At 39.8% G+C, this 117,888-nt stretch overlaps 11 protein-coding genes and 1 long non-coding RNA gene across 15 annotated transcripts in view; 8 read left to right on the forward strand and 4 right to left on the reverse strand.

Moving 5' to 3' along the window:
• The window catches only part of LOC105227865 (beta-1-syntrophin), a 134,510-nt gene extending 121,516 nt beyond the window's left edge, over positions 1-12,994 (forward strand). Inside the window, exons 8-10 of the mRNA XM_049457395.1 lie at positions 6,027-6,135; positions 8,135-8,518; positions 11,499-12,994. Of these exons, the coding sequence (XP_049313352.1) occupies positions 6,027-6,135; positions 8,135-8,518; positions 11,499-11,582 (577 nt within the window). The 3' untranslated portion in view covers positions 11,583-12,994. The remainder of the gene's footprint in view (positions 1-6,026; positions 6,136-8,134; positions 8,519-11,498) is intronic.
• Positions 12,995-15,958: 2,964 nt separating this feature from the next.
• LOC125778611 (uncharacterized) lies at positions 15,959-113,660 on the reverse strand. 4 transcript variants are annotated; one of them, XR_007422814.1, is made up of 5 exons: positions 113,607-113,660; positions 22,913-23,208; positions 17,036-17,187; positions 16,596-16,970; positions 15,959-16,482 (listed from the first exon to the last, which is right to left on the reverse strand). It is a non-coding gene; the product is annotated as an uncharacterized LOC125778611 (long non-coding RNA). The 4 variants fall into 4 exon arrangements; XR_007422815.1 differs by lacking the exons at positions 22,913-23,208; positions 113,607-113,660 and adding an exon at positions 17,547-18,268; XR_007422816.1 differs by lacking the exons at positions 22,913-23,208; positions 113,607-113,660 and adding an exon at positions 17,541-18,268.
• LOC105227863 (uncharacterized) lies at positions 26,566-27,980 on the forward strand. Its single transcript, XM_011207399.4, has one exon. The coding sequence runs from the start codon at positions 26,625-26,627 to the stop codon at positions 27,693-27,695; it is 1,071 nt and encodes a 356-aa protein (XP_011205701.2). The 5' UTR covers positions 26,566-26,624; the 3' UTR covers positions 27,696-27,980.
• On the forward strand, positions 44,674-45,714 carry LOC105227862 (uncharacterized). Its single transcript, XM_011207398.4, has one exon. It carries the CDS (start codon positions 44,748-44,750, stop codon positions 45,516-45,518), a length of 771 nt encoding a protein of 256 aa, XP_011205700.4. The 5' UTR covers positions 44,674-44,747; the 3' UTR covers positions 45,519-45,714.
• LOC125778609 (translation initiation factor IF-2-like) lies at positions 47,826-48,801 on the forward strand. The gene has a single exon (XM_049457138.1). It carries the CDS (start codon positions 47,890-47,892, stop codon positions 48,652-48,654), a length of 765 nt encoding a protein of 254 aa, XP_049313095.1. The 5' UTR covers positions 47,826-47,889; the 3' UTR covers positions 48,655-48,801.
• Positions 51,075-52,017, forward strand: LOC125778608 (cyclic nucleotide-gated cation channel beta-1-like). The gene has a single exon (XM_049457137.1). It carries the CDS (start codon positions 51,125-51,127, stop codon positions 51,893-51,895), a length of 771 nt encoding a protein of 256 aa, XP_049313094.1. The 5' UTR covers positions 51,075-51,124; the 3' UTR covers positions 51,896-52,017.
• On the reverse strand, positions 59,973-61,468 carry LOC105227860 (microtubule-actin cross-linking factor 1, isoforms 6/7). Its single transcript, XM_011207397.4, has one exon. The coding sequence runs from the start codon at positions 61,208-61,210 to the stop codon at positions 60,125-60,127; it is 1,086 nt and encodes a 361-aa protein (XP_011205699.2). The 5' UTR covers positions 61,211-61,468; the 3' UTR covers positions 59,973-60,124.
• LOC105227859 (uncharacterized) lies at positions 72,640-73,544 on the reverse strand. The gene has a single exon (XM_011207396.3). It carries the CDS (start codon positions 73,347-73,349, stop codon positions 72,774-72,776), a length of 576 nt encoding a protein of 191 aa, XP_011205698.2. The 5' UTR covers positions 73,350-73,544; the 3' UTR covers positions 72,640-72,773.
• LOC105227858 (uncharacterized) lies at positions 89,139-90,400 on the forward strand. The gene has a single exon (XM_011207395.4). It carries the CDS (start codon positions 89,317-89,319, stop codon positions 89,947-89,949), a length of 633 nt encoding a protein of 210 aa, XP_011205697.2. The 5' UTR covers positions 89,139-89,316; the 3' UTR covers positions 89,950-90,400.
• Positions 99,667-100,604, reverse strand: LOC105227857 (translation initiation factor IF-2). The gene has a single exon (XM_011207394.3). It carries the CDS (start codon positions 100,528-100,530, stop codon positions 99,775-99,777), a length of 756 nt encoding a protein of 251 aa, XP_011205696.2. The 5' UTR covers positions 100,531-100,604; the 3' UTR covers positions 99,667-99,774.
• Positions 102,960-103,760, forward strand: LOC105225968 (translation initiation factor IF-2). The gene has a single exon (XM_011204657.2). The coding sequence runs from the start codon at positions 103,079-103,081 to the stop codon at positions 103,604-103,606; it is 528 nt and encodes a 175-aa protein (XP_011202959.2). The 5' UTR covers positions 102,960-103,078; the 3' UTR covers positions 103,607-103,760.
• On the forward strand, positions 108,454-109,343 carry LOC125778610 (uncharacterized). The gene has a single exon (XM_049457140.1). It carries the CDS (start codon positions 108,581-108,583, stop codon positions 109,043-109,045), a length of 465 nt encoding a protein of 154 aa, XP_049313097.1. The 5' UTR covers positions 108,454-108,580; the 3' UTR covers positions 109,046-109,343.
• Positions 113,661-117,888: the final 4,228 nt, after the last annotated feature.

The raw sequence follows: 117,888 nt of genomic DNA on the forward strand, positions 1-117,888 counted from the left end.
TTTTCAGCCAAATCGGTTCAGCCGTTCTTGAGTTATAAATGGTGTAACTAACATCAACTTTCTTTTATATATATAGATTATTATCAAATAATATTTCAATCTTTAACTGTTTCGATACTCAACTTCGATCTTCAGACGCCTTTGGCCATTTCTGTATTCGACAATCACAAATATAAAGATATTTATGGGAAAGGTTTAGTTAGCTTAAATGGACATCTTAAAAGGGATCTCAATTGGACAGGTTAGGTTGGCGGTCCGTTGTGTTACCTAAAAATCGACAAAGCGCTTTCAGTCGCTGAAAAATTTGTTGAAACGGCTAATGTTAGTTTCGGCTATGTTTCCTGGCTCACCGGACTGCCGATAAGTTCAATCTTAGACTTGCAAGGATTGCACAGTGAAGCATAAAAATTTGCCTGAATGTTTCCAATTTCACTTTTCCCAAAGAACTTTGATAATTTGCGTTCGGCTACATTTTTAGCCTTATTGGATAATGAAGTAGGAACTCCTACGATTTTGGCAAGATGAATTTTGCTAAGGGTAAATAGTTCAATAGACTCCTGCTACTACTTTACTTTCTTCTTTAGCTCGAAAGGATCTCGCAGTCCCAGAAAGAACTGGTCGTCGACCAATGCCAAGTCAATAGATCCAGTGCTAGAACGCAAGATGGAAATGTAATACGTTCTTGTTCCGATATGAGCGGGCCAAGGGTGCAAGTTTTGTCAGGCTCATGGACTTTGCAGTTACCAGCGATTCCTTTATAATTGGGCACCAAACGAGTCTGATAACGAAGTAGCTTGAAGTTTTTTCTAGTGTCGATAGACACTACTAGACAATTTTTGAAGGTAAAGTTTGCGCTCTGCTGTCGTAGTGAATGCTCATCTCCCTGATAGAAGCTACACTGCGGAGCAGTAAGCCAACTGCAACTTTAGAAGCAGCCACTTCTGGGCTACTGTATGGCATTAGGATGTATATAATTGCACAGAAGAGTTTATATTCAGAATTTTTTCGCCTTACATAAGCACATTCTCGTAGCATTTCATTTATTTTGCTTTGCGGGTGAAGGTGCATAATGTGCAAAGCTAGTTAGCTAGCGTCAGATGAGCTCAAAGTAAGTCGAAAGAATTAAAAAAAATAAAATGAACTGTAAACTGATATTGAATGACATAGTGCATTGAAATATTGGAATTCTTCTGATCTGTCAACATAGTTGACACCAAAGGGCGTCCTGCTATACATTTGCATACGCACACATGCCAATAATGGCCAAATGAGACTTTATATGTATGTTCGCTTGTTTGTGCTTCAAGTTGCAACTAAAAAGTAATACACACACACTTTTATAAAAGCAGATGGAATCCGGCTATGAGCGAGCTGTCATTTGTTCAACTCACAAAGCCAAAGAAAGCTATCTCCTAGCGCTGTGAGTCTTTGCTCGGGCCGTTGCATGCATACACATGTATGCATGTGTGTGTGGATTGAATGCTGCATCCAGTCTGTCCGTGTCAGCAAGCTGTTGCTTGTCAGCCGCCAGTGGATATTCGAAGCCATTCGAGCATTTGGCATTTGCAGGAAATTAGTAAACCAAAATGAAATGAATGAAGTCGCCAAGAAAGAGAGAGAGAGGGAGCGAGCGGACACAGTTAGATGCGCATTTGCATACCTGTATTTCGGTATGTTTATCTTACGGAAATTTAGAATATTTTGGCAAATTGCAAAATTGCAAACGGAAATTGTCGGTTGCTATTTTTCGGTATGAGTTTTTTCCTTTCGTTTGTATGTATGTGAGTTTGTGTGTAACGCGCTGACAGCTCATACTTTTGTGGAACTATTTTTAGTGTGATTTGGAATGAGTGCGTTGCGGATGGGAAAATTAAAGTGTTGACAGTGATGAGCATAGTGACGTGGTCGCTTCTATAAATTTGAAATTTGTACAGACAGGAAAAGAGCGCAGACCAGCTGTGTATCTATTCGTAGGCACTTCAAACACCCCTCCCATTACACTGACTTTAGTTTACTCTTAGCGAAGTCTACAACCCATGACCGTTAGTGAGCTCAGTGAAAATTTTGTATGCAATTAGAGGAGTCAACAACCCTACCTGAAACTCAATGACCCTTTATATATACATATGTACAGTAGAGCCAACAATCCTACCAGGATCAATGATCCTTTTGTTTACATATAGCGATGTAAAAAACCCGAGGCGTATAGAAAAAAATATCAGGGATCAGCTGTACATCAATTCGGAAGCTGTTTTTCGAATATTTCTTTCCTTAATACCTTCTTACACTTCTCTAAGTTGACATTGCAATTTAGTTGGAAAATTTCCGCCGTCGATATATCGTTAGAAAAATAATTGTAGCGAAAGGCACTGCAATATTTTGTCCATACGTCTTTCATAACACTTTAAACGTACTTTTATTTAACTTTAGCGGAGTCAACAGTCCGAGGTCAATGACTGAGGTCTAGGATAATTTTGTTCATATTAAGCGGGTTCAAAAAGCCAATCTGTGGTCAATGATCCTTTTGTTTATATTTAGCGAAGTTAGCAACCCAACCTGAGGTCAATGCTTACTTTTAGCGGAGTGTACAACCCGAGGCGCATACAAGAAAAAATCGTGGCCTAAGTGCAAATCAAAACTAAAGAGATTTTTTCAAATATTACTTTCTGCAATACTTTCTCACAGTCCTATAAGTTGAGGCCACAATTTAGTTGGTGGCGGAAAGTTAAATAGATTTTTGTAGAGCAATTCGCTGATATCTTTTGTCCATACGACTGCCAATACAATTTAAATATACTTTTATTTACCTTTAACGAAGTCAACAACCTAAGATCAATGACCGTTAGGGAGGTCAATGGCCCTGAGGTCAGTGAGTCTTTTATTTTGAATATAGTGGTGTCAACCACCCTACCTGAAAGTCAATAAACCTTCTGTTTACATTTAGCGAAGGTAGCAACCCAATCTGAGATCAATGTTTGCTTTTAGCGAAGTAAACAACCAGAGCAGCATACAAGAAAAGACCGCCAATCAGGTTTTTATCAATACGATGGTGTAGTTTTTCGATGATTTTTTTCTTGCAATGACTTCTTTTGATCTATGTATATCTTGAGAACGCATTTAGTTGACAACTTTTCGCTATTGATATCTTGTTAGATAGCTCATGTTAGAGAAAAGCACGGTGATCGGTGGTTTATCCAGCTGTCTTTGCAGATTCAGTTTTAGGGGTGTTTTACAGCCAGCTTTCCATATGATCCATCAGACCTAAATTTTTCCTTATAACTTTGTAAGATATCGCCTCATCAGCTTGGTAAAGTCCTGAAAAATTCGCCACCTTTGGAAATATTTGACTTTTTTCTCTGCAATTGGCATTTTATTCAGACATTTGTAGCGCATATGTATGCCGGAATATTCAGGAATATGCAAGAATACGCGCACACAGAGCCAGTGTTGCCAGAGTGGCAAAAAATAAGCGTATAAATACTGATTGGAACAAATTCGCAATGCAATTACATAAATAAATCAAAGTGCAAAACAAACTAAACAAACCAATTGAGTTAAAAAAAGGAAAACAAACAAACAACAAAGCTGCAAATAAATAAATAAAGTGAATAGCGAAAAGCCACAAAATTTTCAAGCGAACGGCCAAAGCCCAAAAATAGAAACAATTTGTAAAAACAAAGCAGCGTATAAAACAGTGGCGTTGCGCCTAAAAGTGGGCAAGTGAGAGGGGCACATTTTCTTAAGCTTTCAAAATCGCGCGTAAATTATACTTAGATTGGGTTAGGTTAGGTTAGTCTGGTCGGTCAAAGAACTATGCAAAGAGCAGTTTTGGTTCCCGGCTATTCCAGATGGAGTTCAGTTACTAAGTCCATGAGAAGTAATCATCTTTTAGGATGCTTGTCGCGAATTTTAGTAGACCCTGTGGCCTCACTACCGATACCTCTGCAGTGTATCCTACCATCTATAGCATATAAGTCTTTTTTTAAGGGTATAAGGAGGGTTTACTACCATATTTGCTAATTGCTTCCTCCAATGCCTCCACTGCTTGCAATTTCAAATATTCTGCAGCAAACAAAGTTGAAATATCGGCACTCGCACTTTACGCCCGAGCAATAATTCACACATCGTTCGCAACTCCACACCAGCCACCCGCGGCATGCAAAAAATATGCTTCAATTAGTTTTTTTTTCGTTTTTTGTTTTTATTTTCTTTTGGGTTTGCATTGAGGCGCAACAATATTTGCTGTGTTTAGTTATTGTTGTAGTGGCATTTTTATTTGTTTTTCAATGCACAGCTTTAGTTTGAGCGGCCTGCCTTTGGCGCTGTAATGGCCGGCTGCGATGGCGGCCGAATTTGTGCGCCAATAAAGCGCATACCAACGAGCAGTTATACTTAGACAAACCTACAACTATTCACACACACACTTATATATAATATATACATATAAAGCTTATAGGTTATAGATGCAGGAATATGCGGAAACTCTGGAGACCCTACAAGGCATGTGGTTGTTGAGAAATCGCTTTAAAACTTGATGCTCGTTATTTTCTCCCCAAAAAGCTGCTTATTTGCCAGCAGCGCCGATATCGGACATTTATAGCATATAGCTGCCATAGAAACTGAATTATCTGCATAAAGTTTTTGTATGGAAAACTTTTTCATTTGACAAGATATATTCACAAACTTCGACATGGATAATTTTTTAAGGCAAGGCTACAATGTCCGCAGAAATTTTTAAGATCGGATCACTATAGCATATAGCTGTCATACAAACTGACCTACCAAAATGAAGTTTTTGTATGGAAAACTTTCTTACTTGACAATATATATACATAAAATTCGACATTGATCATTTTTTCAAGCAACGGTATAATGTTCGAACAAACTTTTCAGATCGGACCACTATATCATATAGCTGTCATACAAACTGAACGACCAAAACGAAGTTCTTGTATGAAAAACTTCTTTATTTGACAATAAATCTTCACGAAATTTGGCAAGAATTATTGGCCAAGACAACACTATAATATCTGCAGAAATTTTCTAGATCGAACCGCTATAACATATAGCTGCCATACAAACTGAACGATCAAAATCAAGTTCTTGTATGAAAAACTTCAATTGTGAAGGGTATTATAGCTGCATTGCAACCGAAGTTCACGTTCTTTGTTGTAATTTTTTAACTAGTACGAATACGGCAAGCTATAAGCTAGTCAACGGGCTACAAATACGCCGAAGTCACTTCGATATGCAACGATTAGTTTGCAGCATTGTTCGTGTGCTTCGGTTGCTTTTTCAGCTCAAACGGAGGCTATGCAAGTTGTTCTTGTTGTAATAGACCAAAAATCGGCGGAAAATAACGTATTTATTTTATTTATACTTTGTTTGTTAGCAGTTTTACAAGCGCCGTTGTGTAGCCGATAATCACTCACACATACACATACACAAACGCAAGCACAAACACAAGCAAAAACTCAATGTGGGCGTATTTGCACTGCTTGGCTTTGTGCATCCGGTACAATCGTGTGTTTGCATTGCTGTGTTTATAACTGTGTTAATGTATGTGTGTGTTTATGTATGTTTGCCGGAACACGTTGTGGTCTGGCACTTCCTTGCAAGTGTTATGGGTTTTTGTGCGGCGGCCAATGCTTTGTGCCAGCTTTCACATTTATCTTCTATTAAAACTATTTTTCGTACAAATTTTCCGCAGATTTTTGAAATTGTTACAAAACTTCCACACCAGCAGCCATTAGCGTGCGCACTTCTTCACACACACTTACTTCAATGTCCACACAAATACTCCCACACTTGCTACCAACGTCCACACACACGTACACCGGCCAAACTCCGGCTTCATTGTTTATTTCACTCATTATACTGCTTCTTTCAACGAATTTTTTCAGCGCATTTTGTGGTGGCTGCCACAATTTACCTCACCCCCTTGAAATCACACTATATTTCACATTAGTTTGTCTTCCTTCATTGTTTTAATTGCTTCTTCACTCGATTTTTGTTTATTTTTACAGGATTTACGAGTCCGCTCCTTGGTCAGTGGAGGCATGGGGACGTCCGTTGGAGAGCTTTGCATTGGCAACAACAAGACTGGCTGGCGCTGGCAATAATTCATCTTTGAACGTAAGTGTTGCAATTTATGCCCTTGTACTGGTTGAGAGCTTTACCCGGTTTGTTTTTCTTCTTTGCCTTTGATTTTTTTGTATTTTCTGAGCGGTGGCTAGTGCGCAAATAGATCTTTCCAAAGCGATAAATTCTGGTAAACAGCATATGCTGTGAGCAAACAGAGTATAAAGGATTTAAACGGAGACCACAAAAATACAAAAATGGTAGCGAAGAATAGAAAAGATATCGCTACTGCCGTAATTTAAAGGGGTTTCACTGGAAACTGTAAGAATTGTAGGTATTTCATGCGATAATCTAGAAAGTGGATTTCTGTGGAAAATTAGATTTCTCAAGAAACGTTTTTTCAGTGACGAACTATTTTAAGCAAACTAAAAACAAGAAAAAGCGGTTGATGAGACCTAGGCTGGGATACCCTTCACAAATATAATACTTTTTCATGCAACAACTTGATTTTAATCGTTCAGTTCGTAGGGCAGGCATATGATATAGTGGTCCGATCTGTAAAGTTTCTTCAGATATTAAACCGTTGCTTCAGATAACAATCCTTGCCAAAATTCATAAAGATACGTTGACAAACAAAAGAGTTCTTCATACAAGGACTTGATTTTTATAGGTCAATTCGTATGGCAGCTATACGCTATAGAAGTCTGATCTGAATAATTTCTTCGGAGATTGTACCATTGCTTAAGGTAATGATTCACCCCGAAATTGGTGACGATACCTTGACAAATAAACGATTTTTTCATACAAGAACTTGAGTTTGATAGATCAATTTGTATGGTAGCTATATGCTATAGTAGTCCGATCTGCAAAATTTCTTTACAGATTAAACCGTTGCTTCAGATAATAATCCATGCCAAGTTTCGTGAAGATAGCTTGACAAATAAAAGAGTTCTCCATACAAGCACTTGATTCCTATCGCTCAGTTTGTATGACAGGTGTATGCTATAGTGGTCCGATATCGCCGATACCGACAAGTGACTAGTTTCTTGGGGAAAAAAGAATGTGTGCAAAATTTCAGAGTGATATCTCAAAAACTACGAAACTACTTAGAGTATATGCTTACAGAAGGACATAGCCCAATTGGCTTAACTCGCCACATTGATTATTTACCTACATATATATCGTCACCTAAAATGCAAAATAACGTAAAATCACTTTTTATAAGTATACAGGCGAATGAAAACCGATATAATACTCCCATTGACACATTGAAACAAAATTTGAGTTTTGGTTATATATTGGTTATCACACATGTTATAAAATAGTTATATATTGGTTATCATACACTCATATTGAAAAAAAATTTCAGTTTTGGTTATAAAGTGGTTATATATTGGTTATCATATACTAATATTGAAACAAAACTTGAGTTTTGGTTATAAAATCGTTATATATTGGTTATCACACATGTTATAAAATGGTTATATATTGGTTACCATAAAATCATATTGAAACAAAACTTGAGTTTTGGTTAAAAAATCGTTATATATAGGTTACCATACACTTGTATTGAAACAAAATTTGAGTTTTGGTTATAAAGTGGTTATATATAGGTTATCATATACCCATATTGAAACAAAATTTGATTTTTGGTTATAAAATTGCTATATATTGGTTATCATATGGACAAAATTTTGGTTATATAACCGTTATATATTGATTATTTTATCTAACAGCGATTTTCGATTTTTTTTTTTTTTTTTGAAGATACGTTGTTTTGCATTTTAGGTGACGATATACTTTATACATCTTCCGACATTGCCTTTTAGATTCTATGATTTTCAAGCCAAACTTAATGTACCCAGTTCTGGGTTTAATTATTCTTCGGCAGCTTTAAGTACATTTCAAATATTTTTTATTTTTATTTTTTTTTAACATATAATTATTTCCACGATTTTCAGCCTTTGACGTTGTCAAGGGACTTAAGCGCTCATTGCATTTACGCCAATATGTAACAACACTTATTTGCGAAAAATTTTCAATTACTTTTCAGGGTCAACAGACGACGGTATTCTGCGTGCGCTGCGGCACCACCCGCGGCGTGCTGGTCTATTGGCTGCGCTCGGAGACGCATCGCGACATGGCCGCGTGGGCGCGCGCACTGGTGCAGGGCTCACACAACGCCGTCAACTATCAGCGTGAGTTCTCGTTCCGCTGCCTCTACCAGGGCAGACAGTGTCAATTGGTTGTGCATTTGAATCGTGGCTTTTGCCTGTACGACTGCAGCGGGTTTTCAGCGGCGGCGGCGGCGGGTGTCGTAGTGCCGCCCAATCAGGCCAAAACACAGTTGTGGCAATTTCCGTTCGACAAATTGAAGGGCTCAGCGGACGACGGCATACGCATGTTGTACTTGGATTTCGGCGATGACGGCGAAATTGTAAGTATTATTATATTTCAGCACTTTAAAACTAATAAGACACTACTTTTGCTTGGCGCGTCCGCTGTGTAATTAAGCAATTATGTATGTATATTCACAGTGAAATTAGCGTTTACTTTGCATTTTGCCGCGCATTGCCGCCGCTGCTCGGTTGGTCGGTGATTCGAGTTAATTTAATTAAATAACTTTCATTTCATTTATATCTGATTTCCTGCGACTCAATTTCGCATGCGGCGCCACCAGCCGTGTCGGCCGCTTCACCTTAATAATATTTCCTTTTTTCATTTCGCGCCTTCCGTCTTTTATTGCGCAACAAAGTGAAACGCATTAAGTTTTCAATTAAAATTTCACACGGCGCGCCCAATGGTCCCAGACGCCAGCCAACCGTAAGCAGCGCTGTCAACTGTCACCGCCAGCAACACGAGCGGCAGCCAGCCGCAGTCACATTGCTCCCAGTCTGCTGGGTCTGCACATCGGCGCGTGCTACATATCGTTTGGCCGTCGCGTTTGGCATGCTGACCCGACTGTGTGTGCTCTCTGACTCCATTGCCAGCTGGTTGTTGGCCTACCTTTGTGCTCGTCAATGTCATAATCAATGAATGGCTTCTTGCTTCGACACCGCTTCGCCTCTGTAGCGCTGCGCAGACGACAGCCTTCCGTCACTTAAGTTACTTCGCAAGTAGCAGCCAGAGGGCTCTTCACTTGATCGCCTTTGCTAACGTTGCAATTAATTTTAAATCGGCCTTCACTTCGTTTCGTGTCGGCGTTTCACCCCAACGGCCGTTGTGGCGCCGCACATCAGCTCCAATTGCTGCTTCTTCAGTCAGCGTTGTTCGTGGTGTGTAGTAGGTGGCAAGTGTTGCTACTGCCACATTTTGTGGCACGTTGTCAACTGTAATTAAACTAATTTTTTCACCAACACCTTACACTGCTTAACCTTCGTTTGCCGTGTGCACCTTCGTGCGGCTTGTTTCTGGCAATGTATATTCATGCCTTGTGTTTCTTGCCTCATGTCTTGGTAGAATGTGTGTTTATTGCTTGGATTTCAATTTGTTTTCTTGTATTTACTTAATCTTCCCTCCGAATTCGGCTTAATTAAATCAAATGTTTTGTGACAAGTGACCGCACTTGCTTGGTTCAGTAGATTGCGGGTTATTTCTGAATTTTTGACCTCGTTACTGTTTCGTTATCTATTATGGATTTTCCTAAATCTTGCAAATAACTGTATTTTCTCCCATAGTTGTATCATTAAACATGAAGCCTGCCATAGTTTTTAAATAAGCTCATACAGACCTCAGAGTAGGAGTTTGAGCCTCAAGTAGGAAGAAACCAGTTCGAGCCAAAGTAAGAGTTAGATTCGGCAGTATGATTACTGGTAGGCTAATGAGCCACGCTTATAATACCAGATGGAGTTCCGTTACGAAGTCGTTGAGAAGTAGTAGCTTTCTTAGTCATCTGCGCTTGACGTGAATTCCAATAGAACCTGTGGCCTCACTGACGGTACTTCTTCAAGTAACTTATACCTTACGGCTCCCAATGCAGGACAAAAGATGCTTCATTGTTTCCCTGGTACCTTGCTCCTGACATACCCTGCAGTCTTTTCGGTCTGGGAGCCTCATATGGAAGGCATGTGCCGCCACCAGATGGTAACCAGTGAGTATTCTACTCACGTTTCTACAGTCCCTTCTATCTAATGCCAGTATAGGCTTTTTGCACATGACATTTGCAGTTTTGCACCCTAGTAAATCGTTCCATTGCGTTTTGATTTGCCAGCCGTCCGTCACTCTTGACAATCCTGTACACTATCCCATTGCTTTCGAAACCTTTGCGTCCTGGCATTCTGTAGAGGTAAATCCTTTTTCCACACTTCACTGCTGTTCTGCTTTTCAAGACACTTCTAACCGATATGCGGAACGAGATCAAAACCTTGTGAGCTGCTTACTGTCCATGACTCTGGAGTTGTCTGCTGATGCATTACAGACTAGTTTCGAGGCTTTCCTAACAGGAGAGGACTTTGCTTGAAACATACTGCAGTTAACAGTATACCACCACCAACTTCGGCGTACATTTTCGACCTATCCGCAAACAAAGGGTAATCCGTGTCGAGGTTCCCAACAAATTTTTTTAAGAAAAAACACAGAAACTTCAAATTTAATGGGAAATGTTTATTATCATTCGAAAGAATATTTTTTGGCATTTATTTTTTGATGATTATCTTTTTTAAATGTTGGCCGCGGACACGTCTCAGATGGTCCATCCGTTGAGTCCAATTTTCGATGACTCGTTCGATCATTTCAACTGTTAGCTCGCGAATGACACGACAATGCTTCAAGGCAAGGACGATGTGTTATCACAAGATTTTGGTAGTCAATAGACCGGCTCAAAACGTGAAATTCTTTGCTCACCGAAGTGTTCTCTCAATAGATTCATTGATTGGTGAGACATGTGGAAAGTGGCGTCGTCTTGTTGAAACCAAATGTCACCGAGATCACGAGATTTAATTTCAGGTATCAAATAGGCGGTTATCACGGCTCAATAATGGTCGCCATTGACGGTTATGATCTCACCGGAAGAAGAAATGGACCAATGATTCCACAAGCCCAGAAACCACACCAAAACGTTCTTTTTCCTGAATGAAAAGGCAGCTCTTGAATATCTTATTTCAATTTCTTTGAAATCTAGCGAACGGTTTTCGAGCTGCAGTGGTTTCCATTTACGGTTCACTTGCGGCTGAAGCTAGCAATTTGCTCTCAAACGTTCCAAAATGCTCGAGAAGTCTTTGCTGTCTATCAAATAACTCGAAAAGTATTTGTCGGATTTAGATAAAATTTTCAGCGTATATTTTTAAGAAATAATACTTCAAGAATATTAATAAAAAAAAATAAACGATTTTTTGAAAATTCTGACTATCCTTAACCCCATACTGTTAATTTTTTTGTACAACTAAAATTTGTGGAATTTCTGCAACTACTTCTTACAGGAACTGGATATGGAATGCTGTCCCAAGCCGGTGGTCTTCGTGGTGCACAACTGCCTGTCGGCGAAGGTACATTCCATCACCTAAGAGGAGCCAGCGCCAGCTGACGCGCAGCGAGCTGAATGAGCAGTGTCTGACGCAGCAAAAATAAAATTACTTTGAGAAGCGAAGGAAGAGGGCCCACAAATGGGCGAGCAGCAGTAACGTAGTAAAAATTTTTGTAATTTCATACCAAACGCCGTTGAGTGAATGCAGTTGAAAGAGAAAAACAAGTAAACATTTACATATAATAATGCAATATATCAAATTTACTTAGCACTTAATCATAAAGTAATTATAACGTAATTATACTTAATACCATTGTGGTAAGCATGAGTAGATTTGTATTGCATATGTTAAACGATCGAAGGTCAGCTGAATAGCTTTTGAGCGCGTGTGTGCTTCCTTATTTTGTATAAGGTGCAAAACTAGTCTTCAGTCGCGTAATTCAGAATACACATTATGTATAAATTTAACAATAAGTACAGTTATACATGCGCATATGTATATGTGTAACATTTAAATGTAAACAGACAAACACTTACTCTAAAATATTCCCGAATATTTGCAGCTTTTCACACCGAAATTCGTATTACTCAGCCCAAACAGGGTTGCATTTGTTTTGGTGTCCAGCGAAATTGTGGAATTTGAAATTAAAGCGCACAAACTCGTGTGTAAGTGTTTAAAGTTTAGTTTTAGAATAGTAAAAAGTAAGCTCGAAAAAACTGTCTGTATGTTTGTAAAAAAAGAATTTCAAATGGCATGTATAAAAATAATCCTTTTTCAAATTTGCATAATTAAATTGCACATTCGACTAATATTTAATTAACAAATACAAACAGGCCAAAGCCAAACGAGTGCACATGTTATAAACACATACACACAAACAAAGATATACATATGTACTATATATTAGGGTGTGTCAAAAAATTATAATATTTTTTTCAGCTTAGTACTTTGAAAGATAGGTTTTTGGACACCTCTTACGCATATAAAAATTTATGTATGTATATTAGGGTGGGTCGAAAAAGTCCAGAATATTTTTTTTGTTTGAAACTTTAAAGAATAAGTCTTTAGACACCTCTAAAACAAATATAAAAAAATTTATGTATATTAGGGTGGGTCGAAAAATCTGAATATTTTTTTGTTTGATACTTTGACGAATAAGCCCTTAGATACCTCTAACACATGCATAGACAAATTTATGTATATTAGGGTGGGTCGAAAAATCCGAATATTTTTTTTATACTTTGCAGAATTGGTTAGATACCTCCAACACATTTGTATGTACATTGCAAAATAAATGTACAATAGGGTGGGTCTAAAAAAATCAAATATTTGTTATGCTTGCAACTTTGAAGTATAGGTTCTTAATTATTTCGGTCCAAAAACCCGAATATTTTTTTCTTAGTACTTTGAAGGACAACTTACTTTTTTAAAGATTTTTTTACTCAATGAAATGAGGTGTCTGAGGACCACTTTTTCCAAGTTTTAAAGGAAAATAAAAAAATCCAATTTTTTTTACCCACGCTAATACATATGTATATAAAAATATAAATATACATATATACAGCTACACAACACACACAGTTTGAAGCAGAGGGTATGAGATTTGCAAATGCAAATTAACAATGCAATATTTATTTATTTGTATGTTTGTACATATTTGCAATAAAATGCCGAACAAAAGAACCGAGGATAATAATTAAATTTAACAGATAAATAAAAAATGTATCACATTTACATTTACTACTGCATACAATTTACGAAAACTATAAATAAAATTACAAAATAGGCAACAATAATTACAATTACCGTTAGATAAAATCCAGCAACATATCTCGGTCAGCTGCAATCAGCAACTGCATACATAGAGACTTAATAATATTAATTAACAAAATTAAATTAATTAATAAAATTGTTAACAACAAAAGCGGAAATCAAATGAAAACAACGCTAAACAGCAGTTAAGCGGACGGACGGCGGCGTAGCAGATTTGGAACACATTTTTCTCTAATTGTAAGTTTCTCTATACACACTTGACTCGTATTAATTAATATGTATGTGCATATGTATGAAAGATGAACCTAAAAAAAACTAACGTTTGCCACTTAAATAGCAACTAATTAAATTGAAAAAAAAAATATTAAATTTATACAAATTACCAAAAAATTACAAAAAAAATATTTAAGAAATTAAAGCAAAATTAAAAAAAAAACCCAAAAAATAAAAAGATATAAAAAAAATAGAAATTAAAAAAAAAATAAAAAAAATTCAAATAAAAGAAAAATTAATAATAAAAATTAAAAAATAATTTAAAAAAATTAATAAAATAATTATAATCAATAAAATCAAAATATAAATAAAAATAACAACAAATATAAAAATAAAAAAAAACTAATAACTATAAAAAAATTAAAGCAAAATAAAAAAAATTAATAACAGTTAAAAACATTAAAGAAAAATTAATAAAGTTAAAAATTATATAAAAATAATTTAAAAAGTTAAAAATTAATAAACACCATTTTATATAAATATTTTAAATTAAAGAAAAATTAATAATCAAAATTAAAAAATAATTAAAAAAAATTAATAAAATAAAAAAAATAAATAAGAAGAAAATAAAAATAAACTAATAATTTAAAAATTTAAAAATAAATAAAATAAAAAAAATAAATAAAAACCAAAATAATAATAAAAAAATAAATAAAAATAACAACAAATATAAAAATAAAACTAATAATTTAAAAACTTAAAAAATAATTTAAAAAATTAATAAATTCAAAAAATTAAAGCAAAATTAAAAGGAAAATTAATAAAATTAAAAAATTAAAACATAATAAAATGTAAAAAAAAAATAAATAATAAATTAAATAATTTAAAAAATTAATAGAAAAGATAATATATAATAAAAATTAAATTGTATTTAAAAATAATAAAAGGTAAAAATAAATACAATAATTAAAAAAGAATTTTAAAAAATTACAACATAGTTTAAGAAAAATCGAAAAAAATAATAAATATTAAAAAAAATTAATTAATAATTAAAAAAATAACTAATAATTAAAAAATAAATAACTAAAAGTAATTTTAAATATTAATAAATAATTTAAAAATGTTACCACGCCTGCAAAAACCGAAAACCAGCACAATAATGCAATAGGCATGTGCAAAGGCATTATTAAACAACTTGCCGCAAGAACAGCAGCAACAGCAAGCATCAGTATATAAAGAATTATGTAATAAAATGTAATGTAAGTAGGAGTTGGTAATTATGGAAATTTGAAAAATTCAAAAAATTCAACAAACAATGTGTGTGCGCTGCAAGCAATTTTGTCTAATGAGCAAAAACACACACAAGTCATCACTAATGGAAAAAATGAAGTAAATACTATTAATAATACGGACAATTATTATACCAAACAGCAAAAGCAAAAGGCATGAGCGAAACAAAAAACGACATTTTGTGCAATATTATATATCTCTCCCTATGAAATGATAGCATTATACACAATAAACAATTATGATGCGCATAAAAAATTGGAAAAGTAAATAAATTGTTTTATTTTTTGGGACTTTTGGGTTTTTTATTTGGTTTGTATTAAATCCCTTTGGTTTCAGCATTAATTTAGACAACAGCGCGGTAGCGAAAATGTTGCCTGCAATTTCCACGCGCTGTTCGGCTTTCTAATTCTAATCTCCAGTATGCTAACGCTAAAAGTGCTGCTAACATTAATAGTGGTAGCAACATTAACATTAGCAGTTGGAAAAACAGTGGTCAAAAAATTTTGCGATTCCATGCGCTGTTCGGCTTTTGTGCTGAAAAATCATATGCGCGCCATACTCGGAGCACCAGGCGCCCAGCATGCACCAGTAGGTGGCTGCCATGTTACTTAACATAACATTAACATGACATGTTATTAACATAACATTTCTCTGTTAATAACATAACATTAACATGACCTGCTATGTTATTAACAGAGAAATGTTATGTTAATTAACATGTCATGTTAATGTTATGTTAAGTAACATGCCATGTTAATGTTATGTTATGTTAATGTTATTTTACTAACATGTCATGTAAATGTTATGTTATTAACATAACATGCTAATGTTATATTAACATAATATGTTATTTAACATAACATCAACCTACTGGTGCATGCTGGGCGCCTAGTACATTTCCTGGGACGCGCATGCAATTTTCAGCACAAAACTCGGGCAGCGCTGTGCAAATCCGCAACATTTTTCGACCACTGTTTTTTCTACTGATAATGTTAATGTTGCTGGCACTATTAATGTTAGCAGCACTTTTAGCGTTAGCATACTAGAGATTAGAATTTATTGCTTTAACAATGCAATTTATGAAAAATATGTTTACACTTCATGGGCTGATAAATAAAACGCACATTTTAGATGATATAATTAATATATTTTTATTTTTATTGAGAATTTATTGTAATTATATGTTAATAATGTTTGAAAAGTAAGAAATAGCAGTCTAAAAATATCACTTTTTGTAAGTTTTTCGGTTTGCAGTACACCAGTGCAGCGCTTTGAAGTAAAAGCTTGTACCTGTAGCAGTAATCGAAACATCGTTGAAGTGATTTGGAGGCATGCTGCTGAGATGACAATCATTGGTTGGACAAAAATGATAAAAATCCGGGTCCCTGCCGATTACGTAGCGCCGACTGTCATGGAAGCGGTGCTATATACTTATATACTTATGTACTTATTTGTATTCTTTGAATAAGCAGAAATAGTTGCTGCTGTGTAACATCAGAAAACTTGCTGATGTAATTCGAGGCATGCTGAAGTCGTTCGAAGCACCCTGAAGTAGTTCGAAGCAAGCTGCCGAGTTGTTACTCCTTGGTTGTTTGTTCCGCTTACTTAGACCCGACTGTCGTAGAAGAAATACTGCAGCATCATTGCCTTCACTTTCAACTATCTGAAATTTAAGCGAAATGATATTTGTATTATTATATGGAAACATAAATTAGTTTTATTAAAAAAATATCCCATCATTGGCAATTATAAAAAGATAAGTTTGCATCAAATTACCTGAAAGTATGAAATTCGCGCCATAAAAACACCCAAAAGCTGGATTATTTGCATTTTGCACATATGTATGTAAATTGTGATGTTATCCTTAAAAGATGTTCATACCAAAGTTGTAGATCTTCTCATTAACAATAATGTTGACACATAACTTTTTTCTATAAGGCGCGTAGTTTTGCTGGAAGTCGAGCTATAAGCCCGCAACCTTTAAAAATTAAACCACGCCGTTCTTCCTCCTCTTCCTCTCCGCTTTCTGATTTTAGATCGCTCATAAATAGTTCTTCCTTTCATTTTTGTTATTCAATCCTTTGCTTCCAATGAGTTTCATTTCAAGATGATTTTTCTTGGCTTTCAGAAATTATCTACTCGAGTGTGTTACTGGAAAAAATCATAAAAATATTTGTAATTTTGTTTCATTTTAATTCTATTAAATATGCTACAACCTATTGTCTATTCCACTCCGCTTCCCAACTTCAGCTCGTCGTAAATAATTTTTCCTTCCATTGTTGGTATTTTAACTATTGCTTCCAATGAGTTGCATGCCAGTTTAATTTCTTTTTGTTACTTTCAGAAATTATCCAGCCTCGTCTGTTACCTGAAAAAAGCATAAAAATATTTGTAATTTTGTTTCATTTTAGTTCTATTAAATATTCTACAACTCAAATAGCAAAAAATAAATTTATAAAATTTAATTAATATAAAAAAATGTTCGAAACTAAATCAAAAATAAGTTGAATATTTGTTCGAATTTTTAGGCATCAATCGAGAATCTTCTAAGAAGCAAGGGCCACGTGTGTTCCCTTCTCAAGCACACATTACTCGCTGCTCAGCCGCACAAGCGTTGCAATAACAATGCATACGGCCATGCCATGGCTGTCAGTCGCAATTCCGCTTTAAACTCGAAACATTTTATAATTAAAATAACATTTTCTTCACTTATACACATACACTCACACAATTCCTAGCAGCTACTCGTGCACAGCCTATGCCATTTTGTGTTGGCTTTTCATAAAATTTACTTGACGAATTTTCGGCTTTGCAGACAGAGAGACGGCAAGGCAAGCAAGAAGACAAATGCAAATACTACTGCCAGACTGAAACTCTAACTCCGTCTGTGCTGCCTTGGCTTGGCGACTTGAAAATGAGTGTAAACACCGCTGACAGTGTCAGACAAAAATTTTAAAATTAATGCAGCACTTGGCATCAGCTCCTCATCACCTCATACGGCAACCAACAACAACCTACTGCCACCAACATGCAGCGTCCACACGATGTCTGCGTCTGTCTGCTGTTTTTGCAGGCGGATGGAATCTTCACCGTCGAATGTTTACTTTTGAAATAATTTTTTAAATAAATTAAATTATAAATTTTATTTAACAGGCAAACAGCAAATGGCTGCCAGCGACCAACCGACACTGCGAATGGAAAGCACTCGTGTGCTGTGAACCGCAAGTATAAGTAAAAGCGCTCAGCAAATAACTTTCGAAAGAGCAGTGACGCGACGTCACAATGGCGACAGCGCGTAGCGGTTCAAAAGCCAAGGCGAGCGATAATGGAAATATTTGTGTGTATGTTTTTGGTGTTGTTGCTGTTGGCATTGGTCAGACAATGCACGCGTCGCCAGTCAATGTGCATACACAAACAAACACACAAGTAGGTGAGTGCAGGTAAAGCGAAATGGAAGAACGCAAGTGAAATTATGTGAGTGAGATGTGAGGGCAGAGCGAAAACAAAGCAACAAATATGTTTGTGCGCGTTTGTATGTGATATGTTTGTGAAATGCAAACGAGCGACAAGGTCGTACGGCTGGTCACTTGAGTGACGCCGCATAAGCAAGGGAAATCGAGCCGAAATTTTGGCAGCAACGTAGCGAAAACTTCACTCAGCGGGTGTGAGAGTGCAGAAGCGCCGTGGTAGCAGGTAATTTGATGCGACTTTGTATATTAATACAACTCACCAAATAATGCCGTGTGTTTTTGTAGCTAATATTTATTCAGATTGAGTATGGTAAATTCGTCTTTGGCTTTTATACTCTGGCAAAATCTTACTACAGGGTATTATAGTTTTGAGCATCTAATGGTTGTTTGAATGACCTAAAAGTAAACGAGATAGATATGAAGTTACGTATATATATATATAAATGATCAGGATGTCTAGACGAAACTTGAAAACGTCGAATTTTGAGACTTTTCAAGAGCTCATATTATGGGAGATGCAATTGCGTTTCTTGTACCACAAGAGGACTTGATTTACCCCAATAGTGATTATTTTGTTTGTTCTCGAAGCCATTAAGCCCGAAATGGGCCTCATTTGAGAAGATGTTTTTTGATGAACGTCAATTTGTGAATTTTTCGGACAACGTAAGTTTGCGTAGTAATCGAAGATACAGCTTGGAGGAGTTGTGCGCTCGAGGCTAACAAGGCTCCGTGACGTCTTTAAATCCATTTTTCAGGAAACTATGTTTTTGAAGTCAATTGGCAAAATTTTTCGAGAACTACTCGAACATCTCCATAAAATTTTACACAGCTGCTTGACACAATTCTTAAAGACTTGGACGAATCAATTTCTTTGTTAATAGTGTATGTTTGTAACAATTACAAATTCTAATAAAATATTTAATTTTTTACACGAGAAAAATGGAGGAAACCCATGTAACCCCTTCATACTCGTTCTTCCTTACATGTTTATTTAATTTAAACTTTTTCAACACCTGAAAGTATTTTCTCGCCTTTGTTTAATGCTAATTCCTAGGGTATAAATAGTTTGGTTGCAACCGAACTTAACCCCATCTTACTTGTTTACACTAATTTTTGACTGCTCCATATTTCCAACTTTACTTTCTTATTTGCTCATTTTCTCATTTACATATGTGTATGTATGTATATGAGTAAGTCTGTATATTTTCGAGTGTACGTGCCGCCACTTGTGTCCATATTTCCCATACTGATCGCAGTTTATCAAACACTTGTTTTTGTTTGCTCTTCACCATTTACTGGCTCTTTGCCGCTCTGCCGTCTCAATCACTCTCATGACGATTGTTGATAAGGTTTTCGTTTTCGTTTTCGTGTGTGATTTCGAAATTTTTAGTACAACACACGGAACTGAACGTCATAAAACATGTGCACAACAACAAGGTTGGTTGTTGCTTTCGGCGTTTTGCGTTAAAGCTTCCAAGTTTCTACATATGCTGTGTGGCTTGTGTTGAGACCAACGCTGGCATTTGTTTGTGCTTTTTCATTTAGTCACTCTCACTACTTGGCATTGCTGTGAGCCTGCTACTTAAAACAGTTTTAGAGTAACTTGTGAAAAAAGTGAGAGTGATGACGGCAACAACACTACTGACTAACAAACTTAGCAGACCGAGTAACGACGTTATCAATGCTAACGCGTAGTAATGACAGCCGCTAATGGCACTAATGGGAATAAATGTTTATGAAATTATTATCTTTGATAACATCACGAAATCAAATAACTTAGTTAATGTATATGTATGTAGTTGTATTCCATTGGGCAATGATCGGTTTATGGTTACAAATATTGTCTAGGATGGCAAAAACTACGATATGATCCAGGTCTTTAGTAATTTCTCATACTTTAAGCTTTCCATTTAGTGATATTAGGTTAGTAAGATAGGCTTAGTGGCTCATGGCTCTGTCAATAAAAAGCAAACTTCAATTTAATACCAAAGAAATTCAAACGTTATTAAATAAATTCAATCTGGAACCTTCATAGCATGTGCTGGTAAAGTGATTTCTCGTAAGTGAAATTAGTTGGAAAGCTACAGGAGTGCGCAAGTAAAGTCTTTAGAGTACGTGGCCTACACAACTGACCTGATATTTTGGGTATGAAGAGTCTGCTGGCACGACTCGCCCCGAAAGCTGATTTTTTTTTTTCAAAAAGAGTACCGTAAATAGGTTTTGACAAACTTGATCGTGCGAGTTCCAATCCAACATAACATGGATAGCCCTACAACTGCCGATGAGATGAGATGACATGGGTTTATGAGTTTGACATGCGAACAAGTCAACAATCATTGGAACAAAACCACGCCAAAGTCGCTCAAAAATCAAAGTGAATGTCTTTTTTCGACATTCGTGGTTTGGTACATCATAAATTTGTTCCGGAAGGACAGGTGGTCAATAAGAAGTTCTTTTTTTTTTTTTGAGATTTGTGTGAGAACATTCGTCGAAAATGGCCGAAATTATGGCAAAACAATTCATGGATTTTAAACCTTGATAATGCATCATCGCACCGAGTCACGATCGTGGCCGAATTTAAAGTCGAAAACGCAGTGAATACAATCGATCAACCACCGTATTCACCAGATTTTGCTCTGTGTGATTTTTTCTTGTTCCCCGAACTGAAATTGCCGCTGCGTAGAACCCGTTTTCTGTCGATCGAAGAGATAAAACGAAATTCGCTGAAGACGCTGAAGTTCATTCCAAGAAGTGCTTATGAAAAGTGTTTCGAGGACTGCAAAAATCGTTGGCATAAGTGTATTACATCTGTTGAGTATTACTTTGGAGGCGACATAATAAATTTTGAAGAGTAATTAAATATTTTCCGTTTTATATACAATTTCTGGGTAGTTTTTTGTGGTTTAAATTCCTTCCACATTGGCCGATACACAAACATCATATATGTATATGATATAGAGTTAATTAGAAGTTCGAAAATTTTTATATTAGGTACATGGCGATTAAGGAAATTATTGATCCGATTCTACCCATTTTTGACATGCAGACACACTACATATTATCAGAAATAGACGTTAGACGAATTGAAATAATGGTACAAAAAAAGGGTTTCAAACAATCCTATTTTAATTAAAAAAAATATATATATATATTAATATATATTTTATATTATTATATATTTTAAATTTATATACATATATTTTTAATTAAAAAAAACTATTTTAATTTTTTAATTGCAAACTTTGTAAAAAAATGTTATCACAAATTCGGTATTAAAAAATAAAAAAAATTGTCATAAAAATCGGTTAAAAAAAAATACTAAAAAAAAATATTTTTAATTTTTATTTTTAAAATTAAATTTTATTAAAAAAAAATATTTATTTTTAATTTTTTTTTTTTTAATTCCAAGCAATATAGAAAAAAATTTTAACTGAAATACGGCATTAAAATATAAAAAAGTCAGTCGAAAAAAAATCGGTTAAGAAAAATATATATTTTTAAATTTTAATTTAATCACAAATACCGTAATAAAAATAAAAAAAATTGTCATTAAAATCGGTTAAAAAAAATATTGAAATTTATTAAAAAAAAACAATATTAAAAAAATACTAATTTTTAATAATTTAATTTTTAATTTCTAGCAATATAGAAAAAAATTTAGACTGAAATACGGCATTAAGAAATAAAAAAGTCAGTCGAAAAAAAATCGGTTAAGAAAAATAAATATTTTTAATTTTTAATTTAATCACAAATACCGTAATAAAAATAAAAAAAATTTAATTTTTATTTTTAAAATTGAAATTTATTAAAAAAAAAAAACAATTTAAAAAAAAATATTAATTTTTAATTTTTATTTTTAATTCCAAGCAATATAGAAAAAAAATAAACACAATACGGTATTAGAAAAAAATTTGGTATTAGGAAAAAAAATTGTCCCAAAAATCGGTTTAAAATTAAAAAAAAACTTTTGATCACAAAAACCGGATTAAAAACTATTTTTTAAGTCCAAATAGTGAATAGAAAACTAAGAAAGTTGAAATTTTTATCCCAACTATCACAACATCTGAATTAAAAATTTGATTTTAATATTTTAATTCCAACAACGGAATCAAAGAATGAAAAGTTTAATTTTTCAATCCAAAAATTTTGAGTTAGTAAATTAAGTGCTCAATTTTTACTACTAATTTAAATAAAAAAAAAAATTTTAATATTATGCCATAATACTTGCATGAAAAATGTATAAAAAATTTAATACCATAATTCTTGCATGAAACATATAGTTTTCATTTTTCGCAAAGTCTAAATTCAAAAATTAATATTTAAAATTTTTTTTTTAATTTTTAACCTTAAAATCATGGAAATATTTTAATCACAAGCAACTCAAGATCGTGTATTTAAAATGAGATTTTCAATATTTAATTCCAAAATTCAAATTTTTTTTACTAAATAATTTCGCAAAAATGAAGCCTTTAGCAACCTGAGCCTTTTCTAGCTTCCGCAATTATGTTTAAGGCCTCAGATTTTCACAAAAATATTATTGAGTATAAAATCGTCTCATAAAATCAAAGATCTTGCTATTTCTTCATATAAAAACGGTTGTTTAAACTCAAATTTAATACTCACACTATCTACCGCAGCCGCTGCGCTCTGCCCCATCCGCTCTGCGCACGTAGATAATTTCGCAGTCAGCCGCAACCGTTGTACTTCATCACTCGTCCATGAATAAATCTTTGCTGCTCCAACTTGAAATCCGACATTTTTTATGCTACTCGTTATCCCCGAACATTAAGCGTAAGTATTGCAGATTCTTTTGTTTTCAGGCGAAAACTTGACGAGCGGCGCCGAGGCGGGCTGACGGTGGCAAGGAAAAATTGCGAATTTCCACTTTATCGATGCATTAAACTTTTATTACATTAGAACTGTGAAAAACACAGAGAAAAAATGTAGAATCGTTAGCAGATAAAACTACGCAAAAACAAAAGTAAAAAAGAAAAAACAACAAAAACAGAAAACAAAGAAATAGTGAAAATCCATTAAATCGTCAATGGGGAAAATGCAAAACTATCGAAAAGCAAAAATACAAGAATTCGCTCGCCAATAAGAAGAAATCAGCGCCAAAATGAATGAACAAATCAAAGTATTCTAATTTATAAAAGTGGAAAAGGCTAAAATGGACAAGAAGAACAAGAAGAAAGTTGCCGAAGAAATATTGCTGAAGAAATGGGAAAAACTGCACATAAAGGAATGCAATGCCAAAAAGCAAAGTGACGAATGCACACACAGCAATAACCAACTTCGTTAGAGTTGGAGAGTGGAATGAGCGCGCTCCAGCCCAGCCAGGGAACGAGCTGGCGACAAAATGGAGTAGAGTTTGGCGAACAGGTCGTAAGTTTAACGCACGATTGCATATGGCAGTCCACAGGAGCGCATCAAGTTTAGGTCCACCACAGACAGCAAAGCGGTGGACACTTACCGCTGAGTGCTTATGTATATACTAAGCATCGTTGTGTGTCTGTGTGTGTAAGTAAGAGTTAATGCATGAATGAAAACTGTGGTGTATGTAAGGCTGTAAAGATATATGTAAGTAGCATGAAGCGTCCACTTTAAACGAGTTTCGAACGCCTAGCTTGTGGACGTTTTAACGTGCGGCACACCTACCAGGGTGTTGAAGTGGTCCACTTCCGCAGGCCCTATTCACTTGATTGCACAGCTGAAAAGTGAGGAGTCACAGTGCTGCATATACTGCCAGCGACAAGCTGTTGTTGGCGGGCGAACGTATGAGCAGGCGGTCTTGTGGAGTGCTGTGGGCCGGCACAAGTGCATGGAGTTGCAAATAACGAGAGCTTAGTGAGCTGATATTACGATGAAGCGATGACAACAAATCGGTCAACTGGCATTAATGCGATGGGCAATCCGAAAAATACAAAAAGCAAGCTAACGAAAAAGGCTCCATCCAGTCGTTTGTGAGCGCTGTGGTGGTGGTGCTGGTGTAGATGGGTTGCAGGAAAGGTGGTTGGCTAGCAAATACTGCACAAAAAAAGAGAAATCAAAATAAAGCGTGCAAATAAAATCACACATACACGTAAGTTAGTGTCAAATAGGGCCGTCGGTGCCAGGCACAATGCTGCAGCTGCTGCTGGCGAGTAAGAGACCCAAGTGAGCTTTCATCGTTGGATGGGGGGACGTAGTAACGGCGTTTGGGAGTTGATCTCCCACAGTGACACACATAAAACCCAAATGAAATGGAAAGAAGTGACGCGGAAACGCATTTGAATTGCATTTGGGTCGGATGGGTCGGCAGGCCGCCATGCCAGAGTTGCAACGAGCACTTGGATAATTTAGGATTTTTTATTGCGTTATCGAGCAGCTGGACGGCAAATGGGAAATGCATTTTAAACGTGCTTACTTATTTATGGCATGCTAATATTTAAAAAAAAAAATGTCCAAAAAAGAAGAAGAAGAATATTGTATCATTTTTACGCCTTAAAAACATAGGTTTTTTGGAAACTCAAACTATTTTTGTAACGATTTTGTTGTAGTAATTAATATGCCTGAATTTTCGTTTCACTTGGCAAGCTGCGATACGCATACTTGCGGTCACAGCTTTATTGGAAACGTGATGAAAATTAATAAGCGCTAACGAACTACTCATCATCGCCGCACATACGCTGGGTGTAAACGACCGGCGCGTTAAGGTGACCATCAGCAGCCAAACACTTTAACCGATGTCGACTGGAAGCAAGTAAGTCTCAGAAATTCTATTAAATTCTTGGTATGTAAAAATTGCGTTCAATATACCCTATACGATATTGGAGCACTATAGCATATAGGTGGCATATAAACTGAACGAACGAAATTATAACTTTGTAAAGAAAACTTTTTTGGTTAATGAGATATCTTTATGGAATTTGGCATAAATTATTGCTAAAAGCAATAGTATAATCCGAGCAGAAATTCTTCAGATCGGACCACTACAGCATATAGCTGCCATACAAACTCAACGAGCAAAATCTACTTCTTGTATGGAAAAATTTTTAAGTTTACGAGCTATCTTCACGAAATTTCGCATAAATTATTGCTAAAAGCACGCCACAATCTCTGACAAAAATTTTTTAAATCGGACCACTGTAGCATATGGCTGCCATACAAATCGAACTTTCAAAAACAAGTTCTTGTATGCAAAACTTTTTTAGTTGGCGAGATATCTTCACGAAATTTGGCAATAATTATTATCTAAAGCATTAGCATATAGCTGACGAGATATTTTCGCGAAATTTGGCGCAAACTATTATCTAAAGCAGCGGTATAATCTGAGCAGAAATTGTTCAGATCGGTGCACTATAGCGTATAGCTACCATACAAATCGAACTTTCAAAAACAACTTCTTGTATGGAAAAATTTTTTAGTTGACGAGATATCTGCACGAAATTTGGCAGGAATTATTTTATAAAGCAGCCATACAATCTCTCAAAAAATTTTTTAAATACGAGCACTATAGCGTATAGCTGCCATACAAACCGAACTTTCGAAATCAAGTTCTTATACAGAAAACTTTTTTAGTTGACGAGATATCTGCACGAAATTCGGCTCGAATTATTATCTAAAGCAGTCATACAATTTCTCAAAAAATTATTCAAATCAGATCACTATAGCATATAGCTGTCATACAAACTGAACATTCAAAATCAAGTTTTTGTGTGTAAGTTTTTGTATGTGTGAAGGGTATATAGTTTCGGTGCAACCGTAGTTAACGCTTTTTGTTGTTTTTAATATTTAAATGTTCATCTCTCAATAAACCAACACATATTCCCTCATATAGATATCCAGTTATTGTAAGCGAGCCAGTGGAAGCCTTCCTGCCTGTACTTGTAAATAAGTGAATAATATAGGTGAGTTTACTAGCGAAAAAGCATATACTAATAAGCGCCAATTGCGCTACACTTACACACTCAAAAGTGCGTTACAATTTCCGGCAAGCGGGTGACAAAGCGCGTTCAGCTGCCAATTTACGCAAACAAACACACACACAAGTACAGAAATGTTCCAGTAATGTTGAGAATATTGATGACGGGCTGGCGTACAATCGTCAGGTTCTACGGAACTCCATAACAAATCAAAACAAAAATCCCCATTGGTCACTGTCAGGGTTAGCCTCGCGTCGGATGATGTACATTGTGTGACACTACGCGACGTTCGCCAGCTCAGCTCAGTCGGTGGGGAACAACAGAATCGTTGCGTAAATTTTCGATATAAATACTAGTTTATTTGGTATTAAAAATTAGTTCATAACTAGAAATTGAAGCGTCTACACAAATAACCAATAAACTAGCACAAAATGTCGCACAAAGTGTGTGTTGTTTACGCAGTCCTGAGTATCCTTTTGTATACGACGGCAACCGTACAAGCGGGTGTGCTACGCGCTGAAAAGCTAGCTGAGTCGCCAGTAACAGAAGCACAAGCCAGCGGGAGCGAACAACCTGAGAGCACAACCATCGATATTATTATTGGCGATGAAGTGGCGCTCAGCAGAGATGAAGATGCCACTGTGAAGATTGCTATTGCCTCCTTAGATCCGGCACCGGACACGATCGAAGGCATAGAAATCACGTTGGACACAGTCGACGCTAAAACTGAGGAACCAAAGCAAGATGAGACGGCTGACACGCAAACAGAGGAGCAAGCGCAAACTGAAGCCGCACTCAGCAGAGATGAAGCTGCCACGATCAAAGTCAATGCGCACGAAACTGCTGATCTTGCACAGAGCATACCAGCCAGCAGCGTGGAAATCACAGGCACACCACAAAAGTCGTCCAAACTGCTGTTGCTGAGCACACCAAGACTGGCACGCGAGCAAGAGGAAAATATTGCCGAACCCGAGGATGTTGATATCAACACCGCGCTATCCACGGATGACACCACCGAGTTGAGCGTTGAGAACCAAAGTGACAACGACAAGTCGAGCGCGGAAAGTGAAGAGCAGGACACAAAAGGCGCCACTGAAGAACCCAGCTTCCTCACACGTGTACGCGATGCAATTTTTGGCAAAAAACCAGCGGACGAAACGACAGCAAAATTAGATGAGCAGGAAGTTGCACCCACACCGAGCGATGAGGTGTTAAAGGCGGATAAGGAGGAGATTAAGAAAGACGAAGAGGCCGCCAAACCAGCCGCTGCTGAACAGACGCCAGCGCCACATAATGATAATGCCGCGACCGCTGTACTAATCGAAACCGAGGCTGACTATGTGCTCGTCGACAGCGATGTCGAGCACCTGGAGCATCTGGGCAGTTTCACACATGCTGAGAGCGAGGAGTACTTGCAGCCCATTGTGCACTCCGTGGAAGTAGTGCCGTCGCATTTTGAGGAACCGCTGCTTTTCACCACCAGCTACGTGCACGCTTGGTAGTCGGAAGGCGTGGATCGTGGCAAGCAGTTATTGTTAAACTAATTTTAATGTCATGTTTTAGTTTCTTGCTTTCTTCTTCCTCTTTTTCACTTTCGTCGCAACGCCGCTTTTCATGCTTTGCGCAAATAGTCTTAGTATTCCAATCCAAAGTGTAAAGTAACGATTTTATAATATAGACGAATATTATTTTTTTAATATAACTACAAAATGTGTTTTCAGTTGGTTTGCTTTCAGCACCGCCTGGGAACCGCCTGAATCCAATTTCGCGCATCTTATTGGCTTACACAAATATTTAGTTTGCGCTAGTTTAGCTCTTCACTTTGAAATAGAAATTTCATTTTCTATGTATGTCGCCACGACAAAGTGGATTTGCTGTAAACTCGTTCGGGTGTCGACAGCGTCCTGCATATGCGCAGACCCTCAGTGTCGACATGCATGGCTGCAACCGCAAACTCAATCACCAGATAAAAAGTTTATCCACATAACAGACAATTTACTGATAGAGTTGCCACATTGTGTTGCATTTTAGGGATTATCCTTCAAATCCTCGATTTCTAAGTACCAAAAGCACTCCTTTTTTCATTAGTCGCCTATGTTCGCGTTTAAAAATAATAATTCTGGTCGATTCAACACAGGAGTTTCATCGGTTCCTACGCTTAGAACTTTTTTTTGATCCATTGTCGGCTTTACATCAGTTCTTTCTCTGTTTACTCGTTTTTGCAATGACGGTCTTCGGTCGTGTTTTAAAGACATAACCCTGGCTGATCCAGCACTGAGATATCCTCAATTTCTTACTTGGATCTCTTTAAAAACATAACTCTGGCCGATCCAACATCAGAGTATCATCAATCCTTTCGCTTAGAACTGATTTTTACTGTGGCGGCCTTGGGGGGAGCTTTAAAACTTAACCCAGGCGATCCAACACCGGGATGACATCAATCCTTTTCGCTTAGCACTTCTTTTCTCATTCGATCCAATGTCGGGATATCAACAATTCTTTCGCGCATAACTCGTTTTTGCAATGGCGGCCTTCGGTCGCGTTTTAAAAACATAACTCTAGCCGATCCAGCACCGAGATATCATCAGTTCGTTCCCTTTGAAGTCTATTTTGAGTTCGAGAACTGCATTTTGGCGGCTTTAGAGTCTCTTCCAATTTTGGGACCGTAGATAATTTTGATAGCAATACCAAAAGCTCCATCAGGCTCGAGAAGGACCTCTACGATCCGTTCGCTACCAAACGAGGTTTCAGACAATGCGACTCTCTGTCGTGCGACTTCTTAAATCTACTCATGGCGAAAATTATTCGAGCTTCAGAACTAAATAGGAAGGGTACAATCTTCTATAAGAGTGTACAACTGCTAGCGTACGCCGATGACATCGATATCATAGGCCATAGCAGCCGCGCAGTTAGTTCTGCTGTCTCCAGATTGGACAGCGAAGCGAAGCAAATGGCTCTGGTAGTGAAGACGAAATACCTCCTGTCATCAAATAAACAATCGTCGCACTCGCGACTTGGCAACTACGCCACTGTTGGCAATCATAATAACGAAGTCTTAGATAATTTCGTCGATCTTGGAACCAGTATTAACACCAACAATAACTTCAGCCTCGAAATCCAAAGTGGAATAACTCTTGCCAACAAGTGCTACTATGAACACAGGCTCCACAAGTCCCTCATCATTTCCGTCCTGCTATATGTTGCAGAAGCATTGACGATGGAAACATCTGATGAGTCGACATTACGAGTTTTCGAAAGAAAGATTCTGCAGAAGATGTATGGGTCTTTGCGAATTGTCAACGACGAATATCGCAGTCGAGGGACCAATGAGCTTTATGAGACATACACGACGCCATTGACATATTTCAGCGAATTAAGAGATATCGGGTACGCTTGCTGGGTCAAGTCGTCCGAATGGATAAAAACACTCCAGCTCTGAGAAAACTCGATGCTGTTGCAGCCAGGAGATGCAGAGGAAGGGGAAGACCTCCACTCCGGTTTTTACTAGCAACCGTTTGTCCATCGGAGGTCGAGGTGGAGAAGGTCGTGGTTAACTGAAATCTCCAATTAGTGTCAAACAGCGGAAAAGAAGAACGACTGGCGCGCTGTTGTAAACTCGGCTATAACTGGGTAAGTGATGTCTACGGCAATGAAGAAGAAAAAGAAGAAGAAAAGGAAGAAGGAGAAGATAATTTTAATTTCAACTGAACTACCCAGAGATGGCAAGATCCACTCCAAACACGATTGCCTATTCTACTTCCACTGGACTGATGGTTACCAGTAAAACAATCCAAACAAATATTATATGACTTTAAATTTCGAGCAATGTGGCAACACTCGCACAAGTAGCACCGGCTGTCCCTTGATGATGACCTTGCAGCATAACATTTATTTTACTTTTCAACACATACTTAGGTGACAAATATTTTGCCACTTTTTTGTGACCATGTCACGGGTACAAGCAATTTTCCGTTCAAACACTTTGACGACCACCAACACATGGACACATGCAGACGCTTGCATTCGTGCGCACATGTAATATGGAAAGTACATTACTGCGGCTGCATAAGTTTTCCCTAATGTGACCAGCAAACCACTAGCGCCAGCGCCCACGCCACCACAACAACCTGCGCACCACCATGCAGCACAGAGTTGAAGAGTGGAGGCAAGCGGCAACGGCAGCGCTTATAAAAATAGGATGTCATCAAGCAGCGCTGCACAAACTCACCTGACACAGGAGGATCCGTTACAGTCAAACGGCAGTGAAGGTGTGGGTAACTGGCGGCTGTGGGTGTATGAGGTAGCTGCGCGCTGGTGAGTAGTCACATTGGCGCGCGCTGTTGGCCTATGGTTGTGGGTTGGCTGGAGATTTACTTCAAATGGACTTGAAAATAGTTTTCACAGCCACTGATGAGCTGACGCCGGTGCAAGGCTTTGGTTGCAGAACACCAACACACATTCAATAAACTTGAGCACCTACTTATGTGCTTTTGAATGGGCATGTGTGTGTGTGAGTTCATAACGCACGTATTTCAACACACTAACTTATGTATGCGAAGGGCGCGTAGCGGCGGTGCGGAGTTATAATAAATTCTGGGCGCGGGACGCGTTTGAGCCCAGCGCGCTGGCAACTGACGGCGGCTTCAACACTTTGCACTTCGGCGCCCGTTCGTAATATGACAACGGCGTGGCAGCGCGCGCTCTTAACTTCTGAGTCGCCAACCTTCATTGAATGTGCAAATCCGCGAAAGTGGTGAAAATGTGGCGATGTTTTGGCAAAGCGCTGAAATGTTTAAGAGCAACAGCGGCAACGACAAAGTAAGCACCACATCAGCAGCGTAGTCCCGAGGCGTGGCGACGTAAGAGCTGTGCACGCGGCGACCAAAAGTTCCATATGTTTTGGCAGCAGAAGTTCAAGCAACGCTTCGTGTAGCGGCGCCAGTGTGCCGACTTGGCAAAGTAAAAGCCAGTTGATTAGAACAGCGGCGTGGGTGGGGCGCGGTGCGAAAATTTGTTGCCAGCGTGCGGCTAGCGCGGCTAATGTGCAACATGGAGTGCCACATTATGTGCGCTGTTTAAGTGCATATAAATTTGCGTGTGTGTTGGTGTATATACGCCCCACTGTGGAAAAACTCTTGCAAAGCGACGTACGACAATGGCATGTGGACGCGCAGCGGTGAGGGGAGGTGCGAGCACACAGTAGATGGAGCGTATAGTAGAAAGGAAGTGTAATTGAATTTTCATGAGGTAATAATTTCTGCGCATACAAGTGTGAGTGCAATTGTGTGTGTATGTATGTATTCACATGTGTTAATGTATGAGACCGGGGCACCTTTCATTGCTTTAAAATTTCTGAGTGCTAAATTTTGTTAATACAGCTGTGTGTGTTTGTATGTGTGTGTGTTGGAATTCAGCTAAACCGTAACCAACGTACATATGTTGCAGAATTATTTATGTACAAAAACAAGTACAACTGAAGACATCAGCGCTTATGTGTATATAAACATGTATAGTATATATGCGCTAAGCTGTAGAACCTGCGTTTCTTTATAGCTACAGTGGAAATTTTTCTTGTTGCCTTTGAATTTAACGCAAGCATAACGAAGTGCTAGCAACACAGCGCCGACACAGCCTGAAAAGTGTGAAAATATATATGTGCGAGCGTACTAAAATCAAAGCATTTCAAAATCGTATAATCTGTGCATAATGCGCAATTTCAATTTCGCGCCTCAGAAAGCTCTTTAAAGTTTGTAAAAGTTAAAGAGCTCATTTCAAATGAAGTCGTGGTGGAAAAAGAAAGTAAAATAAGAAAAAATGTTAACTAAGGTTGCAGCGCAGCTAGCATACTCTTCACAATAAATGAAGTTTTCATACAAGAGCATGATTTTGAGAGGTCAGTTTGTATGGCAGCTATATGTTATAGTGAGACGATTTGGATAATTTTTTCAGATATTATAGCTTTGTTCAAAAAAATTACACATGCCAAATTTCGTGAAGATAGCTTGTCAATTAAGGAAGTTCTCCATACAAGAACTTGATTGTAGTTGTTCAGTTTGTATGGCAGCTATATGTTATAGTAGGTCAATCCAAATAATTTTTACGGAGATTATAGCTTTGTTTAACGCAATACTACATACCAAATTTTGTGGAGATATCTTGTCAACTAAAGAAGTTTTTCATACAAGAACTGTATTTTAATCGTTCATTTTGTATGGCAGCTGTATGATATAGTGCTCCGATTTAGATAATTTCTTCAGATATTATAGCTTTTTGCTAGATAATAATCCATGTCAAATTTCATGAAGATATCTTTCCAAAAAAAAACTTTTTCATATAAGAATATAATTTCTAACGTTCAGTTTGTATGGCAGCTATATGCTATAGTGATCCGATCTAGTAAATTTCTTCATATATTATGGCACTGTTTTGGAAAATAATCCTCGCCAAATTTTATGTAGATATCTTGTCAAATAAAAAAGTTTTCCATATAAGGAAATGATTTTGATCGTTCAGTTTGTATGGCAGCTATATAAAATAGTAGGTCGATCTGAATAATTTTTCGTTATATTATATCTTTGCTTCACACAATAAAGTGTACCAAATTTCATAAAGATATATTGACAACTCAACAAGTTTTTCATACAAGAACTTTATTTTGATCGTTCAGTTTGTATGGCAGCTATATGATATAGTGGTGCGATATCGGCGATTCCTCTCGGCGACTCTTGGATAGAAAAGCACGTGTGTACAGTTTTAGACCGGTATATCAAAAAATTTAGGTACTAGTTCACATACATATATACTGACAGACTCTTATGGCTAAATCAAGTCCGTACGTTACGATAATCTGCGACCCATATTGGGTCTCTAACGTTTCCTTCTGGGCGTTACGAACTTCGTGATGAACATAATATACCTTTCTCGGTGTGTAATAAAACCGAAAATCGAAAATAAACGCTTCCAAAGTTCATATAACCGGTAGACTGGTTACCATTCGCAAGTAGATGCTTTGTCACTTGACATGCAAAACTCGGCAATTTTAATTCAAATCAAATTTTGTATGCCATTTTAAATTATTATAAACGTCAGCCATAGTAATACACATTTCTAGCTTTTTTTAGCACATTTTTCTTTTGCTGAATTAAGAGTCTGGTAAGAATGTTTCTGTATAGCCCCTAATAAAATTAAACGCCTTACCCCCAAGCTGCGGCAAAGCGCAACAGTTGTAATAGAAAATATTTCATACTAACAAGTCTTGACAAAAATTTAATTTGCGACTCACAAAAGAATTTATTTGCTGCTTCAAAGCCGCCTCCAAGCTCTCCACAGACCTTCTTCTTTAAGAAATTCTTGTTGCGCTTATAGAAAAAAAAAGTTTCGCAAAGTTCCATGATTACTGCGAACTTGTCCTTGCCATTTGCTTGTTATGCCAGCACAGCACAGTATTGTTGTTGTTGCAGCGTATGGCTTTTGTCAGTGGTGTTGTTTGCGAAATGTGCTTGCGGCAAACATTTATTGCTAAGTAGCACCAAAGTGCATTTAATCATTTACAAAGTCTCCATTTTCTGCTCAGCCACACACCTTTTCGATGTGAGCGCGCAGCTAGGTCGCCACTCCCGCAAGCCAGCGGCTGCTCCTAAACAAACTTTTCTGCCATAACGTCCGTAATGGAAAACTGAGAATGCAAAATAATGATAAATAATGATTTCTCGTTGTCGCAGAGTTGCTGGTCATGGCCGCATACTAAGCTGTTTCCACTGCGACTGCGACAATAAAATCGTGATACGCCACCGACTCACTTCGAATTCGAACAATTCACGCAATTTACGCTGTCACATAATGACCACCAACACTTCTGCACAGCCACAAGACAAACTTATGGCTCGGGCATGCCTTGCTGCTGGTCGCAAAGTGGCGAATTGTGGCTAGTGGCGGGTGATTGCTGCCTGTTTGGTGTTTTGGGTGGTGGCCACCCATTGCCATTTCGTCACTTCGAATTTTTAAGCTTCTTAAGCAGCAAACAACTGGCACCGCAGCAGAAGTGCTGGTCTTTAGTAGACGTGGGAAGAAAGTGGGGTAAATGGAGCGGCAGGTGAATAACCAGCGGCTACAACTCTAACTATTATTTACCCATTGCCGTGACTAGGGACCACACAGGATTTGTGTCATTACAAACGTATTTGTTTTTGTTTTTGTAAGTCGCACTGCGTGTCGTCTTCTTTGCCACAGCGGTCTTATTAGGAGTCTCTTTGCGAATTCAACCCCAAAAGGACGTAGCAAGCTGGCTCGCATGGCGTTTCCGGCGCATCTAACCCCAAGACACTAAGCATAGACACGACGGCAATACAAGGGCGGCAATTTCATAGCAAAACGAGTGCAGTGCACAGTGCAGCTGTGGATTAAGAGTGCGTCTTTGGCTAGTTAGGCGACGCCGCCAAAGAACACTAATGGTGCTGGGAACTATCATAATTGGATGCTCGCCAAACGGGCGGTTACAGAAAGACAAGCACAAATGTAAGGTACAGCACAGCCGGAAGAACTAGCTGAACCGCTGTGCATTCGGCAGTACTGTAAGTACATAAAAGCAATCAGAAAGCAAAAGAGATTAGAAGTGCAAGGTGGTTGGAGAGCAGTTAGCAAATTATCGTTTTTTGCTGTTTTAAAGTTGGGCGAAAAATTTAAGGTTACAGCATTTATGAAAATCAATTAGTAAATGTATATAAATGACGGCATGAGAATCGGATTCATTGATGGATTTGTTTGGAAGTTCATACTACCTCAAGAAAAAGAAATATACTCGTATGGACTACAGTGGTTAGCTCTAAGCTTATAAAGTCCTAGAGATTTTGCCTTGAACTTTCTTAAAAGCACACATATAGTCTAGGATAAGAAATGGTGAGTATAAGATATAAATTATGTTACTCTTAGAGTCATTACACGAGTGGTTGCTCGTATATCAAGTGGTTGCTCAGCAAAACACATATTCGACTTTTTTTGCGATTCCGATATTTTCTCTTCAGATAAAAATCGTGATTAAACGCTTTCTGTACTTTATGCTTTAGTGATTCAATTTACTCGCTTCAGTTTTCCTCAACTTGTGGTCATTAATTGTGTGTTTCCTGTGATTGTGCCCGCACAGTGGGCTGGAGTAAGAGAAATAATGCTCAACATCTTAAGTGGATAAAGTTAGGTTAGATGGCAGATCTCTTGGCAAGGTGAGAGGTTCACACTTGGAGTGTTATGTACAGTCCTTAGTAATAGCATATAAAAAAGGTTTCTGTAGTTGGATATCAGCTATCGGCAAAATGCCCGGAACCTAAGACAAATTTGCTATTTGCTTTCCGCTTTTACAACTGGATGTCTAAAAATATGATTTCCGGGGTATTTTCATCTTTATCGACGAAAAAGGGGCATTCGAAGATCAAGTGTTCGATTCTATCTCATCTTTTTCCAAGCAACTGATGCAGCTGGAATGTAGTAAAATGTGCAATCTGACCGCATGGACCACCATCAGACGGTGTTCAATTTGAACTCCTACAACCAATGAAAGATGGGCTTCGCGAAGATTATATATCACTACATTTCTTAATTGACCCTGCGCCAGAATCGAAGTGAATAGTCATCGCTCTGAAAATGGTTGCGCTCCCAAACAAGAGATCTACGCTTACTTTTATGGCAACCACCTCCGCTTGGAAGACGCTGCAGTAGTGAGAAAGCCCAACTGGTGGTGATGGAAAGTTCCCGATAGTTTTACCTCCACCAATCTTCTACGAAAACTTTGATCCATGCATAAAAAGCATCCCTGCTCTTTTCCAGCAGCGAGTCCTTCGTTTCCATGCAACTCTCGAAGTTTTGTAAGCAGAGACACTACAGCCAGATCCAACTATTTGGGAATGAAATGAATATGTGCAAGAATTCCAGTGTGCCTCGGCTCGCAGTCAGCCAAATACCCAGATTCTTTGAGTCTAAGAGCAGCTTTCGCGACCATACAATCTTCCGGCTATGTTCCCGAAATCATATACAGCAATGCATTGAGAGTCAAAGTTGGTGAGGTTCGTAGTCACCACACATTCTGATGGGAGTCGCCGGTTAAGACGCGCCAACTTTTTGTTGCCTTTTCCAGCGTCTTTATCCTTCTTCTTGAGTGGAGGTCTTCCTTTTCCTCCGCTTCTCCGGAGAATACTACGTCGCATACTACCTTTGCATACAGATGACATGACCCAGCCAGCGTAGCCGCTGTCTCTTAATTCACTGAACTAAGTCAATGTCGTCTTATATCTCGAACAACTCATCATTCCATCGAATGCAATATTCGACGTTGCTAATGCACAAAGGACCATAAATCTTCCGCGGAACCTTTCTCTCGAGATCTTGTAACGTCGACTCATCAGATGTTGTCAGCGTCCATGCCTATACAGCCTGATGAGCAAATGTTGCAGAATACTGCATTGGATTTTGAGGCAAATTCCGCAGACTATTAGAGGCTTAACTATGATTTAATAGAGCCAAAGCACTAACTTTGTTGCCAGTTCCTATTTTTATCAATGGATCCTGTGTAGCTGTACAGGACAGGCTTCTTGCTGCTTACCTCTCAAATGAGTTAAGCAAATTGGAGATCTAGTCCACACAGTGAGCACTTAATGAAGGTAGGAATCTATTACAAAAAATGTTGTACATCATATTAAGAGAAAGCGGATTTCCATTGGATTCAGCTGACATTCCAAACGCAAACAGACCAGCTACAGACATCAGCAGGTTCAGACGAAGCTATGTTCTTCATTTCGTTTATTTTATTAATTGAAGTTTAAAAGCTTGTAGCCTATATAAGTGCGCTCCACTGTGCGGCTTAGAATTGTAAAATACGCTTAACGTAACCGCATTTTATACACTGGAAGCTCTACAAAAAACGTGCAATTTTTTTTTATTCCTCACACTTTTTCACCTGACACGCAGTATAAAGGCGCATGGAGACGCAAACTAGACGCTAGTACAAAAAACGTTTCTAATGCGCGCGGCGAAGAACTTGCTTTTGTAGCATAAAGCGGATTTTTTAATCTTTTAAATAAAATTAATGCGCATATTTGCACAGCAAGCGTAACTCACGCCTTTCAACTACCCAGCGCCACGGCGCACACCCGGCTGTCAGTCAGCTGCGGCACAGTGACTAATGTCAGGACGCAAACAAAAAACCCAAACAGCGCGAAAAAGCAGAGATTTATTTGAATATGTCTACCCGCTTGCCGATCTGGCTTCCCTCACAGGTTATTTCTTTTGGCCTTTAACTCATTAATTTCACGTACACTTTTTCATGTTGCAGTTTGTTACAGTTTTTCGCGCCGATTTTTACGATATCGTATACAAATGTATGCTCATAGTATATATATGTCGGCTGGGCCGCTGTGTTGGCGCTGCGCCTAATTATAAATGTTACCACGTGTTGATTATGTGCCAAATGCCAAATGCGGAAAGGTTAAAATGCCATTTCGGCCATCAGTCGTCGCGACGCTGACGACGACGGCCGAGATTTATGTGGCTTGCCGGATTGCTGGCTTTCTTTGCCCGCTGCGCGCCGCTCTCCTGCCAGTTAGTTGCATTTGCTTTGAGTGCTCTTCGCTGCCTTTGAGGGTTTGAAGGCGCCCGCCTGGCTTTGCACAAAGCTAAGTGGGTTAAATAAAGACACTATTAACCGCAAATTGTGGCACAACTTTTGACATAAATTCTTTCGGGCGTACGCTTAATTGATTTATATGGAAATTTGTAGGTACATTAACGTTTTATTTGAGGTTCATAAATGACTGCTGACAATGGGGATGAGCAGTTTGCTGGGCGAAGGGTAAAATATTTATTTCTTACAAACTTTGGTTAAGCGCTAAGGCGTTAAGAACTCGTTTGTATCGTCAGACGAGTAGGGCTTTAGCGAAAGCAGTGCAAACAATAGAAATAAATGTTAAACGGTACAAATGAAGCTAGAAAATCCTTCACAAATACAAGAAAATCATTACCGGAATTGGCTTTTGATTGTTCTGCTTGTATGGCAGCTATATGCTATAGTAGTCCGATCTAGAAAATTTTTTCGGAGATTATATCTTTGCTTTCGGGCATAATCCATACTAAATTTCGCGAAGATGTAGTGGCTACTAAAGAAGTTTTTCATAGAAGAACTTTATTTTCATGGTTCAGTTTGTATGGCAGCTATATGTTATAGTGGCTCGATCTGTAAAATTTTTTCAGGTTTTGTAGCTTTCTTTTCTATAGTAATCTGTGCCAAATTTCGTGAAAATATCTTTTTAAATAAAGAAGTTCTCCATACAATAACTTTATTTTGATGGTACACTTTGTATGACAGCTATATGATATAGTAATCCGATCTAAAACATTTCTTCGAATATTGTAGCGTTGCAGTTGGCAATAATCTGTGCCAAATTTCATGACGATATCTCTTTAAATGAAAAAGTTTTTCATACAAAGACTTGATTTTCATTATTCAGTTTGTATGACAGCTATATGCTACAGTGATCCGATCTAGAAAATTTTTACGTGAGTTACAGCATTAATTAAAAAAATTGTTTGAACAAAATTTCTTGTAGATATCTCGTAAACTGAAAAAGTTTTTCATACAAAGACTTGATTTTGATCGTTCAGTTTGTATGGCAGCTATATGCTATATAAGCCCGATAGCGGCAGTTCCGACAAATAAGCAGTTGATTTAGGAGAAAAGAACGTGCGCAAAATTTCAGAACGATATCTTCAAAACTAAAGCACTAATTCGGGTATATGTAGGCAGATGGAGCCTGTACAAGGTATACAAATAATAAAGTGCGAACTCCCCTTCTTTCTCAACAAAGCACAACAGCTTAGTAAAATATCTATGAAACAATTTAATAACATTTATACGTTAGCACTTAGCTTAAGAAATATTTTCAAAAATCTAAGCAAAATCAAAATTCAGTTTGAGTGTTTATTCATAACTCAGCAAAAACCGAAAATTATTCTCTCGCCCACAAGTGGTCAGCAAATGTATGGTGGGTAATAAACCAGCAAATCACCGACTTCCTTTGCAACACATAAATTGTAAACATAGCCTCAGTTGCCGTCCGTTGTAGCAACCGAAAACCAACAGGTAACCACAACCAAATCCTTGCCGAAACAATCACTCATACGCCCTGTTGGCCCGCATGCAAAGCAATGGGTGCGCTTTAGCTTCATTACTCGTCAGCACTGTGGGCGGCAAGAGAGGTGAACTGAAATTTTTAACACAGAAGCCTCTTGCGGCTTTCGAAAAGATTTTTAGTTCACATTACAACAACAAAACTATACATATGCATAGCTTATATAAAAACAGAAACAAAAAATGAAATGAAAAAGCAACTAAATATTAGCTTCTTCAGCAAATAAATAGCAAAATTGCAACATAATATTTACTGTTAAGTGTTGGCGCATGCCAGTGGCACTCAGTTAGACTCTTCATAAATACACTCGCATTACTTTGCATTCATTCCGACACTGAAATCCTCATGTAATTGGCTCATTTGTTCGAGTTGTTCGGCTTGTAAGTGCATTGCATATAAGCCGCTTACGGCGTAGGTGCCGACGCTTGCTTACGAAGTGGGTAAAGTGAGTAAGTGTCCGTTATTTGTATGTGATAACTGTTGTTCTATGCGAAATTACAAATGCAACAGCTGCTGGTGGTGCCGAGGCATTTCACGCAGCTCATACGCATCGGTAAGCGGATATGTGCATTTCGCTATGCTCCGTTGACCGCCGCAGTGAAATTCAGGCTCTACACCAATTCGGTATTTGGGATTTGTAAACTTTTAAATTCCTTCAGCGCTGGGCTGCCTACTCACAACGCCGCTAGCAGGACAATGACGGGGACTTGTGCCACGGTCAATTTACACTGACAACAAGCTTTGGCAATAAATCCCCACTAAGCTGCGCTGAAATGTTTGGCGGTGTCGGGAAATACATACATATATACACATGCTCATGCATGCAATGATATGCTGCTACTGGTGACCGGTCTCGCAAAAGGCTAGGGCTCGTTAAAGCGTAGACGAGTAGTTGTTGCATATGGCGAATGCCGGAACAAGCGCTATTTGTGGCTACTACGTTGAATACCGTTAGTTGTCAATAGATTCAAGAGCAACTCTTTGTCTACTTTTCTCGCTGCCAGGTTGATTTGTAATTGTGTGCAGGAGGAAGTAAGTAAGCGCTGAGTTCGGACACAGTCTGACCAAACCAGAAGTCTTTATAACGACTGCTTTTTTTAGAGATGTGGTTTTCATTGAGTAAATACTTTTTTCGGAGTCGGTCTTTATGATTATATTATGTTTAGTTTGTCATGCACTGTGTCAAATATTCGCTGGACATAATCACCCAGCAGACCCTGTAGTTCGAGACTCTGGTCAAGTAACATAATGAGCTCTTCTGTAAGCTGTTTCTGCTACGACGTTTTCATAGAAATCATCACTGCATCGTCTGCTTGAGGTAGAGCCGCCTTTTAGGAACATCAAGAGGTCTTTACTTGATTACGTCGGCGTCATCGAACAGTACGTTGACCAGACTTCAGACGCAACTAAATTTAGACAGTCAATGACCGCCATTTACAGTGGAGCCATCAACAACTCACTGACTTCCTCTTATTAAATGGCATACTTTGAGTCTAAAAATCATCCACTACAGACAAAGAGCTTGAGTTGCCCTAAGAATCTATAGTGACCCTTGTGAAATTTCGTGCTGGATACTAGAATACGTTAAACTGTTACTTCTTCAGAATCGACCCGGATATACCATATTTGTATCCGCACAAGGAGTCCCCGTAAGACTCCAACCACCACTTTGCGTGTCTAACGAATCTCACTCATCTAACACCCTTCTCAATATAGTACGACCCTTTCGAAACAGCACGTTTCCTGAGCCTACGGTTGAAAGACTTCGGTGAGAACCAACCCGAACCTTAACATTCAAGTGTGGACTAAATAACCGCTACCACAACAACATCAAGCACTTGAATAACTATAGATCGACTTCGCACCGACTTAACCCTATGTTAGTGCTGTAAAACAGAGTTTAAAAGAAGACCCGATTAAGCCAACACGTGATCTGCCTCAATAATTGGAGCCCATCAACTTTATGGAAGATTTTACGGAAGAATATTGGTTTTCGGGCTAAAAAAATCAATATCGTGCAATACTTGAAGACGAACGGTTATCAAGTGCGTCGCAATAGACAAAAAAAGGAGACCAAATGCCATTATTGAGACCGTGTACAACCCCAAAAACTCACAGTTTGGTGTGCTCTATGGACAGAGGGAATCATTGGCCAATATTTCTTTAAAAATAAAGCCGGCCACAAAGTCTGACATAACCTCCAAGATCGTGCAACTTTATACCGCTTGTCTAAGTAGATAAGACCGAGACGACTGACAAAAAGTGATCGAAAATTGGTGCTCTCGGCTGCAAACCCTTATCTTTAGCAAACAAGTTGACGGACATTGAATCAATAAAGACCAACGCTTATTCACTTTCATATATTCTTGTAGCGGAGAGCCCGATTTTGATTAGCCAAACCTTTACGCCCAGTGTTCACACCAAATGCCGTTTAGTCGGCCGCTAGAATCAGCTAGACAGCAGCACGATTGTGGCAGGCGATAACGCAGCTGAGTTGAAAAGGTTGCATATCATTCTCACTACATCTTGGCACTAACTACACCACCCACACGATGCTGCCTTACGACCGAACTTCGTAAAATTGCCACCACAACAGCTATAATGAAAATGACGGATTTTCAGCTGTGTGCGGGCGGTTGTTGTAACAAATGCCGGCTGCAACTGAACTATGCCCCCGATGGTGCAGCGCCCTGTGACATTATGGCAGCAGCAATGGCAGTGGCAGTGAAAAAGGTGCCAGATTACTCACCTAAGATTATGTTGACGTATTGCAAAGAGACATACTGTCACAGTGTCACACGCACACCTGCCTGCCAGCGCAGAGGGCTCCAGCAGCCGGCTGGCTTCAGCCTAAAGCAACGACGTGGTGGCTGTGACACTTGATGGGCGAGGCTGCTTTATGTGTGTGCGGCTTCGTTTCTTTCGCCGCAATCGATGGTTTAAAGTGTGGTGCTGTGTGTGCCAGCTTAAACAGTGCATACTAGAACGGGGAACTTTGAGGACAGTTCAGCTCAGCAGCAGTTTTTGCGCAAAAATATTCATTGAATAGCAGGTGTGTTCGCAAATACCTCAGTTTGAGTGAACTCCATAGGTGCTTTTGTTGTTGCCACTTTGATGTATGTGAAGTGTTTGAGGCAGAGGTCACGTTTAATCTGCCATCCTGATTGATTTTAGCTTAAAGCAAAAGAATTGCCCAAGAGCACGTTGTTCGTGCGAAAGGAAAAGCATGGCGAGTACAGGAGCTCTATACATTGTGGAGGTCTTTCTCTTCCTATGCTTCCACTTTCGGGTACTGAATCGTATACAGACAGGCAATCCATTGACCCGCTCCGCTTTGTCTTTCTTCAGGTGGATAATACCTTTTCAGATTTCTTAGTCGGTCAATGGAACATCTATTCCATCTTCATCGATATGGCAACCGAGTTCGTCATCTCCTGTTGTTACTGGTCACTGCCGTTCAGCAGGTTGAAGAAGTGTTTCCTCCATTAAATCACGATGCTTTGGGCATCAAGCGCCAAATCACATCTTTGGTTCTTACTTAAGTAAGTTTGGAACTTAATTTACTCGCTGAATTTCAACAATTTGGTTAGATTCAATGGCTGATCCAGGCATCGCACCTTGACAACTAGACAAAGTCATAACAATAGAACTCCTATATGCGGTCTTATACTTTTACGCCCTCAAACTGTCTTGTTACCAGTAGGTACTATATCTGCTTAGCAATGAGAACTGTTGAGACGGTACCAGCTCCTCTTCTCCCATACAGCTACTGTAGCTGGCATGAGGTTAGATTCTCAACCAAACAGCGCGGCTGCCGCTAGTGCAATGACTGGTTGAAACCCCCAAAACTAGAGAAATTCTAGTCTTACTAAGAGAATAGAGCTTACTGACTCTTTTACGATTGATCTTGCGTCAAAAGGATATTGCGACAGCGCATAAATCGATAATAGCCCAGACCTGACCCACCTTTCTCGAAGTTATCCAGTATACAAAATACAAGAAGGGTAGAGCAACGACTCGTTCTCGAACTACTAATAGTGAGGCTTGGGAGTCTTTTCTTGCCAGCTTTTGAGCCTAATAGATACCTGCGACTCCGCTGTGACCCGGCAACTAAGAGTACAATCGTCTTATCACAAAATGGCTCGGAGGCAATGATAACAAGATTATGCGTTCCTCAACCAGCATTGAACGGACAGTCAGTGAGTTCAAACCTTGAATCGGCGCTCTGCTATAAGAGTGCTTAGTCACTTCTGTGAAATAGGCTCTACACCGGTTTGCTTTTCTCTGTAAACCCTCCCGTGGATTATAAAGCAGTTCAGATCTTCATGCAATCACACTTTTCCGCCAACCAATCGAACTCTCAGCCGCAATAATCGCATGTAACTCACATGAGACGTAGTTCCTAAATGCGACCACCAAAAGCGACTGTGGTACGTAGCTGAAAGCTCAGCCATGGACACGCTGAATGCATTCACAGAAATTTTTAGCACGTCGACAAAAATTTATAATAAACACGCATACACGCGTCCGATGAGTAGCGTCGTTTCAGGAGCAATAAAGGTGAGCAACATTAAATATGAAATTAATGACTTAACTAACAACAAAATGAGCAATCTCGCGACGCTTTATGAAGTTCGGTGTTATTGGTGTTGGCGGAATCGCTTTTTGTGTACGCTAACGCGAATAAATATGAAATGTGTTTGGAATTAATGCATGACAAGAGCAGCGATTGGCTGAATCAAAGCGAATTTGGGTAGACAAAGGAGAAGGAAAAGAAAAAGAAAAATAAGAAGAAGCAATGTTGATTGTCGCTGGTATTTGAGTATGTGTGTGTGCGCCTAAGTTGCGGTTTGCTGCTGGAATTGTGATTAGAGCATTTCCGACGTCGACACGTCACGTACGCACCGAACGGCGAGCAGAACTGCAGCACTATTAGGAAGCAGAGAAGCAACAAATACAAAAAATGAAGAAAATTAATCGATTAAATCGGAACGAAGGCAATTTTGCGCGTTTGTGGCGCCTAACAATTGAACTTAGACGACTCAGTTGGTTCAATTATGCATTGCATGTAGCGCTGGTGCCCCTCAGCAGAAGTCAAGAACACTGTCGAAAACTTAAAGGCAAAACGCATTAACAAATTAAAACAAGCCTTAGCAAAAAAAAAAAACATATTAAATTAGTTAAATGAAAGACGAATTAAATTAAACATCATGCAGCCACAAACAAACGCCAACAAAATATATAATTAATTTTAATAAGACCTTTGAGAGGACCCTGTAAACTAAAAACTTCGCTTGCACCTATAAAAATACAACCATTTCCTACAATCAACATCAGTTCACAGTTACCCAACTACGGTACAGCAACTAAAAACAATTCACAAAAATGTCGCGTTTCTTCCAAGTCCTGCTCGTCGCCTCCTTGGCTTTCGCACTCTGCGCCGCCGAAGCGCCACGTTTCCGTGGACGCAATGGACGTTTACAACTCTCCAAGCAACGTAGCCGCTTCTTGGCACGTCAAGAAGTCGCTGAAGAAGCAGGTGTAACCCCATACCCCTCCGCCAAGGAACTGATACCAGAAATTCTATTCGATGAAGCCGCTGCCGCCGCTGCACCTGAGATACCCGTTGAAGCCGAAGCACCAGCTGCACCAGAAGGTGATATTAATGTCTCTGTGAATGTTGATCTCCCAGCCGAGCAGGCACCAGCTGAAGAAGAAGCTGATGAACCCGCGCTCGCCGATGATGCTGAAGGTGAACACGAACCAGATCTCATCTATGGCCCACCAGAAGCTGAGGATGTACCAGTTGTTAATGAAATTACTCCCGTTGACGAAATCGAAGCCACCATCGCTGAGGAAGAAGAGGAACAAGCTGCTGAAGAGGAGGCTATCGAATCTGCTCGTTTGACTTCAGGTCGTCGCATCAACGCACGTAAATCCGCTCGTCCAGCTAAGTTGCGTGCTGCCGTTCGTGCTCGTGCCAACTCCGCTAAATCGGCCAGACTTGTTAAAGCCAAGGTTTCGACCAAAGCTCGCTCAGCTCGTCTGCAACAGTTGCCACAACAGCCACAATTCTTCAATCCTCAACAGTTTGCTGCTCAACAACAGCAACAACCTGTCTTCTACTACACCGCTGGTCAATTGCAACAATGGTAAAGACACATACATTCTAAATATATTTTCCTGGGAGAAGGTGGTGGGAATACAATTGGTATTATGACCTTATTACAAGTATACAGTGGGGTATAGAAAATTGTTAACAATTAATATTAAGAATAAAAATAGAAACAGATGTAAGAATTGTTAAAGATTTTTTTAGACTGATAATAAAACAAAACCCAATAAAACCGAATTAAGTTTGTTGTGTAAATAATAGGACGACGTCGTCAAAGTTGGTTTGTAAGAAGTACAAACGAGTAGTATGAAAGTTTCGGTAAGGTCAAATGGTTTCTCCAGTTATGGTAACTGATGATTGGTAAATAAGGAAATTATATTATTGACGAGATATCGAAATATTGGACATTCCAGGAGGCAATCTAGTGTGTTGGCCCTATCAGCACTAGAAACATTAGGTAATTATATAGGTTAGGGGAACTGACTTCATGCATTCGGATCCCAGAAGCTATAATATTTTAGAAACTGTGCCACACCATAGAACAGGGTCCCACCGTCTAAATTATACTAAGATTGTATATTAAGAATGAGGTTAGGTTTGATATAAATTTCAAATATCGCGCTTGGACTAATATATGGAGTCTTTTCTGAAGCCAAAAAAACTATTGTATTCGGTCTTCAGCAAAGCGACTTATGAACAAAAACTTTTTCTCAGGCATTTAATTTCTGTCCCGACCAGCTCGGTGGGATATCTGAAAGTGTGAACTCCCAAGTGTTAACCCTTGATTTCGTAAACGTGGGATAATCAAGAAGGAAAACGCCTTATTTCACCTCATCATTTGGTACGTCTCTGCGTCTAGTAAAACTCCCTACCTTACAGCATTGACGTCGATAGGGCATTGCTCCGCAAAACTACGGAAAAGCCAGTCTTAATGAACTCGTATGTTCGATCTTCGACCAAAAGCATCTTGCGACAGCGAAGAACCGATTGTAACCAAGCGCTGATCAAGTTCCCAAGAAGGCCAGTTATCCAGTAGTAGACCACATGAGGAGAAAGCAGCACCGATCAGTTCGTATTCTACTGATAGCGGGATAGAGGGGATAGAGTACCCTTCCTTGCCAGCTCGTCAGCTTTACAGTCAACTGTGATTCTGCTGTGACCTAACCACCATACTAGTCTTGTCACGAAAGGACTCGATGCTATAGATAACGAGGTTAGATATTCCTTAACCAGCCTCTAATGCACGGTTAGTGATGCTAGTGTCACCGTACAGCTATCTGACTGGATAGTCGCTTCTCTGAAGGAGGCAACACTAGCGAGCAGTAAATGTACTGCTACCATAGTAGTAGCAATCTCGGCTCGAAATACAGAGTTCCTGACAACATACCCGTTCATCAACCTTCCCCGTAAGCTCTGAGCGTCCATAAAGAAGCTCAATAGTCCTTTCTTCCAATGGCTTCAGCACCCTCGCAAGTATGTGGGCAGAGAAAAAATCACCAGAGTTTGATCTCCACTATTCAATCAGATTCTCTGAGTCTGATAGCAACATTCCCGGTCATACACCTTCTGGCGATATCTCTGAGCACTATACGCAAAATGGCATTATGTACCTTGGTTGAACTTGCACTATAGATGTTGATGAGCGCCGCTCAATGAAGGCACTCGAGATTCCGTACAAATGTGGTCTTTCATACAAATATGCTATAGCACATATTGGGCTTGACAATGGTATCGCAGGTGAAAAGGACTACTTTCGGTGAGAGACCCCACCTTTCGCCAATACAAATTCTACAGCAATACATGGCAACCGATATCTTCAATGCTCTTTCCTCCTTATGATGGGCCCTAAATACTTTACAGTATCCGTAGGTTACAGATAGATGCCTCCCATCCGGAGAACTGATTTTATTAAATAATCTCTACTGCTTTGCTTAATATGATGTTTTTAGCCAAGCAGTGATCTGGTCTCGCCTATTTACAATATAACATTTGCACCTAACCTTTGAAGGAAGAAATCGAAAGTTCATGACAATAACGCAAGTAAATTTATTGCAACTGGTCTCATTATTCGGCTAATAATCATTATGGCTCATAACCACAACAATTAACATGAAACATACACTGGTTACTACGATAAAAAGCAGAACAAAAGCGACATGAAAAATATGCAAATGCACACCATTTGAACGAATACACATTTGAAAGCAGAACTTCAAATTACGGTACCGCGTAGCGTGAATAATGATTAAATATTAATAAGGCGTTTTCTGAACTTTTAAGGTCATTACCGCTAGGCGCAAATTAAACGCACAAATTAATTTCACTAGTATAAAAGCCTGAACTGCTGAGAAACCAGTATCAGTACTTGGCATTACCCATCCAGTAAAGTACATACTACTAAAACTCTCAGAAATGGCTCGTTTCTTACAAATCCTGCTCGTCGCCTCACTGGCTTTCGCACTCTGTGCCGCCGAAGCGCCACGTTTCCGTGGACGCAATGGACGTCTACAACTCTCCAAGCAACGTAGCCGTTTCTTGGCACGTCAAGAAGCCGCTGAGGAAGCAGGTGTAACCCCATACCCCTCCGCTAAGGAACTGATTCCTGAGATTCCATTCGATGAAGCCGCCGCCGCTGCTGCTCCTGAGGTCCCCGTTGAAGCACCAGCTGTACCAGAGGGTGACGTAAATGTCTCCGTGAATGTTGATCTTCCAGCCGAGCAGCCACCAGCTGAGGAAGAAGCTGATGAACCCGCACTAGCCGACGATGCTGAAGGTGAACACGAACCAGACCTCATCTATGGCCCACCAGAAGCTGAGGATGTGCCAGCTGTCAATGAAATTACTCCCGTTGAAGAAATCGAAGCCACAATCGCTGAGGAAGAAGAGGAACAGGCTGGTGAGGAAGAGGCTATCGAATCTGCACGTTTGACTTTCGGTCGTCGCATTAACGCACGCAAATCGGCACGTCCAGCTAAGTTGCGCGCTCCTGCTCGTGCTCGTGCCACCTCCGCTAAATCAGCCAAAATTGTTAAAGCCAAGGTTGTGACCAAAGCTCGCTCAGCTCGTCTGCAACAATTGCCACAACAGCAGCAGTTCTTTATTCCTCAACAATTTGCTGCTCAACAACGCCAACAACCTGTCTTCTACTACACCGCTGGTCAATTGCAGCAGTGGTAAAAATTTGTGGATCCAAGTGAATTCCAAAGGCGGTTATATGTTAGGCACGATAGTATAGAAAATTGTTAACAATAAAAATTAGGATATAAAAGTGTGTGTTGTTAAAGAATTTTTTAGACTGATAATAAAGAGAAATATACAAAACGATCGAAATAAATCTATGTATGTAATTTAAGTATGTGTAGAGGAAAATAAGGAAATTTCAGGAATATTCTAGGTGCGAAATCATATGAGTACATGATCCTCGGTAATATTATTTTTGTGTCGAAAAAATGATTTACTCTACTTTCCTAAAGGGACTTCGGATGAATAACACTCAATTTTCTTACTAATTCACCAACTTTATGGAAGTCAGAGAGATCTGTTTCAAACCACATTCAGTATCAAAAGCCTTCAAGACAAACCCTTTGGCTTTGATTGAGACAATGGTATTTGGCTCAGCATGCCTGCAGTCATATCAGTCTACACTGCCTTGCACTCTATTGTGTTATGGCTAGAAAAACCCTTATGGATAAAAAATTATGCTGTTGGTTACTTCCTTGATATCGATGGGGCCTTCAATAACTTACGAACGACGGCGATTATTGGAGCTTCTGCACTTGATAAGTTTGAGGGCGATGCTAATCTGAAGAAAGTAATTTTTAGCCGCCTTTGTGACAGTGGCGTACTTTGCTTTTTGCTCAGAATCCTGGAGTTTAACGATCTTACAGGAAACTTGAGCGAGGAGGCTGATAGATGGTTGTCTACCGTTTACAATTTGAGACAAGGGTATCCAAATGATGTCACAAAGTCGGTAGTCAGAAATGGATTAGCTGTCAGTCCCAATAAAACAAAATGTCTGATATTACTATGCCTTTATCAGGAAGCTCTATTCTTCAACCAGTGGTCAGGGTGAAATATTTAGGGCTTAACTTTGAAAGGAAGCTGTTATGGTAGCCAAACATTGTTAGAGAGTGAGCAATTGGGAAGATGTGGAACTCTAACCAATAGTGATTTTTGGCTCTATGAAGCCGTAGTTGAACTAATATTGTTTTTTGGGGTGTTTGTCAGATGGAGGCGCTCATACCAAACACACAAACTAAGCTGCTGGAGCGGGGAGGTGTTTTGGTGTAAGCTAATATTAGACTTGGAAAGCTGTCTTAAACACTGCATCGCAGAAGCTTCACGGTTGCTTTTTTGCTCACACACCTTTGAGTGATTTGTGGCGAAGCGAAGCCGTTGGAACAAATGTGCAGTGTGCACTCTTTATCAGCTCCAGTTTCAGGCTACCAAACAACTGTACTTCTCTGAGTTGGAATCATCTTGTCAGTTTCTGCTCTATTCACTGGTTGGTTTTTCCATCCATTGACCCTACCACTTAGTCTAACTTTAACATAAAGAGAAAACATTTGACCAAATGAGATCCTACAATTAAAATTAACCCCATGACCTAACCTAACCCTAACACATAGAACGAACATCTGGCCAAGTGAGACCCATCGATTAAAATCAACCTCACCTAACTCTGAAACCTATGGTTTCGAATTCTCTCAGAAACTAGCCGTGATCATAGTATCTTCTTTGAGCTATTGTATATTATAATAGACTTTTCGAACATTCTTTCATATGGCATGCTGGTCGGGTGCAATTATTTTTTAAGGAATGGGAGGTGTATTTACACATAGCGGATATGATTTTGAGATACGCTATTTGTTAGGGTTGTACCTTGTTTCATTATTTTATCCCAGGCCAAGTGCTGGAGGGCATTGACAGTTAGACATGTTAGCGCCTTAGTCCGTTTCCAGCAGTCTTCAACAACATGTCCTTCATCACATCGTGGTTTAGATTTTGATATTATAATAAGGTCAAGGCTAATAAGTACATTATATTGAAGCTCAACAACTATAAAAATAATTGTTCACTAATTAATTCTCTCAGCACTCATCACTACTATTCCCTTTACAGAAATTCTTCATTCAAACTAAAGTTCCTATTCATTATAAAGTCCAAGCAATGACCTAGTGCGCGTCTACAGACAGTTACTACAAAATAACTGTAAGAGTATTTCAACCAAAGCAAAATGAATTAACTACTTTATACTACAACAAAAAATCTAAATATCTATTAACTATTCTATGTGCTGCGTTTGGTTATGGAAATAAGCACGATAACAATAATTTGAATATAAAATAAAAAACTCAATGATAACTCTGCAATCACAGTTGTTGGTGGATAATAACGAATATTCAAGCAAAGCGTACAGAAAAACAAAAATGAAGCAAGAATTGAGAACTCTGTTAGCGTAGACAAGTAAATGCAACATTAAATATTAATAAGGCGTTAGTGTACTCGTCAGTTTTTTACCTAAAACCAAAGCTTCTGCGTTAAATTGCAATAATTAGTATAAAAGCCTGAACTGCTGAGCAAATAGTATCAGTACTTGGTATTATCCACCCAGTAAAGTACATACATACTACTTAATCCCTCAGAAATGGCACGCTTCCTACAAATCCTGCTCGTCGCCTCACTGGCTTTCGCACTCTGCGCCGCCGAAGCGCCACGTTTCCGTGCACGCAATGGACGCCTACAACTCTCCAAGCAACGTAGCCGTTTCTTGGCACGTCAAGAAGCCGCTGAGGAAGCAGGTGTAACCCCATACCCCTCCGCCAAGGAATTGATACCAGAGATCCCATTCGATGAAGCTGCCGCCGCTGCTGCACCTGAAGTACCCGTTGAACCCGAAGCACCAGCTGCACCAGAGGGTAACATAAATGTCTCTGTGAATGTTGATCTCCCAGCCGAGCAGCCACCAGCTGAGGAAGAAGCTGATGAACCCGCGCTCGCCGATGATGCTGAAGGTGAACACGAACCAGATCTCATCTATGGCCCACCAGAGGCTGAGGATGTGCCAGTTGTCAATGAAGTTACTCCCGTTGAAGAAATCGAAGCCACCATTGCTGAGGAAGAAGAGGAACAAGCAGCCGCTGAAGAGGCCATCGAATCTGCACGTTTGACTTTCGGTCGTCGCATCAACGCACGCAAATCCGCTCGTCCAGCTAAGTTGCGCGCTCCCGCTCGTGCGCGTGCCAACTCCGTGAAATCGGCCCGAATTGTTAAAGCCAAAGTTACGACCAAGGCACGCTCAGCTCGTCTGCAACAATTGCCACAACAACAACAGTTCTTTGTGCCTCAACAGTTTGCGGCTCAACAACGCCAACAACCTGTCTTCTACTACACCGCTGGTCAACTGCAACAGTGGTAAGGTGACTGGACGTTTCATGAGAGTAAATAGTATAGAGAATTGTTAACAATCGGATTGGATAGTTGTTAAAGATTTTTTTAGACTGATAAATATAAAACCGTTATTCGAACAAAACATATAAATGCGATATTTTAAATGTAATGAAGATTGAATTTTTTGTATGTTATGGTGAGTTCTCATATTTCAAAATCTACTGAGATACCCCTAACAAAATCAAGTAAAATTTTCTGTCCATCATCATTCTTTGATGATATATATATAGGATTTTCCAGTACAAACAAAATTCTTTATAAATTACTCTTATAGTAAACACACAAAATGAATATCTACTTATATTTCTTTTTGCTGTTGATCTCGTAATCACATTTGCCTCTTTCACTCACACCAAGTGTATTCATTATATATCTCAAATAGCCTCATAGCGCACTGGACTCCGTAGTAACTCTAACGGTATTTCAAAATTCTCTAATTTATCATCTTTGGACTCCTTTCGTTGTGTCTCTGGCTGCGCCGTATCAACATATTGTTCGGACTTTTGTACGTTTGGTTTCTGTTGTTCCCCGCCGGCTTGTTGTTGAGCTGCCTTATTGCCCTCTTCCTCTGGATATTGGTCGTATTCATAGTCGGCACGAAAGCCACCATCACCTATATCCTCATCAGCAGTGCTAGGCAACTCCGCAGGTGGACCATAAATGTCATGCGGGCTGGGTTGCCTGGGTCTGCCTAGTGGTGGCGGACGTATTGGCCAATTAACTGGCGGCGATCCATACACGTCGATAGGTCGTCGGTGCTGTTGCTGTTGTGGCGCTTTGCCGCGCAGACGTGTGCTGCTTTGTGAAGTCCATGGCTGACGCGTCTCATTGGGCAGTTCGAAGGTTTGTGACGGCCGATAACCGTTTGGGCGGTATCCACCTCTGCGCTGTGTGTCATCGTCCTCGGCGCTGGGTTTGTGCCGGAATGCTTGTGGATATCTGTGATGCAGAATACGGTGGCGGTGCCGCGCTAGACGTGTCGCATCCTCGGCATCCTCGGCAATACTCAGAACTAGCGCCAGCAGTAATGTGGTGTTAAATAATATGAGCTTCGACATATTCGCTAAGCGCTCTCCTGCAAGTTGCTCTGTAAATTTATGACTTTTCGATTTGTTGTAATGCTTTTATAGCGAAAATTTCATGCGAAAACTTGGCAAATGTTCAACTTTCTTATAAATATGATAGAATATTGTTTTCTTTTTTGTTTTTTTGAAAATCTTTGTAAACATTACATTCAAAAAAATATTGAATAAATGCCAGTTTTCCACCTGCCAACTCGGTTGGGGCGTATTGGCCGCCACTGTAACCTCCAGTGTATTCGTTTGGTGCACACGTGAACCGATTACCCGTGTGACCTCGGTTAACATATTGAGCTTGCGATTCAATTTTATCGCTTGCAAATTAGTAATAGCTTATATGGAAATCATCACTTGGTAACTTTACAGGCACAGTGTCTCGTTTTCAAAGAATATGGAACAAAAAATATCCGCAGAAAGATCTCTAGAGCTTTTACAATTACGTAATATATGTCGGCTTTAACCACGTAAGCGCTGTCTAAACCAACAAATAAGAATATATGTAGGTCCAAACTCAAAACATTTCTGACAGCTGGTAAACTCACGGACCCTACAGTTAACCTTTCCTATCCTTACTTTGTTTGCACAGCGGAGTTCGTTAGAAACTTTTTCTGGGAGAATAATAAGTGCAACATAGGTTTCGTCTTTCAGGCGACGCATATATTTGATAGCCTTGCAAACATCTTCGGCTGATATTCCCTCACCCAAACTCTGATTTCCAGCGTGACCACTTACTTTAAAACTCTTCTTATTGCCATATCTTTTAGAAGTTATGCAATGAGGAAAGATCTCTGAGTGCCTTTCACTTGGGAGTGGCCAGAAACGATCCTTTTACATATGGCCCACGTCTTTCTGCCTTAGATCTAGAAGATGGACAATTTCTCCCCAGGGTGGTTCGCTGGGTTTGGGACCCGTTACGAAAAAACGACCCCAATGAAAAGGGAATAACAGCCTCGGACGAGAGACCCCGTTTTGTTGATGAACCTGGCAAAGGCATTAAGGATTACGATTTAAGGACATGCATCTGGAATGTCCGGTCCCTTAATTGGGAAGGTTTCGCTGCCCAACCGGTAAATGTCCTCGTTGGAGTTAAGGCTGACATAACCACCGTCCGAGAACTGCGATGGACGAGACAAAGACTGAGACGAGAATAAAGTGTGGGTCCATGACGAAGAACACCAAAATGAGTTGAAGCTGATCGACTTCGCCGGTGTCCAAAATATAGTTATCTGTAGTACTAGATTCCGGCTTAGGAAAAATCATCAAGCTACCTGGCTGTCTCCGGATCGAAAAGCCACCAACCAGATCGATCATGGTGTGACAAAATGAAGGCACGTCTCCAGTGTTTTAGACGTGCGTACGTTCCGAGGTCCTAACATCGACCCGGACCACTATCTTGTCGCAGCCAAGATACGCGCCCGCCTCTGTGCAGAAAAAACCCACATAAACAAACATGAGGAAGGTTCGACGTCGAGAAGCTGCAATGACAGCAGACAGCCGAATGATTTCCAACTTGACTTGCACTCGGTATAAGGGAACTGTGGGACGGCATTTCAAGCTCTTCACGTACAACTGCAAACGAAACCATTGGTCCGTCTGAAAAACAATAAAGTGGCGGGTGCCGATAGATTGTCGGTCGAGCTATTCAATACTAAGAAATTTTCGAAATCGGACTACTATATGTTATAGCCGCCATACAAAATCATCGATCAAAAACAAGTTCTTATATACTTATTTTTACTATTATGATTCGCCAAGCAGCGCAGATAACACACAAATTAAAATGCTGCAAAAAGTTCTATTTCTGAACACTGTGCAACTATATGTTTGGGTGTGTTGCCAATTTAATCGCATTCAACAAGTGTCAAAATTGAACTTCAAACAACAAAATCTGCAAGCTTGCATACAAAATAGACACAGCAACAAAGTAAACAACAGACAACAAATTTATTTTGTTAGCAACAGTTGACATACACACACACACATAAATAGTAGTGTGGCGGCGTAGGACATGTATAGCTGGCAGTGCGAGCGAAATGTAAGCTAGAAAGGCAAAGCGGCAAGCAAAACAATGGAGCATAAGACAACTGCCGACTGCAGAGCCGAACCCCCGTGGACCAGCAAATACTGAATTTGATGTGGCAAAATCGTGCGAAATGCAACGCTGCCACAGTTCAACGTTCTTACAATTCAATTTAAAGCGTTTAAGGCGCTTCGTTAAACATCCGAAGTTTCGCAGCGCACGTAAAGCCAAATCAAAAACAGATACAGTACAGTTACAAACTCTTCTCGCCACAAACATACACACATAGTTACACAGATCTAACGTACAAACGAATAAATTGCTTTTGCCATACTTTTTCTTTGCTGTTGTTGTTGTTGTTTATGTTGTTTCGTGTTTGCTGGGGACGCTCCGTTGCGGTCGCCGGCCACACACTGCCACTGTCAATGGCGCTGGCAACAGTGACGGCGGCGGTGTCTGAGCCACAGCGCTTGGCAGCCAATCACGCATGCCGAGCACGTAGCGGCTGACTACGACGACGCTGTTGCTGCTGGTGGTCATTTCAAATCGAATTTAAGCGTCGCTCGCATACGTGTGTATGTGTGAGGTTCACTGATACTTGGCATGCATACGTGTGCCGCTGTGTGTGTGTCTCGGCTATAATTATTGAATTTATATGCTGGCACCTTTGTACGCACACTTGCAGGAGCCACTGTACGCTTTGCTCCTACAAACACAAAGTGAGGGAGGAGGAAGCGGTAGACACAGAATTTTTGTTTTTGCTTATTTATTTTTATCTGCTGTTACAAATATTTATAGTATTATGATATGTGTTTATTGTTGTTGGTGTCTATTTCGTTTAGGTATTTGATAGCAATTTTTTCCATATTCGCCGTCTTTCAATTTCATTCCAAAAGGCTAATGCTTTTGCTTTTATTGTCAAAATATTTGTATTCAGGTGGCGCGGTGTCGCACATTTAATTTCCGGTTTCCGATAGTTGCTTGCATGTTGTTATTGTTTTTGTAACACTGGTATTTTATACCCCTAACAGGGTCTTTTCAGTTTGCCACGAAGTTTATAGCACGCAGAGGTCTTGTATGAAAAACTTTTTTACATGAAGAGATATCTTCACGAAATTTGGTCTACAGTATTTTCTAAGGCAATGCTACAATCTCTCAAAATTTTTTTCAGATCGGACTGCTATCACATATAGCCACCATACAAACTGAGCGATCTAAATCAAATCTTCGTATAGAAAACTTTTTTATTTGACGAGCTATCTTTACGAAATTTGGTGTAGCTTATTTTCAAAGACAATGCTATAATATATTAAGAAATTTTTCAGATAGCGTAGCCATAGCATATAGCTGCCATACAAACTGAACGATCGAACACCACTTCTTGTACTGAAAACATTTTTATTAGACGATATATCTTCTTGAAATTTGGCATGGATTATTTCTCAAGATAGTTCTACAATTTTCGAAGAAATCGAAAAGATCGGTACGATATAACATATAGCTGTCCTATAAACTGATCGATCAAAATCAGGGTCTTGTATGAAAACCTTTTTTATTTAAGAAGCTATCATCACAAAATTTGGCACAGATTTTTCTCTAGAACAACGCCACAATTTTCGAAGAAATTGTTGAAATCGGATGACTATAGCATATAGCTGCCATACAAAAAGGCCGTTTAGAATCAAGTTATTGTATGAACAACTTTTTTATGTAATGAGATATCTTCACAAAATTTGGCACAGAATATTCTTTAGCACAACGCCACAACTTCCGAAGAAATTGTTCAAATCGGATGACTATAGCATATAGCTGCCATACAAAATCGCCGTTTAGAATCAAGTTATTGTATGAACAACTTTTTTATGTAATGAGATATCTTCACAAAATTTGGCATATATTTTACTCTAAGAGAACTCTAAAACATCTGTAGAAATTTTTCAGATCGAACCACTATAAGATATAGCTGCCATTCAAATTGCCCGATCGGAATGAAGTTCTTGTATGAACAACTTTTTTATTTAAAGAGCTATCTTCACGAAATTTGACATAGCTTATATCCTAAGACAACTCTAAAACTTCTGAAGAAATTTTCTAAGTCGGACCACCATAAGATGTAGCTGCCATACAAACTGGCCGATCAAAATCAAGTTCTTGTATGAACAACATTTTTATTTAACGGCATATCTCCCCGAAATTCGGCATAGTTTCCATTCTAAGACAACGCTTAAGAAATCTGAAGAAATTTTCCAGATCAGACTACTATAACATATAGCTGCCATACAAACTGAACGTTCAAAATCAAGTTCTTGTTTGGAAAATAAAAAAAATCTCTGAGTTAAGAATATTTGTGAAGGGTATTTTAGTTTTTGTCGTATTTGCCACTTAAATTTTAAATAATATTACAAACTCAAAATGCCTAAAACAATGGTATATTCTTTGTTTACTTTATCCATTGCTGTTGCCCGAACTTTTTTGTATGCTCTTTGTGTTACATCATTTATTGATACAATATTTTATTTGCCACATTTTTGTGTTTATTAATATGTGTGCATATACTTATAAATTCTCTCATATATTGAGTCTTGCAAAACAAATAACTATTTTTAGTTTCGTTTATTTTTCTATGGTGACATCACCATTTGTTGACCCAGAATTGGTTGTAAAATTTTTAATCGCCTTCCGCACCCACCCCGACTCCGCTCCTGTTGTAAACTTTTAAAGCATATTTATGTATGAGTTATGTGGATATGTCTCATTTCTTGTTTTATTTTCAATTTTCGTTTTTGTTGTTAATTTAATATTCTTAACGCATCCCTTCGAGTATATATGTAGGCGGTGTTTAATTTATTCAGAATATTTAGTAATGAATATTAGAATTTTATTGAGCGGAGGAATGTCCTTGCTATATATAGGCATGCATGTATATATGTATATGTACTTATATATGAATTTTGATAAATAAATAATAAATAAACTAAATTACGTAATTCTTAGCTAAATATGCAATTATATAAAATATTTGTTTTGGGCAATGCTATATGAGTGATAAACTATATTAGTGATAAACGTTGACTTCGGCTGCACCACAGCTATAATACCCTGCACAGTTGCCTTTTTTGTGGCATGAAGACACAGTTTTATCGATATCTTTTTAAATAAAGAAGTTCTCCATACAAAGACTTTAGTTCAAACTTGCTATAGAGGCCCGATCTGAACATTTTTTCCGGAGATTATTGTGACTTTTTGAGTGATAATTTGCACCAAATTTCGTGAGGATATATCTACAAGGACTTTAGTTGAAACGGTCAGTTTGAATGGCAGCTATACCCTGTAGCAGTCCAAAATCGGCGGCTCTCAGAAATGAGCAGCTTTTTGGTAAAAAATGAACATACGAAAAATGTCAGATCTATATCTTAAAAATTGAGGGAACATTTTTCTTACAAAATAGAAACGAGGCGAAGTGACGGGTGATCTCCAAGCAGAGGTACTTTTTTTAGTAGCCTTTTTTATAGATCACGTGTGAAGAAAATATAGTCGAAGCTGGAAGTGTACACGAAGACTGTGAAGAGTCGATTCGACGCCGTTCACAACAACTCGGACTGACGTTTGGAGCGACTTGGCACAAGAACTGAAGCTACTAGACCTTCCCAAATAACATCGGTTCGGTGTGAGCTATTGAAAAGTTCCAAGAAGATCTGACGTTTTCGAGCCATATCTTGTCCAGCGATGAGGACCATTTCTGGCTCAATGGGTATATAAACAAGCAAAATTGCCGCATTCGGGACGAAGAGCAAGCTAAAGAGATTCAAGAGCTGTGATTTTATCCAAAAACAACAACGGTTTGTTGTGGTTTATGGGTCGATGGAATCATCGGTCCCTATTTCTTCAGAAATGATGCTGCTGAGAACGTAACCGTCAATTCCGACCGACATCGCGCCATGATAACCGACTATTTGATGGCTGAAATAGAAGCTCTTGATCTCGGCGACATTTGGCTTCAACAAGACGGTGTCACTTCTCACACATCGCATCAACTAATGGTTTTATTAAGAGAACAGTTCGGTGAGCAGATAATTTCACGTTTTGGTCGATTGCCCACCAAAATCGTGTGATATCACAGCGTTAGATTTTTTTCTGTGGAGATATGTAAAGTCTATGCGGACAATGCTGCTTCGATTCAGACCTTGGAGCAAAAAATCACGTGCGTCATTTGCCAGTTAAGAGTCGAAATGCTCGAACGAGTTATCGAAAATTGAACTCAACAGATGGACCATCTGAGACGTAGCCGTGACCAGTATTTGAAAGATATCATCCTCAGGCACTAAATGCCAAAGAATGCCCTTTCGATTGATAACAAAAATTCTCAATTAAATTTGAAGTTTCTGTGTTTTTACTTTAGAAAAATAGGGAACCTCGAAATAGATCATCTTTTATTGAAACAAAACTCACTGTCAGACCATATTTGGCACTTTGAGGTCATCACACGTGAGACAGCTCTTTGTGTTCTCTAATTAGAAGCTACCAAATTTTCAAAACGGACCCTTTTCCAACAACAGTACATATGCCATTTTATATATTAATTTATTTTTTAATATTTACTTTTAACAGCTAGTAGACGCAATAGTTTCTGAGTGTCAATCTGCAACATGCAACATTTGCCACTTTCTCGTGGCACGTTGCCTTCGCACTCATACTGCTCTCCACCGCTGTGAAGCCGAAGTTTGAAGTGTGCACCAACGACTTGTAAACAAATTTCGAAATGTAAAATAATGAAGACTCTCACAGAATTATGAGGCAACAACTTGCGGACAGACTTTGTAATTTTTGCGCAAAGTGTGAAATGAATGTAATTAAAACTTCAAGAACCGAGCAAGCGACGGCGAAAACAAAATTTAAGCTTGCATGTGCAACGCCAGTAAATCAGAAAAAGTATTGCTTTGGAAATTATTTATAATACGAGTATGTTGTTGGTATTTTTATTAAAAAAATTTTTTTTTATTCTTAATTTTCTATAAAATTATATAAAAACAAATAAAGGTTATAAAAAACGATCAGCCTTAAAAATAAGAATTATACGAATACTATTGCTGTGAGCACCTTAGCGCCAGCTCTGCACGCTGGCAGAGTAGGCGTAGGAGCGACCAGCGGGCACATAAATGGGCGGTGTGATCAAGCGTTGTGAACGCAGCAATATCGGCAACGTTAGCGGCGAGTTCACCACGGCCGGCGCCAAGTTCGCTGTAACATAGACGCGCTCCGCATCCGGATTCTCTTTGGCGCCTTCCTCCGGCTTTGGCGCTACCGGATTGTCGCTTACACCGCAAGCCGGATGACCAGCCTTGTCGGCGGGCGACACTGGATCCTCAGGTTCATTGACAGTAATGCTGGAGTCCTGATTGGCGGATTCGATCTCGGTGGGCAGTAGGAAAGCACGACTTGGACGCCAGCCGGATGGTGGATATGGTGTTGGTTGGGCAGCGGTTGGTGCAGCCGGCTCCGCTACAGCCTCCACAGCGTCCACTTCAGTTACGGATTCAACGTCAGTGGGCAGCTGCGTTGTGAATGGCGCAAGCGGTGTGGCAGTGCTGGTTTCGAACGCATCCACAATATCCTTATCGTTTGGAAGAGATGCGGTCGCATCCACAATATCCTTATCGTTTGGCACAGCATCTTCCTCAGCGGCAACTGCAGCAGCCTCTGCTTCTTCTATGGCTTTAACTTCAGTGGGCAACAAAAAAGCGCGACTTGGACGCCAACCAGCAGCTGGATAGGGTGCCTTAGCTGCGCGCCCTTGCTTAGCAGCGTCATCACTCAACAGCTCAGCGGGTACCCAATTGTAGGGTGTGGTGGTGGTGACATCTACAACGCTCTCTGTTGTTGTGGTGTACTCGTCCGCCGGCAATTCGGTAGTGGTGTCAACGGCACCGGAGCCTTCCGTTGGTTCGTCATCAGCCTCGCCGGGTAGATTGAATGCACGGCCAGGTCTATAGCCGGCAGCAGGATATGGCGTTGGATAGACTTCCTCTACCACAGCCACCTCACCATCGGCACCATTAACACCATCAGCCTGCTCGATACGCGCCGAGTAGCGGTTACCGCGCAGCTGACGCGCCTGTGTGACGCCACTCAGCACTGCGGTTGCAAGTAGCAAATGGAGGAATGTCGTATAGCCGAAGCTTAGCATTTTTTACAAATATTTTTATGAAGTCAACTAAAATGCGAGTTTTTAGTGTTGTCCTTTAAAGGCTTTGTAACTTCGTTAAATTAAATTTCAGCTTAAATTTCGTCAATTAGCGTATTCAATTACTTAATGCCGACTGTTTTTCACAAAGTTGCCAACAATCACTTTTATATCAAACGCCAAATTTGCGTACGTGCTGCCGTCTATAAACGCGCTTGAGTCCTCTCCGGCGCAGGTGTGCTCCGATACTGTGCTCTGCGACGGCAATCCAATTCGCATTTGCTTCAATGTTGCGCATACGCCCCAACGTCCCCCTAAAGCAGCGCGCTGATCGATCACGTCCTCACAGATCACACACGATTTCGGCTCGATTGACAAATTATTGAACTTACACACACACGCGCGCATACATATATATGGAAATATTGACACATACAAACATACATTCTCTTTTATTGACTCGTACGCCGTGATTGAGCCCAGCTAATTTGTGAGATTCAGACGTAAACGACGCTGCCACGTTTACAGGGAATCGCCTGTTAAGTTCAGGCGTGTATGTATGTATGTATGTATAAATGTCTGTATTTTTGTATGCTTGTATGTATTTATGTATACATGTCTTTATATATATTCTTTCATAAAAATCGCTTATTGCTTCATAATTCTCATTCTACACATACGTTAGGCTCGTAATTCGCCTTAAATATGGCACGAGAAAAATTCAACATAAAATTATAAATTTACAAAAATAAAATAAAATTTAAAATCCATAATCACCGGCGATGTCAGCGAAATTAAAAATGTTTACGTGCTTGGCATTATAATCTGCTTTTTGCTTCATTTGTTCTGATGTTTTCGCTTTTTTCAGAATACAGCGCTCTGCTTCTCAGCGACATGTACAATATAGATTGTGTCAAAAAAGCACCCAGAAATTGTAATTACGTTCCTCAAACCGTTCTGAAGGGCCTTCGACCTCCAACTGATGAAAATATTTAAAAAGTGAATATTAAAAAGTGAGATTTCAACGGACTCGACATCTCTTGCGACTCCGTTCGAATGATTCTGGTGGATATTTCGTCCCGATAAATCTGTATTTTTTTCAAAAAGAATACCCTTATCTCTTTCAACAAGCTTGATCGTGCGAATTCCGATCCCATATTCATGGAGACCATAATAACTACAGATGAGACATGAGTTTATGTAGACAAGTCAACAATCACCGGAATGGAGAAAAAACCACGCAAAACCCGCTAAAATATCAAGGTTATGCTCCTTATTTTTTCAATATTCGTGGTTTGGTGGATCATCAATTTGTTCCAGAACATCCGTCGAAAACGGCCAAAATATAAAGCCAAGAACGCAATGGATACCATCGATCAGCCATAATAATCGCCAGATTTGGCTCAGTATGATTTTTTCTTGTTTCCCAAACCATCGATCGAAGAGGAAGGAGGCCATCCAAAAAAGTGTTTGTGAAAGGTGTTACGAGGACTGGCAAAATCGTTGGGATTACTTTGAAGGTGACCATTGATGAAAAAAGAAATATTTTGCATCTTATTATTAATATTACAATTTTCAAGTACTTTTTTATCACAATATAAATATATCTTTGTAGTATCATAAATTTGTATGTGTATATGTTTCACATTGCCTATCTTTTGTACTTCCATTCATAATGCCGCCAGCGCACATATTTGTCTATAAATATATCTCGCAATGTGTTTGTAAAGCGTTCCACAAATACCAGTGGGCGATAGGGCATTCATGAGCGGCATATTAAAATTTTATCGATTCTTACTAATATACAAAATATTCTCAATTAAGTTTTCTGCAACAGCAAACGTAACTTCCTCCCACTTTTAACCTCACAAAATATTATTTAAATTTGTGGGAAAACCATTTTCTATTTGTGGAGCCTTATGGTTATCGCAACAACTTTTTAAGCAACAACTTTGCCAAATGAAAACGTTAAACGTAAATTAAGAGGAAGCAAAGAGCTTACTTAGCGTGGACTTATTCGAACCATTTAGGTACTTAAAGAACTACAAAGACGAAATACATGAGCTAGAAAAACATATAGCATATGGTTTATGCTATCACTGTCCGAGGATTTCTTGATTGGAAAGCACCAAGGTTGCACAAATAAAACTTTTCATACTGATGAACTTCCTCAGGAGCACAGCGTGGTTCTGAGATGACATAAAGAAGTGAGTGGAGGCACAAGGATCCATTCTAGGCCCAGGCTTATGGAGCATTAGATACAAAGCTATACTAAAACTCGAAATACCAGACGAATCGCACTTAATTGGCGACGTGAACGACATTGCAGTAGTATTTATAGCACGAGACACCGAAGAAGCGTGAAGAAAGTTCATGATAGGGACGCATGCATGGCTCGACTCATACAACCTTCAGCTCGCTACGAAAAAAACAACTACTACTGAACCCCAGGAAAAGCAGCGAAAATCATCTCGCAGCTTAGTAGACTAACGGCCAACTTAGGGCGCACCAGCCAAGGAAAGCGAAAGCTGCTAATTAGGATGATAATCAGCGTCCTATTATACGGATCTGAGGTCTGGGCAGATCTTCTTAAAAAAAAAAAATTGGCAAGAGTGCACCACAGCCCCCAAAGTTGCATCAGCCTACCGAACAGTTTCTAGTGATGCAATATTAGTTAAAAGGTGGAGGGCCAAACTAATAAAAGACCTAAACTTATGAGTAAGCCATAAATTCGGAACCACAACCGTCAAGCCTATACAGCGATGCTACAGAAGACGAGGCTGAATACAGATTAGAGTGCGATGGCAACGAGAACGCACTGCCGTAGATTATTGGGTGGTTCAATAAACGCGGATAATATAATCAGCATCATACTGGAGAGTGAAACAAACTGGGGGAATATCCAGAAATTTGCAGCAATTTTGGTACGCAGCAAAAAGCGGGACCTGGACGCAAGTGCGCAGATGTAAATATCTCAATGAGAAAAAGGTATGATACTCTGAAGTAAATCAAATATAGTCCTACGGTGGGCGATAATTCCTTAGCTGCAAGTGGCACATATCGTTGCTGTGACGTCATCACTTACGATGCAGAAGTCACTTTCTAACCCGCAAAAAAAATATGCTAAGAGGTTAATTGAAAAGCCTCCGGCCTATCAAAGTAAAACACATTTTTTTGGCAAAAATATTTTTTCTATTCAACATAGTTCTCCTCAAGGGAGATCCACAAATTATGGCGACCCTCAAAATTTTCGTTGACATTTTTGTCGTACGATTTGTCTTTGGCTACGAAATCGACCTTAGTTTCGGTGATTATCTTTTCATTCGATGAAATTTTCTTTCCAACCAGCTTTTTTTTGAGACCTGAGAACAATAAATAGTCACGGAGACCAGATCTGGAGAATACGATGGATGCGGAAGCAGTTTGAAGCCCATTTTCCATCTCACTTTCTTTTTCTTCAAATGCGGTCGTTTTTCGGCGATTTCGTCTTTCAAACGGTCCAATAATGCTATGCAATAGCCACTGTTGATTATTCTTTCTTTTTTAAGGTAGTTTGTAAAAATTATTCCATGGGCATCACAAAATACTTAACCTTGCCAGACGACTATTGCCTTTTTCTACCCTTTGAAGCGTGTTCATCGGCCCACATGGATGACTGCTGTTTGGACTTCGAAGAGAAATACTATAGTAGGGCCATGTTTCATCCACTGTCACATACCCATACAAAAACTTTGATTTACTACGCTAGATCATCTCCAAACTCTGTTCCGAATCATCAACGCGTCGGTGTTTTGCTCAAAACGTGAGCTCGCGCGGCACCCACTTTGCACAGAGCTTTCTCATACCCAAATATTAGCGAATAATATGATGTACACGCTCGGTTGATATCTTTAGAGTATCTGCTATCGCGAACCACAGCACTTTAGGGTCAGCGAAAATTATTTTTTGGCCTTTTTTGAGGTTTTCTACGGTAATGACCTCTTTTAGACGTCTACGAGTATGTAACAAAGGTTGCTTCACACAAAATCATACGTGTGATGATGATTTGCATATTATTGATCCGCCAGCTGTCAAATTTATAGACACGTTTTTTGAAGGTTAAGGCCAACTGAAAATCGAATGAATTTAATTTAATAGCGCCATCTATATGCGAGGCCGGGATTAATTACCTGTAAGTTCGCTTTTATGCTGGCCGACAAGCGGACAATAAGACAGATATGGGTAAGTCAGGCTGATAATTTATATATATTCTTTTGGGGTTTCAGACGTTTCGTTGAGTATAACAAACCTCGTGGCAAACTTGATATACACTGAACTGGGTAAAGTTCAGGGTACTAAACAAGGTATAGTTTAGGGTATAATAAAATCTATGTTTTTCAGTGTTCAAACCCACCCGATGATATCCGCTTGGCAGTGAGCTTTCAACATTTCAACATGCAGTATTTGTGTGCCTAGCAAAATTACTCCTCCCCTACTCATCATTGGAAAAGGTAGCAGCATGCCAGAGCCTTCATTAGAACGCGTGGAGTACCTTTTCCAAATTATGTTTGGAAATTAATTAGCCGCCTACCAGATATTATTGCAAAAAAGGCCAAATACTTCGATTGCCTAATTTACCATTAATTTACTGTGGCGATAAAAAATCACCAAAAATCAATTGTTGTTGTTGGCGTTGTCACAAGCATAAATTCACTGCAACTGAGGGCGTTTGTACTGTCAACGAGAATGTCAAACAATTGTTGCACAAACAAATGCCAAGCGCCAGCGAAGCGAAGCGACGGACAGCAGGCAAATAGCAGACAGCTACAACAACAACAATGTTGGCGGGCACACGAGGCGGCAGAATGTGGAGGACGACGCTTGATTGCATTAATTAAGTCACACTTATTTGTCTTCAATAAACAACAACAACAGCAACAACAATGCAAACAGCGACAGAAACAATTGTCGCTGCGGCCAATTACGTTGGCTACTACAAACTAAAACAACAACAACAACAATAAACAACAAGTGTGTACAACAAACAATAACGACAACATTGCGAACAAGCAGACAACGCATTCAAGCATCAACCATTACAACACACACACACAGGCAGTCACACACACACTTGACAACAATAACGGCGCACAAGCGAACAGCCATTGTGGCAACAACTAAAGCAAATAGCCCAACCGAGCGACAATAAAATCGCGCAAATTTTATGTCAACAACAGTGCGCGCCGAAACGCTTGTCGTGGGTGTGTGTGTGAATGTAAGTGCATGTAATTATGCGCGAGTATATGGACCAGCGTTTGGCCGGGACAAAGCCGAGACGAAAAAAAGTTTCAATCTGCGCGCGCCGGTTAATTTCTACAGCAGAAGAGCGCGTGGACAATAAGCGTCAAATGAATGGGAAACGGCACAAAGACAGTTGACTCGCTAGCATCGACGCTGCTCCGTGTTCACATCACAGGTTAGGTTAGGTTAGATGGCTAATGGCTCCACATGGCGGGCGGAGCAGACTTGGGCTGATGTTTGAAGACTTTTGTGAAGCCAGGGGAAAAAACTCCAGCTATGAGCAAAGCCTGGATGTCTAAAGTTATGAAATTCACCCATTTTTGCCTTTATCTGACAAGGGCGGTACATTCGAGGAGGAAGTGTTGTGATAAATATATCTTATCCTCTTCCAAACAGCTACTGCAACTGGCATTCTGTAAAATGTTTAGTCTTATCACATGAACCCTGATCGAACCATGTTCAGTTAGAACTCTAACATCCGTTGAAAGGTGGACTTTGCTGACCCCGAAGGGTTCACTAGACCTCTTGCGAGCAGCGGCGACTCGAAACAAGAAAAAATCGTGAGCTATAGAACTAGGAGTTTTGTAGAATGGTACCTCAGAACTTAGTTGGAAGCAAATTAAGCAGAATGAGGGTTTGTGAACGGAAGAGATTCCGACATCCTCTTTCAACCGGGGAAAGCGTACATTATCGTAATTAAGGATTCATTCTAAACTTGCGGATACCTAAGTTTTTTTTTAATTATAGAGTCACTATCGACTCCTCGTTCTTACCCACCCGTATGGAGTTAGCAGCATTTGTTTGATTTTTCCGTCTTAGTCAGCTACCAGTCAAACGCACCCGGTATGGACTTATTTTGCAGCTTGATGCATCGCAGAAGCTTTTCGTCTAACTTCTCTAGAGGGTGCAGCCAAATGCGAGCACGAGGTCTTCTTGGGATATCCTTGTCGATTATAATCTTCAATATGAGGTCTACAAGGTCGTCGCTAATTTTAACGAGATTACCTGTCAAGAAATCCAAGGAGACCTAGGCTGCAAACTTAATGACCCTGTAGCCAATTAGGGTTCCGGAGGAGTCACACTCCAGAATGGGACCCACCGAAATGTCGAGTACATAGCTTAAAAGTAGACTCGGCAATTTGACTTCAGTCTACATCCATTTCTCCTTTAAGGTACACCGTTAGGAGGGGCTACCATCTATGACAACCATCTGCAGGCTGTCTTTGACCACATCACTAATGAGCAAAGCTGCTACTGCTCTGTTCCTCCTTGCTTGGACTTTTTGGGTAGAGTTCCCATAACTTCATTCTGTGAGCGATTCCTTTTCTGGGAACTAACTACTTTCCTTTAGGGATTTCTGCCTTCTCCTGCGTTGATACTCTGATTTTCTCGTAGTTGGAGATCGCTATTGTCTAGTATTCATTAAGACATTATTTTGATTAGGAGGGGATGTACCGTTATAAAAGATATTATACTCGTATATGAAAGAAAGAATTGGGAACCTTTGTTTATGAAGACAGTTTGCAGAGTATACAATTAAACAATTCTAGATTTTTAACTGTTAGCATCGAGCTATAGAATTAGGCTGTACTTCTTATTAGAATCTTGCTTGCCGCGACTCTGGATTGGGCACCGCTTTTTGAACGCTTTCATTTCAAAGATTTTACTCGGCACGGTGTAAGTCAAACATCAATCCATCCACCAACACCTATGCTGAACCACTTAGCACTAGACCACACTGACGACGCTATTGCTCCTGTGAAGCAGAGTATCAACGAAGACCCGAATGTGTCCATTGCGTTGGATTGTGTGACGAATTGCTGAAAATGCGCTTACTATGATTCAGTTTTATCAAAAACACAAGCCTACGACGGTGAAAAGTATTCAAGGACGGTCAAGAGATCGGTGAAGACATGCCACGTTCTGGAAGACTTTCGATCCAACATTTGTAAGAATTGAAGGCAAAAGGCTAGCAAGCACGTCCCAATTTCAGTGAATGGGCCCAAAATGAAATGCCCATCGATTCTGATTTTCACAAAAAAAAAGTCTGTTCAGTGGAGAAGCTTACTTTTGGTTGAATCTTCTTCTTTACTGGGGTAGACACCGCTTACGCGATTATAGCCGAGTCAACAACAGCGCGCCAGTCGTTTCTTCTCTTCGCTACGTAGCGCCAATTGGATATTCCAAACGAAGCCAGGTCCTTCTCCACTTGGTCCTTCCAACGGAGTGGAGATTTTCCTCTTCCTCTGCTTCCCGCGGCGGGTACTGCGTCGAATACTTTCAGAGCTGGAGTGTTTTCCTCCAACCGGACAACATGACCTAGCCAGCGTAGCCGCTGTCTTTTAATTCGCTGAACTATGTCAATGTCGTCGTATATCTCGTACAGCTCTTCGTTCCATCGAATGCGATAATCGCCGTGGCCAATGCGCAAAGGACCATAAATCTTTCGCAGAACCTTTCTCTCGAAAACTCGTAACCTCGACTCATCGGTTGTTGTCATCGTCCAAGCCTCTTTTGATTGAATAAATAAACTTCCTGAATTTGGACTGATACTAATCTACAACCTTTTGTTGGGACGCGGTTCCAACCGCAAAAAATACACGGTTTTTATGCCAAAACTTTTGGTGTTAGAACATAATGGCAAACGCTTAACTTTATAATAAGAATAAATTCTCGGTCACAACATTAAATTATATGCATTTTATTTCTCTTGAAAAGCACAAGTCTAAAAACTCGTCAAACGCCATACCCTATATACATATGTATACTTTGTTCACTTTCCGCAACGCACGCCGGCGTCTGACGCCTGCCGTCAACCACAACATCGAAATTTTAAAAGCGATAAAAATGCGTTTAATTGCATTGCAGCGGCTGACGTGGCCGCAAAAGTGAAAACTACTAAAAACTTCATAAAAAATCTGTCGGCTTAAAAATATGGCAATAAAAAAGCACAGCTACCGTTATGCGTCAGCGCAACGCGTACATCTGGCAACGCCGTTTACGTGGCCAATTCATAATAATAAACTTTGGTTGATGTGGCCGGCGCGCAGCGATGCCCGGATTTTAAGCACTTTGTTTATGCGCTTGTGTTGGTATTCGTGTAAATGTGTGTGTGTGTGTGTGATTGTGGCATGGCATGTCGAGAAGTGTTGTCAAATACAGTTGTTCGGCAATGAGTGAACAAATGGTTGCGCAGGCAAACACATGTGGGCACACAGGCGCATGCTGGCGCTGCAGTAATATGCGTGTGGCTGAGTGACTGTGAGTGTGCCGCTGCATGCTGATGTGTGGACCCAAATAAGTACTCGTAAATAACTGTGTAAATAAGGCTTTGCGATGATTTTTTCATGCCACAATGCAACGTAACGCAGTTTGTGTGCGGCAGCGTTGTTGCTGCGGCAGTTTCGAGTGCGTGGTACACCGAAGCACCGGCTGTTTACAAGGCCGGAAGTCAGCAACTGCACATATAGAGGTGTAGAGCAACGCCAATATTATTTTTATTTAATTAACAATTGGGCCGACACTTCATTAAGGATTCACCGCAGCGGTTAGCTGCTTGCAACATATTTAATTGGCGTGAGTGCAGCCGTGCCACAGCTGGCTTTCACTCTTAATTGGTCGCATACTCGCAAGCATTTAAGAAGCTTATGAATGTATGCGTTTAACCGCACATTTGCAATTTCATACGCTGCCCTGAAGTCGAAAAAAGCAAGCTTGCGATTATTTATGGCCCAAAAGCTATCACTCCAGCGCCGGTGTCAATTCAATAACAACTTGTGGAATTTTGGCTTGCAAGAGGTCAACACCTACTCGCAAGGCGCGCTGCTGCAGTCAACTACTTGTTTGTTTGTGTGTGCGCGCGCCAAGACTGGACTCGTAGATAGTCCATGCGTTTGCCACCCTAGCGCCGCAACAGTCCAACGCCACAACCTCCCAGCGCCGCAGCTATTGACGCGCGCCAGTCAGCTGCCGATGCGGCATTCAAGGCATTCAATGCGCTCGAATTGCAGTGGGTGTGCTTGCTGCTGCATACTTTTTGGCGCTTATGAATCTTGCCTGGCATGCATGCAGCGGTCATACACTGCGTTTGCTGCGAAAGGCATTCAACTGCAACGGTATGCAATTACAAGCGCGCACTTGGCTGTGTGCGTGTGTCTACTTCGGGCATTCACAAATGAACTGCGCTTAGCCAAACTGCATTGAAGTGCCACATTGTTGTAGTTGTTGCGTTTGTTGCTTGCCGGCAATTTCATTTGCGTAGTCGGTCGATTAGCTACCTGCGGCTTTTAAGTTGCCTTTGTAAAGCTAAGTCACAAGCGTGTGGACGGACGCTGGCTGAGTGAGTGGACGTCAAATGCACGGCTGAATTCGCGTGAACGCGATGAATGAAAGCGTTTTGGTGAATGACAGGTTACGTGTGCTGTGCGCCAAACATGATGGTTCGGCCCGCCCCGCTGTCTAAGCTGCATTGTTTGCCTGTAACGCGGCAAATGGCACAGAAGACCTCACAGAGATGATCGCTTGTAAGCCATTGAAGAGTGTAAGCGACCCTTTGTGCGCGCTCGCTTTTAACCTCGCTTTGCAAACATGATTTGTAGACTTGAACTGATTGGATTTAAATGAAGGTGTCGTGATGCATGGTGACATGATTGGCTGCTACTTTAGGGGACTGAGTGAGAGAAACGGGTGCTTTTTTTTTGACATATGGGTTTCAATGAGACTTTTTTCGGAGTTAGACTTTTTGACAGCTGTTAATTGATTTATACTCAGTTGGATTACTAATTCATATTGAACAGCAGAATCAATAATTCGAGGTATCGGTCCAGTTATGTTGCTTGAACTCTCCTCCAAGCTCCTCATTTCGAAGAAACCATCCCTGAAGTCAACTGCTTGACGCTGCGTCCAATATTCAGTCGACATAAACACCCAGCAGAGTCAATAATTCGAGGTTCTGGTCAAGTTATGTTCCTTGAATTCCTCTCTAAGCTCGTGTGCTGGATGCTGCGTCCAATATTCGATCGACATAAACCAATATTTCGAGGTTATCGTCATGGAACATAATGAACTCCCCTTCAAGCTTCTCATATCCCAGGAGCCTCACTCATCTAACGTCCCGCTTCCTGTAGTTCAACCCCGGCGAAACAAGACGTTTTCTAGGCCTACTGATGACTTCGATGACAACCACTCCGAACCAACAACACTTGAGCAACAATGGATTGGATTGGATCATTAAGGTAGCAGTAGATTTACTGATTTACCCGGAGTTCGGTTCCTTTAGAGAGGTAATGGCGTTACTAGCCTTGAACTCATTTTCAGTACGTTCAGGATTGCTCAAGGAGTGCCCAAGCTCGCTATCAATTGTCTTTGTGATAAGACTGGTATGGATCCCAGGAAACAGTGGAGTCCCAGGGAATTGTAAACCTATTGAACTAGCAAGGAAAGGCATCCCAGCGGTTCAGTAGAATGGGAGTGGGTCGGTGCTTCCTTATCTTCTTGTGTTTTACTACTAGATAGCTGGGCTTAACGGGAGCTTGGCCAGCGCTGTGCTACCATCGGTACATTGCCCTATTGACGTCCATGCTGTAAGGCTGGAAATCTTACCAGACGCCATCTGCAGAAGCTTATGGAAAAAGATAAGGTGAGGAAAACTCAATACTTCTTTATTGATTGTCCCGCGTATGGGAGGTCAAGACTTAAATACTTGGGAGCGCATACCTTCAGACATCCCAGCGAACTGGCAGGAATGGAATGATGGTTGAATGATATGAATGAACCAATGATTCCTTTCGCCCATAGATCAGACCTAACAATGACATCGCTAGAACCTCAAAATGTTATTGAAAGGAATCATTGCTCCATATTTCTTTAAAATTGAAGCCGCCCATTCTTATCGACTGCCACAACTGTAAAATCAAAACATATGATATTTTTTGCAAGAAAACTTTTATTTTCAGTACAGTTTACAGGGTTAAAATTACAAATACAAATAAATGTTAAAAAATCTTGTGATGTCATCGTTGTATCGGCTGGGTGGTGTCCGTGTTTGTAGATGCCTTCTATCTCTTTTTTGGTGCGCCGCGCTTCACGCGCAGCTTTAGCTTATATTACACACATACATACATACATATTAGTTTTTTATAGTGGGAGCACACTTTTTTTTTTTTGTTTTTTTTTTTCTTTTTTTACTTTAGCATAAAAGGTTTGTCAAATTTTCCTATTTTTACAAAAATTTACAACTTTCTGCAGCACTTCTGCAGCACTCACACTCGTGCCATATATCTGCAACTCAATGGCGGCGCTGGGCAACAGCCTTGTACTTCAGAGGGCGCGCGGCAGCACGGGCAGCCAAGGCTTGACGGTAAGCAGCCGCTTTGCGTTGACGTTGACGCAGCGCAGCGGCGCGACGAGCAGCGACCAGGCGTGCCTGTTGTTCGTCCAAAGGAGTGGGGAAGCTTTCGGCAGCTGGGTCGGCAGCGGGCACATCGTCGACAGGCGCGACGTCGGGCTCAGCAGGCAATTCGTTGCCGGAGACCTCTGGTGGCCCGTATACCTCATCGGGCTGGTTAGCTTCGGGTGGGCCGTAGACCTCGTCGGGAATGTTGGTGGCGGGTGCGCCTTCATCGAAGGGCACTGCGGGTTTCAGTTCATCGGCAGAGGGATATGGCGTGACTGCTGGTGCTTCGGGTGCGGCATCGGCTTCCTCTTGACGCGCCAGATAGCGGGTGCGTGGACGCTGGTAGCGCGCAGCTGCCGGACGGTAGTAAACGCGTTGGCCACGTTGTTGTGGCTCAGCTTCGATGCTGGCAATGCAGGCGATGAAGGCGAGCACGGCGCACAGTGCGACAATTTGGAATTTGGCCATTTTTTATTTTATTGTTGCGGATGATACACAAGTGGGAGTTGAAGAAGTTTTTAAATCGTTTAGTTTTTCGAGGATATAATTTATTTTAATCAAAGACTCGCGATAATTTTTTCGAATTGTGCAATTTAATTTAATTTAAGAAAGGAGAATTTGTGTGTGCGACTTAGTAAGCGAACACTGGGAACTGATATCGATTGGTCGGCGAAGCTATGCTTTTATACACTGATCCAGCACGCAGCGCTAAAGACTTGGGCGCACGTCCAGCCGCCGGTAGTTTGGCGTGCAGGAACTGCGTGGTGGCACGGGCAACCCTATTTGGCGCGATCGGCAAGTATGGCAAAGTCGCCATAGTGCTGACTGCCGGCGTTTGGGAATTATGCTGATTTTATGACTAGACGTGACGAACATTTTACCGGCCGCAAACCAAACTATAAAGTTCTCTAGTGTGCGGCAGCTCTAGAACAGATAAATTCGTGTTAATTGACAGAATGAAAGCGAAAACAATAATATTTTTTGTTGCTGCTGCTCAGCTGTGCGATCGATTGATTGGATTGCCAACTCAATACCCCGCCCCTCGCCGATCGCATGGCGTCGTTGGTCGGTCGCCGGCTGCCGGTTGCCTGTTGCTAGCCGCTGTCAATGCTAATTCGCCAGTTCCGCAGTTAAGCTTTGCGTGCTCGCTTGTTATGGAAAGTGTCGTTGATATATGGAAATCGGTAGCAAGGCGAATCGGACAAAAGGTAATTAATAAAATGATCGTAGATATTAATAAATATATATATGTATATATATCTGTGATAGGACTTCAACGCGTGTTTTTAGTCAAACATACTTCCTTTGTTCTGAAATTATCGATTTTCTTGAACTGGAATTGTCTATGTGATGTAAAGTATGTGGCGAACTTCACTTAAAGAGCAATTTTGCAGAAAGTCTCGTGACTACGTGTCAAATCGCACGCATTTATGAATGAGCAAATGTCTTAACAAGGCGCCTCCTTTGATTTGGCTGTCAAGTTTGGATACATGTACATAATAAACATATGTTATATGTAAGCTCACACGCATCCGGCTTAAAAAAGTTCGAAACCGATTACGGTGGGGCCAGCTCAACCTTGCTAGGCTAGCTTTCGAAGAGTCCAAATATTGAGAAGAAAGTAACAGAGGCCTCGGATGCCAAATATTTCTACAAAGAAGCTATAGGGAAAACGTGGGCATTCTCACTAAAAATTGGTGTTTTGGCTCTACGAAACCGTAGTCGAGCCATTCATTCTAATTCTATTACGCCTTTGTCTGACCAAGAGCGCTGGGAAAGACTACATTCGCTAAGGAACTTGAACATGTTCAAAGAGCGGCTTTCATCGGCAACTCCATTGCACTGCGGACTACATCAACAATGACATTGAAAGCCATTTTACTCATAGCACCCATGGTCATTGCCCACTCTTAAACTCAGGGAAGCCGTGGTAATGAAGCGGTGCGAACAAGGACACGCTAAAATTCTCTTCTCCTTCAATTGTAGCACTGAATTCTTGGATGAGTATGTCGCAGAAGCTACTCGTAGTGCCTTTTCTCTGCTCACATACCGACGAAGGATTTGTGAATGGGAAGGAGTCGCTGGAGCAGAGGTACAGGAGTGCTGCCTGTTCTAACTAGACATACAATATCATGGAGATACTTCACTCTCTGATTTATTTGGATGTCCGGTCATAGAGGAACCACTGGAGACTACAAACTGGAACCACTAGAGTCTGCAATGGCGTTGAACTAAAAATATGGGACTCCCTTATCTCGCTGACATCGTTATCTGTGCTGTTCAAAGTTAATGAAGGAATGTCTGTTCTTATTAGAAATAGCATCCAGCTACTTAATACTCTAACTCGTTTTCGTGCTCGGTCTTAGCGGAACCGCTGGGGTCTGAAAAGTCGCTCACTTCGGAATGCGGAAAGGGCAAGACTCTTGAGGAGGAAGTGTTGAGATTTTTTTATATAGCATCTCATGAATTCTGATCGAAGAGTGTGCAGTGAGAATTCCTACAATAATTAAAAGGTGGACCTTGCTGAGAGCGGAGCGGTCCGCTAGACTAGACAGCTGCTGATAGTTGACCAATGCTTGCTAAGCTTATCTCAGACGCTCTTCTGGAACCAATTCCAGTAGAAAGCAAAGGAACTCATACCCATTCTCATTCGGCAGTTACTAAAAGTTAAGTAACTATCCTTGGATGCTCATCAGCCTTGCAAATTCCTGCAAATGTCTGCTGTAGCCAGGCACCTAAACCATGGCGAGCATGTAGTGGCCTCGATCGGTAAAGGTAAGGTCTTCAGCGCATAGCTAGCAAACTCAAGGCTAATACCACTACGCTACTATCGGAATGGATAATCACTTTCTGAAGGGACTGCGGTCTAGAGTACTAGAGCTACTGTTACCTTTATGGCCGCCACTCCGCTTGGAAGATGCTGCAGTTGTCAGGAAGCATCAAACTGGAGGTCATGGAAAGCTTGTAGGAAATATGGTGAGTCCATTTGGCTGGGAGAAGTAATATTTAGCACGAGAACACTTAGTCATGAATACGAGTTGTAACAAGGACTACGACAGGTTGCCGTGCTTTGAGTCGAGCGACAGTAAGTTGATGGTGTGCGCTGATGCACTGGTAGGACACGGGTGACACATGCAAGCTGCCAAAGGTGTAAAGGCCTGCTATTTGATTTTCATTTACAAAAGAACACCCACAGCACACACACATTTTACTGAGAGTCTTTACAAATAGCAATCTGTATGAGTGAGTTTCGAAATCTATTATTATTGAACTTTGACGGGCCCCGTCAGCAGTAAGCACTTCAAATTCACTATCGTCGTTCGCTTATCGTTTGCTTGCCAGCTCACTGCGCACTAAGCTTTTAGACCGTCACCATTGCGACAAGTTAGTGAAGAAATAGAGCTGCATGCAGTACTGCGCTCAAACGATAAATCTGCTTGATGGGCAAAGGTAGGGGCGTGCAAGGCGAGCGCACAAAAGATCTAACTACAATGAGTGCATGTGGAGCCACCCGCACAAATACATCAAATGTCGCTATTATGCTGAAATATTCCACATATGTAGTTGTTGTTATTGTTGTTGCATAGCGAAAATGCTGGCATACACAACACAGGCGTACACACACTTGCCGCCTGCAACTTGCGTCACATAAACTCCATTGAGTTGCATAAATGCGAAATATAACAGCGCAAGTCAAAGCAAAGCGATTGCCGCACTTACACACAAGCACATTGATACACATATGTATGTGTATATAGATGTGTGGGTGCACAGCACTTTTTATGATAAATATGTGTGCGCTCACGTTGGCATTGGATGGCAGCGTCTTGTCATAGAATTTCAATATTTCTTGCGCGCTCCTTGCGAGGTTCCTTGCAAAGCGCCTCAGCGCTGCAATGCCGCTGCCCCGCCACTGCGCAGCACTCGCCCTTAATTGCAATTTGTATGAATATGTGATTGCATTTTTATTGCATTGCAATTGTGTGCAATTTTTAAGATTGTTGACGCAGCGGGCGCGCGCACCAGCAACGGCGCCGCGCTGGGACCGCCAACTTCCGTTGCCAAGCGTTTCTCATCCGCTTTGTCAATGAGCTTGCGCGCAGGTGTGTATGTGTGTGTGCACAAAATGACTGAATATCTTTGCTTATGCTTCCGGAGTGCAGTGGGTGCATATACAACAACTTGCAACATTTGTAGTTGTACAAGTGTAGGTATTTATTCGCAGTGTGAGTTATTGCTACTTGTTTTTACGTTTCGTTAAAGTTAAATCAGAAATATTGCTATGCATTACGCAATGCTTCTCTGCGAGCCATTCAACGGCAACGCGAAAATTTATGCGTCGCAAGAGTTGCAATACGCGCGTTAGTTGAAGCACTTTTTATACCCTAAACAGCATATATTTTGGGTCTGTATATGGGTGAATTAGTCACTCAGTTTTTGAGCAATTGATCTGAAATTTTGGGCACGTTTTTTTCTACCTAAGAAGCTGCTTATTTGTCGGAATGGTTGATATCGGACTACTATAGCTTATAGCTGCCATACAAACTGACCGATCAAAATTAAGTTCTTGTATGAAAAACTTTTTTATTTGACTAGCTATGATTACGAAATTTGACATAGCATACACATAATGACATCGCTACAATCCCTGAAGAAATTGTTCAGATCGGACAACTATAGCATACAGCTGCCATACAAACTGACCAATCAAACTCAAGTCCTTGTATGAGAAACTTTTGTATTTGACTAGATATGGTTACGAAATTTTTCATAGAATACTATCTATATCATTGCTACAATATACGAAGAAATTCTTCAGATCGGACAACTCTGGCGTATAGCTGCCATACAAACTGACCGATCAAACTCAAGCCTTTATATGGAAAACTTTTTTATTTGACGAGATATATTTACGAAATTTGGCATGGACTATTGTATTAAGTAACGATACAATATCTGAAGAAATTTTTTATATCGGACAACTATAGCTTATATCTGCCATACAAACTGACCGAACAAACTCAAGTCCTTCTATGAGAAACGTTTGTATTTGACTTGGTATGGTTACGAAATTTGTCATAGAATACTATCTATGTCATCGCTACAATATTCGAAGAAATTCTTCAGATCGGACAACTATAGCTTATAGCTGCCATACAAACTGAGCGATCAAACCGAAGACCTTATATGGAAAACTTTGTTATTTGACAAGACATTATCACGAAATTTGGCATATAATACTAACTAATATAACGGTATAATATCCTTAAATATTTTTCAGATCGGGCCAATATAGCATATAGCTGCCATACAAACTGAACAACGAAAATCTAGTTTTTGTATGGAAATTTTATTATTTGTGAAGTGTATTACAGCTTTTGCTTAATTATCACTCCTCATTGATCAAATTTTGTATTAATAACCCTTCAATTCTTTCAAAGTAGCAATTTCCAATAATTATTGGACAGTCATTAACAGCTATATATCGACTTTTCTTCAATAAAAATAGTTGCTTCATCTACCAAACAAAGTTTGTAGCAATTTCCTTGCAACTACTTCTAAAATTTTCCAAAAATATATGGTTGATCTAAATATGTGCATACATAAATATAGTTCTTCAAAATTTTTCGTACAGCAACTTTTTGTCTCATTGAAATTGTTGTCGCCGCACCTCGCATAGTTGTGCGAGACAAATGGCATTCATTTTATTGCCTCGAATTGTCAAAAGGTGCAATATAAATTTATGTAAATACAAGCGTACCTACAATGTATGTATAACATATCTAACAACTCATGTGCATACATACTCCACATACAAGTTTAAGCTGCTACATTCACACACACCTGAAAGTGAGTGTTTGCCCGCAGCGCAGCTTTTAGGTTACCTACCACAACGCCCACAACCCACACACGCCCACTTTTGTCACTTTGCCACGCTGCCGAAAAGTTGGTCTGCTTTCCTGTGGAACTCAAACACCTATGCACGAGCACAAACGCACATGTCGTGTCGTCGGCGCCGGCGAAGGCACAGATACACAAATGACTTTTGCTCATTTGGTTTGTGTGCATTTTAAATAGTTCTTTTTCCTTGCTGTTGTTGTCGCTGTTGTTGCTCTACGTTTTACTACAAATGGCTGCATTGTTTTTGTTTTTGCTAGTGGCTTCTTTTCTTTGGCAAGTTGGTAACTTGCACTTTGGCCTTGGCTTTCGGCAACCAAACAAAAAATCACAGAACACAAAAAGCAAAGCACAACAACAACAGCAGTAACAACAGCAATTGATGAAACAAGATTGTGAAGTTTTTGGTGGAATATTTAACTGGCAAACTTTTAGCTTTTCACCTGCAAAAGCGCCACCTCGGTCGGTGTGATTTGCATATGTATTTGCGTGCGATAAAAAGCGCACACCTTTTTGAACTTCTCGAGTTGCGATAGCGACGGTGTGTCGCTGGCAAACCACTGTAAATAATCGCACTCATGTATGTGGATGTATGTACTATATACATATACATAGTATATATATATGCGCTTGGCATTGGTGTTAGTTAGCTTACTTATACTTATGAAATATTATTAACTATTAGCAAGGGATAGGGATACCGCATGGATTAGTCGGTCGCTGAAAAACCTTCGAAACTGAGCCCAAATTTTCAAAAATTTAATTTGAAAATTTGCATACTTTTTTTTCTCCCCAAAAAGCTATCTACCTATTACAAACACCTATATCGGACCACTATAGCGTATAGCTGTCATACAAACTGAACGATCAAAACCAAGTTCTTGTATGAAGAACTTTTTTATTTCACGAGATATGGTCTTGAAATTTTATACACATTATTTTCTGAAGTAACGGTAAAATCTCCGAAGAAATTGTTCAGATCGGACCAGTGTAGCATATAGCTGCAATACAAACTAAACGAGCAAAATCCAGTCCTTGTAGGAAAAACTTGTTTATTTCACGAGATATGGTCTTGAAATTTTACGCACATTATTAGCAAAGGTAACGGTATAATCCCTGAAGAAATCGTTCAGATCGAACTGCTATAGCATATAGCTGTCATACAAACTGAACGTTGAAAGATAAGTTCTTGTATGGAAAACTTATTCATTTCACAAAATATATCAACGAAATTCCACTCACATTATTACCTAAGGTAACGGTACAATCTCCGAAAAAATTACTCGGATCGAACCACTATAGCATATAGCTGCCATACAAATTGAACGATCAGAATCAAGTTTTTATAATAAAACTTGAACCTGTGCGTGGTATTGCAGCTTCGGTACAGCCGAAATTAACATTTTTACTTGTTTTTCTTAGAAATTAAATCACCGTTATAATATATACAAGATTTGACTTCCTTTTGCCAAACGTTCTCTGTTGACTCCCAACTGCTGCGAAGTGAGTGCGGAAAATAACTTGAGTTTCTCAACACCCACACCACTTCAAAGGACTTTCATCACCATCACTTCAAATGTAAGAGTCCACTCAAAATTCCTCACAATTAAGGCGTGTAATAAATTTGAAATAAGAAAACTGCTGTCTTCTGCACAAAAGCTTGTTTATATTATGGCTGAGTTATATGCGCTCTCAGCGCGTCCATGACAGCCTGCTGACCCCACACAGCATGGCAGATGCACTTTTTTCTAGAATTCGTACTTAAAATTGTTGTCGCATATCATCAACCTGCTTGAACTTTTAGCTTGTAAAAGTTGATAGCTTTCGGCAAGCTATTTACATAAGCACGCAGGATATAAGTACTTTTGTGTATGAATGAATATTTGTATGTATGTATGTAGGTTTTTGTGTTAGTCAATTTATTTAGGCAATACTTAACATTCATTGGCCATAATAATTTAAAATTTTACGAGTTTTATACCACTGCTGCATTTAACAGACAGATATACATACGAGTATATATTTTCAAGTTTATTTCCGCTGAAGTCCGCTCTTAGAGCAAGATGCCTTATATAGTACGCATGCTTGATTGTCTTTTCAGCGTTAAACAGCGTTTTATGCTTTCGCTGTGCAATGAAAGTATTTCGATATTATTACTCGCCAGAATTTCTTCTTAACTGCATGGTGCTATTTACCCTTTAACGAGTGGCGCACTCAAACAAGATAGCGAGTAAATTTTCTTTTATAGCTTTCAATCAACCAAAGTTAAATGTTTGCAGTGTTTGTTGTAATATGTGGCGGAGAGTAGAAGAGAAGGGGTTGAGAAAATGCAAGAATGGAAATTAAATGAAAATTTAATTTGAAATATTCTCAAATAAATGATGTTTTCATAAAAATATTAGATTTCGATAGATCAGTTTGTATGGCAGCTATATGCTATAGTGATTAGATCTAAACAATTTCCGCAGAGTCTGTACCGTTGCTTTAATCAATAAAGTATACCAAATTTCGTGGTGATATCGCGTCAAATAAAAAAGTTTTCCATACAACGACTGAATTTTGATGGATCAGTTTGTATGGCAGCTATATGCTATAGTGGTCCGATCTAAACAATTTCCTCGGAGATTGTACCGTTACCGTAAATAATAATTCACGCTAAATTTCGTGTTGATATCTCGTCAAATAAAAAAATTGTCCATACAACAACTGGATTTTGATGGATCAGTTTGTATGGCAGCTATATGCTATAGTGGTCCGATCTAAACAATTTCCTCGGAGATTGTACCGTTGCTTTAAACAATAAAGTATGCCAAATTTCGTCGTGATATATCTTCAAATAAAAAAGTTTTTCATACAACGATTGGATTTTGATGGATCAGTTTGTACGGCAGCTATATGCTATAGTGGTCCGATCTGAACAATTTCCTCGGAGATTGTATCGTTGCTTTAAACAATAAAGTATACCAAATTTCGTGGTGATATCTTTTCAAATAAAAAAGTTTTTCATACAACGATTAGATTTTGATAGATCAGTTTGTACGGCAGCTATACGCTATAGTGGCCCGATACCAGCGGTTCCAATAAATTAGCAGCTTCTTAGAGAGAAAATAACATGTGCAAAATTTCAGATCGATATCTAACAAACTGAGATCTTAGTTCACGTATATATACACGGAGAGATGGAAGGAGACGGGCAAACAGACCCACAGACGGACATGGTTAAATGAACTCAGCTCGCGATTCTAATGATTTATATATTGTATATATAATAAATATTACTGTTTCTCCGACTGCTACTTAGTGTTATAAACTTGATGGCGAACTTAATGCTTGTCTCCGGTTCAGGGTATAGTTTCCGGGTAGTTTCTTCAAACCTCCAAGAAAAAAGTTATTTATGTGAATTTTAAGAATACAGCTTCTAGCATATATTATTTACGAATGAAAGTGATTTTATAATTGTTCCCAACCACTTGCTTTGGCTGCAGTAAGAAACAGTAAAGAGTTTAGAAAATACCTACACTCGTTACTTTGCTAATTTACTCGTTGAGCTCATTCTCAGTTCTTACTGACCTAACACAATATCAATTATGAATAATTTGGAAATTAACCAAACGTCAAGCATTGTATAACATTTCTAAAAGAGCGATATAACCACAATTGCTGCATTCTAAGAAAGTAAAGCACCACAAAACGGTTCTTATCTGTCTTCAACATTCCGGACAAGGCAATAAACGATTGAATTAAAGTATGAATTTTAAAAATTTGGTTTACGTCACTGAGGCGAGTTACGGTAAGCAATTCTCAAAATTGTGTATTAAAAATTAAGCAATAGAATGTACACGAGTACGGAAAATGTGAACTACCCAAGCTTTATTAAAACAACGAAAAAAGAGACGAATATACGACCGGTTATGGTATATAATTTAAGACATAACGAGTTATGCACTTGTTGCAGGAGAGAGATGCGCAATATTTTGGAGAAAGTAATAATCTCAATATATTTTTTTATTTTTTGATTTAAGCGAAAATTTATCAATAATACCAAAACGAGTAGTTAGGCACTCGTTTTTGGTGAAATCGAACACTAAACACACACACAAACCCCTGGAAGGAGTTGAGTGCGATAGTCGCGAAGTATTTTGGTTCCATAAAATGCGCCGGCGGAATTTGGATTTTATATACGGAGATTTCTTAGAGCGATTGTGAACATTTCTGGCATCAAGCTTACCTTGAGGTAAGAGTAAAACACAAACAGTGTCTGCCAATAGGGATGCCGTGTTTTTGACAGCGCGTGGCGGTCATGTTTGTTCATGGATTTGTGTCAAATTTTGTCAGTATGTTCAGTAAAGTTTGTCATATTGTCCCTTATGACTTTAGTACAACGCTTAGAAATTCACGTTCTACGGTGGCTGCCGTAAAAGCTCTTCGCTGAAAACACAGTTCTCAAAATGCGCTTCGTGAGCCAAGAGTAAGGATGGCGTATACTCCGAGAATCTTGACATCTCTCACTTCATCTGTCTACTAAACTCAGCATCTTACAAGTAGAATTAGTAAGCAAAGAGAGAGAGAAGGCAATTATTGTATACTTAGATAGGCAGCTAGCCATGTCGGCGGCAAAGATAAACTACAGCGTAATCAATAAATGTAAGAAGACTTCAAGCTTACTGTTGACCTGCAACTCCATTTTTTCATACTTTGGGTTCCCGGGCATAAGAACATCTTGCAATTCATCATCTATCAAATTTCTATGCCTCTGGCTCACTTAAAATTCTAATGCGAAACAAGAACAGCCGTCAAATTGACAGCTTGAATTTCAAACAACCGTTAGGTGAGCTAACCTGTTACAAATTTCTGTCAAGTTTAAACAATGTACAACAAAAACTGTCGCGACCTTAAACTCTTTAAAACTATAGAGACTGAAACATATTTTAAAACAATAAACAAGAATTTTTGCTTTGCTAATATTCATAACTTGTCAATTCGGTGTCAGTGTGTAGGCGGTTGTCATCACCCTGACCGAAATTCCATTTTTATTTTGCTAAACTAATATTCTTAGAATTTGTGAAGTTGTAGACCACAATGAAGCTCATTAGTGAGCAAAAACAAATCATTAAGCAAATAGAAATGAGCATAATAGTGGAAAATCCGTATGGCTCTGCCGCAAAGATAAGACGTAGGTGATTACTCGCGTGACTCTTTCAAAGCACCCGCACTTCTCGCACGTAATTATGATTGCTACCGCAATAATGGGTGTTTGATTTGGAGTGTTGTAAAGCTTATGTGTTTTTAGAGGAAAGTAGGTAAGTAGAAGAGCTGTCAGCTTGGACAGTACTCTATAATCTTGCTATTCCGTGGCATCGTTGCGCTAAGACCTTTTGTTGGCTCAATGAAATTACTTGTGACCGTTATGCTTTTTGTGAACATCCATTCATGGTTTGGTGCCTGATGAGTTCCAAATATTTTCTGTCGGTCTTGTGATAGAGCTGAGCATTCAGATAGAAAGTGGAAAATAGTTTCGGTAGTCTCTTTTAGCTGGGAGTTGCGACTAATATTGTGATAAAGCAGGTCAATTTTTAACGCATACTTCCTAAAAGGCCAGAGCCCGATCTAAATAGGGTTAGATCTCCGAAATAATAGCCTTTTGCCAGATAAAATCCGGGGCAATTCCGGTAACGTAGAACCGGCTGTTGTGGGAATTGAAGGCCAGAGCCCCTTTACAGTCTCACTGGCAGTCGCGGTACGTCTTTATAAACTATTTCTTCAGATCTAAGGAAGTACTTGGTTCTAGTCCTGTCATATTTGCGCCATACTTGAGTTGTTATCTTTCAGCTTGTTAGTGAGTTCCATCTCAACCGAGTAATTTGTTCGAAATACATGTGGATATGGTATTGGCTCCGCCTCAGATTCGTTCAAAGAGACTCCTAGCTTTGCCAATCGTCTGCCCTTTCGTTGCCGAAAATGTTGCTGCGACCGGGAATCAAAATTAAGTGCAGTTGACCTACCAGTGAGAAACCTTCGGTATATATAGAGTTACTATCCTTCCCCATGAAACCTCTTCTGCACTCACGTCTGGCAGGAATTCTTAACCGAAAGCAACTTTTAAAATCTAATATTCTGATTTGCTTATATTTAGCTGGTTTAAGATGGCGCTACGTCCGTAATCTTTGCGGCACCATCTTCCTAATTCCCTGTTTTTGTAACCCTTGGAGGTGATTTTGATCAGAACAAGCATTATTAGAAGACTTCGCTCAGAAACTGACAATAAAAAGCTTCCTGAACTTAACTCAACAGCACAATCTTCAGCACATCTGACTTTTTATGCGACTTTCTCACTTTCCGTAAATCCTATTGGAACACCCATTTAGCAACGTATCTTCATGCGTCACTGTAGGCCGCTCTTGTTGTAGTATAGTTCAATACAAATACAAATATACATACACATATCAAACATTGCCTACAACAAGTTCACTGTTGTGTTTTGTTGTTGTTTGGGTTTTTACGTCGCGGTTTTGGGTAATACCCAACCACTTGCTCACTTTTGTTTTGTTTTTGCTCTGTTGCAGCAGTGACTGGGAGCAAGTTGGCATTCGACTGTCTGCTGTCACACTTGTTGTTTTTATTGCTTAAATGCCGGCAAGCGGCGTTCATCGATAATGTATGTATGTATGTATGTATTGACAAGGGAGAATTTCGATGACATATTTATATATAAATATATGCATATACATACTATATATGTATGTATACTGTTGTGTCATCTTTGTGTGCATAAAAACTGCAAATGCATCATACATCAATCTATTGTTGTTCTTGTTGTTGTTTTTTGCGTGATGTATTGCGCCTTGGTGTGATAATATTCATTTATTGCCTAGAGTTCACAGCCAATTCCCACTTTCCCCCCAACATACAGCCAAATCGTGCACTCACACCCACTTTTTGAGAGCTTCGTGTGAGCTTATGAGCTGTTGAGAGCAGCAAATTACTCAATCAATTACGGTGACTATGAGTGAGTCGATTTTTTGACTTCCATCACGAGTGATGTCGTTAATTTTTATGACGTCTGCTATGGCGTGGACTTTGTTTATGATGAGATGAGCTGACTCAGCGGTATACTCACTGAGCACACGTAGATTTTGTTGTCGCGCTACGGAGACACCGGGAATTCCGACACGCGAAGCTTCATAAGGAAGCTGTGGGAATGTGGGAAATATTTCAAATTATCAACAAACCAAAAAACAAAACAAAAATTAAAATATTAATTTCACTTGAAACGCTTAGAAGAGGCTCTGTGCCGAAATAACAGCATTTAATTTGAGTTGAGATTGCGTCAGAGTATTTTACAGTTAAGAAATTTGGATTTTACCTAATTATTTTTCGAGACATTAAGTCATAAGAAAATAAAAAAAGTTAATTTCAGATTCTCCGAAACTATAATAGCCTCCAAAAATAAAAAGTTTCCATAAAAGAACATAATTTTAATAAGCCAGTTTGTATGTCAACTATATGATGTACTGAGCCGATTTGAACACATTTTTTCGGATATTGTACCTTAGACAATAATCCATGTCAGATTTTGTGAAGATATCTCGTGGTCAAAGCTTAAGGATAAGATTGGTAGAGGGGTTTACTGTCAGTAGCTCCTTATCAACTCTAGCTTCAGACTTTCTGACTATTGCAGTGTCTTCCAGGCCGAGGTTGTAGCCTTAAGGTAGCAGTAGATTTACTACTCCGAAGTGTAGCCTCCTTCTGAGAAGTGACCATCCACTCAGATAGCAGAGCGACGATACAAGTCATTAACTCATTAACAATGCGTTAAGGGCTGGTCAAAGAATGCCTAACCTCGCTATCAATAGCATCGAGTGTCTTTGTGATAAGTCTGGAATGGGTTCCAGTCTACAGTGGAATCGCAGGAAATTCTAAAGCTGATGAGCCAGAAAAAATACAGCCTAGAACCGCAATCGGTGAAATGGGAGTGGAATCCTCTTGTGTTCTACTGTTAGGTAGCTGAGTTTTGTGCCAGCTACTATCGCCACTATCGGTACATGCGCAGTCGCAAAAGCCTTTTGGTCCAAGATCGAACGCAAGAGATCTAGTGATCTCGCCCTCACAGTAAGACAAAACTCTCTAGTTTTGCTAATTTATAAGCTCGAACACAGAAATTCTTCTTTTCTATGGTCTTACAAAGGACTACATATAGTTTTCCACGAGCAATCTTTCATCAGCCATCTAACCTAACCTAACCTCTCGTCAAATAAAAAAGTTTTCGATAAAAAGGCTCGATGTGGATCGTTTAACTTGTCTGAAAAACGACCGCATGTTAAGAAAGGGAAACTGCTGTTTCAAGAAGACAATGCGCGTTGTCAAATGAGTGAGTGAAAAACGATAGCAAAAATCCATGAATTGGGAATCCAAATGTTTACGTGTCAGCCTTATTATCTTGATCTGGCAACCTCAGCGACTATTTACTAATCTCAGATCTCAAAACAATGCTCGCTGGAAAGAAATTTTGGTCGAATGAAGAGGTGATCGTGAAAACTGAGGCCTATTTTGAAGCAGCGGACAAATTGTTCTATATATAAAAAGATATCGGTACTTTGGAGGGTCGCTAGAAGTATATTCAATGTATCAGCCTTGAAGGGAACAATATTGAACAAAAATCTAATTCTCCTAAAAAATGTGTTTTACTATGGCAGCCCATGGACTTTTCAATTGACCTGTGTATACCACTCGATAACTTTGTTATTGTTCTAACATGTTATTTTTAGTAACAAGAGAGCAGAAGCGAGCAGAGAAATGGCGAATCGAAGACAGCTTATATTATTAGATTTTTAATTTTACCACAGACTTCTTCATTTACATTAGCAGTGATATACGATTGGTTTAAAGCCTTCAAAGACGATCGAGAGATCGTTGAAGACATGTCTCATTCTGGAATACTGTCGACCACTTCAACTGATGCAAATATTAAAGGAGTGAAAGATGTGGTACTTGGAAATCATCAGGCATGTGTTCGAGAGATGGCAAGAGGGCTCGCTATCTCAAGCGAATCCATTTGAATGAGTTTGGTGAATATTTTGAGTATGAAACGCGTTCTTATTCGACCCGTCCGATAAATCTGATTTTTTTTCCAAACGAGTACCGTAAACAAGTCTCTTTGGACATGCTTGATCGTGCGGATTCCTATTCCACATTCATGGAGAGCATTATAACTACCGATGAGACAGTTCGGCAAACAAAAAAATTAACAATCATCGATATGGAGAGGAAAAACGAGTCGACTTGGTGCATCATGAATTTGTTTCGGAGAGACAAACGGTCCATTAAGAGTTCTATTTAGCTGTTTTGGCATCGACAATGTATTTACCTGAACTGTTATCAAATATGTATATTTCTAGCTTTTTGAATTGAACTAGAAAAGTTAGAACTTTCCACGATTACAATGCCGTACAGTGTTATTATCAAAAATATTCCCGGAAAGTTCGAACATTCCAGAATACCACGAATAAATAACCCCATCGCACATTCCATTTTTAGCTACTATTTGTTTAAATGAAATTAGCTGGAATTTTCTTCAAATTCTTCTGAGAATTTTTTAGTAGTAAAAATGGATAACCCTAAAGTGGATTTTCCCCAAAATACCGTTATCATTATTATCAGCACTGTTAGCATTAAGAGTGTCTAAGTCTGATAACCTCTTTCCCCAACACATCAATGACATGCAGTTCAATCACTCCAAATCAACATATCAGCATAAAATATGTGCCATAAATGATTAAAGAGCCACCACAACTGCTGAGATGAATGAAATTGCAGTCAAACAAGTTATGCTCGTAAATTATACACTGAGCGCGCAGCAAAGCCACAGATGCATATACAAATAACGCTTCAACGCTTAAAGTCAATGTCAAAACCAAACAGCAAAAGTGAAGTTACAATCCGCTTGTCAAACATGTTTAGCCCGCTGAACTGGAAAATAAAGTTGACGTTATGTGTACATATGTAACATAATTACTAAAAAAACAATAGTAAGCACAACTGCAGTGGTATTTATGTACAGTCAAAGGCGGCAGCGCGCGAGCAATTGGCGATAACTGGGCGTTTCTTTATAGTAACAACAAATGGCGGGGTCTAAGTAAGGGCACAGCGTCTGCACGCGATAAGAAGTACATACTTCGTGCGCCGCTGATACGCGGGGGATCCAAGGCAGCCGGTTATAAACGCGATCGCAAGAGAGTCGTGACAAGCAACTTGTATGACTCAAGCGCGCTGGAGAGCGGCGCAAGCTGAGTTATGGCAATATTTACGACAAGCACGCCAAAAAGCTGTACACAACAATAAGCAAGTATAAAACCAGCGAGCGCCAAGCTGAAGCATCACAGTCGTTAAACAGCAGAGATCACGCCAAAACAGCGGAGACGCAGAAGAAAGTAGCATTCTCAAAGCGAATTAAGACGCATTAGTAAACATTTCGTAAATTCGCGAACGTGTGATTGTCATTTCGTGAAAAAATAAACACAAAGTTAAAAAATAAAAAATAATGCCAAACAACAACAACAAACAACGCAACACTTTCACCTTTGTCAGCTTGTTACTGCTGTTGCTGCAAATGGCTGCGGCCCAGCGTCCCTCCTTTGCGGGCATACGGCCACCGGGGCTTAATCAGAAGGACAAATACAACATGAACAACAACGTCAACACGAACAACAACAACAACAGCAACGTAGGTATTGGCAATCGCTTTGGACAACCAGATGAGCCACCAGCACTGGCGTTCGGTGCCACACAAAAGCCACCAGCAAGTTACATACCAATAGTATTTCCCGAGTCCAACTATCTGCAATTGGCCACGCCAACCGCACGACCTGTAGCCGATGGTATTGCGAATCGTTTTGGCAGCGGCGATGCTGATAATGTGCAACTAAATATAAATACAGTAAACAGCGCGGCCGCCAGACCCGCCAACGCTGGCGCGCCTGCGGTCGGTGGTGCGCCCAATCGTTTGCCCATCGACGCGAAAGACGATAGAGAGCTGGTGGCCATACTTAATCGCCTGCCTGAGGATCAAAGGCCTTTCTGGTTCATCAACGCGGCGGCTATTGAAGCGCAAAGAAACGGTTCATTCGCGAATTTCGCCGGGGCCATCAACTCGCGGGGCAGCTTCTTCGGCTAAGAAGTGTAAACCAAACACACTGGATTTTCTCGCATGCGCATTTCTAACGTTTAAGTTTAAGCTTTTAGTATTTATTATTTGTATTTTATATATTTTCAAATGTGTTTAAGTTAGTCATAACCGAATCCATAAACGAATCCATAATCGAAACATTGTACTGCTTGCCAGCCTGCGCTGTGCGAGTATGAAAATCGCATTATTCTTATGTGAAGTATACACCGTTTGGCATATAAATATATACATAAAGTATATACATACATACATATGTATTTCAGTAGCACAAATTACTTGCCAAAGCAATTTTTTCCGAACGCGCCATACCTGCCTTTGTTCGAAACGTAAAATCTCATGTCACAAAAAGCTGTGCTAAAGCAATCACAGTAGCATCACTGAGCAAAAAATTGTAAATAACAATAAAAATAAACCCACAAAGTGGGATTTGCAATAACAAGCTGCTTGTTTTTTTACCTTTGCCCCACGTTCTTATCGCTTAATTAACATGACGCTTAATTATTTTTTTGCATGCCATGTACTTTTTGAGATTTTTGGACCGGCTTTTTGCCCAAAAATAAACCATTGTTGCTTTGAAGACGCGGTAGGCAATCAATACAGGGGTTAGAGAAAGAGCAAGAATCGCGCAATTAAGAATAAATATTACACAAAATCACCGAAAATTATATTAGTCCCGCTGCGCTGAGATAATTAATAAGCTGCGATTACAACCTAAACAGCACGACTCTTCCAGCTCAGTTGGACCCGCGCTCTCAACGCTTGAACTGCACATTTGATCTGCACCTAGAGCGGCAGTTCGCAAGTGAGTTTGATATTTTAATGAATCGAACGCTTTCTGGCTTCCACGGGCGTCGAATTATTACCGAAAAGCATTGTATGCAGATTACTTTGCTCCGCAAAACAGAATACCTAAACTTTGGCTGGAGTTCACTCATAGGTTTCTATTGAAATTCACACGAACATATACGAGTATTTTCACAAGTTTAGTTGTAGCTTCGATACTAAAAACAAGTTACGAAAATAACTCAGGTTGCGCCGAAGCTAGAATACCCTTTACAAATACACAAGATTCCTTACAAGCACTTGATTTTGAACGTTCGGCTTATATGGCAGCTATATGATATAGTGATTCGAACTGAACAATTTCTTCCAGGATTGCATCGCTAGCTTAGTCATTAATCCTTGTTAATTTTTATGAAGATATCTCGTCAAATACAAGAGTTTGCCAAACAACGACTAGATTTTGGTCACCCAGTTTGTATGGTAGCTATACGCTGTGGTCGGCCGATATCAGTGATTCCGACAAATGAACAGCTTCTTGGGAAGAAAAAAACGAAAGCGAAATTTCAGATCGATATCTCAAAAAACTGAGGAACTACTTCGCATATATTGACCGATCCGTTCCCAGCAACTCGGACTGAGGTATGGAACGACTTGAAGTATTTGACATCGAGTTCTTAAAATTAAAATATAAAAAATACAGCTTGCGCAATAACTGAAGCCGTTTTTTGTGAAGCCAAATAAGAAAAACTCCTCTAAACAGATATCAGCTAAGGGCAAAGTACCCTAAGTCTATCAGAAATCTGCTTAGATCCTTTATTCAACCGAATGTCCAAAGATATATGAAACCCGATGTGGCTTTGCCTTGATACTGAGGTTAATATATGTATATTATGTATATTCTTTCAAACAACTGATGGAACTGGCATCCGATTAAATGTTCAATTTTACCGCATGAAACCCGATCGGACAGTGTGGATTTAGAACTCCCACAACCATTGTGAGGTTGACATTGCTGAGAGCGAAGAGTTTACTAGACCTTTTCTCTTATGCTTTACTCTGGGTCAGAAGAACCTAGCGACTGCACAGCTGCTAGCAGTTGATCAACGCTTGTTAAGCTGGTCTGAAGCACAAGAAGCCAACGAAGCTCCAAACCGCCCCCATTCCGCAGTTAATGAGACTGAAGTGGGTGTCCTAGGAAGCTTTGTAGTTTCCTGTAATACCGCCCTGATTAGACATCTAAATCAGTCCAACCATATAATAACTCTAGATATAAGAAGTATAGACATCCTTTCAATAGTCTGGCGCTCACAGTCAGCGACCGCACGGCTAATATCGCTGCTCTTATATCGGAGTCGATATTCACTACTGTAAAGAAGACTGCTCTCCGGAGCAGTAGATCTCCTGTTACCGCTTGGAAGACAGAAATTGATGGATATTTCTTGACAGCATGCTCCACCACCAATTATAATAAAAACAAACGTTAACAAGAAGATGACGAAGGAAAGTGAAAAGATGTCGGAAGCGATGCCCAGATGAGTCCAGGGTGGGGGTGCTGCTCCTGGGGCGACGAAACTGTCGACAGCAAAATGCTGCAACAAGACCGGTACCCCAGTTGGAATTTCTACATCAGACCATTCTACGAGCAATAGGAGGGGCGAAGACGATGGAAACCCGCCAGCAGGTGACGTGGGCAGAGCCTTCAGACGAGGCGGAATCGCCAAACTAGCAAAAGAACTGCTGCTAGACTTATGAAAAGCTTTACAGGGGCCAGAAGCAAGTCAGTGCTAGCTAGGAAGCTGAAGGCAGACCGCCACTTGGACGCCAAAATCGTGAAACGCTACGGTGATAAGCATGCATATCAGGTATCTGAGCAAAAACCAGCGGTTAAGAAAAAAAGGTCGATTGAGGGACAAGCCGCTCCTGGTAGAAGACTACGAGCGGGAACTTTAGCTGCGAGGCTGGTGCCTTCTCCCGCGAGGATTAGAAGAGAGCTATATTCACATTCTTTCTAAAGGTTATCAGAGGAAACACTGAGCCACCCGCAAAGTGTGAGAGTGCCGGCACCATGAACTCATAAGCTCATTAGATGTACCGATGAACGATCGGCTATCCCATATAAAGAGGCAGTCTCTCCCTCGGGTGGAGGAGGTATGTAAGGTTGTGCCATATGCAGCATGACATTGGGTTCCACAGTTAGTGTGGTCTTTGAAGACTCGCCAATTTTGGTTGCTAATGTGGTCTTTTCATAGCCTTCCCCCATACAATAATTATGGTATAGAACAAGAAAACTACTATTGTTGAGAGTTCCCGCTTTCTACCTAGGGCTCCACAAGGGTACCAGGGTTTGCTTTCCTTGTTCTTTTCTGTATGTTGGCTTTTCACGCGAGTTTCCTGCCTAGGATGGACTTCAGAGACTTAACTCTGTCAGCAGTTCAGAGAGAAATAGACTTAAGTATGGCTTCATAGAACAAAAGAACTACCGGGCAACCGATGCCTTCCCTGTACCTTCTGGAAAGTATATATACTCCTTCAGAATAAATATTATTTAGTAATAATTATATACACTCATACAATTATACACCACCCGGTTGGACACCGCTTTATTTTGTACGAACGCATGTTCGGTTTTAGTCTCAATTATATATTTTTAAGCCTTAGATACTAAAGTTCGTAAATTTAAACTGCATGAGCTTGGTTGGTTGTCGAGCTGAGCCACAGCTACGCACACGAAAAGTAAAATTTTCTCACAAACTCATAAGCTGATAATATACCGTTATTGTCGATTTGAACAATTTCACCAAACATCATTATCTCCCAGCTTTATGTAATGTTTACTCCCACCATAAAGTGCACGCACACACTTATTTGCAGCTGCCACAGCTGTTGAAAAGTATCATAAATAAACCACTTAACCGTTAAAAGTTGAGATTTAAAATTAAAAGCATTGAAGAACATAATATTATTGTTCTGCCAACTAGAAGCCCTTAAACACATACATACACAAAAACACCGACGCAACCGAAGACACAAATATAGTTGGTTAATGTCCGAAGATAAAACTCAGCAACCGTAAGTGGAGTAGGTGGCAGCAGACGCAGTGAGTTGAGGTTGAGCTGATGGACATATTTATACATGTGTGTGTGTGTGTGTGTGTGTGTGTGGAGCAAAGTAAAGTATCAATAATGACGTTGACCAGAGGAAATTGCTCACAAGTGTACACACTAACTAATCCTTTCAGCAGCCGCCAACAGGAACCGTAAGCCAATGAAATGGAACTTTGCAACAATCAGGACACCGACTGGTGGCTCGGTTGACCGCAGCCAAGCAAAGGACAACAATGACAGCCAACAGCAAAGTTAATTTCCCGCAATAACACTCAACGCAATTTCTTGTGTCATCAAATAAATTTCTTACTGCTGTCACTGCTGTTGCCACACGCAAGCGCGCTGACGACTTGGCTGCTGATAACGATGCTACTTGAGCGAGCGATGTCACAGCGTGTTGACTTAGCGCTTATGATGGCTATGTGTACATATGTATGTATAGCTGTAGATGTGTTGTGTGTGTGTCTGCGTGCAACACATGGTGTTATAAACAGCTGTTTCGCATTGTTGTTGGCCGCCTTAGCGCACATTTGAGTAAATAATGCCAATAATCGTAAAAATTTGTGGAATGGCATATTGAATGCTGCAGTGTTGACACCCACACATACAAGTGGCGGCAGCTTAGCCGGGCACTCATGGCTTCGACAAATACATAAAACGCAGCTGGACATAAAAAAATGGTGAGAATGGAGCAAAAATTAGAAATTAGTAGGAGCGAAATAAAAAATTACGAACAATTGAAAGAAAGCGAAGACTTTTCAGAAGAAATAAAGCACAAGTATATACAATTGGCATAACACCAGGAGATGGTGAAACCGATTCTTCAATCGATGACAATGGAGCGGACATTCCATTCCCCGACCATCAAGAAGTTTAAATAGCAATTACCAGCCTGAAGAACAACAAAGCAAGGGGTCTGATGGATTGCCGGCCGAGCTATTCGAATACGGCGAAGAACTGATAAGGAGCATGAATCAGCTTCTTTGTATAATATGGTCGGAAGAAATTATTCCCAACGATTGGAGTCCAAAAACAGGGAGACCCCACAATCTGCGCCAACTAGCGTGGGATAAGCCTCTTGAACATCGCATATATGGTTCCATCGAGCGTACTGTGGGAAAAACTGAAGCCTGTCGTCAACAAACTGATTGGACATTAACAGTGTGACTTTAGACCTGGAAAATCTACAATCGACCAGATATTCAGCATGCGTCAAAACTTAGAAATACCTGTGAAAATATGATTGGCACACGCCACCTGTTCGTCGATTTTAAAGCTGCTTTCGACAGCACGAAAAGGAGCTGTCTTTATGCCGCTATGTCTGAATTTGGTTTCCCCGCAAAACTAACATGGCTATGTAATGTAAACTGACGTTGAGATATACCAAAAACTCTGTCAGGATCGGGAAGGACCTCTCCAAGCCGTTCGATACCAAACGAGGTTTCAGACAATCCTATCGTCCAATCTTCAATCTACTCCTGGAGAAAATAATTCCAGCTGCAGATCTGAATAGAAAAGGTACAATCTTCTATAAGAGTGTACAGCTGGCGTCCGTCGATGATATTGACATCATTGGCCTTAACAACCGCGCCGCTAGTTCTACTTTCTTCAGCCTAGATACGGAAACAAACCAAATGAATCTGGTAGTGAACGGAAGCAAGACGATATATCTCCTGTCATCAAACAAACAGTCCTCCCACTCGCGACTTGGCTCTCATGTCACTGCTGACGGTCCTAACTTCGAAGTCGTAGATAATTTCGCTTATCTTGGAACCAGTATTAACAGCAACAACAATGTCAACTTCGAAATCCAACCCAGAATAGCTCTTACCAACAAGTATCACTTTGTTCTGAGTAGGCAATTGAGAAGTAAAGTCCTCTCTCGACGAACAAATATGAAATTCTAAAAGTCACTCATAATTCCCGTCCTGCTATATGCTGCAGAAGCATGCACGATGACAATAGTTGACGAGTCGGCGTTACGAATTTTCGACAGAAAGGTTCTGCGGAAGATTTATAGTTCTTTGCATATTGGAAACAACGAATACCGCAGTCAATGGAACGATGAACTATACGTGATATACACCCTGCCAAGAAAGTATCGGGAATTCTTCATTTCCCCCCTCTCATCTATCGTTTATATGGAAAACAGGTAAATGTTTTTTCCTTGTTGGTACAACTGTCCTTAGTTATGACCTCAGTAGTGTTTTTCGAGTACGACGCCATTGACGTTGTTCAACGAATTAAGAGACAGCGGCTATACTGGTTAGGTCATGTCATCCAAATAGATAAAAACGCTCCAGCTTTGAGAGTATTTGACACAGTATCCGCCGAGGGAAGCAGAGGAAGAGAAAGACCTCCACTCTGTTCGAAAGACCATGTGGAGAAGGACCTGGCAACACTTCAACAACAAAGAGAAAGAACGATTGGCTCACTGTCTACGCCAATAATAAGGAAGAATATAATGATTATTACAGAGAGCCGAACCAAGGCGATTTGTTTTCTTCTATGCTATTTGTCAAATCGCAGCCTCAGGCAAATATGCTGAATATTTCATTTCGACAAAAGTCATGCCATTATTATTAAAAGCAAAAAAGTTATAATTTCAGACTACTCATTTTCCCTACGCCTGTCAGCAAACAAATGCAAATAAGGCAGAGCCTTGCATTCTGCTGAATTTCTAGTACAAATTCTGATTATTCAATGTTTTTTTCTGCAGCTCTTTTGACATACTTTAATGTGTCTGCTTTTGTTGCTGTTGTTGCGCCCACAGCTGCGGCGATAATCAGCCTCATTTTTGTGCCCTCTAACAGCCACATTATCACACACACCCACACACACATAGTACACCAAGGAAGCCCACTTCATTCACATCCAGCCTGGCCGCGCCGGAGGGCTTCTTGCTATTGTTGTCGCTCTCAAAGCCAAACAACCAAAGAGACATGCAAATTGTCCAAACTATCTGTGCACTACTTCATGCTGTCTTGCAGTGCCTTTTTATTTCACTTCCAAAGGCTGCGAGGAATTTCTCATTCGCACATTCCAACAGTTCCATTAAGCGCGCGCTTTGACGCTGCACTTGCCGCTCAGCTCGCGCGCACGCTTGCTCACCAACCAACCTGTGGCATCTGTAGGTGCTGTGACCGCGACAAATAAAATTCAATAAAATTGCAAATCCAGTTAGGTGCCTGAGCCATAGTTCCATCAGCTTGCCGCTGCACTTTCCTCTTTAGCCTGCCGCTGCTGCGGGCGCTCGCGCCTTATCGCCGGCGTCCGGAGGTGACAAGTGGCAAAATATGGCTCATAATCAGTCACATTAAGGACAATGAGAAAGCGCACATAAATGTACGAGTAGGTACCTTTGTGTCTACCAATACAAGTACATTTGCTACGATTTTGTATGTGTGTATGTGTGTGTTGAACAAGGAAGACCAACAAAGGCTCAAGCCAGGAAATGCCAGTGAAATAATTCAGAAAATTTTCGAAAACAGAATGATGAAGTAAGTCAGGGATCTCGTGGAAATCATTGTTGCCACAGCTGGCTCAGCTCGACAATGCCGACGGAAGACAAACTGGCTAGCAGTTAAACAGAGTAGCGGCTGACGGGGGTGTGTTCGTACAACCGAGGAGCAAAGGATATTCAGCTGCCGTACTGATTGCTGTCATTTTGACGCAATAAAAGCACTTCGTGTGAAGTGAAAAATGCAACTGAATAGCTGATGATGATGATGGCGGCAAGGACGAGCATAACAATGCATTGAACCAATACGACTGCAACGGCAGGGAATGCGACGTACCAAGGCAGTGTAAAAGCTACGAAGTGAAGGTGGGCCAAGCACAAGTATTGAATCTCGTAATGTTGTGAGCTGAGGATGAGCGTATTTACCGAAGAAGCTATGTTGGTAAAGTTTAATGAGTTTTTAAATTACGGTAAATGTTGCTCGGCGACGCTCTGCTGCTGCTGAGTATTTATTAATCTGTTGAGGCGAACTTGCAAACAAACAAGGAAGATGCCACGACATTTACAACAGCTTTATGCTACGTCGGTTAAGGAAGTCAAAGATCGTTAACGATGCCTTGAAGCGTAGACTATTTATAACAAGCAATAAGGATATATGTATTTACGTGAGCATGTATGTGGGATTGCGGTCAACAGTAGGGCTCAAAGGAAAAGTTGAGGCTTTAATTGAAATGTAAGGTTCACCTCGAGAGAAAGGGCAAAAAGAGATGCGAGCTTGAAACAAGGGAGCTTAAATCTTGACAGTTGTTGCAGCTCAACGGAAAGTTGCCAGTAGTGAGCAAAATTACATGCAAAACCTTCGGACAAGACAGGCAATTCCAGTGTCAACATCTACGTGGACCTCAATCAATCAAGGCAGTAACCTCGTATCGCATATCGGCTGGAAGGGTCTTGGGAAGCAGCAGTAGAAAGTGTTGCCAGAAATGAGCAACTTCACTTTTTCTGGGCTCCAGATCACAAAGGGATCGAAGGCAATGAAATAGTCGACGAGATTGCCAAGAATGAAGTATGGCCGACATCTGAAAACCTGATGAAAATTACAAAAGCCGTGCATTGTCTACACTGCAATCTTCTGGGGCCTCTCGGTATGATACATTGGATGAGGTACTGATAGTGAGACCCCAGAGTCTGTTAAAATTCATGTCAAGCGCAAGCATTCTAAAGGATGACTACTCCCCTTGGATCTAACAACTGAACTCCATCTGGTATTGCAACGAACCAAAAGAGGTCTATGCGCGGCTTATTAGCCAACCTGATTAACCTAACATAAGCTAAACTTTGGGCATAGGTTAATAGGAAGGAGATCGGTGGATACCCTCACTTTTATTCAGGAGATAAGGCTTCAAGTCAAGTTAAAAGCGGATGGCTGACAGAGAGCGGCACGCGATCTATCAGTAAAACTTGGTATGTCTACACGGACGGGTGTGGGCGCCAAGATTTATTGCGCGGAGCTAGATCCCGGCCGATCTTGGAACCTGTCGGTATACTGCAGTACCTTCCAGCAGAAGGTTTTGCGGACCGGAAAGCTGCTGATAAAGCTGACAATGCAGGAAAAAACGTAAAGAATGACAATGGCGTCGGCAGCCAAGCGGCAATTAAAGCAGTAATCTCACATCCCATTGCAACAGAGAATGTGCTTAGAAGCGGAGAGGCAGGGGCAGCTGCATATATACTAGGTGCCAGATCGCCAGGGCGTTCTGGGAAATGAAATAGCTGATAAGATTGCCAAGAGTTCTATTTGCTTGACTACCGAACAAATTGGACCGACTTATGGTAAAGACTTCTGAAAAATATACGGAAAACTTCCCATAGATATGGAGAGTTTGGTAAATGGTCTTCCGACTCCTGCACCGATTCCCTTCGACGTGTTCGAGTCGTCAGTGTACCACTTGATTGTACTATTCCTAAGCAGTAGGCCGAGAGTGGAATCATTCCATTCAGCCTTGCTACCGAGGGTAACCTTGAACTTCTTGATGAAGTTAATTCTTTAGGTAATGCTGTCCCTTGGGAGAAGAGCTAATGGTATTGGATGAGTTAAGTCTTTCATCCGGTGGGACGTGATTACCTTAACCCTGCCACACTTCTGGTATCATTTGTAGCAGTGATTGTTTGGCTAACGGATCAGATGAAGTGGTGCGAGCGTGAAAGCCGGCCAGTGTAACCTAACCTAACTTAACCTATATCCAGTATTTCTACATGGTGCAACTGTATGAAATCCTCCTACAAAACTGTTGACTCAATATTTGAGGACATAAGCAATACTAATCTGACCTATGAATTAAATAAAAACTACCGTTGATTTTCGATTTTTTCGTTTATTTATATTTTGTTTATATATTTTTTGGTTGTATAACTTTCCTATAACATTTCTAATACTTCAATAAAACAAATAACGAAATCACATTCTTACCACGACTGGTAGTGTGAGGTTAAAGCGAATGGCGAATTAATCACTACATAAGACTCGCCGAGTGGCGTACCAAGGGAGGCGCTGAAAAGTGGCGCTGGTTCCACCTGCACCAAACGTTCCGAGCTGATCACCACCTTGCTGGGTGCAATGGCCGGCGCCGACGCTACAGCGGGTGCTGCCACAACCACTGTCGCGGCAGGCGCGGGCTTTGCCACCAAACGTTGTGTGCTCACCACTTGCTTAATGGTCGCTTTCTGCTGGGGTGCGTTAACGATCTGCTTAATGATGGCTTTTTGTTGTGGCTTTCTCTGCTGCAGGCGTTGAGACTGCTGCACAAGTTGTAGTTGAGCCCTTTGTTGCTTGGGACGCTGTTGTAAACGCGAGGGGCGCGACACGGTCAGACGTGCGAATTCCTCGGCTTCGGGATTGGGCGCAAACTCTGCTGGTGCATCGACTACGGGCAAAGGATCTGTTGCGGGCAATGGTGGGCCGTAGGTAGGGTCAGGTGGACCGTAAACCAACTCGGGTTCCACTTCTTCCTCCGCTTGGAAGGGATTTTCCGGCTTCAATTCATCGGCTGAGGGGTAGGGTGCCAGCTCAGGCTCTTCTGGTGCTGAGGGCACCGATTCCTGACGTGCGAAAAATGGTCTACGCTGCTGTAAGCGGCTATTGCGTTGGCGGTAGCGTGGTGGCTCTGCATGCGCAAAGGCCACGGCCAAAACTAGTAATATTATGACGGTCTTGTGGAACATCTTCTTGGAAATTTTTAGTTGTAGAAAGTGTATTCAAAACTTTGTCGTTTAAATTGTTGAATTTGAGTGCTGTTGCTCCTCCAGCTGCCTGTTGTTGTCTGATTTATATCGCGTCCGACGACAACGTTTTATACTATCCAACACTTTTTCACGCACGCACTTCGAAATGCCTGTGTTTTTTAGCTAATTTAGGCTGACATTCGCACTATTTTTTCGTTTGATACTTCGCAATTGAATTTTTTGATATTTTGCACGTTTAGTTCACTACGAGATTATTATTAAATATAATTAGTCACCTGTTTACTTGATTTAACTTTTTATTAAACAGCGCTCGCATATAAATGAGCTCGGATATTCCCTTTGGGCTGTCAATCGCAAAGCTTACTCATTGAACTAGCCTGGGCTGGCACTTGTTAAGCTTCACTGTTTAAGTCCCGCAAAACCATTTGAGGGTTGCCTTGCCATAATAAGTGTTTGTAGGGTCAATGAGTTCCAAGTTTGGGCGCAAATTTTTTACATATAAATATTTCGGTGATTGGTTATGCGGAAAATACATTTTTTATACTTGACAATGAACGCAAATATGAAAATCTGGCTATACTATTTCTAACTGTAATATTTTACTTCAGCACAAAGCAGTTCAACTCCAAAAATGGAAGAGTGTAGCTAGATAATATTGAGAACTGCGTTCTTCTTGCTTTAGTTAGCTTTATTTTCCTCTACGAGATATTTTTTTTTAAAACGTAAGTTATAATCAGCGAACCTATGGCAAAGTGGCAGTCATTAAGCTTTCCTACGAGTTCAACAAACTTAAGGGTATGCGCCTTAATCTTACTTCAGATTCGATCCCTTGTTAAATACAAAAGTTTTCCTTACAAAGTCTGGCTTTTGATCAGTCAGTTTGTGTGGCTATATGCTATAGTGGTCCGATATGAGCAATTTCTTTCAAAGTTGTCTGTCTGACTCTGGGTTTTCTGCTTACGGGGCATTGGCATCTGAAATCAATTTTACATCAGAGCCACTCATCTGATAGGTCGAGGTGCTTTTTTGGTGCGTGGGTCGAGAACTGAGTGCATCTAATTGCAGAATGCCCAATGTACTCGGACATTAAGGATCTGGGTGGTGTGGGGTTAGCTAAACCGATGGGCGCTTAGACGTTTAGATCTCCACTAGTCGGAATGCCTAACTTTTGGCTCATTTGCGCAGCAAAGCCGTTTAACTGGGAATTAGGGCTAGCTTAATTAGGGCTGTTAATGGTGTAATGAGCGTATGGGGTCCAACCCGTGGTTGCCAGTTCAAACCAGTATAGAAACTCAATTGGTAGTAGCTTCGGCTACGAGGTCCGACCGGAGACTTAATTGTGGTACCACAGAGAGCAAGAGCCCTTGGAGTTCGCTCAAACCTGCTCATGCGGACTGGCCCCTCGGAGAGTATCGTGGTGGTTGTGGTTAAAACCCAAATGCCGGAAGAACTGACACTTTGTCAGTTGAATGTGGAGTTGCATTGCCACCGGATGTTAGAACAAAGTACGGCATACATTTTAGATGGGTCTTAAACCATACCAAGGTGGTTAGTGTGTCTATTCCACACTGTCAATTGGTACTGAAAATGCCTAGCTGTCGATAAAAGGTAGCCACGTTAAACACACCGGACTTGCTTCAGTTTGTATGACAGCTATATGATATAGTTCTACGGTATCATCGGCTCCGACAAAAGATCAGCTTCTTGGTAAGGAAAAAACGTCTGCCAAATTTCAGATGAATAACTCAAAAACTTAAGGGTTATTTCGGATGTTTACAGATGGACGGTAGGATGGATAGGTGAACAGGCCGACGGATACGGCTAAATCGACTCAACTTCTCACGCTGATCATTTATATGTATTTTTTATAAGGTATCTGACTTTTCCTTATGGCTGGTACAAACTTCGTGACTCTGTTGAGGGTATTTATTTATAGATAATGATCACAAAAGCTCATTTTTTGCGTTAAAAGTTTAGTTTTCACATCACCTGCTTGAGTTCGGCTCATAACATTTCCCTGCTTCATAATTTTATATGGTTAAATGTAAAGTGTCTGCGGCAGCCACATTTGGCGCCCGATTAGCCATTGGCCCTTGACATAGCAGTCAAACGAGCGGAACAACCTCAACGTTATTGTCACGTAAAGGCAGTGAGCAGACAAGCGATTGACGCTTCGTCACACAACTATTGGAAGCGCTCACCTACAACGACTGCTAGGTATACGCTACAACAACAGCAACAACGACTACACCGGCCGATGTCAGTAAGACTGGCCGTGTTGCACCAAATTTGGCAGGAGGCCTATAAGTTGTGCGTGTAATTGAGCGTAACCGTAACTTTAGAATCGTTTTGATGAATTATGTCTATAAAGACACAGATTTTGTGCCAAAGTATAAAAGCACAGTAGTGCTGAGGTTAAGATAGCATTCTTGCGAACAACCAGCGGCAGTCTAACAGGCCAGTAGCAGCACCGACAACCTCAACTCAAAGGAATATTTAACCAACTTAGCGACAACTCCACCACAAAATGTACAAGTACACCGCTCTACTGGCGCTACTTTTCGCCGCCACCTTGGCAGTGGTTGCCGCGGAGCCACCACGTTTTCGTGCAGCACTTAGACGCTCGCCGGGTCGCTTCCTTGCGCGCCAAGAGGTGGCGATCGCCGACAACGCGGACGATGCGCCACCCGCTGTAGCGGCTGATCAACCTGCGCCATATCCACCAGCCGGCGTTACACCATCCATACCTTTCGATTTGCCGACAGAGACAGAGGCACCACTGCCCGACGAAGTCTACGGCCCACCAGAGGCGGAGGAACCCACGCCCGATCCAACCTACGGTCCACCAGAGGAGACTACCACTTTGCCGGCACCCGCTGATGGCGTTATCGTATCCGAAAACCTGATTCAACCACGTCGTAAGCCTGTTTTGGCCAAACAACGCGCCCGTGGCGTTGTGCGCTCGCAGCCGTTGATACTGCAAGCTGTGCCTGCTGCACCAGGAGTTGTAGAGCTCGTGCGCGCTGAGCCCGGTGTTGTTTATCTTTTGAAGTAAATGAATGAGTTATAACGTAGGGAAGCGGCGAGATTTTGAGGTATAGGGCAGTGCATGAATCATTTCAAATTTGTTTTGTTTGTTGTTAGGCTGAAAGCGATTATAAAAGCGATACTAATAAATATTTTTCAACGATAATAAGCTCAAGTTTTCTTTAAGTTTGCTTGCTTGCTACATTCTTTGTAGTCTTTATTATGCTTGCTAGTGAATTTGCCTTCACTTTTCCAAGTTAATATTTTGATTTGTTTGACTTTTCCTGCTGCTGTCGATGCTTAAACTTGCCATAAATGTGATAAATACTTAATTCGATTATGAAGTGAAATCGAACGTGAAAGGTGCCGTTGAATTCCCTTGCGGAAACTTGCTCTGCAACTGCCTGAAGAAGCTCAAGCTTTGTTAGTTTGTGAGTTTATGCACGAACTTGTACTTTCCCTTGAACTTGAAAATCAGCTAACCTTGGCACTACTTCGTAAACTTTTCAGAAATCAAAACATATACATATGTGTGTGTATGTGTGCATATGTTTTGCTTATGCCTGGTTGTGTATTTGTGTTGTTTGCCCACATCAAACTATTAGTCGTAGGTAAAATATTCGTTGCACGTACAACGGTACCGGCGACTGTACACGCATTCGCTTTTACAAAGGCAGTGCAAGAAATAAAAATAAAAACAATCTAGAAACTGCTTGTATTAATTTATGCATGTGTGGAGAGGTTCAGTAAAAAATTCAAAAGAATTAGAAAAAAATATATTTTCATAATTTTTTAGCCAACTTTGGGTGCATTCGTTTAAGGGAGGGCTGCCGAAAAGGCTACGCGCGCTAAGCAACTTGTTCGTCCGACTCTTATGTTGTTGTAGCGGCATAAAACATTCCTCAAGCAATTTCGAGGAATGGTGTCAAGTTGACAGTCCTTCCCCGGATAAAATTTCCGGCCCATTCCGGTTACTTGGATCTGATTTTCTTGGGAAGGGTCCGACTCTTAGCCGCAACTGCGGTGCGCTGCAGACTACACCAACAATAGCGAGTTAAAACATAGCAGCCCGGGCTATGACCGACAATTGCATTGCTGTAAAAATATAAAGAGTACCAACCAAGTTCACGCTGAAATTCTCTCCACCTTAGTAGCCCGCACTTTGCTCACATACCAACAAGGGTTATATGGATGCGAAGGAGGCTCTAAAGCAGAAGCGCAATGAAATCTGGTGCGGATTAGTTGAAGCTAGGAAGTTTGGAGGGAAAATTGTCTATAAGGAGCTCACCGTCAAGTTTATTTTTAGGCTACCAGACAACTGTAGGGTTCTTCAGACGGAAGTAGTGGAGCCGATAAACTAGAAAGAATGGAGTTGGGTCTTCGTTGTCATCCTGCGTTCTAGTACTAGACCTATGGACATCGTGTGCGTTCAGCAGACGTCAGTCCAAAACCAGCATCTGGGCGCCTCCGATATACTTCTGGTCTACAGCACAACCTAAGAGATCAGAGTATAACCTACTAGACCTTAACAAGAATAATCTTGCCGTAATCACAGAATTTTTTTACTGCATATTCAATTGGCAGACGGCGGTCGAGGAACAGCCTATACGCAAATGCAAGATCCATCTAGTCTAGAGTAGAACCTGAGAGATCTACTTGCCCTTGTAAGATTAATCTTGCCACAATCGTAGAATTTTTACTGGACATTATTCACTCGTGCTGTAAGACTAAAAATCCAGTTTGAAACAGAATGTAAAAGTTGTATGGAAGCAGTTAAGGTGGAAACATTCAAGCATGCTTTTGCAATACTGAGGTTGAACCATATCGAAAGTCGCAGCTTCGATGACATGGCACATAGCCGAAACTGACATACATAACCGAAACAATGGATCAAAGCGCTTCATCGATTCATAAGGACCTTCAATTTTATAGGAGATCTGAAATCACAACCGACTGACGTTATAAGATGTCTCCGTTAGGAACAATCTTTTAACCTAACCTTGGGTTGTGCTTGAAGTATAATTTCATCGACTGCCATTAAAAAGGAAAACAACGTCGACAGTGAAATACGGTAGAAATACGAAATCACAACCAGAATGGCCACCGTTAGAAGAAGCACGAAGTATTGTTGTCTCAAGCAGAGTTATTTGCAAGTTGTACATTCTAGATTTGAACTGTAGCGATTCTTTTCAGTAAGCAGATCTCAAAAGAAAAAGGAATCGCATTTCAAAAATGGTATCAAGCTCGGAGCTGGATCTATGGCGGCCCTTCAGGCTTCTGGGATCCTGCAGTATCTTCCTGACAGAAGTCTGTGTTTAGAAAAGCGACGTGTTTAGAAAAGAGACGTTAGAAAAACGAAAGCACAACCGGAATGGCTCCCGTTAGAAGAAGCATGAAGTATTATTGCCTCAAGCAGAGTTATTTGGAAACTGTTCTATCTAGATTTGGACTCTAGAGTAACTAGACCTTAAAAGAAAAGCAATCGTATTTCAAAAATGGTATCGAGGACGGAACTAGATCTTAGGACACCCTTCAGACGTATGGCATTCTGCAGTTATTCCTAACTAAAATGAAAAAAGCGGTTCGGAGCTATCAAGATAGATAGGAACATAAAAAGAATCAATATATAGTTCGATAGGCAACCGACAATAATCTCACATCACATTACGGCAGCGAAAATCTTAAGAATAAGGTAGGCAGTAGATATAATAGCTTACGGAAAGCGGCTGCATATACAAATATTTTCCAGACTACAAAAGAGTGCCGAAAACGAAATAGTTTATGAGAATGCCAAAACTAATATACGTCTGCTTACTGAACCAGTGCAGCCAATAAGGAAGTCGTTAAAGACGATACATAAAGAAAATATACGAAAGGACTGACAGACGGATGAGGGTAAGATGAAATTTCTTATAGGTATACGGAATTGCCAACATCATGTGTAAAGGAAGAGAGGAAAAACACGGATGATCTTTACTCACGTCATAGCAAGTATTCATACTTAACTACAAATTGGAGTCCGCGAAAGGAAATCGCAGATGAGAGAGCTTCCGCACAGATCTCTTCTAGAGAAACGTACTTTAGTCCTTTACTTTCATAAAGTTCGTAGTCTTAACTAATTTATTTGTGTATAAGTATTACCAAAACCTATAAAATCTGGCAATGAATTTCGAAAACGATTGTGAAGCTCTGCACTCAAGTAAAGGAACATAAAACCGAATTGTACACTGACACCTTCAAAACTTTATAGCGCCATATAGCAAGCGTTTAAATGCAAATTCGCTTAACTAAAATGCCACTTGAATAGTCTGTGCTGTATACAGACGCGCGATATCAGAAATCCATAAACCTTGCCGCTCACATTCGTACGCCAATGCGCTTGTCATAATTGAGTCAATATTATTTAGTAGGGGTTTTATGATATTTTTATTGCCGCGAACACTAAAACTTCACAAACCAAATGCACCCAAACAGTCAGTTAAGCCGTCAAAAACTTTGCTATTTGGTTGTCTATAATTTCGACTTCCACACCGCCGCCGCCGCTGATGGACAGCCGCACCAATTTTGTTTATTGTATGACATTCATCTGACATTCGTTTGACATATGTAGACAAGCGAATGGGCAATTTAGCGACGTGGCTGCAAACAATAATGAGCAAGCAACTATTTTGAGCGAAACAACAACAAACTAACAACAATAATAATGGGTATAAGAAGAAGCAGCGTTGCGTACTTGACTTGGAACTACGCCGGGTACGTCAACACTATGTGTGACCATGATTATGCTGACCACAATAATAGTCACAACAAAATTTGACAGGAAAAGCAGTAGAAAAACGAAAAACAAGCTGCGAGAATTGAAATTAGTATGCAGCGTTGGGTGCGCTAAGCGTCAGCTTGACTAATGCCTATAGTAGGAACGTAAAGAATTTTGGCAGCCGAAACTTGGCTGCCTTAATTTTGTGTTAGCCGGCTTTTATACCCTACACAGGGTATATTAAGTTTGCCACAAGCTTTGCAGCAACCGAAAAGTAATCTACGGAAACTAAAGTATTAATAAATGATCGGCTTTCTGAGCTGAGTCTATTTAGCCATTACTGTCTCTTGATCCGTCTGTGTATACGCGAATTAGTGACTCGATTCTTGAGATATCGATCTCATATTTTGCCAACATCCTTAACTCATTAAGAAGCTATTAATTTAATGGAACAGTCGATATCGGATAACTATAGCATATAGTCGCCATACAAACTGACCGATCAAACTCAAGTCCTTGTAAGAAAAACTTGTTCATTTGGAGAGATATCCTCCTGAAATTTTTCATGGATTCTTGCCCAAAGCAAGGCTAAAATATATGGAGACAACTTTCAGATCAGACCAGTCTAGCATATAGCTGTCATACAAACTGAACGAGCAAACTCAAGTCCTTGTAAGGAAAACTTTTTTATTTGGAGAGATGCACTGCTGAAATTTGGCATGGATATTTGTCCAAAGCAACGCTAAAATATCTGGAAAAATGTTTCAGATCCGATCACTTTTGCACATAGCTGTCATATAAACTGACCGATCAAACTCAAGTACTTGTAAGAAAAACTTTTTTATTTGGAGAGATACACTGCTGAAATTTGGCATGGAAACTTGTCCAAAGCAAAGCTAAAATATCTGGTGAAAATTTTAGATCGGACCACTCTAGCATAAAGCTGTCATACAAACTGACCAAACAAAATCGAGGAAAAATTCATTTTATATCGACTTTTGTTATAAAAATGCACCTGTGAAGGGTATTATTTTACGCGTAATTCGTTTTTTTCCTGTTTTAATTTGAAATCATTTAATTTCGTATGCGTTTAGTCACTGGCAAAATGCTGTGCATACTTCGAGCGATTTTTTCAAATAAATCAGAATTAGTTGTGAACTTAGCGTGAAAGCTTGAAAGTCTGACGCAGCAGCAGTGACAGTGTTTTAATATCACGAACACTCCTTTCTTTTAATTTTATATAAAATGAAACAAATCACTTTCACATTACTGTTATTGCTGCTGCTGGCGCACAGCTACGGCAGTCCAGCGGCACAACACATGCGCTCAAATGCCAAAGCTTTGCAGAATTCGCACGCAGCGCGTCAGCTGGCGCCGTATCCAGCGGCAGGCTACAGTCCGAAGGTGCCCTTTGAACTACCGACCGACCAGGCAGCCGAAGCGGCAGCAGAAGAGGTGACAACAGCGACGACCACACAGCTGGAAGTGGAAGATGACGCAGAAACTGACGCAGAAGCGGCTGAAGATTTGGCCGAAGATGTGGATCCGATCGCGGCCGATGCGGCCGAGGATGACACGGAACCCTTGCCGGAACCGGACGCGCGGGTGAGCAGCAAAGACGACGAAGAGCAGGATGAGAACGCAGACATTATACCCGAAAGCCCTGCTGGTCCCACACCGAGCAAGCGCTATTGGTTCTTTCGAAAATGAGTGAGAGTGCGAAGCAGTTTGGCAAATGTTATGTAATATAAACAATAAATATTTTTTTGCTTTTGCTTCAAACTAATTTATTTTGATAAATAAAACAATGTAGCAAAGCTGAGTGAGTGACTTTTCTGGCAGTACAATGTTTGCATGTCTGGATGAAAGCTACCAAACGCACAGTGGACGGCTGCGTTGCGACAGGCAGGCGGCAAACTTGCAATAACGGTATTTGCACAAGGCAAACAACAAGCAAACTAGCAAACTTTGCGCAAACATTTTCTTTATTTGCATCTTTTTGCATACGCACATACATACGCAAAAGCATATTTACGCACACATGCTTGTGTAACAGTAAAATTTTTAAAGCTGCATAGACATATTTGCGGATTTGTATGCGTAATTACCGTTTCAACCGCAAAAATATTTACTCAGCGTCGGTAAACAATAAATTTATGCTTATGTTTGTTTATTTGTGTGTGTGTGTGTGTGTTGCAGCACTGTAAATCTTTGCAAACACACAGAGCTTGCCTACGCAATTAAGCCTGGACAAATATGGGCGGTCATTTGTGTGTGTGTGCTTTCAATTATTTAGTCTGTGGTGAACACACAAAAACTCAGCCGGTTTTTTTGCCAATAGTTTGAGGAAATTGAGACCCAAAGATCATATTTGTTTTCTAATCTCCCACAATGTGTTCACTTGAAATACGCCCAGCAGGTGGTGCGCACATTTAAAATAACACTTGATTGTTTAACGGTAATAAAACAACAAGAAAAAATATGTTGTAATATAATACCCTTCACAAATACAAAAGATTTCTTATTTTGATTGTTCAGTTTGTATGGCAGCTATATGCTATAGTGATCCGATTTAAAAAATATTTTTGAGAATTGTACCGTTATCTTAGATTATAATCCACGCCGAATTTCGTGCCGATATCTCATCAAATAAAAAAGTTTTTCATACAAAAACTTGATTCTCATCGATCAGTTTGTATGGCAGCTATACGCTATAGTCACCCGATCTTAACAATTTTTTCGGTGATTGTACCGTTGCTGTATATAATAACTCAGCCCAAATTTTCAGACGATATCTCGCCAAATAAAAAAGTTTTCCATACAAGTACTTAGTTCCGATCATTCAGTTTGTATGGCAGCTATAGACTATAGTAATCCGATATCATCGTTTCCAACAAATAAGCAGCTCCTTTGAAAGAGAGGGACGTGTGCGAAACTTCAGATCGATATCTCAAAAACTGAGAGACTGAATCCTGTATATACAGACAGACGGAGAGATGGACGCGGACTCTACTCTGATCATTTTCTATATTTAGGCCGTAAAAAGAGCCTAAGATGCCTTCGTAACATATATCCTATATGAGTGGTGCACCCACCTAACCAGTCCCCTTTCTATCTTGAATTTGTCCCTTGACGCGGGATCACTTTCGCATTATTCCAGGCCAAAGTTTCCAAGATGGACCTACAATATTGCAGATCAATTTCTGCTCTCCTAGCGTCAAGGGATGCCTACGATTTTGTATCCAGCATTAAGTTATTTGTTCACTTTCTATTGACAAGTATTTATCGGGACCTAAGAAAGCCTAAAATGCTTTCGAACCATATTGAGATCATCGTGAGTGGTGCACCTACTAAACATGGATTTCTTCCTTATCCGGGACCGCTTTTGCATTATTTCAGCGCATGGTTTCCAAGATGGATCTATTACAGGTCAGTTTCAGCTCTCCCTGCGTCCGGGGTGTCAAAGATTTTGTATCCAACATTAAGCTATTTTTTCACCTTCTATTGGTACGAATTTTCGGGGACCTGAGAGACGGCATTATGGTTTGCATAGTCCATCAGTGTTAAACAGTAGTTCACCTCGCTTTGTTTCCTATTTTACCAGATCTATCTTTGATTAGTTTAGCAGTCCATCTTCTTTTGCGTTCCCCTGTACACCGATCTCATACTATTCGCAAAACCATCATCTACCTTGGGACCCAACACTCACTATTGGCTAATATTTTACCGAATAGACCACGTCCAGCACGCAGTGAAGAATAGAAGATAATAGCAGTGAAGAGTATAACAGTCATAACTGGGGGTGTACACGAAAAGGCCGTGGAGACTCGGTTTCGGAATGACGCATGGAAAGGCTTGGCGCATTTATGTGGAGATCTTAAACTGAAAGCATACAAAATACAGCTTATGCAAAAACCTTAACCCTGTTCAGGGTATAATAACGAAATCAAAGCATATGTTGCAGCAACAAAACATGCAACGCATTGAATTTTATTCAATTTTCTATGCGACAAAGCAATTCGCTGTGAAAATACCTACACAAGTGGGTAATAATATTTTCCACGTACACATATATAGGTGAATGGGTGTGTGTGGGATGTGCGAATGCATAAAAATACAGGCCATACTCGGTAAATGCAAATATTTATGCAGGCATACTCCTACGCACACGCATACACATACACAAATGCATTCATAAAAGCGCTCAAATGTGAGTGTGTGCTTGCTACGCTTGGATTGCATACGGCTTCATTCAGTTCTTTTTGCCAACTAATACCTATACGGCATATATGCGCGCGTGTATGTGTGTGTTTAAGCATTGTGTCAAATCAGCGCACTTGGCGCAGCCGAGCGCAACATATTTCACTAAAATAAAAAAAAAATAAAAATAAAAAAAAAATAAATACAACTACGCACATAACACAAACCTTTATACAAGCGTGTCTAGCGCTTTTGATTTAAAATTGTTTGATTTTTGCATTTATGCTTTAAACGCTTTAAAGTTAAAATTTATGGCGTTATTGAATTTTTTCATTATTTTTTTTTGCCATTTTACAATTTGCCATAATTTATACTAATACTACAGCAATTTACATTTCAGTTACATTCGATTTTTTCGTTTGCCTGCTTAAAATTTTCAAGTGGTGCATGAGCGGCTGGTGTTGGTAATGTGTCAGCAAATGTCACTCATACGACGTGTATGCCATAATTTAATTGCTGCCTATGCAGTTTGGTCTTAGGTGTTTAAATAAATGCCTTATAAAATTGAAATTAATTTTTTTTATTGGAAATATGCATAGCAAACATTTGTAAACAAATACTGAAAAATATGATATTATTTCAATATTATAGCAAAAAAGTGTTAGTTTTGTACTCTTTAATCTGATTTTGATCGTTTAACTCGTATGGCAGCTATAAGTTATATTGATCCTATCTTCAAATCTTTATACGAAAATTATATCGCTGCCTTTAGTAATTATCCACACCAAATTTCTTAAAGATATTCCGTCAAATAAAAAAGTTTTCCATACAAGGACTTGAATATGGTCGGTCAGTTTGTATGGTAGCTATATGCTTTAGTTCTTCGATCTCAACAATTTCTTCGGAGATTGTTGCGATTCTTCAAGTAATTATCTATGCCAAATTTCATGAAGCTACCATGGCAAATAAAAAAGTTTTTAATATAAGGAGTTAAGTTTCATCGTTCAGTTTGTATGACAGCTATATGCTATAGTTGTACGATGTTAACAATTCTTTCGGAGATTATAGCGATGCTCTCGATAATAACATATGCCGAATTTCGTGAGAAGACGCTGTCGAATAAAAAAGTTTTCCATAGAAGGACTCAAATTTGAACGGCCGATATCAGCGCAACCGGGACTATCGGTTTTCGAAAAATGCAAAAGAACAGCCAGTACGATGAGGAATGCCGTATCGCAACGGAGAGAAAACATACTGCCTATCTCGCAACGTTACAATCGACCACAGCACGTGCGGGATGGTATAGATACCGAGAGTTGAAGAAGAAGCGCGACGCACTTACAGACAAAAAAAGAGAGAGGCCGAAAGAATGAAAGGAGAGGTGTGAGTATGAAGAGCTTGAGAAGCTGACAGACGGGGTAATGCTCGAAAATTCTACGGAAAGATGCCGCGGCTAATGGAAGGTTTAAAGATGGGAGCATACTCTTGTAGAACCCACAGAGGTGGTCTAGTGCTACTTTAGACTGAGTAGGCAATTGAGAAGTAAAGTCCTCTCTCGACGAAGAAAAACCAAAATCTATTATTCCAGTCCTACAATATGGTGCAGAGGCCTGGACGATGCCAACAGCTGATGTGTCGACGTTACAAGTTTTCGAGAAAAAGGTTCTGCGAAAGATTTATGGTCCCTTGCGCATTAGCAACGGCGATTATCGCAACCGATAGAACGAAGAGCTGTACGATATAAGTATACAACGACATTGGACATTTACATAGTTCAGCGAATTAAGTGACAACTACGCTACGCTTGCTAGGTTATGTCGTCCGAATTGACGAAAACATTCCAGCTGTGAGAGTATACGACACAGTATCCGCCGGGTGAAGCAGAAGAAGAGAAAGACCTCACTCCGTTGGAAAGACCAGATGGAGAGGGACCTGGCAACACTTGGAACACTCGAACTTTACAATAATACGAGGTCGAGTTTTAGTCATAACAATTTACGCTATCATCATCTTAAGCAGTTATGTATGGTACATTTTTAAAAATATAATGAAAATGTTCAACAGCACTCACCATTAGAACTGATTTCTAAGCAAAGCTGCGCAAATGTATTGTTGTATCCCGCCTGAAATATAAAAAAGAAACAGAGGTATAATAATTTTCTTTTTTTTTAGCGGAATATGTAAAATAAAATGAATAAAATATAGAGAAATTAGTATATTTCTAATATTAAAAATAACTGTTATTCAAATAATGGCGCTTTAAGAGACTTGGAGGAGCAAATATCTAGGTAGTTCTGGTCTAAGGTGCGTACATACTTATAATACTTATTTTATATTGTAATATATATGTATATACATATACATATAAAGATGCCAAAAATTTGTTCTGCTTCTTGTTCGCGTCCACTCTGCCGTTTGAGGCCCAAAAGGAAACGCCAAATCGCTGCCGCTACTAATTAAGACGCACTAAATTATTTTAAGCTGAATTTTCGCACTTCATTTTTGTTTGCTACAACATTGTTGATCTGTCAGTATAGTTCATTACAAATCAACAAGTTGACCCGCAACTAAAAATTGTCAACCTAACGGACCACAACAAAACAAGCATGGCCGCTGTCATTGGCATTGTTTATGTGTTAATTGATATAAATTAAATGTTAAATGTGACATACGAAAGGTATCAAGTTATATATTAACACGAGTAAATATTTGTCTGTATGTAAACACGTGGATTTGTATGGGGGAAAATGCGCACATTTATCTGTACAAATAAACTCATTAATTACTTAATAAACAGTTGTCAATTTTCATTAAATATTGATAAGCCGTAAGCGACAACAAAGCACACAAATGCTATTAACCCGCAAAATCCAAACACATTTGACATTTAACACAGGTTAAATGTCACTCAGGTTGTCAGGCACCGTTACAGAAAAACAAAACAAAAACATGAAAATAAGAAAAAAATGTTAACTACGATTGCAATGAAGCTAAAATACCCTTTACAAGTACAAGAAGTTGATTTCAAACGGCCAGTTTGTATGACAGCTATATGATATAGTGGACCGATCTGAACGACTTCTACAGAAATTGTAGCGGTAGCTCATATAATAATCTGTGCAAAATTTTGTAAAGATATCTGACTTAATAAATAAGTTTTTCATACAAGAACTGAATTTTGAATGACCAGTTTGTATGGCAGCTATATGCTATAGTGGTCCGATCTGAAAAATTTCTTCGCTAATTATTGCGTCGGCTCAGACAATTATCAATGCGAAATTTCGTAAAGATATCTCGTCAAATACAAAAGTTTTCCATACAAGAACTCAATTTTGAAAGACCACTTTGTATGGCAGCTATATGCTAAAGCTAACCGATCTGAACCATTTCTGGGCAGGCTATAACGGTGACTTGGATAATATTCTGTGCCAAATTTCGTGAAGATATCTCGACAAATAAAAAGGCTCTCCATACAAGAGCTTAATTTTGAATGACCACTTTGTAAGGCAGCTATATGCTATAGTTAACCGATCTGAACAATTTCTTCACTGATTATACTGTCGACTCAGAAAATAATGTACGCCAAATTTCAGGAAGATATCTCATCAAATAAAAAAGTTTTCCATACAAGGATACCTATATGATCGTTCAATTTGTATGCCAGCTATATGTTAAAGTGGTCCGATATCTCTGATTCCAACAAATGATCAGCTGTTTGAAGAGTACAGAATATAGACAAATTTTCGTTCGATAACTCGCGTATATACAGACCGACAGATCTAGCTAAATCGCCTTAACTCGTCTCGCTGCTTCTTTCTATATACAATTCATGAAGTCTCCAACATAAAAAACTTCGTGGCCAACTTAATATACCTTGTGCAGGGTATAAAAACAAAATTAAACGGCTGCAGTAGCGGCTAAATACAAAATGTGAGTAATCTCGGTAATCTCAACGAAGCGAAGCGCATTATGTTATAGTTCATATCCAGTTAATAATGTAATATTTGCACGACATTTATTTGTGATACGCTTTTCGCTTTTCTACTTTGACATTAATGAATTTCATTTCACTTTTCGCGTTTCACTTCCTTTTTGTTGCATATTTGCATGCCTGTGGCATTTAAATATGAACTTAAAGCGTTGTATGCGGCTGTTTACGTGCGTGTGTTGAAATTAACTGTGCTTCAAACGGTATATAGTATGTATATTTACTCAATCAACATTTTTATAACTAAACTTTATAAAATACTAAATTGAAACACTTTATAAATATATGCACACATTGCTATGTCCGGTTCAATTATGATCAGTTGGTATATATTTAGTATCTATGTCTACAGTATGCATGTACATATACATTAGTCAAATTACAGCTTTTCGCATAAAGCATCAGATTTTGCCAATTATTGCAAATATTTATGCATTGATTTAACTAACACCAATGCGCCGTTTAGTTGTGCCACAGCAGTAAATAACAATATTTGCATGTATGCGTGGAAGCGTGACAGCATAAGCGCTCGAAAGTCCGATTTTATGCAATAATCATATTATTTAATAAAATATTGTACGTTTTATTGGTAATTAAAATATTTTGAAACATTATTTGTAGCGTGGTACCAACGCCAGGCAGTTTTAATGACGGCCAACCTGGCGTATACGCAACCAATTTAATATTCATGAAATATAATACGAAAGCTGAAGCACGTTGAGTCAGGCAAGCGCATTTCGAACGCATGATAATGCATTAGAATGTGAGTGCAAAATGTTTCAAAATTATTTAAATCAAAAATTTTATTTCAAAATAATTTATTTAGCATTTTTAGTGCTGAATTTTATTTAGGAAGTGAAAAGTGTTATGAAAAAATAAAGAAAAAATGCCAGATGTCATCAGTGCGGTTTGTTAATTTATTTCCGCCATATGTTGTCAGTTATATATAATACAACAGCATTTATGTGCATATTTATGCAATATAGGTTAGCTTGTTGCTTGTCAAGTGCAAAGATATGGCATCAAAGATGGTTGATTAGATAGCTGATTAATTGCCGTTTGGCGAAATATTTCATTAAAACTGAATTTTAAGTGTCAGCGCTTGTGGTTTTGCTGCATTACAGGTTTCGACAAAGCTCTTCAAATAAAAAAGTCATACAAGCGAATAATTTGGATCGTTCAGTTTGTATGGCAGCTATATGCTATAGCAGTCCGATCTCAACAATTTCTTCGTATATAGTACCGTTAGTTTGGACAATAACACAAGCAAAGTTTCATGAAGATATCTTCTCAAATGTAAAAGATGTCCATACAAGCACTTAATTTTAAAAGTTCAGTTTGTATGACAGCTATAAGCTGTAGTGGTCCGATTTCAAAAATTTCTTTGGAGATTATTTCGTTGTTCTGAATAATCATTCACGTCAAGTTTAGTGAAGATTACTTATCAAATAAAAAAGTTTTCCATATATGCACTTAATTTTAAACGTTCAGTTTCTATGACAGCTATAAGCTATAGTGGTCCGATTTGCACAGTTTCTTTGAAAATTATAGCGTTGGCTTAGATAATAGTTCGTGCCAAGTTTCATAAAGATAACTCATCAAATAAAAAAGTTTTCCATACATGCAGTTAATTTTAAACGCTTAGTTTGTATGACAGCTATAAGCTATAGTGATCCGATTTGAACAATTTCTTTGGAAATTATAGCGTTGGCTTGGATAGTAATTCGTGCCAAGTTTCATAAAGATAACTCATCAAATAAAAAATTTTCCCGTACAAAGACTTAAGTTTGATAGTTCAGTTTGTATGTTTTTCATGTATATATGTATGTAGAAACACGGCTGCTAATAAAAAAAATATAAAATTTATGTACTTTTTTCCTGTTTTTTTCTGCAACGCTCAGCGCTTTTAATTAGTTACTGATGCGCATTTGTTGTTTTGTTTATTTTTGTTTTTTGTAACTCTATAATTTCCTAACATTTTTTCATATAATTTTATATTTTTTTTATTTGTGTTTTTACTTATTTAACATTAACATTTTTTCATATAATTTTATATTTTTTTATTTCTGTTTTTTGCTTATTTTTTTATTATTATTTTCTACTGTTTTTTCTTGCTAATTTTTTGCTTGCAATTATTAAATTTGCAGCGCCAGTTGGCTGGCAAATATTCCTTGCACTTGTTTTTGTTGTTGTTGTTGTCTTGTGGTCAGCGGCGTTCGCTTGTGATTGCGCATTTAATTTGCTGCCATACTGATTACCCATCACGCCTTCAATTATATATTGTTGTTGTCGTTTATTTTTTATAACTATATTCAGCTGCAAGTAATGTCAGCGGAAATGCTTGCGAACATTTAAACCGCAGGCG

This window comes from Bactrocera dorsalis, chromosome 5 (assembly GCF_023373825.1).
Source record: "Bactrocera dorsalis isolate Fly_Bdor chromosome 5, ASM2337382v1, whole genome shotgun sequence".
Taxonomy (NCBI): domain Eukaryota; kingdom Metazoa; phylum Arthropoda; class Insecta; order Diptera; family Tephritidae; genus Bactrocera; species Bactrocera dorsalis.

Coding starts and splice junctions, on each gene's coding strand:
- LOC105227863 (XM_011207399.4), top strand. CDS start 26,625: ATGTCGCACAAAGTGTGTGTTGTTTACGCAGTCCTGAGTATCCTTTTG.
- LOC105227862 (XM_011207398.4), top strand. CDS start 44,748: ATGTCGCGTTTCTTCCAAGTCCTGCTCGTCGCCTCCTTGGCTTTCGCA.
- LOC125778609 (XM_049457138.1), top strand. CDS start 47,890: ATGGCTCGTTTCTTACAAATCCTGCTCGTCGCCTCACTGGCTTTCGCA.
- LOC125778608 (XM_049457137.1), top strand. CDS start 51,125: ATGGCACGCTTCCTACAAATCCTGCTCGTCGCCTCACTGGCTTTCGCA.
- LOC105227860 (XM_011207397.4), bottom strand. CDS start 61,210: ATGCTAAGCTTCGGCTATACGACATTCCTCCATTTGCTACTTGCAACC.
- LOC105227859 (XM_011207396.3), bottom strand. CDS start 73,349: ATGGCCAAATTCCAAATTGTCGCACTGTGCGCCGTGCTCGCCTTCATC.
- LOC105227858 (XM_011207395.4), top strand. CDS start 89,317: ATGCCAAACAACAACAACAAACAACGCAACACTTTCACCTTTGTCAGC.
- LOC105227857 (XM_011207394.3), bottom strand. CDS start 100,530: ATGTTCCACAAGACCGTCATAATATTACTAGTTTTGGCCGTGGCCTTT.
- LOC105225968 (XM_011204657.2), top strand. CDS start 103,079: ATGTACAAGTACACCGCTCTACTGGCGCTACTTTTCGCCGCCACCTTG.
- LOC125778610 (XM_049457140.1), top strand. CDS start 108,581: ATGAAACAAATCACTTTCACATTACTGTTATTGCTGCTGCTGGCGCAC.